Below are 123,525 nucleotides of genomic sequence, written 5' to 3'. Positions count from 1 at the left end.
TGAATATAATACAACATGGAAAACTGGTTGATAAGAATCAGTGGCACCTGCAGAAGTGTGCCTATACGCACTGTGCGTACCTTGAATGTTCCAATTGAATCCAAATAAATCTCCCAAGTTACGCCTGAAGAAGCGCAACAGTGATGTTCACCTGTTTACAAAGGGCAGGGCTTTAAAACTATTAAAACCTGTTCTTTCTGACACTGGATATACACTAGACATTCAGTCCCTCCCATCATCGCACAACATAGCGTCCCCGAAGGTTTATTAAAAGAGACGTGGACCTCCAAAGCCCCGTGTGTCAGGTGTAAATGTGCAGACTGAGAGCGGAGGAGAGACTGAGGGAGGGCAGGGAGGAAACAGGCACTGAGGAAGAGCAATGGAACAGACGGGCAAACAGAGAAAAGGTTCAAATTGGCCACTGTGAGCATTACACACATGTGTGATGGCTCGCATGCTTTGAGCTGCATGTGCTCACAGCTGCACGTGGAGGGTCTCTCGCCGACTTCACTGTGCGGACCATCTAAAAAGTCCTGCAGGTGCCCCTGTTAAGACTGTGATTTATTTTGAAGTAGCAGAATCCTGTGCAAAGGTGATGATGATATATACTGCAGCCATCTTTTAAACTAATTAAAATAATGAGGAGAAAATACAAGCATAGAGATACGGACGCTGATAGCAAATATTGGTGCCAAAACTGAAACATTAGCTGGCTCAGGTATTGGTTTCATGATAGTAGTTACCAGATGATTTTGTTCCAGAACGTCTCATAAAGTTTGAACTCGCATTCATATAAAGCTATGGTTATTTGAAGGAGTTGCACAACATGATTAGATCTCATGTGTAATAAGTTCACTGTGTTTTAAAGAAATAAGTGCCATTTTCTGTCCCACAGATAGTGGTTAATACCAGATACCGTATCTGAAATGAAAACGCCTAACAGCCATTTCTAAAAAACAATAGCCACAAGCACTGAGGCAGAACGCTACAAAAGGAAGGATTTAAAAGGATTTTAAAAACACGGAAGAGCACTTTGGCAAGTAATCTTATGTGCAGGATTACTCTAATAAGCATGAACAAAACAACTCTATGCTTGCATGTTTTTCAGTCAGCTAAATTATGAAAACTGGAAAAGTAGTTGAGCATATCGCAGTATATATGGCCCATTTAAGATAATGCTAATTGCTTATTTTCATTCAAGTTAAATGAAATATTGCATAACAGGACATAACAGGACTGTACATTACATAATTTCTACTTCTCCTTGAAAAGTCAGTTTTCACCCGACCATGCACGGGCTGGATGTAGACGTCATGTTCTATACTAGAATGTCGTTTCAGATGGAGAGAAGGGGCTTTAACTCTATGGGAGAGTCACGGTTTTTAAATCTCAAATCTTAGAGCCCACAAATTTCATCATTTGTTTGGGATTAAATATACAAACTTGTCATATGAAACCTGCTGCTCAAAGCCAAATCAACTGATAACAAACATGTCTTTGGGGTTTATTGTTCAAGTATCAAGAAGTGCGCAAACAGTTTAAAATTAAATTGTTCTGTTCTATTAAAGTAGTACAAATCAGGTACAGTTTAACTTTAATTTTGCGCCAGGTTATGTTTCATGAAAATAAACCCAATAATTACAGAAATATTAACCATAAACCAGGTCAACACATCTACAATCTGACAGTTTAATAGCAAATTCCACATTAAATTCTAACCTGTCCTGCATCTTAATTTTAAACTAGGGATTCAAGAATATTGTCATATACAAGTATTGAAAATCACAGACTAACCGATACTAAAACTAGTATTGAAACTAGATATTCATTGGAGCAGGTATTGATACTAAAAACACATTCACAGGATACACATTAACCTGAATCCTGATGACTGAGAGATTACACAGATATAAGACCACATGGCAATACAAAAGAAAGTACTATGATTTAACTATGATTTTTAAATATCATTGTGGTATTGGAGTCAGTATTGAGTGTAATTTTTAGTACTGAATATGAGTTTGAAATTATTTTTTTATTAAAACACTAGTCACATGCAGCTCTCACATGCCTATATTAAACACATGGGTAAAAAACATGACACTGAATGAATTACTGCCTCATGTACTAAGCCCAGCATGCAGTCATCAGACTTTAATGGCATGATGGGTGGGTGGAGCAGGGACTGTGAGAACACGGCTGTACCCAGGGCCTGACAGGGTCCACAGGGAGAGGCCAGAATTAGCCTGCTCAGGGCGGGTGCGGAGGTCGGGCAGTGGTGGGAATGGACATCCACATGACGCAATTGGATCATTTGGATTTGTTTACATAGGCCAGGCCACATTCAGGGCTAAGAATATACAGTGACATGACAATGCAAAATGTACTTAGCCTGTATAAGTGGTCTCTTGGAGTTATAATGTTTGTGTAGAGTTAGTCATATATTCTTGTTTCTGAATACCTTCTGTACAAAACTGTCAAGATTTTGTTGTTATGGTGACCTTAACTTGCATATGACCAAAAATTATAATTAATCCAATCCAAATGTGCTCTATGAGTGATTAGAAATTTAAAGGTCCTATATTATGAAAAACTGACTCATGAGCTTTTAGTCACGTTATAACAGTGTTACCTCCTAAAAAACAAACTGGAGTTATGTTTTGTTAAACAGGTGTGACTAAAACAAAACATAACTCCAGGTATGTTTGTGATGAGGAAACAAAATTAAAATCGTGTACATAGGCCCTTTAAAACATAATATCTCAGAACTAACCAGATCACAAATAGAATAATTGAAAGAAAACAAAATATCAAATGAATACGTGATATTTTCCACAAATATACTGTATATTTTTTCTGCGTGGGTGTCTCCAGGCATTCTCGATTTCTTCCATCAATCAAAAAGAAGCATTATAGCTAATCAAGCTAAGCTAATCATTGAGATAGGTCCTCCAAACCTGGCTCTAGATCTGGAGATGGGTCCCCAGGCTGCACTGCAGTCACCTACTTCTCCATAGGTTGTCCCAGAGGCACTGAATGATGGGTCAAATGCATAAAGTGTACCATTCGTTCAGTTAAAGGTGCACTATTTAACTTCTGATGGAAATAGTTTTTTCTTAATCGGTGATACATGCACAATTTGGCAGCGTTGCGTAGGCGTTTTTGGCACAAATGAAAAAACAATCAGCTGCTCGCTAGTGTGATCTGCAGCTATCCACAGACCAACAGCTGCATGGCACGTTGTTGTGGTGACGTTTACAACCCAGCACTGTAAAGGGACAAGCGGGAATCGTCTCCACATATTGCATTAGGCTCCGCAATTATCAAAACAATTTATAGAGGGACAGAGGAGCTCATTCTCCAACAGGCTCCTAAAGCTCCGCTCAGACAGTGAGAGATACAGCACTATATTCATACTATACTCACCCTTATTTAATAGAAAACTCTATGTCATGTCAATCACTACTTCATCTCTGCACTTTTTCTCCTTCCCTTTCTGATGTATAGCTGAGATATGTTTCTATTATTATTTCTATATTTTATTTGACTTGTACATATTGTTTAATAAAATGGTTGAATATTTGTTTGACTGCTGTCATGACTTTTATACGAGTTCAACAAGTGTGTATAATTAAAACCGTACAACCATGTTACAACAGAAAAAAAAACACACAAGTGGTTTTGCTGTACAGTCCAAATAGTGAAATCAATAATTCCAAAAACTTTTCTAAATATTAAAAATGTGTTGTAACATTGTTTTGTCTCAGTGGATACGGGCGGTTGCTGTTAAAACAAAGTTTACGCCATCAGAGTCAAGAAGTGTTTTTTGGTGTAAAAATCGTCCTGATTGGCTGAGGATGGAGCTAATGACACCTACAGATGAAGGCGGGTCTGGAGAGGAAAATTATTCAAATAAGTCAATTTAAAGGCAGTTATGCTAGGAGGCCATCAATATAAATGTGTATATTATGCCTTATTTGACACCAGTCTCTCGCTATTTTTACTACTTATGTTGAATTTATTAATCCCATTTATATTTTTGCCCTTTACTATTATAATATATTGTGATGGTGTGAGCTACTGCCCAAATAATTTCCCTTGTGGATCAATAAAGTCTAATCCAGAAGTCAGTGTGATTTAAAATGTCAGAAATACAATGTAATGATCCATGGGTGTCATAGATTATAACTATACAGCAGATAGAAACACAATAGCTCTTCTTTAACATGCTTTACCTCACTTCAATGCCAAAGACTCAACTGACACTTGTAATGTCTAACACCAGTTGAGCTTTCAGGAGTCATTTGTTTTAGAGGAGGCATGCACACACACACGCTGGGTATCCATGCTTTTTCAGGACATAACATTGGCTAAATCACACTGATGGTTCAAGAATAAAGGATTTACGTCATGGGCACCTGTCTTTTGAGATGGGGGCATGTGTGTAGATTTTAGTCCCCAAAGTGTGATAAATACCTGCCCGCCCACACACACATACACACACGCTCCTGGTATTTAAAGGGCCCCTCCTCCCAACAAAGGGCCTCTGTGCAGGCTTTGACAATGGAAGAGGGCGTAACACGACTCAGAGGAGCACAATACAGCCGAATGAAACAGGTTGTGCCGAAGTGAACACAGCCAGTCAACTCTGTACAGTCAGAATTAAAGAACATTTACCAGGAAAGAGTTTCAAATGGGTGACAACTTCTGTGAAAGAGTTATAGAGGTCAAAACCAAATTCAGTGTTTCTCAAATTGTGGTATGCAAGCTCCTTCAAGTGGCTTCCGGCAGTTTGAGAGTTTATTTGATCATTTTCTCTTTCTTCCTTTGGATCATTTCTTCTTCAAAAGTATCAGAAATCAGATAATAATGGGCATCAAAACTACATACTCATTTGAGCAGGTCTCAAAACTAACAAAGTCACATTCACAGCACAGAAATGGACCTTTCCTGAATAGGTTTAGAATGAGCTTAAGCTGTAACAGAACAAGTATAAGAGCACATACACTTGTAAACACCCTTGGACCACTGTGGAACCTACCTGGACGAGATTACACGAGGGACGAGAGAGGGATTACACAGGAGTAAGACTACAAAGAAAGTACTATCATTTAATATTGAAAATCATATTATACTGTTTAAAGGTTGTTTTTTATTATGATAGTGTTACTGGGGTTGGTATTAAGTATCGAGTCTATTCCTTAGCATCAAAACAGAGTTTAAAATGTTTGTATCGTAACAGCACTATTCAGGACCACAGTGGAAATGATGTAGTCGACTTTCAGACTTGGTTCAGATCTAGATTAGACTTGTTTAGATCTGGTGGCAATATTTTCTTTGGTAGGAGTTTGTGTGAAAAGTTTGGGAGCCTCTGGTATAATAAATAAATGAATATACAAATGCATCAGCAAAGCTATAAAAATTCAAATTCATACTAATATAAAACAAATTTTTGCCAAAATAATTTATTTGAAAAAATAAATAAATAATAATAATAAAAATAAAACATTACCATTATTATTATGATGATGATTATTGCTATTGTTGTTGTTATTATTATTATTTATTTATTTATTTTTGCTGAATAAAATAAAATAAAATAAAAAACAACTTGGTAGTATCCAGTCAATAGTGACTTGTATCTGATTACAATGCAGTTCTTCTGTCTGCCAGTCAACATAGTGATGTTTTTCTCAGGCCTGTGTGGTATGTTCTCCAAGCTCCTCTGTCATTTCATCTGCCCCAGGCCCTGCACTGCACTGGGGTCATCTGCTGTACCACTCCCCTGTCCAGCCTCTCCTAAGGTCATACAAAGGTGAATCTCCATATTTTATTTATTATACCAAATATGAATCAAGACTAGACCAAGAATAACCCAGTTACTTTAATAGACCTAAACCAGGATTAAGCCAGGTCTGAACAAGAACTAAATGTGTCCTGTAAGGGTCAAACTTCTCTACATGTATTTTGCAAAATGTGTCTTGTGCCTGTACAGATATAATTTATAAGCAGCACTTGAGGTCAAAATAAGTCAGCTGTGTGCTGTCTGATGTATTGTCTGAGAATCAGGAAGTGCGCGCTAGAAGGCTAGTAATTATTAGTTTTGCTATGACAGTAAGACTCTTGCATTGGCAAAGTTGTGAAAAGCGCAGTTAAACTCACCATGGTGCATTGCTCAATTGTTGCTAGTTGTGTTTTTCACGTTTTACCAGATTGTTTTGTTTACCAGATCCTAAAATAGATTAAACCAGGACTAAACCAAACGCAAGACCAAGAACAAATAAAGATGCTAGACTAGATTTGGACTAAACCAGTAATAGAATAGAAGGAGGCCAGGATTAAACACAAGATCGGAAGAGCTCAAATTAAGACGCGATTTAAGGCATTGTAAGGCCACAACAGAACTACTGTACATCAAGACTAAAAAGGACTAAACCAGATCCAAACCAGGTCTAAATCAGGTCTAACCCAGATCTAAACCAGGTCTAAACCAGGTCTGAACCACAACTTCAAGAGATATGAACAGGGCCATCATTATGAACCAAAGCAGCTCTTAACCAGGTGTAAACATCTCACCTGGACTAGCCTCTCATTACAGCCACAGACAGCTCAAATGACAGGGTGGCTGCAGTCAGAGGCTTGCTCAACAGGCTTGTTGGTGTGAGCATTTCAAGGGCTGCTCAGAGTGTGGGAAAATGGAGCACTGGAGGTGTGAATGCGTCATGTCACAGATCCCTGATAGACTGGCTCTGTGTTAACCGCTCATTTAGATTCACACAGTAGAGACAGTGCAGATATCCGGGGTTATAAGAGATGAGGAAACATGATGTATTTGATAATTATGTGAAATTAGGACTGTGCCAAAAATGGAAAGATTGATAGATTGTGATCTCTACTTTGGTCGATCTCGATGATGAGGCATGTGCATTTTATTTCACTGACAGGTCTACTGTCAATCGCGTGGCAGTAAGAGCGTGGTGTTGACAAGGATTTACGTTCTTGTTTAGGAAAAAGCCGCCTGAGCCACAGCGTGTCCCTTTGTCTCCTCAAGTGTTGACAAGTTTTGACTTAAATCTGCACAATTTGAATAAAAGTCCAGTGTGTCTCTCTCCCTCTGCCTCTGTGTGTGTGTGGAGCAATCTGCCACCTCTACCCCTCCTTCCATCTCTGCTCTAGCCGCAGCTCCTCACCTTTTCTCCTTTTTCTCTCCTCTGGTGCTTCTCATCTTTATAATCCAAATTATGGAAAGTAAATGACTATTTTCTCACTGTGTTAGAGTGAAACTTCAGACGTCATTTAATGCAAGGACATGACATGCGTTTCTGTTTATAGTCGTAGCATGCATGTGCACGTTTCTGCTGCTAACGGCAACGTGCACATCCATTAGGTTTAATATATTTTACAACCTCATGCCAACGATTAAATGTGAATTTCTCTGGAATTACTGGTCCTATGATGATCAATATGGATGGAAAATCATAACTTGTTTTCCCATATCACCCAGCCCTATCTGGAATATTAAAGATGTATTTTTCTATTCCAGTTGTATGTTACAGTTTGTCTAGATTGGTTGGTAATTATTTGTAATAAGACAAGATTTCGCGAGACAAGATTGCGACAAGATTGTACACACATGTTGAAAATGTTGAATCAAAAATGGCGAGCCTAAAACTGGGAACTGGATTACACGATATATTTATTATAAACAATGTCAAAGTCTCATCTTGTCTTGCTCTCTTAGATCTTGAATCTTGTGTCTCATCTTGTGGAAATTGTAACTCGTCCCGCCTGTAGTAAGTATGCAATAATTCACAATAGGAAAAAAAAGTGGAAAGCACCAGCGATCCCTTTTGTATACCTATTTTTAGCAACACAATCAATGCAAAAGTAATCATTCTTTTTGCACAGACCTCTGGGACCCATGTGAATAAATTTGCTAAGGGCACCATATTGGCAGGTGAGAATTAGAAGCAATAAATTGCAATGAGTCCACTTTCGGAGTTTGTAGACTAAACATTAGTGACCCAGTATTTTGATTTTAAAGGTCCTATATTACACAAAAATTACTCTTGTGAGCTTTTAGCCATGTTATAATGTTAACGCATCAAAAACATGCCCGGAGTTATGTTTTGTTCATTCACACATGTTTGAGTAACCTTGCATTATTAGTCTGGCTACATTTTGCTCAGTAGAGGTAGTAGTGAAGTTGTATAGGGTTTAAAAACATAGTGGATCACTCCCTGTATTACCACATGGCATTACAATGTGTTTTCAGTGTTTTCTGTTTGAGAGAACTCAGCCTAAATATGCAGGGTTTGTGTGTTCAACATGTGTGAATGAAACAATCCGCAACTTCAGATATATTTTTAATGAGGAAACATTATAACCAAAGTGGTGTTGACAATGGACAATGGCAATAACACTTATTCTGATTCTGAACAACTCTCTCTCTGTTTTATTTTTAACAAATTTTATCACCTCTTGACTAACTTTAGCAGTGACGAGGATTGGTGGCAAACAATTAAATAACGTAATCTTAAATCAAGTCTTCAGACATTCAACGTGGAGGCCTACAGAAACATTAGTGCAGTAGACAGAGCTGTTTGAGTCTGCTGAGTGCTCATGAATAAACCATAGCCCAGAGGAGAGAGAGAAGACTCATGGTACAGACAGACGCTTCATTCATGCAGCCAGGGCACATGACCGGTGGGCAGCGCAGGGATTAGAACCATCAGCATCTCAAGGAAACAATGTTCACTGCATGCTATGTACGCCTTATCAGACATGGTCTACACTGGACCTGTGTCAGACCTGTACCAGATGTGAAACGAGGTCAAAATATAAAAATCAGATACTAATAGACACTAAAACTAGTACTGAAATTAGATACACATTTGAGGAAGTACTAATACTATAAAAGTCATAGAAATGAACCTTTCCTGTATATCTTTAGAATGAGGTGTATCAGAACTAGTATTAGACCACACAGATTAGCATACCCCCATGCCCACTATGGAACCTATCTGTACAATTGAGGGATTACACAGATATAAGACCACATGGTATTATTTAATGTTGAAAATCACATTCTACTGTCTGGAGTGTTTTATTATCGGTATCAGAATTGGTGTTGAGTATCGAGTCTATTCCTTGGTACTGAAATCGAGTTTGCAATTTTAGTACAACATCGTCAACTGAACTGAACTAACTGAATCTGACTAATTTGCATCATGTGTCTCTCAAATGCAGAAGATATCTTTGCTCAAAAATCTCACATAAAATTGTTGTTGATTCTGCAGAAATCTGCTGTTTGTCAGTCATCTGTGTAATTTTTTCCTTTTTTTTACTCGTAAGCCGCCGTGGTCTGTTCATGTTTTCACATGAACAGATCATGTGTTTCTCTGATTGATTAATCCGCCTGGCTTAAATTTAACAAGATTTACCTCCGGAACCAGGTGTCCTTATTGTTCAAAACAATAAAAACATGCATTCTTACTGTCACTTCATTGATCTGACCAGACAAAGCCAATCCCATTTTCACAGAAACAAGTAGATGGCTGACACTCCCACAGAAATGTTACACAGTGCTCCTTTAATATCTGTTTTAAGTACTGCTTGTTGTACACCCTTGGAAACATGATCACATGCATGTGGAGTCTATAAATGAATGGATAAGCAGACATATCCACAACAGAAATATCACAATATAAAACCAGACTGTGTAAACAGACAGCACGTCCAATGGGCACAGCTTGGTAATGTTGTGAAGACGGAAAGATAAACATGCTGAGGAGGAGCACACGTCACGGGTCTGAAGAGCACATTCTGGTATGGCAGCTATGTGTACTGCATCCGCCCTCTACGGCTCCTCTGTACGGCTCATCTGTAATACTACTCTGTGTGGCTCCTGTACTCAAGCTGCATGCAGACTGTACTCTCAGACTTACTCTCAGACTTACTCTCAGACTGTATACACACTGTACTCTCAGACTGTATTCAGACTTTATTTTTGGACTGTACTCAGACTGTACTCAGACTGTACTCAGACTGTACTCAGACTGTACTCAGACTGTACTCAGACTGTACACAGTAGAAGTATCGAGTCAGCTACAAACGGCACCTGGCCTGATGAGCTAAGCACAAACACCTCACTGTGACCAAATGTGGCCTGGGGAAAAGACAAAGCAGTGCTGCTGTACAAAAGTACGCAAACCATAAAAGGACTTAACAGTTACTTACTTAAAACTGTAGTATTGTGACAAAACTATTATTATAAATTAAAGGCTAAAAAGCCATATTAACAAAGCTCTTTTTGAAAATGTCTATAACCAACATTGTGCAAAATCGCTTATTGTTCCTTGTTGATGACATCACACTTATTACTCTTACACCTGATTATGATTAAAGCCCATGTCTAAGCACAGTCTGTACTGGTGTAGTGTGCAGTGTCATACCTATATAGAGTGAGGAGTCCTTCTTGCGCACATGGTCGTCGATGTAGGACACGCCCAGCGGCTGCACGGGTGTGGCCCCAATGCCCAGCAGCACCTGTGCCCCAATCAGTAGCAGGTACATCATGTTTGTGTTGGCCTTGTTCTGACACACACTGTCTTCTGCCTCCTGGGCCTGTTTGCTGCTGCTGTTTGAACACACCTCCCTCCCAATGTCTGTCCTCCACATCTTTCCCATCTCGTACTGGCTGGTCAGAAACTCCGGAAGGGCCGAGAGCAGGGCCCCCAGCGCCATGACAATGCCCCCGCAGCCGATGAGCCGGGGCCGGTGTGCTCGGGCCCCGAAGTAACTCACAAACAGGATGAGGGCCAGGTTACCAATCTCAAAGCTGCTGGCGATCACTCCTACATCGGCACTCTGAAGGTTGAAGCGCCGCTCCAGAGTGGTTAGCACACTCACCTGAGGGAGAACACAACCACTGTTAGGGTATGTGGGCAGGGAAAGGTGTCCTGTCTTTATTCAATACTACATCAAGTACTACATTCAAGTACATAATACATTAGGTGTCACTCTTTGAGCATCCGTCTGGGTTTAACATCGTAACAGTATTTTAAAAATAATGTCCCAACTAAACACTAAACTGCTCGGAGGTACACTTAAGAAGTTTCAGATGTCTCATTTCCTTTTTATAACAATGCATTATTGTTATCAGTGTTCTATATTTACATTTCTTAACTAGAGTCTGATTCAGTCACATAACTTCTCAATAATAGTTTACTCGGAAGAGGATCAGACTACAGCAAACACATGCATACAGAGATCTCAGACTAAACTAAACAGAACTAAACTTGACTAAACTGAGGATTCACTCAAACTGTTTGAGCCCAGCAGCATTATCTGCACATATGTCCATGTGATTGTGTGATATTGTAGCTCAGTTTTGTGTCACGTTTAACCAGAGAGGCTTCTATTTTCAGATGTGCCCCAAACTGTCCTTGAAAGGACATAGTCATTTTCCATTTCCAGTGGGCTGAAAAAAAGAGTGCTAACATAAACATCCTTTCAGGCATTTCCCAAACAGGGACGATGACAGTGTACATACCGCCTCCATGGTGACGTCAGCCCTTCTCTAGTACTATTTATAAGAGCACATGTGGACTGCTTTACGTACATTTACATTTAATTGGACTGTAATTTACCCATACATTTTTATAGGCTGTTAAAGAGGAGATATTGCACTTCTGTGGGTATTAACTGCTAACAAATAACATTCAGAGCACCAAGTTACCTTTTTTGAAAGCCACCCCTTAGACCCTTCCATTGCACACTAAGTCACACCCCCTTCAGAGCGCCATAGGGTTTGTGAAGTTGTACTGTATTGTTTTGAATCATGCTTGTATATTTATGGAGAAAGTATAAGAGCATGGGGCTGTGCTTTCAATAGGATTGTTCTGCTAACCATAAAAAAACAGTTTGAATAAGGCCCAGGAAAGATCGCTAGATTACTCAAACATGCATAAATGATATAAAATCTTGATGATAGAAAGCTTGAAAAAGGCCATTTTGCATAATACCCCCTATTTAAAAATGGACAACCAGTAAAGATCATAAGATGTTGGGGGAAAAAAGTTTAACAAAAAAACAAAAACAAAACACAGTATCACAACATCACTATGTATGAAGGTTGATTATTAGTTTATATTTTAAGAGAGGAAAGAAATAAATGCACTGGGCTTTTTGACATGTCTGCAGTTTCCAGTGACGTTTGTACAGATGGAGGAGTTCATTTCAAGTCTGTCCCTAAACTTGTGGTTGGAACATTTGAGAATGACTCATGATCCTGGCCAGTGCTCTCCTCTTCTCTGAGCTCACTGGACAAAGTGACTGAGCTGAGGCAGGGGCAGGTAAGATGTAGATGACTGTATGTGTATATATATATATATATATATATATATATATATATATATATATATATATATATATATATATACATACATATATATATATATATATATATATATATATATATATATATGTATGTATATATATATACACACACATATACACATACATATACTCATTTCCTTACTTACTAAAATTATGCCTAGTTTTTCAGTTAAGTTTATAATGTTACTTCCTACATGGAGATAATACACAGCAGTAATTCCATAACTGTTACGTAGCAACCATAATGTAAAAGGCCAAAACAATAGTTTTGGATTATTATGTACAATAGTTATGATTATACTAATAAAAATAAATGACAAACATTTATTTTATTAAATTAAGGTTTAAACTGTCTGAAAATGCCTTCCCTGTGTGGAAATTGTCAACGCTTTGATGATATAGGTAGAGGTTTTCCGTTATAGAACACTTCCTGTATTTTTGTACTTCTCAACTTTTGACCCACAAACTGACACTTCACTGACGTAAAACTGTGACGAACATTTACTACAGGTACTATCCCACCAAGTCAAGTCAGAATTAGAAACATAATTAGAAAACATCAAAACCATATTCATATTCATATTCATCACTTTAATAAAAAAAAAAATAACACTGTAATATCACTAGTGTGCATTAATAAAAAAAAAAAAAAAAAAAAAACATTTTACCCACTCCACAAAACACCCAACGCAAATCTATTATTATGCCAGACTGTCAATGTGAATGTCTGTGTTGATAGAATAGTTTTAGAAGTAAAACCATCCTTGCATTTGAAGGATTTACGTCTGAGCAACAACAGCAAGTTGTACCTACTGATAGAAAGCTGAGAAAATAGTCCCTCAACATGTGATGATTCATGTGATGCAAGGTTAGTTTTATTTCAGACATTATTCTGTCAACACAGAAATTAACAACAACAGTCTGGCGTAATAACAGATTTGCGTTGGGTGTTTTGTGGAGTGGGTAAAACTATTTTTATTGGCAAGATAACTATGGCCATTAACATGCACTAGCCTAGCACCAGCAACCTCTGCAAATATAAGAACTGGATGGAATATTTTAAAAGTGTCTCCACGCATCTCCAACACTCTGGCTCACTAGGACATGAGGCCCTATGTCCAAAATTCCAAACTGTCCCTTTAATCCTGCATGGGTAGTTTATTTCATGTGCAGCAGTACTATTACCTGAGTAAAAGTTTTTGTTACTCTTGCCACAGTCCACAAGTGACAAAAATTTATATTGACAACATGAAATGATTTGAACATTTTCTGGTGGACAGTCCATCAAATACTTTTCTCCGTGGATATGTTATTGCTTTGTCTGTAATGTTTCACAGTATTGTATTAAACATTTCTATCTATATGGAGACCAAACCAGACTACCAGTCAGATCTGTGGAGAGGCAACCCCACTCACAGTCACAATTAATGTTTTTCTAGGTATTATTGAGCTGTAAAACCACCTGTAATTTAACAAATGTAAGATAGAGCTGTTTAATGTCATACTGTGGAACATTTCAGGCAGAGGAATGACATTTCCATAGAAACAAGCAAGCAAAGGACCAAAAATACACATAAAAAAAAAACACACTGAACAAGTCCCCATGTTTAAATTCTTTGGGCTATACATCGTGGAGTCACACCAGCACCTCTTCTTTTTGAGAATACTAAAGAAGAACAATCTGTCCTCTGTCGTCCTGGTATATTTCTATGTCTTCGCAATCAAAATGCAAACTGACAAATTACATTACAGTCTGGTATGGGAAATGGTCTGTGGCAGAGCGCAAATCACTCCAGCGGGTGGTGGAAAGTGCCCTGCTCATAACAATTGCACTATACTAGTAAAAATATTGCTAGCTACACATTCCTATCATATGTTAATTTCTTTCTCCTTACTTCTTTGCATTCCTGGTTAGACAGTGACGGCAATGTCAATAAAGATGAATCTAATCTTATTTCTTAGCCCACTACTTTGTACTTGTGCGATATTATTTTAATGCATTTTAATTAGCTACACTTCCCACCTCTGATAAGAATAAAAAATTAACTCAGACGAGTCTAAAACACAGCGAGTACCCGATATTGTTGACTGGTAAAAATGACCAGATTCAAAGTAATTTTACTGTGTCCAAGTTTGTATAGATTAGTCTTGTCCAGTAAGATACTAATTGATCAGAAGGACTTTCTGACAGTACGACTCCTCGATTATGAATATTGTAGAGACAATTTCAATTGTTTTTGTGGTCAAGACATTTTTAATTTGATGGAACTGGCTTGACTTGAAGCACTGGGCTTTATCCTAACCTGAGATTACAAAACTGAATATGGCTTTTGGATGGAGCTAAATTGTAACCTACTGCAGTAGCTCTAATTGTTCACAAACTCCACTGCTGACATTCAACACTGGACTAGGGCTGGGAATCGCAGGGTCCTTCACAATTCATAACAATACGCGGTGTGATATTAGCACAATATAGCAAGACATATAATCGATATATTGCACATGATACTCTGCAATATGTCCCTGTTTTTAAGAACCAAAAACATTTTAACAACAGTATTTATTTGTTACACCATTATCTGTTGTAACCATTAAAACAGTGGATATGTCAAGTGTACTGCATAAACAAGTTTCCTTTCTTTGAAACAAACATAAAAACTGCACACACAAAATTATTTGGTAAAATATATTTTAAAAAATTACTCTTGGTGATACATCAATACAACATCCCACAATAACAATACTGTATCACCATATTTTGTATGATATATCAGTATTTCGATATTTTAGCATACCTCTAGTAGTGACGTGACACAACATTCTCCTGTACATTCTGTCACTGTGAGCATGATGCAAATATTTAACTGGTATTTGGAAGACGCTGTGAGATGTTTCTCAGAGACAGGAGCAGCACCGTTGTTGAATCTGTCGCCTGGCAACCAAACAAACTCCTGTGTCATGTGACCCGTTTCCCACAGATGTGCGCTGACACAGACATGCCACCAGTGTTCAGAAGTGGAACTCCCTAAATATTCACCACTTGTCTGGGGCGGATCTCAGTGGTCCGTATCAGAGTGAAATAACTCTCTTGTGTGGTTTTATCTGTGGAGAATCAGTTGATTTCATATTTACCATGCACAATGTAGGGTAAGTTGTTGCCAGGTTCAGTTAAATGATCCCTTTCTGAGAGCCTTGTATGGGGGTTATAATAGACCTATAATAACTTATTTGTTTTATATAGCACATTTCTTAGCTGAAAGTACTTTACATGTAATGTTTCAGAATTTCCAACCAAAAGCACAGACTAATAAAGTGCAATACAGAACAATAGTAAGTGTGATTCTGTATGCAAGCCTTTCTAGATAAGTGCATTTTAATGTATACAGATTATTATATTTATTATTTTTATACAGATTCAGTAGTTACTGGGCAATTTAGACAAACTTTATAGATCCACAAGGGAAATTACTTGAGCACAGAAACTCAAACATCATGATATAATATAGCAACAAAGAGCAAAACTGTAAATTATTATAATAAATTTAAAAGAAGTAGTAAAATAGCAAGAGACAAATAAGGCATATATACATATACAACATTCAGCTATTTTAAAGTAATTAAACACAATATCTGGAGGTCCTGAACAGCAAGTGTAAGGAGACTTGACTACAGTTCCAAACAACTTGAGGACATTTCTGAGATTTCTTACTAATACCAGCATACAATTACAATAATCTAGCCTTTAAGAGGCTAGGGCGTGAACAATGTGTGTGTAGTGGGTGTAAGAAAACTTTTGATCCCACTGTAGGGACTCAAATCTGCACACACTCATACATAGTACCGGATGTCATTTTTGAAAACGCCACATCACCACATTCAAAAATACATTTCTTTTGAATGCGGTATAATAGTGAAGAATCAGTAGGAGTGTTGCTCATTAATCCAGAAGTGGTCAGTTTGATCCCTGCTCTGACAACAGGGTGCAAACACCATTGCGCTCTTGTGCAAAACATCGTGTGAACTGGTTTATGAAGATATGTTTATTTTTTATTTTTCAGACAAATAGAAAAAAGCTCACAGCTACATTCAGGTGTATACATCTAAGTTTCAGATTTTTCTGAAATAAATGGTAAATGGACACATTTTTAGATAATTCTTTTCCACCTTTAAAGCACTCACAGCACTTTATTCAAGGAACCACTCACCCTTTCACACACACATTCAGGGGAAGGGCAAGGTGGGTTAAGTGTCTTGCCCAAGGACACAACAATAGTAATCATATGTGGGAGTAGGAATCACACCACCATCACACTGCCACCTGTTAGTCAGTGGATGTGACGGCTCAAACAATGATGTTGATGTCAAGAGCAGGATTCGGTCCACCAACCTTCGGACCAGTGGACAAACGTTCTAGCAAATGAGCTACTGTCGCCCAGTCCAAGGTCAAATATAGGTCAAGGCTCGTGTTTCACATACCAGATGAACCAAAGAGCCACTGTAGTGATTATGATTACATCAAATCCAATCAGATCTGTTCTCATTTGCTCGCTAAATGAGGTATACAAAAATCATAAACATGACCTCTCTATGACTTCCTAGGAAATGTGTCAAAATACTGTATATTTCTCTGATATCACATGTAATGCTGATGTATTCACAACTACAAAAAAAAACAAAAAAACATTTAGACTAAATTGTTCCCACATCAATCACTGGTTTGCCAGATTGTGTGGATTAACCACTGTGTTTGTGTGCCCAAAATGGCAGTCGTCAGAGTTGTGATCTCTGCATTTTTAAACCAAAGCAATGCAAGTTAATAAAAGACCACCGCTTCAAAAACAGAGTTGGAGTTGTGTTTTGTTTCATTCACACATATTTGAGTAATCCTTTATTATTAGTATATATCTTCAAATGCTCTCTTCCACCTTGTGATGTCATGAAGCGGGAGTTTTCAAGTTAACAGCTCCTTTTACCCTTAGTTCAGTTGAGGCAGTTGTATGGAGTTTAAAAACACAATGGAGCACTTCCTATATTACCACATGACATCACAAAGCATTTTCAGTATGAGAGAAGAACTGAGCCAAAATTTGCAGGATTTGTGGGTTAAACATGTGAATGAAACCAAACACAACTGCGGAGATGTTTGTGATGAGAAAACATAGATCCAAATATAGTGTAATATGGGACCTTTAAAGAAAGTTATGTGAATGTACTTGTCCTTGGCATTTGGAGCATGAGGAAGCCTTCACAGATGCAGTTCAGAACAGTCAAATTCTCATTTGCATTAACCCACTGTGACGTCAGCTTTGAGAGGTAATGCAAAACACAAGGTAATTTTTAACCAAGCAGCCTCACACAGTCAGAACATATGCAAACATGAAATACAAGCCCTGCCAGCACCAGATGTCCGTGAAAGTATTAAACAAAGCGCAATCTGGTATTTTTGAATACAATAATGAATCATATGTGAAGTAGCTGTGCAAGAAACATAAATGTCCAAATCATTTAATATTATCAACATAAAGTTTTTATCACTTGTAGACTTAATCACATTATAACCAAAACTTTTACTCAATTAAGAGTACTGTTACTTCAATAAAAATATTACTTAAGTAGGAGTACTAAGTGTGGGGTGAAGGAAGTCTGGGAGTCCCTGCTGAGACTGCTGCCCCCACGACCCGGCCCCGGATAAGCGGAAGAAAATGGATGGATGGATGGAGGAGTACTAAGTGCGCTGCAAGAAAAGTACTCAGAAAAGTAAAATTTCTAGTTACTCTAGTAAATGTAATTGAGTACTACCTACCTTTGCTAGTAACACAGCATTTACTATAGGCCTGTCTCTTAGCTTAAAGGTGCATAGTGTAACTTCTTGGTTGGGGTACCGTCACCTGCTTGTTTCTATGGATATGTCATTGTTCTGCTTGGAATGTTCCACAGTATGACATTAAACACCTACCTTACATTTACTCAATCACAGGTGGTTTTATAGCTCAAGAATATTTAGAAAAACAGGCATTCTGACTTTGAACGGGGTTTCATCTGCACACATCTGACCTGTAATTTGGTCTGGTTTGGTCTCCATGAAGACAGAAAGGTCTAATAACATACTGTGAAACATTCTAAACAAAGCAATAACATTTCCATGGAGAAAAGCATTTGACAGACCCTCCACCAGAAACGTTACACAGTGCACTTTTAAATTCATTATTATGGTGCAGCATGAACCCTAGATTATATAAAAAAGTGGAGTAAGCGAGTGTGACGTCACCCACAGTGTTCAGCACCACTCAAATGAAGCTCGCAATGCTAACAATTACAGAGGCGAATTTGGAGCCAGGCTCTCCATATTATAGTTTTTGTTTTGTTTTGTTTTGCTTTGTTTTTATTAACAATAAAAAAACAAAAAAAAACAGGCAGGATCATGTAAGAGCCTGCATGCAAACTTCCTATTTGGAATGCGCCGGCTAGCACGTCAGCTATGTCCATTTATATATACACTCCATGGCATGAACTAAAAAAAACTGAGGGAACTATAGACCATGATCTCTGTTTGGGTTATGACCAAATCAAAGGCTTGTAAAGGTATTTTAAAAACAAAAAAGTTAAATATTGACAATATATTGCCATTTCAGTGCACACGGAGACTACAGACAATCGCTGGAGTGGTTAGTCTGACCTAAGCGGCTCAGAGTGGGCTGGACATGACCTTTGACCCTTATGCCAAAGACGTTAAGTGGCCTCATCCTCATGTGGGTCACTACCTCTTGTTCTGATTGTATGTTAGACTAGCCGAGCGCTGCAGACATGCTAAACCTGCACATGTTAAATTACAATATGGAGTATTAGGGATGGGCATGATTAATCGATTAATCGATAATTGATCACTAAGAATTTTGTCGATTACGTTAATTTTAATCGACAAACCGAATGTAGGTTGCTGTGTGTAGCGTGACCAAACAGGGGTCTGTACATGTGTCTCTGCACTCAGAAGGAGCGAGCAAACACAAACAGTCGGTCAGTCTGCAACGTACCGAAGCACAAATGTGTATTTAACGATGACTTCTACAAGAAAGTCCACGCTTTCCGTTGCGTTCGGGACAAGTGTGAGTCCATGTGCACAGTGTACAAAGCAGGAACATATGTTTCGGTGTCCAGTGGGAAAAAGCTTTACCAGGTGAGAGTCGCGCAATGTCGATGACGAGTCCCCACCTCCCACTCCCTGTACAGTGTCCTGGTTTTGACAAACGCAAATATGGTCACACTAACCTGTATTCCACTGAGTCATGTCTTTTAATCCAACAGAAATTGACCGCATCAGCTCACAAGAGCTGTAGTTTTATCTTCGCTGAGTTTATGCAAATTAGTGACGCGGTTTTAAGTTTCGTTTCTGTGAAAGTTGCGCAAAAATGAATTAAACACATTAATAATTAATAATGTCAAACGGATTGATGTGGCTCTAGAGTCGTTACGGTTTATATGTCGTAAAGTTGAATTTATTTATGCAGATTAGTAGTGCAGATAGTAATAATAATAATGATCATTTTAATATAAAAACGTTAATGATTAATCGATAATCGATCGTTAATTCTTCCGACGATCGATTAAGAAAATTTCATCGAATGCCCATCCCTAGTGGCAATAGACTAAATTTTGATGCAAAGGAATAGATTCAATACTGATTCCAATACCACATTTGTGTAATCCCTCAATCGTCCAGGTAGGTTTCATAATGGTGCATGGGCGTATACTAAATTAATATATTTTTCAGACTTTAAAGCACACCAGATTATAAAGGCAATATCAGTAATGTTGAATTCTCTTGTCTATTTTCATACAAAAGGCCCATCGAATTATAAGGCGCATTAAGTGAAACAAACGGACGACACTTGAGACTGATCCCTTAGCCCAGACATCCATGATCCATTGGCAGATCGTGGTGTAATTTGCCCGGCGTTGCCTCTGTATTATGAATGTGAATGTGGGTGGATTTTTTATTTTTTTTTCTACGAGAACAACTCAAATATACACTGGGTAATAATGTGTTTAATGCAGCTTTGTGCACATTTGTTTAGTTTTACAGAAACTAAACCTAAAACCACATGGCTAATTTGCATAAACTATAAGTGCTGAAAAAAACTGCTCACTCCTTATGCACTGACGTGGTCAGCTTCTGTCAGACTAAAGGACACGACTCAGTGGAATATGAGTATTCTTTCAGTGACAGAGGATATGCTGCTGCTGATGAGTCGTGTATATCGCATTTGAAATGGTTCATGTGAAATTTTTCAGAGATTATAAGTCTGCAGGCCATTCGCACAGACAGTATAGGGGAGTGGCTTTGTAGTTTACCAAAGTCATACTAAAACATTTTGACAGATTGTTGAGCACCGTGTACCACATAAAATTGGTTCGAGGTCAGTAAGCACAATCTGAATTAATATATAAGGAGCACCAGGTTATAAGGCGCTCTGGCGATTAGTTTTTAGTTTTGATTATCAAAACTAGATTCTCATTTGAACAAGAATCATTGCTGAAAAAAAGAAAGTACTTATTAGTACTTTCTTACTTTCTTATTAGTACAGTGTACTTACAAATATTTGGTTAAAATGTTTATTCTATTCTATTTATTCAAGCGTTTTTCTAATCATTGTAGTATTGAAATACAGTAGGCCTTGGGTTTCATATTTGTCTTAACCCTCACCCTGACATCATCAGATATCCTGCAAAACCTGAACTTCTATTTGAAATGAAAGAGCCCAGAGAAAGACATGTTTGCCTTTTGTCAGGTGCTCAGGTACAGCATGTGTCCACAACCACAGGCTCTCTCATGTGTACTCACACACTCTCGCTTTGAACAGCTGTCGAAAACAGAGCTTCAAATGTCAATAGTGACTAACAGTAAACAAAGAACTCAAATTTTAATAACTTTAATAAGTGAGGTTTTAATATGGTGACAACACTGCTGCCTGCATTCATCTTGCAGCAGGGTTGAAGCATTAGCCACAGAATATGCACAAAGTACAGTTTTTCCACTATTTAGTTTTTTTTGGAGTAATATAATTTTGAAGTAACAATAATCTTTGTACAATTTTTGGTTCGCCGAGATATAGCGCCCCAGCCACTGGAATGAAAGAAGCATGCAAGTGGATGTGTCCATTCTCCTAAAAGTTCAAAGTCCATTACAAGGGGTACTTTGCCATTAGGATTAGATATGTATACAAATGTAATTTAAGGCAGTTTAAAATGTCTTAAATAACAGCATATGGCACAGCCCATTTTATTAGACAAGACCAATCAGTCAGAGAGGCTGTATGATAGGGCTGCTTGATTATAAACAGAACTCAAATGGTGATAGTCTGATACAATGTCTCCTCTGCCGCTGTCATCTGAACACTGATGCTCTACAGACGCTTTCATGGGACTCTAGCAGGCCTAATATGGACAAGGCATTTTCTGATGCCGCTTACAGTAGGCGGCTCTGTGGGGCTGGTTGAATGTGGGGCTGGTTGACTGGGGCTGGTTGTCGTATGGGGCTGGTTGTCTGTGGAGCTGGTTGCCTGTGGGGCTGAGTGTCTGTGGGGCTGAGTGTCTGTGGGGCTGAGTGTCATGGAGGTGATTGTCATATGAGGCTAGTTGCCTGTGGGGCTGGTTGCCTGTTAGGTTGTTGCCGTGTATAGCTGGTTGTTTGTGGGTTTGGTTGTCGTGTAGGTCTGGCTGTCGAGGGACTGGCGGCTGTGGCTCTGAGCAGAGGAACAATGCAGACAGTGTAGTGGCACATGCTGACGACAGCTGGCCGGGCCTCCACTCCTCTGTGCTCCACATAAAGACTGTTTATGTGTGTGCATCAAGAGCTGCATCAGGAGCTAACCTGGCGCTGAATACAGTTCTACACATCCATCTGGGATGAATCACTTAAAATCATTGTGCAAATACTTCATGTTGATTGATCGAAGCATCAGCAGCTTCAGCAGAGAAATACGAGAGTTAAGTCAAGTTAAATCCAGTTCAAAGGGCAGACATCTTACCCTCACCAAATGCAAAGAGCTTTCCTCTACACAAAAATAGTCTGTATTTACTGTCTGTATGACTAAAACAGGCTTAAGTACGTCTTTCGGCATCGCCATGTTTGTTTTGATTCATTTGGCACTGGCTTCTCCCAAACCAGTCTCGTGCAGAACCTATCAAAAGCAAAAGCTTCATCTCGAACCGAACAAAACGCAGCACAGTCACAATGTCAGGAGCCCTGTGAGGAAACATGTTACGATGGACCAGATAGAAGACAGATTCCAGTTTAAAGTTACAATGATTGAGAAGAGACACTACAATTTTACTTTCTATGTCACAGTTTCATTGTATTTTGTACCATGACAGTAAATATCTGTACTGATTATTGACTACAGGCTTTTACGTAGATCACCGTTCTTTATCATGAGAACAGCTTTGTCAAACAAACTTTCTGAATGATCAAGTTACGTTAATGGACACCACTCAGAGATAGGTTTATTTTTTTGGAGTACAGACTCACTTGAAATCACTTATTATGCTTCTAAAATTCTCACTATCACAAATAAGCTTTTGACTCACCTGATATAGACTAAAATTACTATACCAATAGGTCTGGCTCCTTATTTTCAGGTATATTACACTGACTGGGACATTCTGCACACCTCCTCACATCCGTATTCCCCAGAAAATAATTTAGTGTCTTGCATCAACAGCATGTAGAATCTTAAAGAAGACCAATTGTGCTTGTGTTTGCTATACAATTATAATGTATGGCAACCATGGATCATTATGCCATAATTTGGACATTTTAAAATTACTTTGTAAAAGAAACAAGTAGGCTGACTTTCACATTAGAAAACTGGGGTGCCGATGGGAGCTGACATCACTGTAAACGTCAGCTGCTTGCTGTCGGCACCTCCTATGGATAGCTGCAGATCACACATGCACGGAGCTGACTTTTTTTTTTTTTCATTCATACCAAAATGACTACGACTGTACGCAGTGTGTACCTTGAATGTCCAAAGACGTTACACATGGAGGAGCATGAAGGTGATTATTGACCAAATTGTTCACTTTTTACTGTATGCATTTTTACTCTGGATCATAAGTTTTACTCTGAAAACTGTTTGTTGTTTTGTTTTTGACATTTTTATACAGGAAAAAAACAATGCTTATATTACTATAGGATATATTATTGTTTTTGTTTTTAGAATTCTTTTTTTTCTACAACTCATAACATATCAAATCAATATTGTGACCCATGTATCGAGATACATATTGAATCGTGAGAAAACTGTATCATTGCATTCCTAGTCAGTGGGAATAGTAATAACAGTATAACATTTATTTTGATCAGTACTTAGACCATATCTGGTTCTAGTATCTTAACAATTTCTCTTTCTACATCAAAGCTGCATCCATCATTACTAAGAATTATCATACACTTTAAGATGCACGATGTTGCTTGTCCACCAAGTCAAGTTACAGATCAGATCAGTGGAGAGGCAATCCAGCTCACAGTAATAATACATGTTTGGAAGGTAATAAAAACTGTAAGTGATAAAATGCATGGTAGACAGGTTTAAGGGCTCAAGGGCTTGAACGCACAAGAGGAATGACATACACAGTTTTAGAGCCACAAGTTACAAATTCTGAACAGTAAATTCCAGTTTGATTATAAATTTATCTGTAAACCAAATTATGAACCAAAACATATCTATTTCTATCAAAGACACTTAAGTAACTGAGCATTTTAACTGTCAACTACAGAGAGCAGAGTTCGTGGTTTATAGTTAAAAGTGTCGTATCTGAGTTTTACCGTCTTAAAAATGTGAAAAACAGAACTAGTTCATTTGAAACAGTTTGTAGTGGTCCAAATGTATACGTTTATAAGCACTTATGACAACTTTCAGAGGAAAGAGTGGAGTTTTCATCACGGAAATGCTAACAACAACTAGCATGCTAACACTAATTGTGCACTTCCTGATTCTCGACTAATATAACACTTTATAATTAGACGCAGACAGCATGCTGCAGACTTATTGTGACCTCAAGAGCTGTTTACAATATATCTGTACTGAGGCAAGACACATTTTGCTCAAATACATGGAAAAAATCAGGTACAGGCCCTTTAATGTCTCTTTATCCACATCCACAAAAAATTTATATGGTAAATTTGTGAATCCAATCCTCATTAATGGGCCCATATTACGCAATTTTTTAAATCGATGTTATAATGTTGTTTCCTCATCAAAAAATATAGCTGAAGTTGCGTTTTTTTTCTCCATTCACACTAGAGCCCGACCGATATGGATTTTGCTGTGGCCGATATGAAACCGATATAATGGGAGTTGGAGCCGCTGATAGCCGATATAATCACCGATATATTTAGTGATGTAAAAATTCAGTGTAAATGTTGAATTGTTTCAAAAACTTAGGTTTGGCTCTGGTGGATTTTAAATTGGGTTTATTTAGGCAACATTTATTGTTATTCTGCCTCTACATCATATTTACAGACAGTAGGTTGGCTTAATGGCATTTTTGCATCACATTCTAGACACTAGTGATGGGTATTCCAGTTCTTTTTAGAGAACCGGCTCTTTTGGCTCGGCTCACTAAAAGCTGCTGGTTCTTTTGGCTCCCAAGCGGCTCTTCAGATTGTTTTGTTGCAAGCAGGTCTAAAGCAGGACTGAAAAAGGACTAAACCAGGACTAAAACAGATCTAGACCACATGTAAAACAGGACTAAACCAAAACTAAACCAGGACTGAGTGTTGGGACTCGGTCTCTATCTCGTGCCCAAAATTAGTCCTGGTTTATTTATTTTATGCTAAACTACAGCCAAATATGTACACGCAAATTTCTCAAAGTTTCGTTTTCAGCCGCTGTCAAACTACCACGAGTCTGCACGCGGCGTGACGAGAAAAAAAAGTGAGAGAAAGAGAAAACACGACTCCCAGTAAGGATCAGTCTCCCGTCGTTCGCTTCAAAGAGCCGGATCTAAGAGTCATTTCGTTCGCGACGGACCCATAACTAGTAAAGAAACTAGCGCTATTAGCCTTTAGCCGTAAATACGTGCGCGCCGTGGTAATTAATTATATGCGCAAATGTCATAATTCACACGTCTATTCACAGCTCATTTACATCAATGCTGGTCCAGTAACAAATATACGGCCAATGTAGTCACTTTACAATAGACCAATAGAAAACAGCCTGTTTATGTGCGGGAGCTACAGCAGCTAACCCATAACAAATGACCAAAACTAGCTTCAAAGTCGACATATTTCCAACACTCACCGCTCACACAGGCTCCTCCTCACATCACAAGTCTGAACTAATAAATGTCCTTTTAATCCAGACTCAAACCGATTGTCCGTAAAAACAATATAATCTCAGTGTTTGGATCTGTGTGTGCAGGTGTAAACAAACGCACGTGAGTGACGCGACTCTGTGGTGTGTTCAGGGACAGTATGGATACAGACACAGACAAATGACTCCGCAGATAAATACTGATGTGGAGACACATATTAGGACATTTATCTGTCTGTAAATTGGATTAAATGAGCATAATTTAGAGAGTCTAAGATTTATAACAACGTATAACATGCCCACGTGAAATATCGGCCCCTATCAGCAAGCATATCGGCCTCCAGGTGCCCATATCGGCCGATAATATCGGCCAACCGATATATCGGTCGGGCTCTAATTCACACAAACACTGCATATGTAGTTAGGGTGAGTTCTTCTCTCAAACACAAAACATTCACTCTTTTGATGTCATGCGGTAATACACAAATTGCTCTACTGTTTTTTTAAACTCCATACACCTTCTTTAGAATCATTTGGATCATTTCAGTCCTGGAATTGCCAACCTCTACTGAACAAAGCATAAAAGGTATTTGTTAACTTGAAAATACTGCTTCATACCACCACAAGGTAGAACAGAGCATTTTAAGTTTTGGAAATGTAGACAGACTAATAATAAATGATTACTCAAACATGTGTGAATGAAACACAACACACCTCAAGCCAGGTATGTTTTTGATGAGGTAACAACATTATATCACAGCTTAAAGTTCTCAAAAGTCAGTTTTGTGTAACATAGGACTTTAAATATAGCAATGGATAGATAGAGACAGACAGATAGACAACAGTAACTCTGGCTCCTCTCCACAGCAGCTGGAGGCAGTGCTCGACCTTGAATCATTTGGTTAAATGAGTTAATTGCATCCTGCACTGTTCAGTCTGAATGGTGACATTATTCCAAACAAAGCCCCTGGGAGTCCGACCATCTTTGGCACATCGACTGGAGGAAGGACACCAGCTCTCACTAAGTATGGACTTAAAATAACTACAAAAACGACCCCATTCTTCACTGGCCCTGCTGCAAAGGAGCATGCCAATTCAATTACATAAACCAATTGATATTCTAGATTTAAGCAAACATATCAAGTAGTGTCTTTTTGAAAGGACTGCAGTAGTAGTAGTGAGGATCTGTACAAACATGTTCTAAAATTTAATTCTTGTATTAATTTGTCAGTTATTTTTATTTATTTATTTTTTGTTGTGAAATCTCCTAAACTTAGACTGAACTGAACTTCTTTTTGGAATTTACAATTGTGTCATTACTGCATTATACAATCTATAATACAAAGAAGGAATGTCAAGATAAGTAAATGAATCAATAATTGTAATTTAGGATCTAAAAAATAATAATTAACAGAAACAGAAGTAATAATAGATTATTCCAATTTAATACTCCCAAAATGACAACATTAACTAAAGTGCCTATATTCTGTTTGTTATTGTTACATTTCATTCAGAAAGCTGGTCACATACTAGAGAAATGATCATCATGGGACTAAATAATACATGTTAGGTCATGGTGTCAAATATTGGGAATATAACTGCATGCTTCTAGACTATTATTTTCAGTTTTTTTTTTTTTTTTAATACTAATAAAGAATTTGTTTAGTTTTTGCTAATTATTTATCACAATATCCAATAAAGCTGTTTTTCTTACACCAAGTCTACTGGTGCATTTCCTTCTCCTGCACAGTCTACTCTTAACAGCTGCAAGACCCTGCATGTAGTCTACTGTTGTAAAAGCACTAGGCTACAGCATGAAAACAAAAAGCCCACCTAACTCAAAACTTAGGCTATCTGTGAAATCATTTTTGGAGTTTGTTATTTGCAACAGGCTACAGTAGTCAAAGTTATTTTAATAGGCTTTAGGCCAGTATATTTTCCTATTTAACCCTAGTCTAAATTAAGAGTAAAGATGTGCTTTCCAACTGTAACATTAAGATAAGATAGATCGCGCAGTGTTGTGTTAGATTTAATTCTCTTATAGGCATAGTTATTTCTCTTGATATTTAGTGCATATTTCTACTCTCCTGCTGTTCTTGAACTTTGTATTGCAACATTGGAATTTCCCTTTTGTGGAACAAATAAAGGCTCTTCTCTTGTTGGAGACGAATAGTCAAGGCAAGTCATTTTCCTGGGTCATTATTCAATTAGACTAGAGCAGTTCAGTCCAGCACCTACCTTGCCTTTTTAGTCCTGGGTCAGGTTAAGTCCTGATTTGGTCCCGTTGTTTAAAAAAAAAAAAAAAAAGAAAGGATCGAAAGTCATGTGTACGTACCAGATATGCCCCCACGGTGCCCTGTGCCAGCATGAGCGCGCATTCTGAAATCAGGAAGATCTTGATATTAGAGAAACACGAGGAGTTTTTGCGCAGGCCGTCTCCTTCTAGAGTGTCCCCGGCGCTGTCAGGCTCTGAGTCCCGCTGCTGCTGCTGCTGCTTCACCTGCATCCTCCTCCCGACCTCTGGAGCTCCAGTACCACCGCTCCACACAGCACCGCACTACGTGCACTAGAGCCGAACACAGGAGACCGCAGCGCTCTCTCAGCCCGCTACACTGCGCTCTGCTTCAGCCCAACATTCGCCACGCTTCCCTCTGTGAACCTCGCCGGTTGTTTTGGCTTCGTTAGCTTGTCTCGCTGAGCTAACACATCCGAACTCCCGGCTTCAGCATTGCCTCCTCTTCTTCTCTGCGTGAACAACTCCCAGGAGGTGTCTCCAAATGCACCAGAGCGAAGCCTCGGCCGTACACTGCGCGCTCACATGTCATGTTTCCCGGGCTTCATTGGAGTTTGAGCGGCAGCGGCGGCGGTAGAGTCCCGGGGCTCGGTCCGTTTCGGAGTGCCATGCTGCTGGGTTGAGGCGCACACGTTGACTGACTGGCTGCTGCTGCCCCATGTGTCATTACTGTACACTCCGCCTCCTGCGCGCCCGGGAGGCGCTGTTGGACTTGTATCACAAAGCTTTGTCCCAAATAGACAAACATTTATAAATTAACAACTGAACTTTTCAAGTTGTTACTTAGCCTAAAGCTGCACCATGTAACATTTCTGGTGGTGGGCACGTCACCTGCGTGATACCATGGAGAATGATAGAAAAATAAAGCCAAGCGTTGGAACATTCTCTGTAGAGGAGGATATACTGGTTGGATAATGGAACTTTCCTTCCTGGCAAAGGACCAACATCTTCATGGAGACAAGCAGGTGTGCACCTTCATTTTAGTCTATTCTTTGGTGGCTGTAATTATCCAGTCATGCAGTATTGTCTTTAAAATATGGAACCCACCTAGGCGGAGGGCCAAAAGCACCGGCTTTCTTTCATGAAAACATGGGTTAGAATCTAGGCAGTTTTACTCACCAAGACCCACTTTGATTCTTGAACATTTTCACAAAATAAAATTTTCCCATAGACATTTCAAAAAATTCTAATGTTATGTTCAAAGACAAACTAATATCGACTTTAAAATGCAAGATTTGGTGAAATGTTTTAATAACTTTGAAATTTATAAAGTTTTAGAAACATATTTAAAACTAAATGGTAGGTCTTGTGGTCATTAGTTAATACGTACTTTTTTTTTTTTTTTTTTTTTTTGCTGTTGAGCTCCATTATAATGAAATGAAAATAAGTAAAGTTGCTGTGAAAGATGGGTACAGCATAGAGATTTTATAATAGATCCGTAGTAGAGGTGCAATATGAGCCTCAAAAAACTGTACGGATAAACTGAAGTCACCCCACTTATAAATACCAACTTTATACCGTGGCCCACGAAACATATCTCACTCATGGTTGGGAGCATGGCAAAGTTGAACAACAGGAGGGCGGGGTTTGAGTTGGCACGAGATTTTTATTTTTTTTTTGGGCACGAGAATGTTTCCAGATGTGCTATTGGCTGACAGCAGAGGAAATGTCACGCTTTGCAATGGCTGTCTGCTGTTTTTGCCTTGAAAAATGTCAGAGAAAAGTTGCAGTTAAAAACATGCACGAAATACAAGCGACAACAAATTTATTTAGAGTCCCTGATAAATGGATCATGTCAGCTAAACACAGAGTCCTTCCTCGGTGGAGATCTATCAGCTGCATCAAAAAGACTGTTGGCCCACCGCTGTGCAATAGTTAGATCCTACATGCTAGAACTAAATATGTAGGCTGTAGTACCTTACACTTTTATCATCATCAAACAGAAACAGGAAAAAATGTAGCCTATGCTTGGTTATTGTTGGAACAGGCTGCCTCATGGCACAACAATTGGCAAATGTCACCATCAGAATCAATATACTTATCCTGTTGTGAGTGTTTATAACTTAGTTAAAACTAGTCTTTTACTTTGATTAGCCTACACTTTTTCACTGTGCTTGCTACTTTCCCCAGAACAGAGCACCTGGTGAGCATGTCTCCACATGTTAATGGAATATGAAGAGCCGAGTCCAGTCTACTCTCAGTGTGTGCAGAGACAGTGTGGGCTCAGACTTAACCACACAGCTGTGGCCCGCTGCGGTGTGTGTATCACACTGCTCTAATGCTCAGACTCAGTGCTGTGTGCCTACTTTCAAAACTCCACGTGGAGCTATGTGTCACTTCATCCATGGATTTTCAGAGGAACAATGTTACGTGGAAGTTTCTTTTTTCCGAAAGCTTTCAGTCCTTACATCTTTTCAATCATCGCTTCCTTTGCTATATTTGTTTGCCGTTTTGCTTTGTTCCCTCTTAACACATGCACAAGTGTTAAGGCACAGATAGAAATTACACTGCTCACATCCTAATGTGCTGTTTACATGCCTTTTTGATAATCTAACAACTGTAGAAGTCAGATTCTCATCACTTTGTATGGTGTGCATGTAGACATGGTGAGAAATGATTGTGGTTATTTTTATGTGCACACCAAATATCTGATCATTGTTCTTACTGACAGCAGTGTGGCCTCTCCTTAGATCTGATATCTAACTCTGCCTAGTGCAGTGCTTCTCAATTATTTTCTGTCATGCCCCCCCTAGGACGAATAAAACATCTCGCGCCCCCGCGTGACTATAGATAGTATCATTTGTCTATAAAATTGTTATAAGTACACCTGTGCGTAACACTGCCACCTTATATGACGCCAACAACGCTCGCTGGTTTACTGAAGTAGCAGTCACAAAGCGGGATGATTGTCAATCCGTGTATCATTCGTTCAATTCGTTTTTCAATATAAAACCAAAAATAAGAAAACGAAAAAACAACAGTTTTCTTCGTTATTTGTCTCCAAAACCAAAATGAAAAAACGGATAACGATTCTTCATTTAAACACAAAATCGAAAACTGAAAAAACGAATCAATATCCGTTTTTTCATTTTGGTTTTGGAGACAAATAGCGAAGAAAACTGTTGTTTTTTCGTTTTCTTATTTTTGGTTTTATATTGAAAAACAAATGAACGAATGATACACGGATGATTGTCGGCAATATTCGGCACGTTTTCGCTGAAAAATCTCAAGCGGCTTATCAGAGTGATTGGGGTGTAATGTATTTAAGTGACGCCTTAATTTATTGGGCTTCATGCTGTCGGCTGCCAACATTTTTAGACACAGTAAGCACACCGGTCTTTCCTCGTCTCCCACCGTAGTCACAGTGAAGCCAAGCGCTACATACGCTTCGTCATATTTCCTCGTCTTAGCTTTCGGGAGATTTTCGTTTGTCTCTTTATCTCCGTGTCTCTCCGTCTGTCTTCTCATCCCTGTTAAATATGTTTTCATGGTGTCACTTGAGGGTCTGCTACACTTCGTGTCTACACTTCATACTCAAACTCTGTGCTGTGTGCAAAGCGCGCATGCTCAGTGCAAACAAAACTCCTACACCACCGAGGCGAATGCTCCTGCGCACACTCTGCCAATGAGAGCGCCACTGTCCCCTAATGTAGTGGAAGTGCAATTGCACTTTATTCTAAAGGCCCGTTCAGACAAAGCGTCAAAGCGTCCACTTTCTATGTAAAGTCTATGTGGACGCACGACTAGAGCGTCCTGCGTTTTTGCGGCGCGTTTTCGGCGTCAGCGCGGCGCGAATCTGGCGTCAGCGCAGCGCGTCTTCAGCGTTTTGGCGTCAGCGGCCAAGACGCACATCCAAGGCGTCAGCGTCAAGAAGTTGAAAATGCTGAACTTTTCGCGTCAGACGCGCCGCGTCAACCAATCAGGAACGAGTATCCAGAGATGCAGCGACGTTATTATCAGGAAGAAAAACCCGAGAACCAGAACGAGAAACACAAACATGAACGGAGAATAAATATATACACCACAATCACCGAGCCGATCGCCAGGACTAAACCAGGACCGGACCAGGACCAAACCAGGACTAGACCGAGACTAGACCGAGACTAGACCAGACTAGACCAAGACTAAACAAGGACTAGACCGGGACTAGACCGTGATTAGACCAGGACTAGACCGGGACTAGACCGGGACCAGACCGGGACTAGACCGTGATTAGACCAGGACTAGACCAGGACTAGACCGGGACTGATCCAGTGTCATTAGTGGAGTATAAATATAAACACGCCCCAGTCGTCGACCCGATCTCCTCCTTTGATGTTTTATGTCATAAAAACACTCTCTCAGTCTGGTCTGACATTGTTTCGGGAAAAGACCGGGACCGGGCTCTTGTTTCCAGGGCAACGGACGCGCGTCAAGTATTTTTGTCCCGTTCGTCCACGGCGTCAAAGATGCGCGTCGGGGCGACTAAACTCAAATGCAAAGGCTCCAAATAGAGACGTCAAGGCGTTTTTTGACGCTTTGGTGTGAACGCTCTTAAGACAGTAAAAAAAATCAAAAATAAAAAAATAAAAAGCATGCTCCCCGAGGTCAAACGCGCCCCCCTTGACGGAGCCTCGCGACCCCCCAGGGGGGCGCGCCCCACTATTTGAGAAGCACTGGCCTAGTGGCATCTCCTTCAATGCTGCAGTCTTCCCATCAAAGCAATAGCACTAGGAGAAGACTCTCCACCAGAAATGTGACACAGTGCACCTTTATATAAATAAATATGTAAACAGGCCATTGTGGTGTGAGCTCCCTCAGTGCTGCCTTCAGAATGTCAGTCTAATACTGTGTAATCTCATTAGAGGGATTGTCCGGGCTTTACATTAGACCAGATCAGACATTTGACATGTACATGTACTCAAACTGTTCTATTGGAAATGTGAAATACAAAGACAGAACAAGAGAATTCAAGTTTAAAACGCTGACCACACTAACCATGGCCATTCAAAAAGCCGCCCAGGCCTTTCTGTGCAGAGTTTGCATCTGTCAGGTTTCCTTCTTCAGCATACACACTGTGAAGCAGTACCCCACTGTTCCTGACAGGCTGTCCCAGTGGCACTGGCCAAATGCACAGAATGAATCCCCTCACAATATCACAATATCAGATCAATGAAGATCAAATACCTTAATCTTAATATTACCTCACACCAAAAACCATGGATACACTAATTGGCGCGCACACACAGCATGTGTGTTAGCGCCATTATTGAGTCTTTTCACATTGACAGCAGCAAGCCAGAGTTTCACACAGTTGTTTCAGTTAGTCACCTGTTTCAGTTTCAGACAACTGCCAAACTTCTGCTTTTCAACCGTCATTTACTGCAGCCTCCTGATCCAAAGTCCACCCTGTGTGTGAGGAGCACTCCCATATCATCCACATGTCTCCTGCCAGTACCACCGCAACCAAGTAAGGGTACAGCTGGAACTTACATTTAAGGAGTGTTAAGTAAAATGGACTTTTCTACCACCTTGTAACATTAATCTCTCACTAGAAACATGCCTGAAGTGGTTTTATATTTTATCCATGCATGTCATCCATGTATGTTTTCTCTCTATTTGAACCCTCCTTACGCTTAGTAGTACAAGCCTGTGCAAGGCTCAGCCCACAAGCCTCCATCAGCCTCCATCAAGCATCAAAAACAAAACTGAAGCATGTTAAAATGTTATTTTCAGTGAATTTGCAATACCCCCTCTTTAAAGGTAATGTGACCAACAAAATACTTTAAATTTCAATGTACTTTTCTTTTTATGGAGTTTTGGATTGCATTAAAATAACTTATTTTTGCTTCCTAAGTGGTCAACTATTTACGTTCTTATAATGTGGTGTGACTAGTTATGATTTAACCAAGCATTCAATAGCAACTTAAATTTCAGGTTGCAAGAATCCTGCATGTTGCAGTGACCAGTCATAACATAATAATGTCCTGATCTCCACACTCCCTCACACTGCACACTCACTTTCCTGACGTGTGCAGCTGTAATATGCAGGTTTTGCAAAAGGATTTGGTGAGTTAATCCTTCAATCTGGTTTATCTCATGTGTCAGTTTATGTTGTAATTCTAGTGTCTCGCCTCATGTAATTAAGTGTCTGGCTTTCACAGCACACTGGTGAACTTGGTGCTTAGGCTAGAAACCTTGGGAAGTAACACCATTTCTTGTGTGGGGACGTAGTAAATATTGTGTTACAGGCAATGCACAGGATTACTGAAACGCATGGAACTGGAACAGAACTATTTTTTTAAATTAGTGATACACATAGGATTCAGCAGTGTTGCATATTAATTTGATATAAATAAAAAATAACTGCTACTCGCTACTGTGATCTGCAGCTATCCATTGGAGGTGCCAACAGCTGCATGGCTTGTGATGACCTTTCTGGTTATATCAACTCTTATTTGTAACGCAGATATCAGCAGACTTGTTTCTTTTGTTGTTTAAGATGAATATTGCAATTTTTATAATGTCCAAATGATATCATAATGACCCATTGGTGTCAGATTATAACTATACAGCAGACACAAGCACAATAGGCCGGCTTTAAAGGAATACAGGGCCCTTTATTACCATTTTTATCTCACAAAGTTTAACAGTGCCTTTCAAGCTCCGGACAGAAGATGACCAACATGTTCAATTTATGAAACAAACTGTAATTCAGATATGTATTAGATGAGGAATCAATGTTGTAACAGGATTAAAGGTTTATCAATGTATCAATGAAGAGTTTGAATAACAGCGTGCTACTTAACGGTTTGTCTCATAACTAATTTCCTTAAAGTTGTATTTTAATTAGTTCATTCATGTTTGAGTAATCCTGTAGGCTGTTGTTCTGCATTTGAACATGTATTAGACCAACCACCTGCTGAATGTTTCCGTGGTTATCGTTGTCATGGTTGGTAGCTCTTCTATAGCAGACATGGTTGTGGTTGGCTGCACTTGTCGCTTATTAGCTGGCACGTTGAGCAGTTTTTAAACTTTTTTTTAAATTCATATCTTAAATTTGGAACTTAATATTTGAGGATTTTGACAAAGGAGTGCAGATGTGTAGTTCAAAGGACAGATGCTAAGGATTATTGGATTGTGTGATTATGTGATTTGAGCAGTTTGTTTTTCCTGCATATATGGTGGCCCTGCTTGGAGCTTTTTATGCAAAAGAGCTAGACTGGCTCTGATGATCCGACATGTTGAGCTGCACTGAGATTTTTCTTTGAGTTTTATATTATTGTTATTTACAGCTCAGTGTGTTTAAATTGCCCCTCAAGGACAATTAGAGTGATATTGATTGACCCGTCTCCACCCACATCATTGTAAATATGACGAATTAGTTATTATTCAAAAAGTCAGACTCATGCAAAAAAAAATTGTATTCTGGCCACATTTCAACAATTAAAATGTGTGGACACTGCTTGTTATGGTGAAATTAAATCTGTACACTTTTTTTTTTTTGTATTTGAGTAAAATGTGTCATTCCCCAGTACATATTGTTATATATTGTATAAGCAGAGGTCCAAATAAGGTGGTTTGCATGGTTATGCGCTCTCTGGACTGACCTCAATGCTCAGTAGATTTACTTGTGTTTCCTTCACTTTTGGGTTGGTCTTGTTCACACCACGCATCATCCACCTCAAACACGCACCATGAACCACGAGAGAGTCTACCAGCTGAAGTTAGCAAGACGCTTCCGGCGCTCCTACTGGCTCTGGCTCCAATTGACTTATATTGGAATATTCACTCTGTTCTGCTGCTGTGAGCCTCATCATTTTGATCTTAAAATGTTCTTATTAACCCGCTCTTCAAGGGATTTTTTTTTTTTTTTTTTATCATTGTGTCCATTCATAAATTCCTATTTCTAATGTGGAGTTTGGTTTCAAATACATCCCTGTGACTGCTAGCATCCTGAGTTTCATTTGACTGGATGGCTGACGTCACACTTCCTCAGTCCACTTCTTTATACAGTCTGTGGTAGGCGTTGGTGACAGCAGATAAAAAAGCTTTTGGCACATCACACAGACAGACCCAGGCTCACCAGTGCAGACACAGAGGCAGGAGGAGACGTGACTTGCTGAAGTTGATCCAAATTTCCTTATTAAACAAATGTGTCAAACAGCAACTCTGCAGCACCCATTCATCTAAATGTTCATGATCCGAGTGCTTTTTTACCCAATTTCAAGCTCTGTTACTGTCACCGTGGACTGTGTAGGTTGCAAGCCCCGGGGTTTCAAAATGGCCGTCCATTCAAGTCAATGGGCCAAGCTCAGTGGCGCATGACTCTAGATTAGCCTTTAGCCTGGCGAGGTACCTCCGGTGGCGGTGGGTCGGTTGGACATGTGCAGTTGTGCTCTTTTCTCCCGCGGGCACACACGAATGCACACGAGCACACACACGGAGCATGTTCTTGTGTATCACGTGATCACTTTGACCAATCAGAGCGAGAGGAGCTAGAGCAGAGCCAGAGCTGATGATTATAAAGCATTTTTGTTTTTTGATTTTTATACAACTGAAGGAGCAGATAAAAAGTTTATGATTTAAAAATAGGTAAAAATCGCCACAAAATCCAACATTTTTGACGAACATGAGCAGTTTGTGATTACATTGCGCTCTATGAGAAAAATCCTGTCTCAGCCCAGGGCATTTTTCCGCTGAAGTACCAGAGAGTGACACTACGTCCACTGGAAGCAGCTACAAGCAGCAATACCCTATCCAGTTATTTTAATAGATCCATGGTAGGTTGGCCTGAGGTCGGTAATGTGCGGTTAGCATAATAAATGTTGTTAGCATTACTGTGACTGCAAAACTTCTCTTTGACCTCTGAAAAGTGTGAGCAGTGTTTATAAACACATCTTGGTGAATAATTAGGATCCTCAGAATGCATAATGTACGTGAGGAATAACTTTGGACCAATGCAAACTGTTTAAATTGAGCTAGATCTGTTTTTCTTTTAGGCTCTTAGCTTGTGAATGGTTGAGTTAGTTGTCCTTAAAATAGCATTTTATGAGCTTCTAACCACCAGTTTTTAAAGTAAGATATTATCTCACTAAGAGTTTTCTGTAAGTGACTCATGCATGTTTGGGTTTTCCCGTATTGTACATTTGAGGTTAGAGTAGTGAGAAAATTCCTGTCTGCAACAACTACCCCACCCATGGCTTTGTATTAGTTGTAATAGTTGTATTAGATGTCTTAAACTTTTCTCACTTACCTTATGCATTTTGAGGATCCTAATTATTCAGTTTATAAGCACTTTTTTACAACTGTCAGAGATCACAGCAGGGTTTTATCGTCATGGAATAGCTAACAACAACCAGCATGTCCTGATTATTGAACAATAAAAAGTTTTCTAATTAGATGCAGATCGTACACAGCAGACTTATAAGACCTCAGGAGCTGCTTACACAATCTGTCTGTACTTGGCAAGACATATTTTGCTTAAATATATGGAAATAAATCAGCACAAGCCCTTTAAAACAACATGTCTAACCCAAACAGCGATCACAATACTACACCTGCACAGGAGTTCATGCAAAAACAACTTTTTATGCAGAAAAGGGATTGGGAAAGGATGTATTTATTTCAAGACTTATTTCACTTTATGAATGATCTTGTGTATTTAATCTACATTTTTATATCTGAATGCCAAATCTTCAGCTAACTCATTCAATCACTTCTCCTTCCTGCTGTTGTCCCATATAAATCTTTATAATCCAAATAAATTGATTATTCAAGTAATACAAATTTTGGTCAAAGAAACCATCTAATTGACTAAACAATTAAAAGCATAAAACCTAATTAATGCCATACTATGAAACATTCCAGGAGAGTAACATGTCTATTGTGACTAATAAGGGGGATCTTCATCAGGAAAGTACCTAAAAATATCATCTTTAATCTAATAGACTTTTCCATTCCACGTGTCACCTTAAACCTGAGTCCGGTTGTGTTGGCATAAGCAGGAGGCCCGGGGGCCGGGGGCCTGGGCATTAAACCTGGGGTGTGGTGCTCTCAGCGCAGGGCATTGTTCTGTTTGGAGCAGAGGAAAGGGAGTGTCCCCCACGAGCTCCACAGACGCTGGTCACCGGGAAGGCCAGCCAAAGCACACATCCACGAGCAGCCAAAGCACACACCCACGCGCACACACAGAGACATGCACACACACACATGCACACACACATGCACACACTCTAGGTTTCCTGTTTGGACTTCTGAGGAAAGCTTTCTCTGTGTGCACAATGCTCCTCCTGGGGTCTTCTATGAGCTTTGTGAGGCAGGGTCAGGGCTACGTGATGAGTAAAACATACACCTGGACACTAAACTTTTTTCACTATTGGTAGTGAAAGTGCATATGACAGGTTAGATTACTTAATTCACTAAAATGTAGTACACATGATTATAAGATTTTACCAAAAAATGTTTTAGAAAAGTATAATTTTACTTCCTGGACACGCCACCTGATATGACATACTTAGAACATAGAGGTAATTCCAGAAATAATAAGTTACTGAAGAACATAATGTTAACAGACCAAAACTTAATTGCATAATAGTTAATATAATTGTGTGTATTTTGGGTGGATTTTTTGGTCTGGATAACACAGGTGGAGGTATTCCATTTTTCTTCTTAACTTTTTCTCCCCAAAAAACACTTTTGAAAATATAACAAATATTTCCCAGAGGTACTATCTCCCTAAACCAAGGAATAATTACATCATTACTCCAGAGATCCATCAGTTTATTGTCATACAGTGGGATATGCAGGTCGTCAGTTCAAGATTTTATTGTCATAGAAACAAAACAAACAGAAAACACACACCAATATCATAGAAAAAAAGTAAATACATTTAGACTAGAGCATCAAACATTTTTTGGATGTAAAGTGCAATAAAACAGGTGCAAGACTCCATCTAATAACCCCATAAATAACCTCAGTACACAATATTGACATTCAGTGACACAGTAAAGGTCTTAGCAGCGGTTTAAGAACAACTTCACGAGACATACAGTCAGATCTGTGGAGTTTTAATGTCATATTTATTTATAACGATATTTTAGAGACACTGACAGGTTTGTACACAGACAGTAATCCATTTGGTGTAAAATAGGACCTTTAATAATACTACACTTGTAATACCCTTTGAACAGAATGATTCAGTGCAAAAGGACATAAATGCATTTAACATCTCTATTTTTTATCATTTCAAGACACATTTACTTCAGAAAAGTAGATTCAAGTTTTATGGAAACAGTTTTATGGAAAAAAATAAAACCTGAAATTGGTAACTTCCAATGACCTGACTCATGGTTTGATAACTCATAAAACTGTAGTACAGGTTAGTCCTGGTTTAGTCATTTAGTCCTGTTTAGTTTACTTTAGTCTTTCGGCCTGCTCTACACTGTTTGGAGTTCTCACATTATCTCATATCATTGGAGGAAAAACAATCACTAACTGGGATTACAGGTCTAGTCCAAATTATACCAAATCAAAATGCATATGAACCCAGGAACTACAATTGAGGTGGCGTGAATCATGAAATTTTCCTTCTGCATGCTATTTGTATGCTTTTTCTCTTGTTCTTTGCTGCTTGTACAGCACATTGTAAACCTTGTTTATAATAAAGATTTATTATTATTATTATTATTATTATTATTATTATTAATCAAATCCCAAATTACACATCTAGAGAAGTCTATATGTACTTGGATACTGCATGTAACAGTGCTGTCCATTTTACATTAGGCACATTCTCCGAGAAGCGTTCAACTACATGAGGTAAGAAACTGCTATATTAGATATTACATGTGTTTGGATGCTTACAACTTTGTTTTAAATCCGTAACAATGAAAACCATGCACCCCCCCATCACAGACTAGCTAGCACATACTGTTTTGTTTTGGTCCACTCTGTTAAAGGTGCATTGTGTAACTTTTCTGATGAACGACTGGAATGTTTGGAATGAGTATGGTATTAAACCTTTCTATCTTCATGGAAACCAATCTAGACCAAGTTACAGGTCAGAAAGCCTGTTGATTTTCTAAGTGTTTTTGAGCTATAAAACCATCTGTAATTGAGAAAACGAGAGGTAATCTGTTTAAGGTCTGATTGGAACATTCCAGGCAGAGCAATGACATATCCATAGAAACAAGCAGGTGACAGACGCCCAACCAAAAAGTTACACAGTGCACCTTTAAAGTGAAATTAAAAACTGCTGGAGCTCCCACGTGTTTACTTGTACTGAGGAGAGCAAATAACACAGATTCACTGTAAATGAGATGTCACTGTTCTCTTGCTCTCCTCCTCTTCTATTTTACATCTGCAGTGTTTCATTCAGTTTCCAAAAGAGCTCATTGCAGACTGAATATGTTTATGTGATCTTCTCATGTTGTTTAGGATTTCCCTCTTTGTGTACAGTAAATTAAAACATGTGATTACGCAGAGAGAGTTCATGTCCTGACAGTCCTGAACACATTAACTGATGAGTGACGGAGAGAGAGGAGAAGACGTAGACTGATTGTTGACTTGTTTTACATAGTAAACAGAACTTGTGTTTGGGTGGCACCGGGAGAAGAGGGTGCTCTGTATCACTGCACACACACATGTAAAACAAGCCAGTGGAGGGCAGGACAAAAGGAGACCCAGTGCTCGTCTAGGTCCAGTGTGTACCCAGTGTCAGAAAGAACAGGTTTTAATAGTTTTATAAAGTCCTACCCTCAGTAAACAGGGGAACAATGTGGTCAGTAATCACTGTCACACTCCGTATCTTGGGACATGCATATTACTTGAATTCAATGGGGACATTCAAGTTGCGCACACTGCATGCAGGCGCCACTGGTGTTTTTCAATGATAAAAATCACAAAGGGCTTTATAGAGAGCAGGTACACCATAAAACAACAATAAGTGAAATAAAGTGTCTTTAACTGTATTTTAAAAGAATCCACAGAGCTGGTCACATGGAGAGAAAGAGACTGTCTTAATAAAAAAAAAAAAACAGTTTAGAGTTTTGAGTTTATTTTTTGCTTTCATTAAGTCCAAATCTACAATGTAAAAAGTCAGTAAAAGAAGAAACATAAGAAATATAAAAGAAAAAGTGTGTTCAAACTCTTGACTTGTAATGTATGAGGTTTGCTTCTTTCTGATGATACTGAGTGAGAGCAAAATGGTTGGAATTGTTTTCTGATAAACGCGCAGGTTCAAACAGCACATTACAGAGTAGACTAGTGATTTCAATAAAAGCTATAGGTAGAAAATGTCCATAGTTTATTTTATGCTATAGTTTTGATGAAGTATATTATTTTGCTTTCTTATTGGACATGAGCAACAGATTTTTTATCATTTTATTTTGAATCTCTTACTGCTAAAAAAGTATTCCTTATGCATGCTTTTCACATAGCTGGCCATATTTATTTCTTTAATTTGGTCAATATGTAAACTTATATTTTGTCATTTGGTACTGGTTTAGTCATTATTTATTACATGTTTCAACCTTTTGTAGCGCTTCCCATTGTCATTTGCAATTTCTGTGTCCTTGAATTCCACAGAAAGCTGACTGTTGGATGCCTGTCAAATCCAGACTGATATCTCTCTGTATTTTATATACAGACTGATATCAGTCTGGTCCCCATGTCCTACACCTTGAGCTGGGTCAAATATGATTGTGTAATCAGTGCACATGAAACAAAATAAATAAATGTATCTCCCCTCAGATTAACATAGTTAAGGGTTTCGCTCATCGATTCTGCAGAAATCAACAATATTTTTCAGCCCCCTTAATCCACCTGTCAATGACGCCAGTCTGATGAGACTCACATTTTCATAAAGTATTGAAGAAGTCTGTATTGTGGATCCCAGGCAAAAGATTGTGGATCTAATTTCTCATAAGGTCAACAGTTCATGTCAAGGGGAAGTTCCCCAGATGAATTGAGCATCCTGTGAAACCACAAAGCCTCAGTCCAGTTCTGCTCTAACGGTTAAAGCTCTCTGTGATTCACTTGTGTCACATGGTCCCATAGCTCTGGTCAAACCCAAACTGGATATCACTGCATTAATTCAATTATAGATGTTCTTTCAAAATAAAATGAAAACCCATGAATAGCAGATCATTATGGTGAATGGGCTTGCCTCTCCACAGATGTGACTTTTACATAGGCCATCTACTGGTAAACAAAAATCAAATACACTTAAAAATTGTAGCTTTAATATATTCAGTAAAATATGTATAAATAAATGTGCCTAAATTTAGCAAGTAACAATAATATGATTCTAATTATAATTATGAAATCAAGTTCACCATTAAATTCCAGATATGAATGAGAAAGTCATTTGTTGAAGATGTTTTCACAGTGTGCAGGCTCCTCCTCTTCACTGCTCCTCCTTCTCACTGGGGATTGAAAAGTCACGAGAGCCTTTTGTCATCCTGTCCTGTCCAAATGTACCATGTGCCTGTCTAGTCTGTTTGAAAACTGCATTCTGCTCCGTACTGCTGGTATTTTTAGCCGGTTATCACTGGAGTGCTGCCTGAAATAGAGCACTGAGGGGCCTGTCTGCTGCGGGGGCTCAGGCCGGGACCAAACACATCACAGTGAACTGTGCAGCCCTCCTCACACTGTGGCTAACTGTCTTAAAAGGCTGCTATCATTGACTTTGATAAGATATAATATATCCTCATGAAAAACAAACCTGGAGTTGTGTTGGGCTTCCTCTAGCAGTAATCCTGCACATTCCCCTCCACCAATGGCTTGGAATGTTCCATACAGTACAGCATTAAACAAGCAGGTGCCACCACCAGGCACTTGTCTGTATGTTTTTTAAGCAATGAAAACATCTTATTAAATGCAAGATTCATCCCATAATGTGGGACATTCCAGGCTAACCAATAACATCTCCATGGAGATAAGCAGGCAGTGAACTGAAAAGTGTCACAATAAACCTTTGATAATGGCATATTTTGTCATTTTCACAAACTGTTTTCCAAGTCATACCTGTTTGTCCAAGACAAACCGGTTCTGACGTTTCACTTTCACTAGAAGATGTTGATTCTGTTTAAATGAAGTGAATGCTGTAAGACCAGTTCTGCAACACATGGTGTACCAGCTGATCACATGAAACAGGTACATGGATCTGGAGACTACCCAGGCAAGAGGGCACAAAGGGTGTGGCTCTAGAGTGTATCAAGACATGAGGGCACAAAGAGACGTGCTGGAGTGTAAAAACTGCATGTTTTTGACACATTTTTAGAATGCATTAAAAGTGAATGGAGAGGGCCACACTGCCACACACGAATGGAGCAGCATGTTCTGCACCCGTAGATTTTATAAAATAAAATCCAACCTACTTTTTTTAACATTTGATGCGAGCATAGGCGCATATCTCCATCAAAATACATAGAAAGCATGCAGTTGTTGTTGATTTTGTGCTATTGCCATTGCCATTGCTAATGTCGTTTGATGGACTCTTGGTTCAGAACTTAATTTGTGCTTTCAAATTGATTTTGTAAATCCTTGCTTTTGCCATGGTCAGTGTAAAGACGGTAAATACAAGTCTATTCACCTGGTTAGTTTTACTGTAGACCTGTGATAAGTGGCCTAACGCACCCAGTCAATTTAGATCTTCTTTCACATAGTGAAACACAGAGCCAGTGCTGCTCACATATGCCCTGCTGGGGCAGCTGGTGTGTCCGTCCTCACGTTGCGCGACTGTGGTTTCATGAGTTTACACATGTAAACACCGACACGTGTAGTGTGTTTAAGCCTAACACAATGTCTAAACCACAGAGAGACTCCCTGCAGAGGCTGGAGACAGAGATTGTACCAGACCTCTGATATCACACACTTTCTCACAGAGCTGGAACACAGAGTTTAGGTTCCACCCAAAGACGTGTTTACAAGTGAACAATGGGCCATTTACTGTACAGAGAATGGTCAATTCCAACCACAAAGACGCATGCATAAATAGAGAATTTTACTATTCTCCTGACCATGATTCTGGCTCATGATCTGGAGACAGGTCCCTAGACGTTGCAGTGATTGTAGTCACGTCCTGCTCCTGAGTGGTTGTCCTGGGAAACTGGTTGAAAGATGGTCAAATGCTGATGACCAATTTTCATACACCAACAATAAAGTCTACCTTAAAAATAATAATCTACCTGTGAGACCACAATCCTGATAAAAGTGAAACAGAGTGTTGTGTAAGTGCTCAGTGGGAGTGGGCCTACCACACCAATTCATCAAAAAGTGTAAATAAAATGTGAAGAAATACAATTCCAGGTATGTTTCTGCTGAGGGAACACTGCACGTGGGCCCATACCGTGTGGTGGAGAGATGTCCCAGTCATGTGGACGTTATAGGTGCGGAGTGCCACTGGTGCCTCATTTCATCAGTCCTACTCAAACTACATCTATAGGTCTGTAGTGTTGATTTCAGATGGAGGCAGGGTAAATGATTAATGTAAATCTGCAGCTGTTTGGATACAGTCAGTGAAATGTTAGACGTTGTTAGTACACGTGTTGTAACCTGATTCAAAATACGTTTTAAAATGTGGGTTTTAAAGGAACTGTATATAACCTGCGCTCTTAAATGTGCACTGTGTAACTGGAGGTGGAGGGTATTTTTAGCAGGTATTTTTGAGGCATTAAACACCTGTAATTGAACAAATGCAAGGGAGATATGTTTAATGCCCCACTGTGTAACATTCCAGGCAAAGAAACAACATCTCCATGAAGACAAGCAAAGAAGTTAGTGTACCTGTAAGGCTCATTTACACTGGTCCATTTTGGGGCGAATCAAGTACAGCCCTAAAGTGTCTCAGGCTCAGACAGGCGAAATAAATACAGAAAAAGCTGAGGATAAACCTGAAGTAGTTTTGTGTTTACCCTAGCTTTAACCACATTTCACACACACTTGGAAATGCTCTTTTTTTTTTTTTTTTTTTTTACATGGGCCATTATTAAGAGTATGATTCAGATCTGATTTACATTTTCTTTATTAAGAAAACAACATAATAAAAAGGGCTGTTTGGGTGACGTCAGTGTCTCATGGAGCTAAGCCCCTGGACCTTGGGGAGCATGGAAAGGCTTTACTATTTTAAAAAGGTATCACAACCACAACTGAACCTGAGTTGCCAATGTCTTAACCTGCAGATGGAAAACACATACAAGTTTTTGTCATTCTCAGTATATGGACAGGCCAGGCAGTGACAGATAGTGACCATTCAGATCAGAGCAATCAGAGAGGGTCCTTTTAGGTTTAAACCAACTGGATTCCACCATTGAGGCTACGTTTACACATAGCCAAGTATGTTGAGAAACAAATATTTCCCTCCCTCCGTTTTCCAAAATAGCATTGTGCACACAGCATTATTTTCAAAAAAATTTTTGTTTACATCAATCTGCATAAATACTCCATCGAGCACATCATAACTACACCAAGTCTATGGGCAGCACCTGGATTATATTCAAACCTGTAGCATTTATTTCATTACAGTTGTAAGTATTACTCACAAATACCTTGAAAAATGTGCATTATTGAGCGGGCTCGCTTCTCCACAGATCTGTTAAAGAAGTGGCAAAATTGCTGACCTCTGAGCTCATTTGTCTCTGGTCATGGATATGATCCATCAGCTGTGTGTGCAAATGCAAACACATGAAAAGTGTTTGCACCAAATGCGACTGCTGCTCTGAATGCTTCTGTGATCATCATCATAGTGAAAAGTAAACATTGGTCACACTTTCCGCGTGTCAGCTCCTAAAACTCTGTTTATCTCACTTTACATGCAAACGCAAAACTGTAGTTTTCCAGAATCTTCACTCAAGGACTTTTTAGAAAGTGAGTTTTCAGAGGCAAATTTGTCATTTGCATGTAAAAGATGGGTACAAATGAAGGGAAATGTCTCCATTTTTAAAAGTACATGTGTAGTTTGTTCTGTGAGTAGTGATTGGCCGACAGTAACCAATTCAGTTCAAGCCACACTTGTAAACTATTCGTCCATTCATTACCGGGAGATGCTACAATATCAAATTATAACATAAATAAACATACCAAAAATGGGCCACTACATCCAGTATTTTGTGTTACTGAGGACAAATCAGTATTACTCTTGTTTTAAAAGGCTATATTTGATTTGAATGTTTCCCTCATTTTATAAATCAACATTTATTTAAAGGTGCATTGTGTAACTTTTCTGGTGGAGGGTCCATCAAACACTTTTCTCTGTGGAGATATTATTACTTTGTCTTGAATGATTCATGATCTAACATCATGGAAAACAAACCAGACCAAGTTACAGGTCAGATCTGTGGAGAGGCAAATCCGCTCACAGTCAGAATGCCTGCTTTTCAAGATATTTTTGAGCAATAAAACCACTTTTAAGTGAATAAATCTCATACTATGGAACATTCCAGGCAGAGCAATGACATATCCATAGAAACAAGCAGGTGACAGACCTCCAGCCAAAAAGTTACAGAGTACACCTTTAAGACAATACTGAATATATCTACATTACACCATAATACAATTAAAGAGGATATGAAAACTTGCTGGCGCCACTGTGAATAATCAGAGTCACAAATGTTTCTTTGAATATGTTTTGCAATATTCCATAAATACTCTATTGTTCAAAACTTACTTTTTGCCGTTATAATGTGCCCTCCTTGTGAATTATGCATACTATAGGGGCTTTAATGTGCTCAAATGCTTAAACCAAAGTGAACTGTCCAAACTGCTTACTTTCTCATGATAAATTATGAATTCACCCGTTGGAGGTGGATTAAATGGATCAACTCTGAAGAATGTGAAATGCAAGAGTGCTGTGAAGCTAAGCCCCGCCGCCGTGGTAACCGTATGCAGGAGGCACATGCTCTCGATCGCCCCACATGTACATCAGAGAGAGAGAGCGCACTACAGTATTTGCCCAGCACAAACAGTGACAGATCTACCAGGCTCTCTCATGCTTTTATAATGCGGGTTTTAAAGTTATAGCATTCTAATTAGCATCAATGACATGTTATGGAGAACTATAAAATATGCAAAGTGAACAAAGACAGAAAGAGTCCTAAGAGCTGGGTTATAGAGATCAGTGATATGGGTTTTGAGCTGATAGTTTATGTAATCAGAATTAGAACTACTTTTATTCAGCAAGTAACTCCTCAAAACGTTCACTATGAGACAGTGTAATCCTTCATTCATCCAGGAATGCTTCAATGTTGAGGAGGCCAGAAGTTATTTTCAGCTGATGGAACTGGTGTGAAACACTGAGAATTTTTATTTTATTTTATCCGTAAGAGTGCAGAGTACATACAGTTCATTTAGATTTAATGACATTTCTCTGATTAACATTATAGGTGTTTTAAAGAGTGTTTTAATAGGTGTTTTAATGACTTTGATCTATGTTCTAAGGTTGTTTCTTCATCACAAATATACCTAAAGTTGTGTTTTGTTTCATTCACACATGTTTAACACACAAAACTAAGGCTAGGTTTTTCTCTGTTACACCTTGTGATGTCATGAGGTAATACAGCAAGTGCTCCAATGCTTTTTTAAACTCTATACACCTTCACTAGAATCATTTGTATGACTTCAGTCCTGGAATTGGCAAACTGTAGTGCATGAAAGGTTAAATGTAGCTTAGGTAACTCAAGGTAACTGGAAAACTACCCTTTCATGACATCACAAGGTAGAACTAAATATTTCGAGCTTCAGAGATGCAGACATTGTAATAAACCATGATCATTCAAGCATGTGGGAATGAAGCAAAACACAACTTCATGTATGTTTTTGAGGAGGTAAAAACATTCTAACACGGCTTAACGCTCACAAGAGTCAATTTTGTGTAATATAGGATCTTTAATATGACCAGTTCAGTTGATATATTTACATATTTGAATAACGAGGAAAGCTGCACATATCTATCAGGTATGTAAAGCAGATATGCAGACTCCAGAACCCACAACCTCCCAGCTGGAAGGTCTGTCAGACTCTAATAGTGGAGCATTTTCCTCCTCTCTCCTGCTTTAGTGGTTTTAATGTGTGCAGAGTCTTATTTGCCTTCAGTAAATGTATGCAAATCAAGAGCAGCTCACACAGGCCAGGTTCATGTTCTATTGCAATGAACTACGCTGTCATTTATTCTAAAGTGGGCGTTTTCTTTTTACCTAAAGGGCATTTTATGTTTTGTTCACTTTACAGCACAATAATAGTATGTTAACATGGAAATAACACGGTAGCTGCTGCTAAATATTCATTTAATTTGCTTTGTTTAAATAAGCAGTAAAAGTAAGTAATATGATCTGGTCGGATATACAAACAAAACCTATTGCTGTGCTCCAGGGCAGAGCACCAAAGAGCCTATATCAATCTATTTTCTGGCCTATGATATAGGAATGTAACAAAATCCAAATTTTCTCAGTATGATATTTTCACGATATACATCACACGGTATGATATTTATTGCGATATTTTGTGGAGGCTAATAAAACTTTAAATATGCTACTGTTTCCTCTTACAATGCCTTGACAAGACGGAGCAAAGGATCATGGTTTATGTAGTTCCCCTCATTTTTATAAGCTATTGCTGCACCATGACTCTTAATTTAAGCAATGAGACTTGTAATTCTATATATTTTGATGCTTTATGATACTATTGTGAGAACTTTGACGATACAGTATCACGATACTTCGGTTATTGTTACATCCCTACTATGTTATAATCTTATTTCCTCACCACAAACAGACCCAGAGATGTGTTTTGTCTTATTTACATATGTTTGACACACAAATCTTGCATATTTAAGCTGAGTTCTTTTCTCCAACTGTGCCACCTTGTGATTTCATGTGGTACAGGAAGTGCTCTAAATCACTCCATACTCCTTTGTTTGTAGTCATTCGGATCATTTCAGTCCAGGTATGAAAACTCATTTTGCTAAAACAAAGTTGAGGAAGTTATATTCAATAGTTATACATCACAATAGGTGATTCCATAAATGTTACCAAGCAACAATGGGCCAAAAGTCATGTTTATTTGACTATTATTTGTATTTTGTTGAATTAACGTTTTATAGTTTTGATTAAAAAAAAAAAAAAAAGTTCCTTGCGTGTAACCTGGGCAAACTACGATAAAATTCAGAGTCTCTGTAGTGCCATGTCCTCATTCTGTTTTTAGAACTCTGCTACTTCCTGTCAAACCCAAATAAACTAACATTAGTATTCACCAACATCCATCATTCATCACCTGCTGAAATGTTATGCAACTTCCACAAGGGCTAACTGCTGTCCAAGTTCAACTCCTGTATAAATAATGTGGCATTTTCACATTAAATATCTAAAACTAGAATCTCTATTTTATAATCATGAACCAATTTTATTTTCAAGGTCTGCTTACTCATTCAAATAAACCACAAGTTCTGTAGAATCACAATTAGAAAATGTCAAAATCATAAGCGTGTAGTGAGAAAAATTCTAAAATTCTACAGAACTTGCGGTTTATTTGAATGAGTAATCAGACAATGAAAATAAACTTGGTCTATGATTAAAAAAAGATATTTAGATATTTAATGTGAAAATGCCACATCATTTATACAGGAGTTGAACTTGGACAGCAGTTAGCCCTTGTGGAAGTTGCATAACATTTCAGCAGGTGATGAATGATGGATGCTGATGAATGTCCATGCCGTGAGGAAGAGGGAGCAGACTGGAGGATGGAGAGAGGGAGAAGGAGAAGAAGGGTGGAGGAGGAGAGAGGAGGCGGAGGAGGGAGCAGTATGGAGAAAGAGGAAGGAGAGAGCAGGAGGTGGAGGAGGGAGAGAGCAGGAGGAGAAGGGGGCAGTCTGCAGGAGGAGAAGGGAAGGTGGATGGAGGAGCAGCAGGAGGAGAAAGGAGCAGCCTGGAGGAGGAGGGAGTAGAAGGCGGTGGAGGGAGGAGTCTTGAAGAATAGGGAGCAGCCTGGATGGAGATGGATGAGGGAGCAGGATGAGAAGAGAACAGCCTGGAGGAACAGGGAGTAGACTGGTGAAGGAGGGAGAAGGAGGTTATGGGAGGAAGAGAGAGGAAGAGGAGGGAGCAGCCTGACTGGGGTTGTCTGCAGTTGTTTGGAGATGTTTCCAGCAAGTTTTGAGCAATTTCAAAATTTTGTCAAATTTGAGCCAAAACGACAGGGCCGGACTTGCTGGAAACATCATCAAACATCCTCAGACCATTTCTTTTTTGCCAGGTTTCGGCTCAAATTTGACCAAATTTTGAAATTGCTCAAAACTTGCTGGAGATGTCTCCAAACATCCTCAGACCACCCAAGATCTACATATTAGCACATCGTTTGTCATTTGAAGGCATTTTGGGCCAAAACCTGACTTGGTCAAAAAATAGATTTTTCGCTAGGTCCATCCCTGTCATTTCAGGTAAAATTTGAGAAAATTTTGAAATTGCTCAAAACTTCCTGGAAAATAGTCTGCAGCCTGGAAAAGGAGGGACGAGCAGGAGGCAGCGGAGGGAGAGAGCAGGAGGAGAAGAGAGGAGGAGAAGTGAGCAGCCGGAGGGAGTAGGAGGTGGAGGAGGGAGAGAGCAGGAGGAAAGAGAGGAGGAGGGGGGAGCAGCTTGGATGGAGATGGAGGAGGGAGCAGGAGGAGAAGGGAGCACACTGGAGGAGGAAGGAGCAGACTGAAGGGCCATTACAAACCACTTAACCCTGTTTACCACATGAAATATTCACACAGGACTTTTCCATTAACCTGCCTGGCCTGAACCAAAAGTGACGTCCATGTTGGTTTATCACAAGTGACATGGACGAAGCACACATGCTCAGCTCAAATGCACACAAGTTCAGCTCAAACGCAGACATTTGTATCATGTATTCAATTACAAAACAAAGGATTTTTTCATCATGTTTACATTATTATGTTATGATGTCTGATGTCTTGGTTTACTCTTTCTTTTTTAGTCTGTGAGAAAATATTGTTATATTTCCGATTACTCGCTTAAAAAAAAAAAAAAAAAAATAGAACCTTATCGCAAGCAAAAATACAGTTAACTCATATTGTGCTTTTTAAATTTTTTTTTTTTATCTCAGTTATAATGTTTCCTCATCACAAACTGGAGTTGTGGTTTGTTTCATTCATGACACCACAAGTGCTCCACTGTGTTTTAAACTCTATGCACCTTCACAAGAATCATTTGGATAACTTCAGCCATAGAATTTTCAATCTCTACTGAACTAAAGGAAAATAGCTGTTAACTTGAAAACCACCACTACTACCACTACATGACATCACAAGGTGGAACAGAGCATTTTTAGCTTTGCAGATGTAGATAGACTCATAATAAAAGATCACTTAAAAAACAACTCTGGTAATCAATATAAGAGTCTCCAATTAGATTTACCAAGTTTTCCTTCTTTGGCAGCCTGGGCTTAAGGAAAACATTTGTGAAAGTCTATCTCCCTCTGATGGACATTAGCTGTATTACACTTAAAAAAAAGGTAGGTGTTGAGTACAATTTCAGTCAGTCAGAGTTCATTATGATATACATTATGTACTTTGACGTAAAAAACAAACAAACAAAAAAAAAAAAAAAAAAAACAGGGTAAGTTTAAAACTGTTTCATTATTGTATGAAATGAAGTGACAATATTTTTACATATATAAAACTAATGCTTTGCCATATTGTGAATCCACATTATACCACAGTGTGCTTCCATCATGACAAATGTGAGCAGAATTATTTTGAAGTCAACTCCCAATATTTACAGTTTGTTTTTGCCACATAGTAGCAATGCACTAGCCAGGCTGGCGCCACCTAGTGCCTCTGCTCAAGTTCATTTCTCTCTAGGTCAGGAATACACTAGACAGTTCACAAAAAACCTGGAAATGCAAGTCAGCGAAGAGCCATACATTCTGTGTTGGCAACAATTCCCAAGATCTAGGATTTAAAGCCCAAACAAAGAGAATGTTTGGTGAATTTTATCAAGGGGAAAGACGTTATTGCCTTTCTTCCTATGGGAATTGGGAAAAGCTTAATATACAAGTTAGCCCTGCATTACATACATCACGACCAAATAGCAGCAATGGTTTAATTGGTTAAATGAAAAAAAGTACCCGCCTACCGTCAAATGAACGAATACTAATGCTGCAAGGTCAGACAGTTTCTATGAATTGAAACCGGCTGATGAATCAGTCTAGTAATGCACTGCAACTATAGATAATCATTACCTCAGTCATACCTCGATGCATTTTTTTCTCACAATATTACATTAACATGATATTTCCACAAATTTTTTTATAATAATAATAATAATAATTTAAATTGTGATTAAACACTTGAACTCCCCACAACCACATTCATAATGGAGATGCAAAAGAGCAGTACCAGGAGGACTAAATAAGAGAGTGAGGGTGAAAGAGGAGTGGGGTCTGTCTGCGTGATGGCACCTAGCACCTGAAATTGAGCATATATGGGAAAACAGATAGCTCATGTTTTTTGTTTTGTTTTATAAGCATTTGAATTCACAATTAGAACCTCACATACATTTCCTTTAAGATGCATCAAACCACAGATGGCCATAAATGAGCTTACTTTATAGATATTGTTTGAAATGAATGCTTTGGGACTCCATCTGTGTAGACAAGCTGATCATGCATTGCTCAGATGTGATTTTTGGGTCTATTCCACAGATCAGCGAGTCCTCGTATATACAGTGCATGTGCGTGTCCAGCAGGGGGAGCTCTGTGTCCGTTTTCACCCAGATGTCATGGCGTCCTTCCCGGATGAGGGCAAGGATCTGTATGTTTTACCCTTTATGGTATTTTCACTTTCAAGACACATTTAAAGGGAACACACATCGATGAAATGGGGCCTCACCTTTAAATATGTGAAATGCCACAAAAATGGTTTTATTAATAATAATTTACGTGCACTTGTCAATAAACGTGAGCAGTAAAAAGTCAGTAAAAGGTCTGATGGTGAGTCTGCCTTTCGAGATCCAAAGGAGACAAAGTTAAAGGGCCTGTACCTGATTTTTTGAGTGTGTATTATTATGCTGAATTCAGTTTTTGACATTCGACATTCTCTCATCAGAAACATGCCAGATGTTTTAGGTGTCATTCATGCATGTTTGAGTAATCTAGCGATCTCTCTCAGGCACAATTCAAACCTTCCTTCTAGGGCTGGGTCTCATTAAGAAGTTGCCGATAAGATACATGCCTCGATACATAGGTAATTCAATACGATGTATTTCAAATCGATTATAAGATTCAGTAAAAAATAAAGGCTGAATCATGGCTGTGATAAAAGTCTTTATTAAACCACTGCTTGTGCAAAGTTAATATGATCATCAAAAGTGAATATGTAAAATGTGTTGCATAAATGAGTTTCCTTCCTCTAAACCAGCAGAAAAACTGTAGCACTGTAACAAAATGATCTAGAAAAACATACACATTTTTTTTTTCTTGGCAATATATAGAGACAGCAGCCCACGTTATCGATACTGTATAATCACATTAGACGACATGATATATAGACATTTTTGTACAACTATACAACTCTGTCCAAAGCTCCATCGAAGAGCCTATGTCATTCAAGCTCCTGCTCCTTCATTTTCCATAAATGTACAAACCAATAGGGCTGCTCGATTATGGGGGGGAAAAATCATTATCACAATTATTTTGGTCAATACTGAAATCACGATTATTCAAATGATTATATTTTAGTTACACAATTTATTCAGCATTTATCTCTCTAAAAACAACAACTACAAAAACACTGTTATTGATAATTCATGCAAAAGTTTCAAACTGAAAATAAATATAGGCTACAAATATGTATCTGTATATGTATAAAACCTTAAATAAATAAAATATAACATGAAATAAAGCATAGAAAAACATAAATGTATGCAAAATAAGCTATATACCCAGCTGTTCTACAATCTCTATATTTAAAAATAAAATATACTTATTTATATAAAAAAATATCCCATCATAAACTTTGTTAAGCTTTAATCATTTCAATTCAATTATATGAGCTAGGAGATCATTTGACACAAAAATCAAAATCACAATTAAAATTCAATTAATTGCACAACCTTGCAAACTATGAAACACAAAATTGTACACTACAACTTCACAAACCTGATGTGATGTGCAGCAATTGAGGGCCTGTTTACATAATAACACTTGAGGGTAAAAATGACAAAATATTTTTACAGTGCCTTTCGTTTAGATGGTGATGGCATTTTTGGGACTTAAAAAAGCAAAAATCTGAAATCACCCTCCAGGGTGGAAAAGTTTAATAAACTCCGCCATAGCATTTACTTCCATCTACAGTCCAAGACACAAAACTCTGGTCAGATCTGCTCACGTTGTGTATGCGTTTACGTCACATACATACAGTACACAGAAACAAGCATGTCAGATGGCATGCATACCCAACCAAATTCCACACACTTTTGCGTTACCGTATTCACTCAGATTTCCTCCTGAAAACACTTCATGCACTTCATGATGCCACTTTTGCATCTTCTGTTCAGACCATCATCATATAAACGTAGCATTAAATACTGAGATGCACACTGATTGTTTTGTCATAGTACTCTGAAGGGGGAGTGACTTGGCAGAGAGCAAGGGAAGAGGAGAATCAGAATTAACTTAAAACATGTTAATATTCAGCTTTTTCTGTTATGTCATGCTCTTTATATAATGCACTGTATAGTGAATGCTGATAATTAAGAAGAAAATTATACTGTAAAATATAGTCCATCTATTTTATATAGCTCTAGTAATAACTAATACAAAAGCTGCTGGATTACCTTTTTTCTTCCAATCACACGCATTCTTCTTCTTCTTCTGTAGAATTACACAGCTGCTTACAAATCAGATACATTGTCACCAAGAATCATGTGAAACAGCTGCTTGACACTATCCCAGACACTTCATTCTCTGTCATGGTACACAAAAAAAAGCGTGACAAAAAAGCTAATAGTAGCAGAGATTGGAAAACTATAATGAAACAACTGCATGACGCCACCCAGGCTGTTGTTTCTGTGCCATGGTGTAATATCAACACACAGTCACTTCTACATTCTGTTTGAATCCAGAAGGAAGTCTAAGTAAGTCTTTATTTTATATAGCGCTTTTCACAGACATTTTTGTCACAAAAATGCTTTACAGAGCATTATTCATTCACTCTATACCTGGTGATGGTAAGCTACAATTGTAGCCACAGCTGCCCTGGGGCAGACTGACAGAAGCGTGGCTGCCATGCCAATGGGCGCCATCAGTCCCTCCAACCACCACCATCACTCAAGCACACACCACTTTCATACTAGGCAATGTGGGTGAAGTGTCTTGCCTAAGGACACAACAACAGTTGTTCCCACTGTCGCCCCACTGTGGCACCTGATTTTCCCAATAGTCTCCCATCCAAGTACTAATCAGGCCCAGCCTTGCTTAGCTTCTGAGATCTCACAGGATCAGCTTTTACAAGCTGGTATGGCCAGAAGGGTTTGGAATCGGACCACAGAGCACTAAAAACGTCTGTCCCACCACAGCAGCAAATTTTTATCATGTGTCTCTGAAATGCAACATGCCTGGGATCTAGAATACTCACTTCTTCAATACTTTACAAAGATGTGAGCCTGGTCACCGGTGAATATCCACATTTTCAAATAGGCGTGATTTATAAGTGGGCACATGCATAGTCCATCTGTATCAGAAAAAATAAAGGAAAAGAATATCACAAGGAATTGGAGAACATTGCATGTTCTGCTGAATCAATGAGTGAAGTACTAGATTTGGTTAATCTGATTTGAGATAATTAGATTTTATTTGAAATGATAGGTGACCAGTGAGCTTCTTCGTTTCACATGCATGACTAAAAATAAATTATGTCATTGCACGATCACGTTTTGGCTGAGACGAGAGTCTGGATTTGCCATGCAAGCGGCAGATATCTCCTCTAAAAAAATTTTTGTATAATTCAAAACAAAATATATAACTTCTTTAACCTGCAGATGTCTGTGCTGTGTCTCAACCCTCTGTGTTGTTGTTGTTGTTGTTTTTTTCACTCCTGAACAATCAACTTTGTTTTTGAACAACGTATAAAGTATTTCACACAGATTTTAAGCACTTTTGTGCTTAAAGTATAGATACCTAAACGTTTTATTTAAAGGGCCCATATGTCACTATTCTGATCAATGTTCTAATGTAGTTTCCTCAAGACAAACATACCTGGAGTTGTGTTTTGTTTCCTTCACATATGTTTAACACACAAACTCTGCATATTTAGGCTGAGTTCTTCTCTCAAACAGAAAACATTCTGCTCCACCTTGTGATGTCATGTGGTAAAACAGGAAGTGCTCCACTGTGTTTTTAAACTCCATACACCTGGAATCACTTGGATCATTTCAGTTCTGGAATTGCTCATCTCTACTGAACTAAAGGTAAAAGGAGCTCTTAACTTGGAAACTGCAACTACATGACATCACAAGGTGAAACAGAGCATTTTGAGCTTTGGAGATGTAGACAGACTCAAATCACTCAAATTTGTGTGGATGAAACAAAATGCAACTCCAGGTATGTTTTTGATGACTTAACAACATTATAACATGGCTAAGAGCTCACAAGAGTCAGTTTTGTGTAATATAGGCCCTTTAAGTATAGTACTTTACTACTGTTACTACTACTACTCTACTTTGTTACATTCCACCACTGCAACATGGCCACAAATAGCTCAAGGTGTTTTTCAGGTTATACACACAGTTTAGAGTGTGGGTTGATAGCTGAGGTCCTCACACTTTAAAAATCAATGTGGTTGAGTTATTGTGAAACCCCTTGACTTTGACCCTGGCTGCATTGACGAGAACACTGTTGAAGATTTTATGGCTTTTCTATACAAATCTAGAACAACAACAAAAATAGCACAGGTGGTTACAGTGTTGGACTGCTATTAGCTTCTGACTCATTTATCAAGTCAACCACACAAGGGGGAGGGCAGAAGGGCTTTGCCAAGGTAACTGCTGCCACTGCTACTGGAATATTCTAACTTTTTGGTTGGGGTCTGTCACCTGCTTGTTCCTGGATTGTTCACCAGTATGACATTAAACAGCTCTATTACATGTGTTTTTTTTTAGCTCAAAAATAGTTGGAAAAAACGGTATTCTGACTGCCTTTCCACAGATCTGACCTATAACTCCATGACAGAAGACAGAAAGGTCTTCACTCTTCACACAAAGCATCCCCGCAGCAAAAAACATTTAACGGACTCTCCACCAGAAAAATTATACAATGCACCTTTGTCCTGAACCAAACACAAGGTATAAAAATAAGTTTACATTTAATAAAGTAAAAAAAATATGTAATTTAACAAAGGCTCAAATTAGGTAAATCATTAACAACTAGAAAAGCACTCAGAGAGCGCAGACCTCCGCCAAGGACTACCCCCATTTTTTATATAAATTGTGATAAAATCAGTCTTCTGGATCAGAACCAGATCAGCCTTTGGAATATGAAAGAGGATCCCATTGTCCATCCCTGAGTCAAATTTCATGGGGTTTGGTCAATAATTAACCGAGATATTGAGAAACAAAATTTTTGGCCCCATTTACCACCATGTTCACTAAAATTTCAAAGTGATCCAGAATCCAGGATTTCTTCCGGATCACCCCCAAAATGAAATCAGTTCTTCCTTTTCACATTTCCAACAAATCCTGAAAATTTCATCAAAATCGGTCCATAACTTTTTGAGTTATGTTGCTAACAGACAAACAAACAAACAAACAAACACACAAACAAACAAACAGACAAACGCCGGCAAAAACATAACCTCCTTGGCGGAGGTAAAAAGCTGTACCCAACTGGGGTAACTTCAGTCAAATGGAACAGAACAGAACTAACCCAATCAGACAAAAGAACAGTGGTGTTTAAATACAAAACTGAACACAAGAGGGAGGAATTAGACAAAATAATTAACTTAAACTACTAACTTAATCAAAGCAACAAGAAGGCAAATAATTACAATACTGAGAATAATAAGTGATAATAAAGTGACCTTAAACAAACTAGACAACGAACTTAGTAAAACAAACTAAATAGTGCTCCCCCTTTGTTCGGCGTGGATGGTCTCTGCCAAGAGTCCTCTGTCCAGCCACTCAAACAAAACAATAAGAACAAGTGTAAGAAATCATGTCATATAAAACCAAAAATAAGAAAAAGAAAAAAACAACAATTTTCTTCATTATTTGTCTCCAAAATCAAAATGAAAAAACAGATAACGATTAGTTTTTTTTCAGCTTTCAATTATGTGTTTAAATGAATAATGGAAAATAAATGGAAATACGTGATTTAAACTCTGATGCCAGGCTTTTGCGCTGCATACAGACTGAACCAAGACTAAACCAGGTCTGGGACCAAACCGGAACCAGACCAGGACTGAGACCAGGACTTAGACTGGGACCAGACCAGAACTGAGTCTTTGACCAGAACCAGGACTGAGACCGGGAACAGGACCAGGAATGAGACTGGGACCAGACCGAGTTTGAGACCAGGACTGAGACCAGGACTTAAACTGGGACCAGACCATGACTAAAAATGATTCAGTCCTGGTTCAGTCCTGGTTCAGTCTTGGTTTGTCTGTATGCGCCGGAAAAGTCTGGCATTGCAGTTTAAGTCAAGGAAACTGAAAACGGCCATTATCCGTTTTTTCCTTTATTCATTTAAACACAAAATTGAAAACTGAAAAAATTTTATTTTTTTTTTTTTTTTCCCTTACTTTTGGTTTTATTTTGAAAAATGAATGAATGAATGGTACTCGAATTGTAATTAACAAATTCAGACTTATACTAAAATGCGTGTACCCTAGAGATGCGCGGATTGCGGTTACAACCGCGGTATCCGCGGTTAATCCGCGGGTCGGGCGGATGACGTGACGAAAAATTATATTTTAATTAAATTCGGGCGGGTGGCGGGTTAACTACTAAAAAAAAAAAAAAAAAAGTTATTGTTAGTATTGTTACCTACATCTGAAAAGACGAGTCTCGTTGTCTATGCTTGTAGTAATTAGCCCATTTGACCTCGTTTTTATGTTCTGAAGGTTAAGGTTGTGTCGGGTTATTGATGCCTAAGGTTTACGAGGCACATATTATATGCAGTTTATTTTATTATTTCTAATTTATTTCAGCTGTTTGCCAACACGTAAGTGGCTATAGGGCCATATTTATTTAGTTATGCTTTTTTTTTTTTGTTTCGATATCAGATATATTTTAAAACACGCAGACATTATAGCGTAGACTGCCACTCGGGGTATTTAAAACTTAAAGAAAGACCGATGGAGTGAGGCTATGACTTTGAAATAACATCGGGCAATGGCAGAATGTTCAGAATGTAACAACATCCAACACGAAGGCAAGAAGGTTCAAAAACAGCCTAGTCGGAAAACGTTGTCAGTTAATTAGCTGCGCAAGAAAACCAGGTAAGTTTGGGGTTGTTACGGACAATTAACTGTGTCGGCGGCAAGGTGGGGCATTTGAGGGTCGTGCCCCCCCCCTAGCGGCCACTGGTGCCCCACCCCCAACAGGCCGTTATTATTACCATTTTAAAATGATTTTGATTGGCGCATTTCACTTCGGGCCGAGGGCACAAACTTTACTGTGACATCAATGACGTCACAGTCTCTGTTTATTTAGTGTAGTGTGATTGGACAACTGTCCTGTCACTCACGTCACGTCACGTCAACCTGCTGCGTCAACTCGTAGCAGCTCCACGAATAACGGCAGCTGCTACTTTAGCCTAAAGCTCCACACAGGAAATGGCGAGAACAGAGTCAAAGACACACTGACAGACCCGCCGCAGGGACTCGGGACTGTCGATGCCCGGACTCGGGGCAGTCGCCACCGGGCCGGGGCTCTCGCTGCCGCCGCCGGTGTTCCGGATTGTCTGGCGATCAGTTTAACTGGTAAAGGCGGGGCCACATCTGAAAGCATGGGGGGCGTGTCCTCTCGCTTCCATTCACTCCCATAGAGACACAAAACTGCCAGAACTGTATTGTCGCGTTAAACCTTCTTTATCGTGGCGTATTATTTCCCCATTGAAAATAATCCAAATGTATCCCGCACATGTTCCCATCAAGACCTGGTTTGAAATAACAAACGTTGCTCTTTACTGCAGCGCATAAACGCGCTCAACGACTTGATCTGTTCGCTGCTCCAGACGCTCCTATAACAGGTGCCATATCACTATGTCGTGTAACAAATGAACATGGTCAAACACAAAATACTGTCCGTGTCTTCACTGTCATGAATGTAGTGTTTGTGTAGACATGTACAGGCTTATATAATGTGTATAATGATCTAGTTCACACAATTTGCTACCAAAATAGGGATTGACTCATTGGATCATTTTGACACAATCACCCAGAGTGAAATATTACACATCTCGCTGTGAACACAACAGGTAGACTACATCTCCTGCTTCCAGATCCAGACGTGTTGGGCGTGTCCACTCAGCTGCAGATGTGGTGGGCGTGCATCATGCTCCCAATCCTTTTAGTCAGGTACAAAAGAAATAACTATCATATAGGCCAAAAGTCGTTTACACGTTCAGTATTTGTCATCCCTAATGCACTGTGTAATTGGCTGGTCTAGAATAAAGAAAAAATGTGACTGCGTTTGCCTATTATATGCTTCGTGATACAGAATATACATTCACCTGACCAGAGACAGACAAGAATGTTTTAGCATCAAGATCACTGAAAAACACTACACAATGAACATATAAACTTCAGTGACTACAAAAAGCCTCCAGTCCAAAAGGCTTCTATGCAGCCGCAGCGCAGCAACAACCAGATCAAGTTGTTAAGGCACGCCCACCACATCTGCAGCCGAGTGGACACGCCCACCACATCTGGATCTGGATGCAAAAGATGTAGTCTACCTGTAGTCTACAGTCAGATGTTTTATATCTGGTTTGATCCTAGTTTAGACCTAGTTTAGACCCATATTAAGGCAGCAAATTGTGTGAAATGTCACATTGCATACATGTACATATAATATAGGCCTATCTCTACACACGCAGACCCCTGAGAGTAACAGGACTGGCAACAGTTTATCTTTGAGTATTTTTTATCGGCAGGTTTGCGACTTGAAAGACAGCACAAGAATCATAATATTAGTTGTTGACATGGAGCGTCTACAGCAGCAGCAGCGCAGCGACAACCAGATCAAGTGGTTAAGGTGCACGCCCACCGCATCTACAGCTGAGTGGACACGCCCAACACGTCTGGATCTGGAAGCAGGAGATGTAGTCTACCTGTTGTGTTCACAGCAAGATGTAGTGTAAGATTTCACTCTGGGTGATTGTGTCAAAATGATCCAATGAGTCAGTCCCTATTTTGGTAGCAAATTGTGTGAACTAGATCATTATACACATTATATAAGCCTGTACATGTCTACACAAACACTACATTCATGACAGTGAAGACACGGACAGTATTTTGTGTTTGACCATGTTCATTTGTTACACGACATAGTGATATGGCTCCTGTTATAGGAGCGTCTGGAGCAGCGAACAGATCAAGTGGTTGAGCGCGTTTATGCGCTGCAGTAAAGAGCAACGTTTGTTATTTCAAACCAGGTCTTGATGGGAACATGTGCTGGATACATTTGGATTATTTTTCAATGGGGAAATAATACGCCACGATAAAGAAGGTTTAACGCGACAATACAGTTCTGGCAGTTTTGTGTCTCTATGGGAGTGAATGGAAGCGAGAGGACACGCCCCCCATGCTTCCAGATGTGGCCCCGCCTTTACCAGTTAAACTGATCGCCAGACAATCCGGAACACCGGACCTCGTGTCACGGACCAGACTGGACCAGGATTTAGACCAGTTTCATCTCTTCATATTGGACAATAGACTTTTGGAAACAGTAACAGTGGGACAGTGGATAGAGGAAACACTGCTTCAGTCTCTGGAGAAGGTAAGAGGCTGGTTTTCATTATTTTGCGGCAAATCAGAACTTGGAGCCTCACAGGTAAATAGTGTTATAGTGTTAATAGTTAAATAGTGTTATAGTGTTAATAGTTAAATAGTGTTATAGTGTTAATAGTTAAATAGTGTTATAGTGTTAATAGTTAAATAGTGTTATAGTGTTAATAGTTAAATAGTGTTATAGTGTTAATAGTTAATAGTGTTATAGTGTTAATAGTTAAATAGTGTTATAGTGTTAGTTAAATAGTGTTATAGTGTTATAGTAAATAGTTATAGTTTATAGTTAATAGTGTTATAGTGTTAATAGTTAATAGTGTTATAGTGTTAATAGTTAAATAGTGTTATAGTGTTAATAGTTAAATAGTGTTATAGTGTTAATAGTTAAATAGTGTTATAGTGTTAATAGTTAAATAGTGTTATAGTTTTAATAGTTAAATAGTGTTATAGTGTTAATAGTTAAATAGTGTTATAGTGTTAATAGTTAAATAGTGTTATAGTGTTAATAGTTAAATAGTGTTATAGTTTTAATAGTTAAATAGTGTTATAGTGTTAATAGTTAAATAGTGTTATAGTGTTAATAGTTAAATAGTGTAGTAATAGTTAATAGTGTTATAGTTTTAATAGTTAAATAGTGTTATAGTGTTAATAGTTAAAGTTAATAGTGTAAATAGTGTTATAGTTTTAATAGTTAAATAGTGTTATAGTGTTAATAGTTAAATAGTTAATAGTGTAGTGTTAATAGTTAAATAGTGTTATAGTTAATAGTTAAAGTTGTATAGTTTAATAGTTAAAGTAGTGCGTAAGTGTTAATAGTTAATAGTGCGTAAATGAGCTGGTGGGTGCGATGGAGCTGCTCTGGTTGTTCTGTCGTGTGCTGTAGGAGCGGCATCTGTGTTCATGTCTCTTATTGTAGTTTTGTTGACGTTTTGTTGGTCTGGGTGTGAGCGGCGTGTTACGTTGTGTTGTTGCATAAAGTTTGCGCTTGGCTCTTCATTGTGCTCTGATCGATACTGTTCAGCCAATACTAACCAAAATGTCTGTTTCTGATATTTGTTATAATACTACAGCCTATATATATAATACATATATTATTCATAATATATATTTATAATTTTGCACTTGGTGCCCCTCCCAAAAATTATACCATCAGCCGCCACTGGTCCTGGTTTCGTCCTGGTTTCGTCCTGGTTTAGTCCTGGTTTAGTCCCGGTCCCTCAAGTCTCAGGTCTCCATAGGACAGGACTGGACGGCGACTCGCGTACCACGTTCACTACAGCCCTGGTGCTGTCCGATGCGTGGTTATTTCTAGTTCAGAGGTGTTTTTGACGAGAGGCTGTTGTTTAATGTTTACAACCAGTGGCAGGACTTATTGTTTTTTAATAAACCTCAACCTTTTATTATTGTCTTGTGTGCCTATCGTCTACCACACAGCCTCAACAACTATTGCAGCTAATAATAATAATAATCTTAATATAATAATGATTATAATAACAACACATAATTAGCCTAATACTGTTAAAGAAAAACGTGTTTGATAGCATGTCTGCTGTGTATGACTCCACCGCGTTAAAATATTTCTCAAATGGCAGTGCCCCCCCTGCTGGTGACCCACGCCCCTCCAGTAGATGTGCTCTGACGCCGACTCTGACAATTAAGAATGCGAACATACACGCTGAGCGAATTTTGGAATGAATGAGCTATAGTTGGCCCTCGCCCACTAACAACGTTAGGGGCGAGGGGTATTGTTTTCGCTCGGTTTCTTACGCTCTATTATTATTATTATTATTATTTTTCCTTGCAAACGATCGCGATTTTGAGGGCCTAAACGTCGACGAAAAGTCCCCAAACCGGGTATCAGATCGATCGGCCCGGTGAAAAATTTGATAAAATGGGCATCGCGACAACGCCCAAAGCCCCCCCACTCAACAGCATTTTTCATGGTTGGCCAGTAGGGGCGCAAAGACTCCCCAAAAAAATAATTAAAAAATGATTACAGACACAGACTTAGTCCGATTGTGCTGAAATTTGAATCACTAATGCATGATCCCAGCCTGAATATAATACACTATAAAACATATGAAAAGTGAACTCTGAACGGTTTACAAATCCCATACCTCGGTTACATTGAACTAGACATGCATGTTTTGGGGGTGTCTCTTCCTCGCCGGGGTGTGTTGATTGTGAAAGACCCTTGTGATAGTTACATGCGACAGAAAAAAACAGCTGTACCTGGGGTGCTTGGTATGAATGTGTTTAACCCTCTGTATTCTGAACTACTGAGGAAATATGGCCCTGATCTGTGGGAGGCATCAGTCATCCGGTCTGCACCACCTGGACTGAGGAGAGTCCTGAGGTATTGCCAGGTGATGGAGGCCATGGCCAGCTCCCCAGACCCTCATCCAGTTAGAGTGCAGGGTAAGAGGCCTTTACGTATTCCAGCTGGCAGTTTGAAGTATGTTCCTATTACTTGCCCACAGGTGCCCTTACATCAGTCCATAGAGCTCATGGTGGAACCTCTTGGGCCTGAGCACACTGGTCTGCCTGAAGGGTTATTGATATCACCCTCATTAGTCAAGGCAGAGCAGGGCCGGACCTTTGTGCCTGTCACTAATGTGGGTACGACAGATGTCTGGTTAACCCCACGTAGGGTGATTGCCACTGTTCAAAAGGCTGAAGTTATAATTGGGGAGCAGGCGCATATTCAGGTTTCTGTAGATTCACAAAGTGGTACAGCATTTATTGCTACTCAGGAGGTGACAGAGGCAAGTGAGATTAATTTACCCGAGTTTGAAAATCTAGTTTTGGGAGATAGACTAAAAGCTAAGGCTCTTTTGGCAAAGTATAGCAGAGTTTTTGCACGAAATGATCTAGATGTGGGATGCACAGATCTTATTAAACATGAAATACCCTTGCTAGATGAGACTCCGGTGCGTCAGCCATATAGGCGGATTCCCCCCTCACAATATGAATTGGCCCGTAATCACATCCAACAGTTGTTGCAAAGTCAAATAATTAGGGAGAGCAGCAGTCCGTATTCCTCCCCAATAGTTCTGGTGCTTAAAAAGGATGGTTCATTGCGCATGTGCGTGGACTACAGGCTGTTAAATGCGAAGACCAGAAAAGATGCATTTCCTCTTCCAAGAATAGAGGAGTCGCTGGATGCTTTGGCTGGAGCGCAATGGTTCTCCACATTAGATTTGGCTAGCGGCTACAGCCAAGTGGAGATGGCTGAAAGGGACAAGGCAAAGACGGCATTTTGTACCCCTTTTGGTCTGTTTGAATTTAATCGCATGCCGTTTGGTCTGTGCAATGCGCCAAGTACTTTTCAGCGGCTCATGGAGCGTATTTTTGGGGACTGTCGCCATCAGTCAGTACTTTTGTACTTAGATGATGTGATAGTTTTTTCCTCCACTGTACAGCAGCACCTTGAACGGTTAGAACAAGTCTTTTCCCGGTTAGACACGCAGGGGTTGAAGGTAAAGCTTTCTAAATGTAATTTTTATTTTATTTTTTTTATTTTTATTTTTTTTCACTCTTTTAAGTGACATTTTATTGAATAATAATGTATATGCAAACCAATGTATGCGTTATGAGCAAATGTGAGAGTGGATTTCCATTAGCTAGGCACCAATACTGAAAGTGGAAAATGGTTATCCACTTCTCAGTTTCTACGTCCACATGTGAGAGGGAAATCCTGAACCCAATGAACCCCAGGTGGCCATAAGAAAGGATATTAAAAATATCTACTGGCTTTAAAACAATATAAAAAGTAACAATGGATACCAGTTTTAGGAACGAATATTGCATTTACTTCTTTGGTAAGACCTAATAGTCAGAACAGTCAGAGCAGCAGTTTGGAGGCATGCCACATGTGCCAGTTTTAGACTTCATCTTGGTCCCCATTTGATGTTGGTTAAGCCTTGAATCTGTCTTTTGAGAGCCTGTCTATCCGACCAATCAGAGTCCAGGTAGCTGTCGTCATCAGCCTCCTCCAGTTTCTTGAGTTCCTCTTGTCTCCTGTGGTAATGCATCATCATCTGTTTGTGCTGTTCCTCAGTGATCAATGGCTCCCTCGCTGGTGCCCCCTGGCCTTTCTTCTGAATTTTTACAAAAATTTTTGTCTTCTCGTTCTTGCCTATGTAGTCCTGGAGCTTTTTCCCTCTCTGCATCTCTTTAGCAGCCCACCACAGCTGACAGTCCTCCTCAGGAACAACTTGAAGAGACGCCTGTGTTCCCGAAAGGTCTTCTCGGTCCTCCATCTCCATCCGGATGGGGTCATGTGGAGGCAGGCCCATGGGATAAACAATCATCACAGCTCCTCTCAGCTGGTCAAGAGCCTCTTTCACCATGTCCATAGTGACACACACATTAGCCTGGATTTGTTTCTTTGAAATTAGCGTTTTTGCTTCATCTACTGTTTTCATCAAAACCTCTTTCATTTTCTCATTTGGAGCTTGTCCATTCCTCTTTCCTATCTCATCCTGCCTCAGCACTGGACCGCCACTAGGAACACACTTCTCTTCCCATTCATCTATGAGTTTCAGCTCCACAATTTGATCCTCTGTTAGGCCCTGCATGTTTGGTGGTAAAGTGATGCCATGATCTGCCAGTTCTGTAATTTCTGCACATATTCTCTCCACCTTGAGCCTCCCATTGTAAATAGAAGTAACTTGGTGGATTACGGTCTCCAGAGGCGCGTCCACAGAAGTGTTGAACAAAAACTGGCTTTCGTCTCCTCTTTTCACATGCAACTGCACCATTTTGCCGTCTTCTGTTCCCCCTTCACCTCCTGGAAGCTGGAAAAATTTACAGGATCAAGAAGAACTCAAATTCAAATCACAATTGCGTGATCCAGGCCTGAATGTGATGAAATATGAAATTTAATAAAAATGAACTCTATAGCGCCCCCTAGCATAGACATGAAACGTCAACATTATCGGATTTGGACCAAAGTCGGGGATTAAATTCTATGCATGATTACAAGCAAAAAAGTTTATTACGGATATGATGCATTTTCCACCATTGGCCAGCAGGGGCGCAAAGACCCCCAAAAAATAGTTAAAAAATTATTACACCCACAGGCTTAGTCCGATCGTGCTGAAATTTGAATCACTAATGCCTGATCATGGCCTGAATATAATACACTATAAAACATATGAAAAATGAACTCTATAGCGCCCCCTAGCATAGACATGAAACGTCAACATTATCGGATTTGGACCAAATTCGGAAATTAAATTCTATGCATGATGACAAGCAAAAAAAAGTCTATTACGGACATGAGGCATTTTCCACCACTGGCCAGCAGGGGCGCAAAGACTCCCCCAAAAAATAGTTAAAAAATGATTCCACCCACAGGCTTAGTCCGATTGTGCTGAAATTTGAATCACTAATGCGTCATTGTCGACCTGGGCGAATGTCGGGAAGAGAGGGTGGCGTGCCGGGGCGGTTGCGAGTAGTTTAAGGTCATGGTTTAAGGTCAAGGGTATATTTCTTCTGTTATTTCTGGCCATTTTTGTTTTATAATTGAGTTGTTTTTGTAAGTGTTGCTGTACTTACTGTTACGCAGATAAAAAGTGCGACCTACTCTGTGAAATCTACTCTGTAAAGTCTCCTCTGTGAAGTCTACTGTTTGAAATCTTTGTACGATTTGCTCTGTGTCAAGCTCAGCTAAATGTGCCTTTTCCGTTAAGCGATTTGTGATTTTCGATTTGTGATTTGCGATTTGCCTACTCTTATAATCTCCCCGAGGCCAAACAAAGCTTTGAGTTAAAGCCCACAAAGCTTTGAAGTTTAGCTTTGAGTTCCGGAGTTGCCATGGTAACAAGGCTTTATGGAACTTTACATGTATGATGTCATCGGCGCCGTGAACCTGATGGAACTGGGAGGTTTTCAGGTTCTAGAATGTGATGATGTCATACTCCCAGACGGGGCAAGAGCCACGTTTCCCTGTTGACTGAGGCCGAGTGTTGTTAAGAAGTCACTGATATGAGACAAACCTCGATTACAGTGCGCTTTCGATTCGATACGGTTCAGTAAAAAAATAAAGGCTAAATCATGGAAAATCTTTGTTAAACCACTTCTTGTGCAAAGTCCATATGAAACACAAACATTTTAATCCTCAAAACAGCGAAAATGTCAAACGAGTTTCCTTCCATTAAAACAACGAAACTGTAGCTGTAACAAAATCATTTAGTAAAATAAACCAAAAATACTCTTGGTGATATATCGATAGAGCAGCCCACAATATCGATACTGTGTCATCACATTAAACGATACAATATATCGATATTTCAATATTTTTGCACACCCCTCTACTCTTTATCACACGAAGACCACAGTTCTTTAGTTTAAGGTCATGGTTTAAGGTCAAGGGTATATTTCCTCTATTTCTGGCCATTTTTGTTTTATAATTGAGTTGTTTTGTAAGTGTTGCTGTACTTACTGTTACGCAGATAAAAAGTGCGACCTACTCTGTGAAATCTACTCTGTAAAGTCTCCTCTGTGAAGTCTACTGTTTGAAATCTTTGTACGATTTGCTCTGTGTCAAGCTCAGCTAAATGTGCCTTTTCCGTTAAGCGATATGTGATTTTCGATTTGTGATTTGCGATTTGCGATTTGCCTCCTATTATAATCTCCCCGAGGCCAAACAAAGCTTTGAGTTAAAGCCCACAAAGCTTTGAAGTTTAGCTTTGAGTTCCGGAGTTGCCATGGTAACAAGGCTTTATGGAACTTTACATGTATGATGTCATCGGCGCCGTGAACCTGATGGAACTGGGAGGTTTTCAGGTTCTAGAATGTGATGATGTCATACTCCCAGACGGGGCAAGAGCCACGTTTCCCTGTTGACTGAGGCCGAGTGTTGTTAAGAAGTCACTGATATGAGACAAACCTCGATACAGTGCGCTTTCGATTCGATACGGTTCAGTAAAAAATAAAGGCTAAATCATGGAAAATCTTTGTTAAACCACTTCTTGTGCAAGTTCATATGAAACACAAACATTTTAATCCTCAAAACAGCGAAAATGTCAAACGAGTTTCCTTCCACTAAACAAACAACGAAACTGTAGCTGTAACAAAATCATTTAGTAAAATAAACCAAAAATACTCTTGGTGATATATCGATAGAGCAGCCCACAATATCGATACTGTGTCATCACATTAAACGATACGATATATCGAATATTCAATATTTTTGCACACCCCTCTACTCTTTATCACACTGTACTTTGCCACGAAATATCCAAAAGGTAAACGCACAAATGTTAAACCTGGTATTGAAATGATTAAAAAACTCACTGTTAGAACACAATGGCCACGTTCACATGATGTTTTTTAATTGTTCTGGATTAAATTGTTTGGACTTAAAATATTTTCCTTGGAGTTTACATGGAAATAATAATTCTGAATATCTGGGTTCACGTGACATTACAGGGGCGACGTTTGTCAGCACGCAAAATCAGATGGAGGGCAAGAAGTGAACCGACTGGAGGGAAATGCCGATGTGTTGTGCAGTTTACGGCTGTGCCAATTGTTCTAACCGAGAGAGAAGGAAAAGCGATTTTTTTAGAGTACCGAAGATAGTCGTCCACAAAGGTCAGAAATGGGAAAAGCTGACAGAACAACGCCATAAAAAAGTGGATTACAAACTAGAGCCCGACCGATATGGATTTTGCTGTGGCCGATATGAAACCGATATAATGGGAGTTGGCGCTGCCGATATAATCACCGATATATTTAGTGATGTAAAAATTCACTGTAAATGTTAAATTAAATTCTACGCATGATTACAAGCAAAAAAGTCAATCATTCTGCACCCCTATGACGAACAGGAAGTCGGCCATATTGGATCAAACATTCGCCGCCGTTTTGACTTGGGGGTCTACAAAAAGATTCAAGTCCCCGGGGTTTGGTCCAAATTAGCTCAAATTTGACATGTCACATCTACAGACATGAACTCACAGAAGTTGCCAAATTTTTTTGGGATACTCCTTACAGTTCGCCCGTAGCACGCCGGCGAATAACGCCTTCATTTCCTGCTTTTTCTGTGACCTGTCACGGCCACAGGCATTGTCCTAGAGAACTCAAATTCAAATCACAATTGCGTGATCCAGGCCTGAATGTGATGAAATATGAAATTTAATAAAAGTGAACTCTATAGCGCCCCCTAGCATAGACGTGAAACATCAACATTATCGGATTTGGACCAAATTCGAGAATTAAATTCTATGCATGTTTACAAGCAAAAAAGTCATTTTTTTACGGTTGGTCAGCAGGGGCGCAAAGACTACCCCCCAAAAAATAGTTAAAAAATAATTACACACACAGGCTTAGTCCGATCGTGCTGAAATTTGAATCACTCATGCCTGATTTCGACCTGATTATAATACACTATAAAACATATGAAATGTGAACACTATAGCGCCCCCTAGCATTGACATGAAACGTCAACATTGTCGGATTTGTACCAAAGTCGGGGATTAAATTCTATGCATGATTGTAAACAAAAACAGTATATTACGGATATTGGGCATTTTTCATGGTTGGCCAGTAGGGGCGCAATGACTCCTCTGAAACATTTAAAGGTGCATTATTTAATGTGTCTAATGGACGAGCTGTCGACCTGGGCGGATGTAGGGAAGAGAGGGTGGCGTGCCGGGGCGGTCGCGAGTCCCCGGAGGTCGCGTGGGGGGGGCGGTGCGCGCCCGGGGCGAGGGCCACCATCGCCGCGCGCGGCTTTAATTTGAATTTTTATCGAGGCTCCTTAGTTTGTTTGCTGTATGATTGTTCTAAAATCTAAAATCAATCGGCGGATGGCGGGCGGGTGCGGTTTTGAAAACCTTCGGTGCAAAATGGACAGCGGGCGGATGATGAGTTTTGTGTCGCGGTTGCGGATGAAAAAATAGCCCATCCGCGCATCTCTAGTGTACCCAAATTAGAATACAAGTCTAAATAAAGGAATTAAATGATTTGCTGTAATGTAATGTAAATGAAATGAAATAACACTAACGCTGTGGAGTGGTGGCAAAGGTATCCACCACAACCTTGACAATGTATATTTTGACAACATTCAATAAACAAAACCACCTTGTTACTATTGGACCCTTACTTAAGAACAGTCAGTCACTCCTTTCACTACATAGTTCTTTTTTTTTTTTTTTTTTTTTTTTTTTACATCACCAATGTGTTATAGGCAAAGAATGAGCCCACTAATGATGCTTTACCCTCTCAGACCCAAGCATTGAGCCTGAGTGTGGGCGTGGTACTACAAACACTGAAATGAGCAGAATGAGTGTGAAGGCGTATGGCATCTGAAGAGCACTTGACCAGTCTATCTAAAGACAGAGGAGAACAGTTTCTCTTCAGTGAACACAATCTCAGCATAAATTTGTATTCAAACCTGCCTGGGAAGATTTAATAGCACATAAACGAACCTAACAACAGCAGCTCAGTTGGTAGAGTGTTTGTCTGCTGATCTGAAGGTTGGTACTTCGAATCCCGCTCTGTCATGCTGTCATTGTGTCCTTGGGCAAGACACTTAGGCTACGTTTAGATAACGGTCTGAACAGAAGATGCAAATGTGACATTGCATCTTCACTTTTTATTCCGTGTTTAGACAAGCATTTTCAGGAGGAAATCTGCGTGCAATTGGTGACGCAAAAGCATGTGGATTTCGATTGGGTATGCATGCCAGGCGGCGAGGTTGTGCACTAGGTGGTGATGTATGTGACGTAAACGCGTACACGTCGTGAGCAGATCTGACCAGTGTAGATGGAAACGCTATGCCAGAGTGTATTCAGCTTTTCCAATCTGGAGGGTGGTTTCACATTTTTTCACCGTCTAAATGAAAGGCACTTCCAATTAAATATTTTGTAGTTTTTACTCACAAGCGTTCTCGTGTAAACAGGCACTTTACTCACCTCGCCCTCAGTGTCTGCGTACACTGGTGTATGAATGGATGAGTGCTGGTGGAAAAGCGCTATATAAAAATGTGACCATAGACCACCATTGGCCTTGAATGCAGGTCCATCACCTGCTTTTTTCTATGGATATGTCATTGCTCTGCTTATAATGTTCCACAGTATGACTTTAAACAGCTCTACATTGTAAAAACTAAAATCTAACCAAGTTCAGATGATTTCAATTAAGAAAGTTTCATCATGATTTGAGTCAGTTTCACTTGCCAAGTAAAATGATCTGAGCCTGATTCATCAGCCGGTTTCAGTTCGTGGAAACCGTCTGACCTTGCAGCATTAGGATTCGTTTGCTCATTGGTAGACAAGTACTTTTTTTATTTAACCAACTGCTGCTATTTGGTCATGCCATATGTAATGCGCCAAATACTGTAGGAAGAAGTGCAATAACATCTTTCTCCTTGATAAAATTCACCAAACACTCTCTTTGTTCCAGCTTTAAATTCTTGATCTTGGGAATTGTTGCTAACACAGAATGTATGTCTTCGTCTGCATCCATCTCGACCACTTTGTTTACTGTTGTGCTGTTCCACAAAAGGGATCCAGACAGATGCTTGAGTTTGATTCGCTGATTGGTTGGGGCACAGTCTACAACTTCCAGGGTTCTTGTAAACCATCTAGTGTATTCCATGTCCTGACCTAGTCGCTGGAGAGAAATGAAATTGAGCAGAGGCACTAGGTGGAGGCAGCCTGGCTAAAATATCTACCACTGGAACAAGATTTCTTGTAGTTAAAATATGAAAATACATCTTGCTACACTTAAGATAAGAAAAACAACAGCTCTTTGCAATTAAAATAAGAAACAAAATCTAATGTTGCTTGAATTAAGAAAAACACACTTATTCCACTGGTGGATAATTTCACTTGTCAAGTTGAATCTACTCAAATAAAGTAAAATGTTCTTAATTTAAGTCATTTAACTTTTTCAAGTGTACTTTACAATGATCAAATTTATAGATATATAGCTCAAAAATACTTAAAAAACAGGCATTCTGATAGTGAGCAGGGTTGCCTCTCCATAGATCTGACCTGTAACTTGGTTTGCTCTCCATGAAGATAGAAAAGTTTAGTACAGTACTGTGAAACATTCCAGACAAAGCAAAAAGACCCCACAGAGAAAAGCATTTGATGGACACTTCCACTGCACCTCTATAGAAAGGAAGGTTTTCAGATAAAAGAGCTGAATCACTGTTCATCTGTTCTCTTTCAAAATGGTGTAACCAGGGCGATGGGAACTCAACATATTATGGTTGAATTATCTATTTAAGCCTGTTTTCATCACACGGGTATTATAAGCTCTGATGACAGGTCTTATATAGTGATATCCACAAAGGACCGCAGACCGAACTGGGTGGCATTGGTACAGTTGAGCTAGTGATTGGCTGTACTTGAATACAGTGAATACGTGTCTTAAAAGATCTCTTTTTCAAGGCAGTCCTGTCTAAGGAGTATCAACAACACAACCCACAGACAATATTTTATATAAATCAGACAGTTATAAAACTAAAAAATATAAATAGTAGGTCAATGAGTACATTTCCAAGTCTTTCAGAAGGGTGTCAAAAGAGGTACAAGGATTTGAAGTTAAACTGTTTTCTTTAGGGAATTCCAGTCAGTGAGAATGCAAAGAGTGAGATCCATCAGGCCTGTGCTGAAGAGACTTAGGTATGGAAGTAGAAGAGCCACAAGCCCCTTATAAATAACCCAGAACAAAGGTTTAAGCCAATGAAATGCTAAAGTTTGTATGTATGGGTCCGTGCCATGCAGCCAGGGCAATAAAAACAGATGCAATAGAAATAGCTATATAAAATAAAATAAATGAAAATATCGCAACACAAAGTTCTCTATTTTACAGTTTATTTTTAAGTAAAATGGACACAAAGGCAGGCGTTATTCATGATTAGGTTCTAGGGATGTAACAGTAACCGAAATATCGTGATATCGTATCGTTAAAGTTCTCACAATAATATCGTGAACCATCACAATATATCGAGTTACAAGTCTCTTTGCTTAATTAAGAGTTATGATGCAACTAAGTCTTGTCAAGGCATTTTAAGAGGAAAAAGAAGCATATTAACAGTTTTAGCTGTTTAGCCTCCACAATATAGCACAATAAATATTGTACTGTGAGATGTATATTAGGAAAATGTCATATAGAGAGATTTGAATATTGTTACATTCCTAATCGTGAGCCTCTCCACCATATCGTGAGCTTTCCAATTGATATCGCAATAAATATCGTACCGTGAGGTTCCTACTGTAACCATTTTTTTATCATGAGACTTGGATATTGTTACACCTCTGATAGGTTCAACATTAGACTTGGGTTGTTTTTAGTTTTGTTAAGCTTAAATTTTGACGTAGTTTGACTAGTAAATGAAGGCATGTGCATTTTTTGTTTTATGTCTTTTTGTTTACTTAACGTCTCATGCCAAAAAGTTTGCCTGACCAGCCTATTACATACTCTTCGAATCCAAAAGGGACTGGAACTGGACCATACAGCCTGAAAAACCTCTGTCAAAACTTCAGATGATTCAACCACAGCTGCTAATTAGTATCATGTGTCTTCCAAATGTGGAAGATATCTCCTCTCCAAAATTCTCTTCACATTCAGAACAAAATTTATAACTTCTTTGACCTCAGTGCTTCGATTAAAGATTCTGCAAAAATCCATGCTTTTCCACTTTTTTATGTGTAAACCGCCATGTTTGTTTTTGACATGAACGAACCACGCATTGCTCTGATTGGTTAATTCACCCATCAGTCAAACAGGGAGACATGATACGGCTTCAGATCCCCTCGTCTTTGTAAAGTTACGTCAATGCATGTAGTTCTGGTTGGCCAAGTACCCCAAAAAATATGTAAAAATATTGCAATAATATATGTTTCTCACATGGTACAGTTGTGTTTTGAGTATATTTTGACTGTCCTTTCCAGTGCAGGTTGGAGCTGCGATGTGATGCCGTCCCTCATATGCAGCTTTTGGACCCACTCTCACTCCAAAAGTTTCCTCACACGTTCTTTATCTCATCAAAATTTGGGTGAATAAAAAGAGCATCATGCAGCGTTCAAAGTTCTTAGACTTCAAAGGGTTCCATATCTCTCTTGTGTCCAGTTCACCGGGGGGTCCTGCACTGAGCTCGCACAGGGAGGGGGCTCAGAGGGACGATCGGAACAATGAAGTATCAGTAGTTTAACACTGAGAAGAGAAAAATGACTCTTTTGATCGGTGCACCATGCAGCTTTGTGAGAGATCACCACCTGCTTGTCTCCATGAAAATGTTTTGCCCAGAATGTTTCACAATATGGAAAGTTTTCTATTTTACATTCAGTTACAAGTATTTTAAGCAAAGAACATAACTTATAAACAGTGTTGGGAAGGTTACTTTTAAAATGTTTTCCCTTACAGATTACAGATTACAGATTACAGACCCCAAAATGTAGTTTGTAACATAATCCATTAAATTACTTAAGGGGAGTAACATAATCTGAATACTTTGGATTACTTGATTTTGCTGTAGAGAAGCAAAGACGAGGAAATCTTCACATAAGATGTTTTATCTGCTAAAAGAACATAAAAAAGCCCAGTCTTTACTTAACTGTATTAAAAATATTATTCATAGAAGAAGAGGAGACATGGTCCACACAGCATGGTTTAGTCCTGTTAAATACCGTTTTAGACCTGGTTTAGACCTGGTTTTAGACCTGGTTTAGACCTGGTTTAGACCTGGTTTAGACCTGGTTTGGACCTGGTTTAGACCTGGTTTTAGTCCTGGTTTTAGTCCTGGTTTAGTCCTGGTTTAGACCTAGTTTAGACCTGGTTTAAGACCTGGTTTTGACCTGGGTTAGAACTGGTTTGGACCTGGGTTTAGACCTGGTTTAGACCTGGTTTAGACCAGGTTTAGACCTAGTTTAGTGTCTGGCAATGAGTGGAATTACCAAAAAAAGAAAAAAAAAGAAAAAGGGAATAGCCCAAAATGTGAAAACAGGAAAATACCACCATGTAATCCATTTATTTCAACCAAGTAACTGTAATCCAATTACCACTCATTGAAACAGTAACTGTAACTGAATACAGTTACTCATAATTTGTACTCTGATTACGTAACTCCAGTACATGTAATCTGTTACTCCCCTACACTGCTTATAAATCACATGTTCTCACTAATGTAATGATATTAAAAATTCACACTCAATTTCAATACTAAGGAGTAGACTCAATACCGATTCCGACACCACAATGATAATTAAAAAGATTCTTCAGACAATACAGTGTGATTTTCAGCATTAAATCTTAGTACTTTCTTTTATATTACCATGCAGTCTTATTTTTTTCTGTGTAATCCCTCCATCTTCTGGTCCGAATTGAGTTTACTAGTCTATGTAGTTCTGATACAGCTCAAGATCATTCCAAAGCCATTCAGCAAAGGTTAATTTCTGTCCTGTCAATGTGACTTTTTTAATATCAATACCTGCTCAAATGAGTATCTATGTACTTTCATTTTAGTTTTAGTATCTAGTTAAACAGGTAGGAGCTGCACTGCCTTTCCAGATGTCACTAATATCTAAAAAAGTGCATTGTATTGAATTGAAAGTGCTTTTCAAGTGTGCCGGACAAAGACAAAGTAATACATGTTGGCGATGAGTCTGGTCAGCTTATTCAAAATTTTAGATTTTTGCGCCGTTATCCTAATTGGAGCATGGAGCAGTAGCACAACATCGCCATCTGCTGTCTAAAAATTGTATACGAGGCATGAGAGAGCCAGTATGCCCCCTTTTCCAATTCACAGTCAGATGGGTACCTTTCTGGATCTTGTTGGTGCTTGTTGCTCTCTGTACCTGTGACCTTGACAATGTCCCATACCATGACTTTTCCTCTTGCAGCGATCTGATGTTGTGGACTTAAAGATGCATTGTGTAACTTTTCTGGTGGAGAGTCTGTCAAATGCTTTTCATGTTATTGCTTTGTCAGGAATGTTTCACGGTATTAAATCTTTCTGTCTTCATGGAGACCAAACCAGACCAAGTTACAGGTCAGATCTGTGCAAAGGCAAACCTCCTCACAGTCAGAATGCCACCTGTAATTGAATAAATAAGGTAAGGCAGAGCTGTTTAATGCCATACTGTGGAACATTCCAGGCAGAGCAATAACATAAGCAGATGGCAACAGAAAGGTTTCACAGCGTACCTCTGAGTGGTTCTTGGTTGACTTATCGTGTAGTAGCTCCTGTGCATATTTTATTTGTTTCTTTTTTCTTTTTCATATTAAGTTTTCCATGTATTGAAAGTTCTGCCTGTTTTCCTCACATTACATTTTGATCTTGGTCTGTTTTTGGCAGTACTGTGTGTGTGGCTTGACTTGAGCGCTGATGTTATGTTAATTCAAGTCTGTTTAAAATCTTCTCTTTGTAAAACTCTGTGATTTGGTTTCAAATATATAATGCAGCACAAAGAAAATAAAATAATTATTATGTTTAATTTTTTTAGCCTCACCCACCTATAATTTACACCTGGAGCTACAGCATTTTCCGATGGCGGTGTTTCCAAAGATACCTTTTTTGTCCGCAGATGGATACAGGAAGCTGCTTATTAAATAGCCAAATAAGAAAGCAACATTAAAAAGTATTGTATGTCCAGACTTTAAAAAAAAGAAGAAGGAAATGCAGGTGTATTATAGATTGCATTCCGGGACCAAGCAAACCTTTCTGCCCGAGCTCAGACGTGTTCAAATTATAAACACCACCACTCAGTGAAATATTTGGCAGGGATCTCTCTGACTAGAGCAATTTTTTCAAAATTTTGCCTCTAGGTTAGGGGGGCAAAGTGTCAAACTAACCATTACTAAACATTCTGGTTTTCTAGATCTGTGATGAAATATTAGCTGATTGAGTCTTTCTTATCAGAGATGAGCTTACAGTCTATGGTGCCACATTACTTTCCTCAATTTACACAAGCTTAAAAGTGACTGTCTGAAGGATGACTCTCACCAAATGTCCCGTGTGAGAATCCACATAGATTTATATGTCATGTAGTGGGGATGCACAGTTTCAGCTTTTTCAGTTCCAATACTGATTTCGATATTGTAGCTTTAACTACCTGCCAGTGCAGAAACTGAAAACGGCATTTATTTCCTGCTAAGTCTTATTACGTCAATTTATCTCCAACCAGGATCCAGCAATTTTTTAAGTATCAGCAGCAATATCCATTACAATTATCAGATTAGTGCATCCCTGATTAGAAGAACTTTCAAATTTTACAAACTCAGATCAGATTGTCGCTGTATGTGGTGCTCTTACAAATATCAAGTGCTGTTCCACCAAAAATGAGCTGCTCACACTGGTAAAGCAAAAGAACATTAACATTTCATAATATAATTTAGCCTGAAAAGCCGGATTGTTACAGTCATTAAAAGAATTGGTTCATTAATTTAGAAATACGCACTGGCACAATTCATTATATCTGAATACAAAATAGACATCATTAAACTATTGAGCTTCTAACATTAACAAAAACAACATTAACAAAACTAACAAGTACAACAGTGAGCCTGGCAGTCTGCACAAGGCCGTCTTACTGTCTTTCTTCTGATGTTTGTTCATTTGTAATGAAAGACTTGGGCACATTGAGAAGAGGCTAACATTAAGCCTCATCAAGAAGTCTAAAAGAAATGATCTGCTATCATATTTACACTAGCAGTCAAAAGTTTGGACACACTTTTTCTTTTATGGTTCTTCTATACTGTATAGTTCTATATTTGAGATAGTTAAATATAGCCTTCACACTTTGTTTTGATCACTGCTTTGCACTCTTGGCATTTCTTGACCCTGACAAGGCGCAGCTGTGAGGTAAAATCCATTTCATGTGAATTCATCATGAAGTTCTTTGGGTAAAGGCCAAGGGTTTGCAGTGTTGTAAACAAAGCGAAGGATGGATACTATTTTTCTTAGCTACATAATTCCATATATCTTGCTTCTTATGTTTGACGGCTTCAGTGTGCATATCAAATGTACAAAGTGCAGGTTTAAATAAAGATGTAAATGGCTCAGAGAAGTCTCTCTTCATCAACATTCTAAAAGAGCAAACTTTTTCACAAATGTCACATCACTAGTAAATTGTGCATATTAGTTTGATATCACAGCTAACAGCAAACACAGCAGCTTAAGTGCACTTGTTTTTGAGAGGCGTGTTGTGCTTCATAAATGGCAATGGCATACTGCACAACAAACTCACACATGGTTGTGCGTCTTCCCTCTGGTCCATTCGTCGTTGTGGATGTTTGGAGTTTGGAGTTAATGTGGCTTTAGAAAGAGTAGTAGAGCTCCATGAACTCCATAAGTGAGAAAAAATGAGTAGGTAAGTTTTATCTCATCTGCAGAGCTAGATGAAGCACGGCTGCTCATGATGTGGATATTGCAGAAATGAATGAATCTGTAACACCTACAAATGTATTTAAAATGGAGTGATTTATTTCTACATATCAGTACAGGGTGATGACTTTAATGGGTAAGCACGCAGACTTGGGGTAGACATCAATATTTAGTCAATAACAATTTAATAATGCGCCTTCTTACATAAACTACATTAACATATTAAATGCATGAATACTAAGGCATTTTAAAGTCAAATTAGAGAGACCTAGACCTACAGAGTTTATTAATATTTGTATATTGGACTGTATTTGACATGCTGTCTGTACAAACAGGACTAGTCAATGAGCAATTTGTTTCTTCACACATTTATCCTCATCCTACACCTTATTAATGTAGCTGTGCCTTCAGTGCTATTGTTATTCTATGTAATTATTATTATGCATCTAGAAACCACATGAGTGACATATGACAGCTCAACAGCGGAGTAATGCACTCACTACACAAAATGTATATTATTCAAGAGATACTAACAAGGATAGTATCCTGGTCAGACAGGTTCAATTATAATACAGCCTCATGTGTCACAAATGCAGTCCTATGTTAGAACAGCACACTCATACTCACCTCTCACAGATGCAAATCAAAACCACATCTGTCCTGAAGATATGTCCTGCAACAATTAAACTAACCCCTCCACAGCAGAGTACAACAGAGACTGCTCAGTGACCAGTAGGGTGTACCAAAGGACACCGTGACTACAATCATGCTTCAGACATCAGAAGCAAAGGCAAAACAGGATTATTTGGATATAATTCGTAACTGTTTAATTATACATTTGACTCTTGATGATTTTAGATTTTATGGACATGCACTGCTTGCCTTGATTGCCATGACTGCACGCCATGTTGAGAAAAGCCTTGATAAATTGTTTTTATTTAGGATACAAAACACCCACCAGTTGTTGGTACATTGTTTGTTCCATTTTAGACTGAAGAAAAGGATCTCTCTGCACAGGCTAATGAAATTTCAGCTGCACCATTACAAGGGCCATTAAACCACAGAATAAAGCACTCATAATACGGTAAGATCTAATCATTTCAAGAATGTATCTAACCCCATGAGACTTTTTGTAATATTGTTTTAATAAATATAATTCTAAAATAGAAAATATAAACAAAACAGTTATGCATCACAAAATAAAATATCAGTTCCACTGTAAAAACATTACACAGAGGGATTTAAAATATGCCTTTTTCATGATTTTCTGTCGATTTTGAAACCCCCTGAGTAGAAATATGAACAAGAAAACCATTCAAAAGAACTTCAAAGTGGCTAGTCTGATGAACTGGCTTCTTGACCTTTAATCAATAATATCCGGTTCAGGGTCAAAAAAATACATTTTTAAATAGCATCATCTTCACATCTATGTATCCGCTTTCTTGGTTACTGAGGCTAAATGTAGACTTACATCCTTATAGAACTCTTACTGAACATTTTACAGACCATGTTGGACCAAACCAAAAAAGATCCGGTTCATGATCATGTTTGAAAAGCTAAAATCCAAATAAATTCAAGTTCTTAATTCCAAGTACCCCTTGGTAAGTGCTCGCAGACACTGTACCCCTGATTGGGAAACACTGCTCTAGATAACACTACCTTCCCACTCACTCTTGCTAAATTAACAACTTATTTGTCTTTCGGGCTAAATGGTGCCACCAGGTAAATGACCTGAGTTTTTCTTATGCCATGTCACATGTACAGTATTGACAGACAGTGGTATAAGTTTGGGTGTGTGACTCTGTCTCTTTCAGGTAGATGAACCATGACCTGACCTACAGTGGATCTGATTGGTCCTTTGAAGGAAACAGCCCAGTGGCTCAGTCACATACTCACAATGACACATCGGTTCAGTGTGTAGTCACTGTGCCCCAGTGCTCAAAAAACACAGCAAAGGTTTCTGCAGCAATTACAGAAAAAGCTTCACACTTGTAAAAATAATTATGGACCAGGGAAAAGAATTTGTCAGTGAGGTGGCATGTCCTTCTTGCCTAATTTATCATTTTAGGAAATGTGTTTTTAAAATGTTTTTATTTATTCCCCTACAGATGAATAGAAATCTCTTCCGATTATGAAACACTTTGTCTCTAGTGCCACCGTCAGACAAACAGGGTTGATTTCTAAGGACTCAGCTGCCTTAGTTAGCAGAAAAACTAACTTTTCTTCTTTCTTTTCTGCACTCAGGGACCTTGAGAAAATATGTAAATGATGAGCACAATGGTTGGAACCCTTCCCTCTGCCATTGTGTCTGGAATCAAAAGAGCAAAGTAGGTAAACTGCTCGTTAGGATAGTTGTGTATTGATTTCAGAACTCTTTGATACAGCCGGCCACTGTACAGTGTCTCTGTCTGGTGTTGTGTCACTATTTTGTACTATATATGGCCCTATGTGTATAGTTGTGTTTGAAGTTTTTTGTACTCCATAAATATCAAATAATGCATGCATGCAAAGGTGTACTATGTGACTGTTCCTTGCTTTCCTGACTGAAGTTTTCACAATATGACAGTAAACTTATCACACCTCTCCGCAGATCAATCAGTTTTTGAACGTTTTTGAAATAGTAATAAAATGTCGATCTCCACTAGCAGGGAAGTCATTCCACATCATACATAAGATAAGATATGTTAAACATATTTCAAAGATAGCACGCAGATGTTACTATTTTTATAATTCTTTGCTAGAAGCTCACATAGAAACCATTCCAAACACAACAGTTTTTTTCATGCCTTAAGGCGAGACAGTGAGTTGAATAGGAAAAAAGAGACAATTTGAAACATCTTCTGTAGTTTACTTGCATAGGCTAAATGTAAGAAAAAATATGTATTATACGTGTTTCATCAGTCTACAGCTTGTTAAATACCAGTCTGGTGTGTGCAGGTACTAGTTTAAGGGGTGATCTGTGTGTTTGATGGGAGAAAAATGCATTTTGATTAGTCAGTGTTGTTGTTTCCAAGTGAAGGCTTGTATGTTAAGAGAACAAACTGATCAGCTGAAAAATTTGTGTAATCTTTCCCCTTAAATATTTTCTTGAGCCTTCCAAAACATGTTTTATGTATGTTCTTTCTCAGGTTTTTATCCCTCCGCACAGTCGGAACCTAGTCTTTGGTCTGAGCAGTGTGCATCTCGTTTAGATAATTTGAGAGAACAGAATTTAATTAAACCTTCAAAACCTTGTATGAAATGATTTGCAAGGCACCATAAAAACTCATTACACTGTTGCTTATTGTTGCTGACAGTATATTCACAACACAGACCGCAACTGGGGATCTGTCAGGGCCAGTTGTGTTAATTGCTTTTGCTGTTTGAGAAAGGTTTTAGTGGAGGTGGTGTCCTGTTGAAACGACTTACCCATTGATTTGAGCTACCTAACACTACTGTGCATGTGCATGACCCCCAAGCAGTCTTACAGTTTAAATGACCATCAATTTGAGCTACCCGAGGCAGAAGTGGAGTTGGGTTCAACACTGACGATGCCAGTAAGTAACATTTTAAAAGTGTATTGTTTTATTGTATGTTTTGACCAATTAAATATATAAGCAACAACATGTTTGCAGTTTTCAGAACAGTTTCTGAAGAATGGAGACATCAAGACACACGCTGAAGAGGTGTTAAAGGCTCGACTGGAGGCCGCATGTGCTCTCCTACGGGCATCACAGATGGGATAAGTTTCCCTCCCCTGTCCTCATCCATCATGACTAGGAGACAAGTCCATTGTTATAGGCTCTACATAAATAAAATTGAATTGCATGGAGTTGAAATTTTACATAACTAAGGTATGTAGACTTATGTCTGATCACCGTGTGCAAACATCATAAAAACTGCTGTCTCTAATCCAAAAAAATATGTTGTAAAAGTGGGGAGGTTAGCTTTATTGGATCTACACAACTAGAAATGGAAAATGTAAGGTAGCTTATTACAACTGGGAAGAGTGAATCGATAGACTGTTGGTTTAGGCTGCTGGTGGCTCATTTCGATGGGGCAGCCCATTTCGACAGAACAGCGGCGCTAGAATTAGGCAAGTAGTTATTTCAGCAAAGATATTCAAAATGAGCTCATCTCTCTTGCTGCAAGGTGTACAAACTAAACAAACTAAACACTCAACTTTTTTCCCTACTAATTTACATGTACATTGTGTTTTAATAGTACTGTTTACTGATCCTTGTTTCTCTTTGGCAACTTTAATGCAAAGTAGGTCCAGTTGCAGACAGTGAGAGAAATGGCAAACTCTCATGGTTATCTCCAAATGCCTTCTCAAAGGCTTCATTTAGCTTGGGAGGGAAGTGAAGACATTTCATTAAAATCTTCATGGATTAATCTTCCTACAGTGTGAGACCCAGTGAAGCAGTCACACGTTAATAAAAAATAAAAAAAAAGAATTGTGCATTGTGTTTCCATTTCGTCAACTCAAAACTCCTGGCATGCTCCATCCAGTCCAGTGTCTTTTGTCACATTGACATTGCTGGTTTATTGAAGCTTTTCTTTTACAGTGGAGTCTCTTTCTGTTCATTCAAGCACCTTCGACATTGTTTCTCATCACATCAATCTTTCACTACTGCCACAAACTTAGTAAAATATGAGTTCTGTAAAAGGTAAGGATTACAGGTAATGATGAGTTCCAAAATAATGACCTGTGTAATGGCTTTCTGCCTGGGATGACCTGGCTGTAGATCTGAACTCCTCTTCTGGAAAAGGGTTCAGTCTGTCCCTGTTCAATCTGTCCCCTTCACTATAAATGTTAGACTAGCCCTGGTCGCTCATTTAAAAGCTTTCTTATTGTCACTGTGGCAGCACTATGAAAACACCATTTTGACAAAAAATATATTTTAAAAAACTGTTGGCAGAAACTGAACTAACTCCACTACTAACTAACTCCATATTTTTTTCACATGTCTGGGAAAGTTATTGTCACTTTGACGTCACAGATTTGAATCCCACATGCTTTTAGAATTCTCTTGACGTTCTGTATAAACTCTTTGAAAGCAAAGTAATCATACACAGTCATGCAAGCAGATCCTGTACAAGGCGCCATGTTTGTTTGGGAACAACTGTCACATCTACATCATTAACATTAAAGGCACGCACAGCACTGTTCCTAAGGCTCATATGAGAAAGTGAGAGATGATGGAGAACAAGTCATGCAAGAAAGCGCATTATGGGCTTTGTTGCCCCCAATTAATGAGGGGGCGTGACCAGGTCGGGCTGTACTTCACTGCTGGAGGCTGGAGTGGGACGGTATTAGTACATATATGGTGATGGCATCTGAACCAATCTGTGACCACTGTGGGATTTAAAAGCACCACCCGTGTGGGTAATGTCTGCAATCTTTGCCTCATTACAGGCAGCAAAGTGGGGTGTGGGGAATAATTATACATGAGTACAATAAAACAGCTCCGGAGCACCACGATGCAAGTACACACCAGCGGGGGCACCAGGAATATAACATTTTGGATAGGCTGTAACAGAACTGACTGGGTTTGCATCCCGAACACTCTCTCTTGCACACATGCACCTCTGTAAGCCCGTGCACACACACACATCAGCCTTTTTAGTTTTTCCTGCACTCCTCCATTCGTTTGCCTCCCATTACACAGCAGACCAGTGTTTAGCTCATGCTCTCTCCCCACAGAAGTTCTGCCTACTGCTGTTCTCCGCCTGGTTGCACTCGCTCCCACCTGTCCCGCAGTCTGTTTCTGCATCTCTCAGCTGAGGTATGAGTTTCCATTGCTGGTACTGTTGACTGCTCACATTCTTGTCTTATAGGTGTCCGCTGCATTTGGCCCCACACAGCTCGATGTCTTGCAGATTATGGAATATGTTTATTGCCATATAAATGTTTCTGATTTTACTGCTTTGCACACAGACATGGACTAAACCATTAACACACAGGGAGGGTGACTGTATGACCTGCATTTGCCCTGCAAGTGACTGATTTGTGGCATGAGCGCACAGAGCAGGACACACAGGTGTCTGTACAATGCAGTGCTCATGTGCACTATATGTTTCTTGAGTAGCTGTACATGACAGCAGCTCATATGAGATGTGTGTCTGCTCCTCTGTCACAGCCCCAAGCTGTCAATGAATGTGTACACTGATCTTTGTCAGAGTCTGGCCACTCCATGGCTCCATGCACAGTTTTCTTTATAAACTAACCAAAGTGGCACAATGGGAATAGCTTTGGTCATGAAATTAAAATGGAGCTGATGACACAAAGGGTATGAGGAAGTGAGGAAATTTGACATCGCAGCATTAGGGCCGCAGACAGGGTACAAAACTCACTCACTAAACGGCCACATGTGAATGAGTAGCTTTTGTACAGATCCAGACCAAACCAAACTATAGAATAGAGCTGAGCCGATGCAAGGAGCAGGCGAGGGGCTGTGCACTGCTACGGGATGGCACATGAACATGTTATGAATGTATTTCCAAATAAAAGAAGCCTTGTGCATCTAAGGCATTGTTTTTCAGTTAACTAGTTTGATATAAATTTTTACAATTCTGGCAATTCACTGAATTGTGGAGATCATCTGGAGACGGCAGATTCTGTATGGCACATCACAAACACACATGCTCCCAGTGTGCAGTTTGTCCACAACAGCATGTGCCCTCATATACCAGCATGTATCACAGGGCAGGTTTAACTTCTGAAAATATCCTAACTCTACGTCTCTCTCTCCTCCCCACATATAGCGCACACTGGCTCGGTCCCTAATTTGCACTAATTGCTGTTACTAATTACTAATTACTAATCACTACTAATCACTACTAATCACTAATTACTGTTAAAGAAGAGGTTCTCAAACTGTGGGTGAGGGTCCAAAAAAGGGGCTCAAGTGTTTCAATTCAGTACAGTTTGCTTGGCTTATTTTAGGCCTAAATTAACATTAATCAAATAAAATGGAGATAGATTTATAAAAACATTGATATATATGTCCCAAAATAAAATGTAAAATACAAATAAATGCAGAAAATTACAAAGGTGGTCTCGATGGTCATGGCCTCAGTCTTGTCTCTTTGACCCTTAGAGGTCTTGGTCTTGTCTTGGTCGGTGGTCTCAGCCAGGTCTTAGTCTCAGTACGATCTTGGCCTTGGTCTTATTAACCCGTTTTCATGCCTGCACGCCCCACACTTGCATTAGCGCTAAGACTGGGGGTAAGATAGGGCCCTATATGTAACTCTTAATGGTAACGGGTCCTACCTTAAGAGAGTCAAGTCAGAGGCAAGTCTTAAGTCTTTGGGGTACGAGTTTGAGTCGAGTCGCACATCTCGAAGAACAGGAACAAACTGGAATGCCTGATAGGTTTGAGAGCTGCTTATACAGAGAATCATCCATCTGACTTGGTGTTAAAGGTGCAGAGATGAGAGAGCAGAGGGAGCGAGAGGCAGGAGGGAAAAGAGAAACAAAGCTGGGAGGAAGACGGCAGAGCGGAAAAAGGAAGAGAGGAGAGACGTGAGAGAGAGGAAGCAAGCGGTGAAAGGAGGGAGAGGAGAAAGAGAGGGGAGAGAGATTATTGAAGGCATGAGGGAGATGAGGGATGGAGAGGAGAAAGAAAGAGGGGAGGGGGTGTGAGTAGAAAAATAGGAGCGTGATAGGTGAAAACAGAGAAAAAAAGAAAAAGAGGCCAATTAAATAGAAAAAGGGCGTGAGAAAAAGAAGAGGTGTGGATGATAGAAGCTAACCACTCCAGCTCCATGTGCAGTAGTGATGAGCATGTGAAGACCTGAGCTGACTGGACACGTGTGGTGAGTAATGACACATGATGATGGAGCGTGTCCATTAGGTGGTTCTCCTGAGCAGAGCTGATGTTCCTCTGGCTCTCACGCTCCTCGTAGCTCTGCACATGCCCTGCTCTATTAACAGCACCACATGCGCGTGGAACATATAGAGCAGTTAACAGACGTAGTTTTGCTCCTATACGTCACCCTATCTGACTTAAAGGTCCTATCTTTATCAGCAAGGGACGAAGATGTCTGTTGTTCCATGCCCCACGGTCTTAAGGGCCTAGAATTCGCCTAGAATTTCTATTCATTTATATTTGAGCGACTTATGTGAAGCTTCTTGACCCAGCACTCCAAATTCCTGGTTGGTGGCTTGAATCCTGCTCTTTACATAAAACATCATTGGTTGAGAGGTCCAGATCCACTGACCCACAAGTTGCCAGTGCGATTCCAGCTCTCACAGATGAATGCTGTTGTTGGTGTGTCCTTGGGCAAGACACTTAACCCATGCTGCTTTCTGTGTACACCGGTGTATGAATGTGTAAGTGTTTTTTTGATGTAAAACACTTTGAGTGCCTTGAAGTTGGAAAAGTGCTATATAAAAATTTGACCATACACAAAACTGACTCTTGTGAGCTTTAAGCTGTGTAATAATGCCGTTATCTCCTCAAAAACATACCTGAAATTGTAGCAAAATAAAAACTAACGCTCATCTCAGAGGAGAAGGATTAGTTGGAGGAGAAATACAAGACTATGTTCATCTTATAAAACATGTTAATACATTATTTTCTGCAAATACAGCACTTTCAGAACAATGAAAGGTAACATGATGATCTAAATATGTTATGTGTTAGCAGTCCTATACTGTAGCTTTAAACCATGTCATATTGTTACCTCCTCAAAAACATACCTGGAGTTGTGTTTTGTTTCATTCACACATTTGAGTAATCCTTTATTATTAGTCTGTCTTCTCCAAAGCTTAAAATGCTCTCTTCTTCTGATGATGAAGTGGTAGTTTTCATGTTAACCTTTACTTGGCGATTTTAGGGCTGAAGTCATCCAAAGTATTTTAAAGGTGTATAGCGTTTAAACACAATGGAACACTTCCTGTATTATCACAGAACAAAACAAAACTGCAAAAAGGAGAAACTGTAGGATTTATCAAAACTAATGTGAGAGCAAGGTCTGTGTGCAAAATGTACAGGGAAACAACTTGTGCATTAGAGCAGGATCAGCGCTCTGCGCACAGGTTGATAAATGTCACGTACTCTCTGCTGTATGCAAAAATATACACACAAATATACATCCTGTCACCACGATGTTAGTAAATGAGGGCCAATGTTTTCAGTTTGAGAGAAAAACACAGCCTAAATATGCAGGATTTGTATGTAAACGTGTGTGCGCGTGTGAGTGTGCATGTGTGCGTGTGTGTGCATAATAACACAATTCCAGGTATGTTTTTGACTGAGAAAAAAAAAGTATGGACCCTTTACTATCCCACAGAAGTAAAATACGCCCTCTTTAAAGAACAACACTAAAGACTTAAAACTAAAACTAAAAAAAACTAAAACCAAACTAAAAAAGATATCAGTTGTTTCTTTGACTCTGCTGCACACATGGGGGGGTATGTCATAACGCATTCTGAAAAACACTGATACTTGTTTCAGAGCTGCTTTAGGAAACGTAAAAAAGAATGTTCATACACCCACCACCAGAGGGCATGTTTCTCAAAATCGCACCAGCACACCCTAATCCCTCACTTGTCCCTTTCTTTTGGAGCTGTAATCTCTCCAGTGCACGCATGTGGGCTGCTCTTTTCAGGCTTTCTAACAGGATTACGTACGTTCAGAAATACTGGCCTCACTGTTTGAACCCCTTTCCCCAAAGAGCTGAGTGTTCTAACCCCAAGGGCCCATATGCCACATCTGTTCTACACCCTTCACTATGAAAGCCCATCTGTATGCAGCACCGGTCGCAACAAATGATTCTCTGATTAATAAACAGTTGCATGTGCAAGATGAGACAAAAGAGTGGTGAGCTGACCAAATTGGAAAAAGGAAATGAATGCTAAATGTGTGAGCTAAATATTTAGTGCATCAGAAAACACCCAGACAAACTAATCACTGTTTGCTTATGTGTCTCTGCATCTAGCGTCAGTCATGAATACTAAAATTATTGTATTATTTTATGAACTTATCCGAACTTAAAGGACCCATATTAAACTATGTTCAGTGTTATAATGTTGTTTCCATGAAAAACAGACCTGGAGTTGTGTTTTGTTTCATTCACACCTGTAACACACAAACCCTGCATATTATTGGTTTGAGTTCTTTTCTCAAATGGAAAAAAAATACTGTTCCATCTTATGATGTCATGGGGTAATAGAGGAAGTACAGAACTTTGTTTTTAAACTCCATATATCTTCACTAGAATTCTTTTGATCATTTCAGCTTTGGAATTACCCATCTCTATTGAACAAAAGGTAAACGTTAGCTGTTAACTTGAACTACAGCTTCATGACATCACAAGGTGGAACAGAGCGTTTTCGGCTTTGAAGATGTAGACAGACTAAAAATAAAGGATTACTCAACCATGTGTGAATGAAACAAAACACAACTCCAGGTTTGTTTTGGAGGAGATAACAATATTATAACATAGTTTAAAGCTCAGCAGAGTCAGTTCTGTGTATTATAGCACAAAGAACTCAAAGGAAAGGTTCATGGATCTATAATAAAAACCTGGATAGGACACCCCCTCTGTCCCTGTGAGAATTCTGTTAGTGACTGCTCCACAAGTACTGCAGTTCCCAGGAGCTGTGGCCCAGAAAGAATTCTCCCATACAGCACAATGCATTGTGTGAAATCAAACCGACAGGGACCTACAGCTGTCACAAAGGTTGGATTTTGTAGGGATTGTTTCCCATTATCACAACATGAACTTTTTATTAAATCTTCAAACTGGGTTCAGGATTTGAACGTTGTGTAACCGAGTGGGCCATGGTGGGCAGAGGAATGTAAGTTATGTCTCTAACATCCCCACAGTAAAACAGAATGGAATTGGCATCAACAATATGACACCAGTAGTGAGCTGGAGAATAATAAGAATAATCAAGAATAATTTAAATCTGCACCGAAATTGAAGGGACAGTAGATGTAATTTAAATAATGTATAGTTCTTTATTTAGCTGAGTTCTGTATTAAGTTAGGTTGGTTGTTTCCATTTCATCTCACAATACATATTTCACCTGAGGAGCAGTTCTTTCAATAATCCATAATCCAACCGGGACACCCCACTAGTGTTCTGAAGCACTGTGCACATTTCCACATGCAGTCATAATCCCAAGAGCCTGTGTCATGCAGTCCAGTGCACATGCTCAGTGACACAGTCGTGGGTTCATTTGCACCTGGAGGAGCGGACCACAGGTCCATCCCACAGGAAAGAGTCCAGAGCAACATAGCCACCAGCAAAAGGCCACATAGAAGGAGGCTCATAGCCCACAGGAGCCTAACAGTTAGTTACATTTTAAACTTTAAAATAAGCCCAATTTACAACATAAAAACATACATAGGAAAAGGGGAAAAACATACCGAGGAGCACAGTTTTGTGGCATAACATCTTCAGTGCCAAACATGTCAAACGCACTGGAGGAAGCTCACTCCATCCACAAACAGCAGGTCTCACAAACATGAATGCCGGGAGCTAAAAACCATAGCCTGTGTTTGGCTTTACGTGTGAGTCTAACGAATCAAAGACAGGCACCTCTGTGACTCACTGATTCATGAACGAGTTGAATACTGCAGTCAATGTGCTTTAATGCTCCAACTTGAGGGAGCTTTATATAGACAACGAGGTGCACGAAAACCTCGTCCCACTACATTTTCTTCTCCCACAGTAATTTTGGCTGATGTGACTGCTCCTCAGCTAAAGCCACAGACTCAACTGTTCTGCTCAGAACTACTGGGAGGAAGGTGAGGGTCTAACATCGTGGTTGAAGACATTTGAATAATTATATGTTAAAACAGGCTGTTCAAATCTGAGCTAAAGCACAAACGGAACACCTGACATGTGACTTCCATACCAATACTTCATTTCCCACTAGGAGATGAGTGTGCTAAAGCCTTCATTGTTTCATGACATTATTAGTGAGGTATGTTATTTGAATAAACACTGCATTAAACAGCTGCTTTGGTAAAAGATGTGTTGTTACTTTCTGAAAGGCAGAAGGTGTCTGCACTGAATGCATTGAGAGTCTTAAATGTGATTCATAACCTACACAAACAAGGAAAGAAAACACAAGAGTGCCATCTAATGTTATGCTGACAGCACTTGATAAAGTGTTTTTCTTCATTCTGTTTAAATTCAATCTTAAAGAGATAGAAATATAGAATTTTGGGTGATTATTTTGCATTTGCATTAGATCTCATAGGACCTATTGCCGTGACATTGTTTTGTCTTATCAAACTTCACTTTTTCAAGCCTGGTGGTGTATATAGTGTATCATGAGCACTTTATGGAACAAAGAAAGAAAAAAAGATCCAGGTCAATGAAAGTGTTAAAACTCACTAAATGCTGAAATCAGTGGAAACACACAGACAGCTCAATGAATGTGTCCTTCCACCAACAGGCCACACAGCACAGCGGGCAGATACCTGTGTATTACTGTAATGTCAATAGAAAAATCTTTACTCTAATGACAAATACTGACAGTGTGAACTCACAGTGCACATTTATGGACATGGAAAGGAGCCTGTGACGCAACGGAACAAAACTATTACTGCTACAGTTATTGTATGGAAGCCTTAAAGGGACAAATAGTAAACAAACAGCAATCTACAAAAGGCCAGTCTCTGCTCTACCAAAAGACTGTGCTAAAGACTCCATGAGAATTGGACAAACTGAACATCGGCACTTCTTTCTACCCAAATTCAATATATGTATACAACATGGTGCAATTAAAGAAAACTTTCCATCTCAAGGAGTATAATACCTCAGCCACTGTTGTGGAGGTTATTGCTTGATAAGATGGAGAATTTCTGTCCACACTAAAGCCTAAAATACCTTCTCATGTGACGCTAGAATATAATTTCCTCCAAATGTTGATTCAACTAAGAGTCTTAAAAAATTTAAGTAAACTAGTGCAATATAACTTTTCATAAAATTGTGTGAGGGCTGAGATAACGGTTGAAGAGCAGGGTTGAAGATTGCAATGGGATTGTGAAATTTTAAACTATGTAGGGTTGTATCATTTTTATCACACTAACCCAAATGATTTCAACTGCACTGACTTTTTGATGGGAAACAGTCATATAGAAATTCTGACCATATGCGTGCTCCAGTCTGAGTTGAATTTGAGAGAGTAGAGTGAGGTCTGGCTCAGACTGGGCTCTGTAGATTGTCATTCTGCTGGACTTTGGTCAGGGAAGAGGTGGAGGACCTGAGCAGTGCAGAGTATCCACGCCTTCTTGTATTGTGTTTTCATAAAATTACAGACCACGTTCACAAAATGTTTAGCAATTATTGAAAATATCTAATACTCCTACTATAACTTCTAGCTTTCAGTATGCCAAGGCACTGCTAGTAATAACACTTCCCATGGCTTTTACACATTAAAAGCTTCTTCATATTCCCACTTTAGCAAGAGTGAGTCAGACAGCCAGAACATTACTCCAGGCTCAGACTACACACAAGGTGACTGCAAATGTTATAATAATCCCACTGCACACCATAAACTCTCAGTATAAATTGATATAGCTAGTCCACTCGCCACTGTGTTCCAGTTAGTAAGTAAACATGGGTGCGTTTCTGGCTCCTTCAACTCTGACTCCAATTGACTTTCTACTGATAAACCATCTCCCCTCTCTCTGTAACCTGCTGTCAGGCTCGTCATTTTGGTCTTAAAATGTTTGCAAATCAAGATATGAACATTACATATGAACAGACAATGAGCTGTCCAATCAAGCTATTCAAATGTAAAGATTATATATTCTGAATGGGGGAAGGAATTGTTTGTCTGAAACCCATGAATAACTGCTAGCATTAATGAGCTTCATTTGGCTGGAGCTGAACCTTATGTGTGATGTCACACTCTCTTAGTCCACTTCTTTAAACTATTGATGGGACTTTGGGTTCCATTCATTTCAAAGAGCTGTTCAAAAGATTGGCTCTTTTACTATTTATTTATAATGACAGAAGTCACTGTGAGAACTCATTTATCTACAAAATAATCCCAGAGAGAAATGGCCAAGGCTCAGATTAGTTTAAAGTAGTTCAAACTGCATACTCTGCTTCTTGTATTGGTTCAGTTTTAGTCATCATAAAAAGGCAAATTACAAAGAAAAAGACAATGGTTTATGAGTGTAATTGAAAATACAGTAACATTTTTGCTTGATTTCAATGAAAACACAAGTTGAGTTGCTGTTCATGGACATATGCATCACATGAACATGAACAAGTTATTTTCTAATTATGTAGGACCTTCAAAACAAACAAACAAACAAAAACAAGAGTGCTGTTGTACATCACACCAGTATCTTTGAACATGGCTGTATAGAGAGAGCAAAATGTGCAGTCTGTCGCCTCTTCCACCAGATTTGACTTTCTAATTAATTGTGGAGCCTCAGACACTGTTTTGTTTTAAGATTGGAAATGGATCTATCTGCATGTTTGAGCAATCTTTAATTGTTGTTTTCACTGCCATCAGTACACACCCATTGCTCTGTACTTAAATTGTTCTCCAGTTTTATTTTCTGTGATATGTGTAGGGTTCGTCAGTGTCCTGTAGTCATTTTAGTACAAATGAAAGTAATGCGCTACTCTCCAGAGTGATGGACACCACATTTTTCTAATGAAGAAGTCAAGTCCAAACACAATAGCACGAGGGACTTCCACTCCTGTCCAGTCTCATGGAGATGCATTCCAGCCTGTGCAGAAATGAATTGACGTCCGCTACGTTCAGACCTCTCCGGCAGCTGTTGCACAGATCCAGTTCTTCGCCGTATGAGTAGGCAGGCTCTGTGCTTGCCAGCTGTTCTTGCAGTAGCTTATAGGTTATAGCCGATCATTGATGATATTCATTTTTTATACTGTGTTACATTTAAAAAAATTTCTCAATATTGGCAATTTTACTGGCAATATTTTTTAAAAAGCCTAACAATATTTTATTCAAAGATTAAATGTTTTCTGTGACAAAACGTTGTTGGGCGATTTTTTTTTTTTTTAATGAAGAGGGTGAGTTTTCGAACATGACTGGGCAGAAATCACTAAACTCCACCTGGCAACACTGGTCAGCGGCCTTGTTTCTTTTAAAAAAAAAAGTAAATTTAGATGAATATTACAATTTAAAAGGTTCCAAATATAACATAATGAACCAAGGGTGTCATAAATTATAGATATGTTGCAGACACAAACACAACAGGTCTTCTTCAACTGAGCCTAAACAATTGCAAGGTTGTTGGCATGATGGTGTCTTGTCCACTGGAACCAAAATCTAAACAAGTCATAAGAAAATACTTGTTTAGCCTGTATGCCACCACAACATACATTAAGACTCTGTTGTGAGTGTCAGGTTTAAGCCCACCTAAACATTGTAAAAACAAGAAGAAAGACAAGAGATTAATGAGGATTTACTCACGAGGAGGACGGACAGAGAGTGCGATCAGTTACAGCAGTCTCCACCCGCCCCCGATGCACTCAGAGCCGCCTCCTCTTTTTATTTCCTTAGGGTGGTCCCTAGTTACAATGGGTGTTTCTCTAAAAGGGAGGGGTTGAAAACAACAAAAAACAGTAGAAACACCAGACATGATTCATCGTGCAAATATGTATATCAACAGCAGGTGGCCGATAAGGTGTAGCATCTTCAGGAACAGTGCCTCCCCTGCTTCCTCTTCCAACCTTGAGAGCTGTCCTCTTTCCCAGCAAAGAGCTGAATAAGTCATTGTTTTCGCAGTGTGCAGAGTGGGTGAAAGGTCACTGCATAGTTATTAAGCACAAAACATTATTCACACAAAAACAATACATAGAAAAATATGGGATAGCATATACAATTATTCTAACAGTGAGTTATGTGAGCCTGGTGTATGGAACTAAAATTACAACAAAACAGGTCAGATTCAGCCAATTTTTAATATGTTACTTTGCTTATGTCTTCAATAATTTGGCATAGTCTAGGAGAAAAACAAAAAATTAGTAATACATATCACTTTTGTTATTCTACAGACTGAAAGAGTTTATGAGACAACACTCTGTATCACTCAGTGATACAAAAGAATGGGCTTTTGATGAGTGTAAAGAAATTTAAAAGAGCACACAAGACTATACTGTGACCTGTGGAGAGACAAACGTTGAATGCATAATTGTATTAGTGCTGAGAGCAGTTCTGAGGAGGGAGCACTAGTACTGTAACTCTGCTCCTCTCAACTCTCCTTTAATCAAATCAGGGTTACTAGATTTTCAGAAAGAGACAGGCCTTTGAAAAAGTCTTAAGAAATAAGCCCAATAAAGAAGCCACCTGTAGAATGCTGAGTCTCACATCTGAAGTGCCAATGTGGATTTTCCCTTAATCCCATATTTAACATCTTTAAAGTGTTTCACCCTGTATGTGATTCCTGGATCTATTAAAGCAAAACAAGACTATCAAAAACCTACAAATCAATGCAATTTTGATTTTCTCAAAGTCCTCCAAAAAACACAAGCAAACTCTCAGTCCAACAGACCCTCAAGCAGACTTGGTAACCTTGCTCTTCATCTCTCTCCTCCTCTTCTCCATCAGATGAGTGCAGCCTGGAGGAGAGGGGCACAGCTGGAGGGTTTGGAGCACCTCTGAGAAAATGCACTAGAGCAGCAGGAGTGGAGCTGTGGATTTAAGGAAAGGAAATGAGATGGCGAAAGAGAATGTCGAAAGTCAGGGGGTATTACAGCAGGAGGACGAGAGCTACAAACATGCACACACTGCATTTTGAAGGAGAGTGGTGCTGAGGAAACATGTTAGGCAGATGTACGAGTATGTATCACTTTTGCTGAATAACTTACCCCTCTGTGCCTGAGCCATACGCACTTGTTACTCTTTCTGCTGATAGAGACGAGAGAGTACTCAGTTATGAGAGCTTGAACCTGAGCAAATAAATAAATAAACAAAAGCAATTAACTGTGGAATTGCAACAGTGGACCTGCTAGCATTCTCACCTCACAAAAAAGGTTAGCTAAGGTAGTCCTGACCTCACCTGGTATATGGGTAGCTCAGGAAAATCAATCAGTATGGCTCCTGTTTAAATCCTTTGGGTAACGCAAACAGCTCTATGTTCTCTGTTTTATTTGTTATATATTCCAAAAGATACATAAAAACAACAATATAACAAATAAAGTTTGCTACTAATACTACTAATAAGAATATGTTTTCTTTTTCAGATGTCTGGATGCTCAACTAAATGTTGCCTACATCTGAGGAGGTGAGGATGGACTCTAGCCTTGTTTCCATAGGATCAGTACGGAATGGCACAGACCGTGAGACTCTGTGTAAAGCTATTTGTGCTGCCCCCTTTGAGGGATCCATAGTGGACTGCTGGAGGTCCCAGGTGAGGAAGGTGTACTACCTTCCAAAACCGTCAGGAATAGTTGGGACCTGGGACCATCTCGCAGGGGTGTTGTTAGTCCTGCTCCTGTGCAATCATTGGATGACCAGCAGTTTGACAGTAGCAACGTACGGGAGGATCAGCTGCGTGCTCTACTTCATGTGCATCTGCATTTATTTTGAGTTCTATTTTAACATGGATCAGTGTTGGTGCTCCTTTACTTCAGCACTGGTCTTTTGACAGCTGTCCAGCGGCTTGTAGCACAGACAGGTGTGTCTTGCTAGACTTGTGCTACACTTTCATTCCCTAGGTGTGGGTGGCCCCCTCCTAACTATTCCACGCCAAGGCGGCCCCAGGAGAACCTTTCCAGTGGAAACGAGGGTAATGGAGGCTGTGTAGAACTACACTAACATCTGAGCTGGAGCGTGGCTTTCCTCAGTTGCTCTTTGTAGGAAGTATGTCCTCTGCTGGGTATTCTGGATGACAGAGCGAATGGTGGGCTCCATTTGAGGTCCAGGGTGATGGTGGGACCGTTGAAGCTGGAGTCTACCACACAGTAACAGTGTATATGATAGTGTATATTTCAAACTATGTCAAAATGCATTCAGGCTAAAAGCTTAGCATCAAGTTAGCATCATGAGATATCTGTGCCTTACATTACTCACAGTAACACTCAATATTGTCATAATGCACAAAATATAACATATATAATGTAAGAGCTGTGCAACATGACATGACGTCTGTGCAATAAAAAACAAAAACAAAAAACAAACAAAAAAACTATTACAGATGAGTGGCATGGATGAGAGATAACATTACCATTGGGCTACTTACAGTTCCAGGCTCATCTGAGCTATTTACTCTAGAAATATACTGCAGAATCAGTATCCCAATAAAAAAATAAATCTAATCTAAATACTTTTACGTTCTGGAGGCAGTTTTAGGAACATGTTCTCAAATAAATACATTATAAATCTGTTCTCAAAAAAATAAACTTTCAAATGTTTACAGGCCTGGATATTTTCTAATACTGCACACCAAGATTACAACTTAGCAGCATTCTCTCCATGTTCAAAACCTGGCACAGCACCACATTCTACCTCAGAATCTCATGTGACTGTCAGCATCTGGGGGGAGAAGACCAAGCAACATTTTAAGTTCCCTAAGATGATTGATGGTTTGTCAGGAGTTCTCACACTATTGGTTTGACTGCTTGAAGCTTGGAGGGTTTGACTCTGCAGTGGTAGCTTTTACTGCAAGTATCTGACACATGAAATATAAGGAAGAGGGGGGTATCTACAAGTTAAGTACAGCTACAGGTATGAGTTTTATAAATATGGATAAGTTTAATTAGAGCTTGCTCAACTAATTTGAAACACCACAATACATTCTTTAAGGATAGACAGGACTCCCATGTAAACACTAAGAGATACAGCTGAATAATAGCTAATAGCTGAAAAAAACAAAACAAAAACATGCTGGTAAATACTTATATTATTCAGAAAGATTGAGCAGTTCCAGCAAAAAGGAGAAAACTGAAGATACCCGTTCTCTTGAGGTCCTCATGAAAGGCCTTTATCTCCTTTTGAGCTCTTTATCTTTGTATTTGACAAAGAGCTGCTGGAGAGTATCCTCGTATGGCCTTGTCTTCTCAACCCATCAGGCCAAGACAAAGCACCTTGTATTCTCGAAGTAATTGCTGGGTGCTGATTTCAACATATACAGACAGGCAGTAATGCTGCACAAACCTTTTAAGAGCAGTATGAATACACAGGTCAAACTATCTTTTGTGTGTGTAAATGGTTAGAATTCTAGGTAATCGCTGTCATATATCAATACCCGAAATATTTATAGTGTTATTAGTGGCATTTAATGATCGTTAGCTACTCATAAATATGTAGTGAGGTGCTGGAGTTTAAAGTGTTGGCCAGAGCATGAACCTGGCCTTGATTTTTCTGTGGTGTTGTCGAGAGGGACAGAATGCAGGGGCCAGAGTCCAGGGGCCAGAGTCCAGGGGCCAGAGTCCAGGAGGCAGAGTCCAAGGGGAAGAGTCCAGATTGTAGGTCTGGTCGGGCTCAGACATGCAGGGAATGATTCAGATCTGGATAGTGTTTGGATCAGTAGGTGCGTGAGTTCATACCAGATCAGAATGGACTTTTGGGCCCAATTACAACTATTAGGTGCACTTCTGTATATATTTGGTAATTGGTTGTTTCATCAAATGTTTGAAGCTAGCCTTGAGCAGTTGCATAGACTAATAAACACAAACTAAAGTCTTTGAGGATTTCTGCCTATCTCTGATTCTGAAGCATGCAGATGCTCTCCCCATCTCAAGGTCATACATGGCTCCAAGTCTTCTGTTTGTACCTGCTTCATTCACTGTGGAAAGCTCATTGAGCCCATTCACTAGTAAACATGTCATGTGCTAAATAATATCCACAACGATATATTCTATGTGTACCTCACCAAGAAACAAATATGCTTCCCTCTCACAGTCAGACACACAGTCCACGGCCTGTGCTGCTCCATCCCGGCAGTAACCTGTCTGATCATGTGATCACAGCACCACAGCTGTCTGCTCTCTGCCCTCCATCCCCGCTTCAGAGCCAACATGTCCAATGTGTCTATCATGCTTGCAGACCCTGAAATCCTGCACTTCAAATATATTCCAATATGAATTTTTTCCTCATCTGGTTCAAAATTGAGTATTGCAAACCAGATTTCATCCACAGGTTTTTCTAAGAATTCTCACATTACAAACAACATAAGAACTTTTATTCATCTTAAATAAATTGAATCAACATTTTAGTTAATAATTTTATTTATTTTGTAAAATTCATATATATTTAAGTAAATTTATCAAGTGGTGCCTCATGATCAATGTCACTGAGAAGTCGCACCCTCATGTTTAGGTTCACAGGACAGGTTTTCTCCTGGTTGATGGAACAAAAGCGCTCACTGTGATAGAAATGTAAGCCATCATGGCAGAATTGATGCACAGGGTTACCAGGGCTTAAGCCCCTGGACCCAATGTAAAGGGTCCATGTGCAAAGGAGAAAAACAAAAACATAAAATAGAGACATAAAAAGCGACTGTAGGAGGGGCCCACAAACAGATGAAACACCCCCCATTCTTAGACCAGTGCCAGTGCTACTATAGTATCATATATCATATATGAAATTGAGTTATCAGTTTTTAAAACGCAGAAGAATTCATGGACTTCTGAATAAAACATTCAGAATAAAATATATAACTTCTCTTACCTGATGGAGAAGCTAGGAAGAGCTTTTCTCTGTGGTCTGTGTTGTTTCTGTAGAGTGTTCAAGGACCAAGCTCCATGCTGCAAGACCCTGATCTGAACTTATTCATAGTATTATTCCCCAAGACAATTTACTGCCAGTGTAGCTAATGAATTTGACAAGTTTGAAACCACATTGAAGAAGATGAATGTGTCACAAACATGGATGCTGATTTTTGGATTTACTTAACTTTACCTGTAACTAACTGTTTCTGAGAGTTTCAAAACTTTTACTGCTGACAAATAAGATGTGTTCTATTCAAACTGCAGTTGACCAAGTAAATTCACAAGAATCACAAAATGTGGTAAAATGAATTAAAAAAAATATATATAAACTTCACAGACCTTATTTACAGACCTGCATAGACAAACAGATAACAGGTAAAAGTGACAGAGTTTTTCATTCACCTCAGGTTTCAAGCCCCAACCACTGTATAATTCAGACTTAAAGCAACTGTTATGTCACACCGGCTCCAGTAGTGAAGGAGCACACGGTCATGGCAGTTTTGAGGACACAGTTTGTTTTAAAGGGATTCTGGTCATGAAGTTTCTGCAAAGTATGTCTTAGCATAAGCCACTGGTATCTGGTACTGGAGTGAGTGAGAAGCATGAAATTGTAATCTTTCATGCTCAAATTCCCACACAACCCCTAAATGTTTCAAGGTGCATATTCAAACACTATTATTTTTACATGACTTTACTGATATATTTTGACAAATTACTAAAACTGTACACCTTCAAAAGTAAATTCTTCACAGTCTCAGAACAATGGCAGAATAGGTGAGTTGGCCATTGGGTGGAGCTCAAAGGGGCAAGGCAATGGGAAGGATCAAAGAGAAAGAAGGGAAAAGGGTGATTTCTACAGCTAGCTAAACAAATGGCAACAGTAATAAAATGTAAATGCTTTAATAAAACAATAAATTGCAGCACAGGGGGTCAGATCCAGTGCCAACTCCCCTCATCCTGTCCTTTGATACCTTGATTTGTGATTTGTATTGAGTAAAAACATGTATTTGAAGGCTGTAATAGACTTTTGTCTATTATGTATTCTCTGAACAAGGAAATAACATTTTAATTATAGGTAACAAAAGCTCAGTTTAGTACACTCTCCCCTTCCATCATGAGTCCCACTCTCTCCCATACGAATCTTCTTACTACAAGACAGTAAAAAAGACAGATGGATGGTTAAAGATGACCCATCCTGTATGTAATCAGTCAATTGTACTATATTTTTACTGAGAAAAAATGATAGACTCTGCTTATAGTGCCTTCTTTGGAGGAACTATTTCTCTTGAGGCACAAACCAAAACAAACAACAAAGACTAATATATTAATTTATTCAGCTGATCCAGTTTTTTGTAATTTACTGTATTGTTTAGTATCTTTGAAAAGTAGGTATCCCCCACACACATCAATAAAGTGTCGCAATTGTTATTCACCTATTATTTTGACCTTTTTTGTTGGAGATTCTTCACTCACAACTCAAATAAATACGTCAGATGCCAGGGGTGACGTTTTTCTGGTGGAAGATCCGTCACCTGCTGGTTTCTATGGAGATGTTTGCTTTGCCTGTAATGTTCACTGGTACAACATTAAACATAGCTCTCCGCAGAGGCAAGTCAATAACGCCAGCAGGCCAAGTTACATGTCAGATCATTAAAGAAGCAAGCCCACTCACAAGGTATTTTCAAGGTATGTTGAAATAAATTGCAACCTCTTCAAGGGCTTGCATGACCATGATGTTGCCTCTGTCCCTACAGCTTACCAATAAAAATAACAACTATTGTATAATTGGACCTATTTTCAAATTATGTATTTTATGTTCTAATACTTCTAAACATTGAAAGGCTGAGATTTGTCTAAATTACAAATAGTGCGCTATGCTTAATTACAGTAACGTGCAGTGGCTTTTATGGGTAGGCAAGCAGACTTGGGGTGGACATTAATATTTAGCTGATAACAATTTAATAACACCACTTTTTAGTATTTATTTTACTGACATATTAAACACATATATACTGAGCCAGTAAACGGTATACAGAGTCAAATTAGACCTAGACCTACAGTACAGACTTTACTAATATTTGGATATTGGTCTGTATTTGACACCCTCTTTGTACAAACAGGGTTATTTGTGGACTATTTGTTTCTTTACAGATTTGTCCTATTCCTACACCTTATTTATCCATATTTATCCATTATTGCCTATATAATAATTATTATTATTATTATCTAGAATACATATGAATGACATATGACAGCTCTACACATGTGTAATGCTGGTCAAAGTCTGATCCCGTCAGATGTCAAAAGCTAAGCAGGGCTAGGCCTGGTTAGTACTTGGATGGGAGACCACTGGGAAAATCAGGTGCCACAAATCAGGACCTTCACATGTCATGTTTGTGTGGCAGACTTAGACACCCTTTTTCAGAGGGGACTTGATGGTCTGAGTTCTAAAGTCTTGGAGTCAGGGTTTTTGTGCTCTACCTGTTCACAGGCTGGGGATGTTGAATCTGTCATCGCAGTGATAAGCATGGCTCTTGCCCATTTAAAACTACACCACAGGCTTAGGCAGCTCCCTCTAGCACCTTCTTTCATCTTCTGCTTCTCTCTTTGTAGGTTCCTCCTTCTGAGGAGTATGTACAGGAACGACATGCCTTTTGGACAGCTACCAAGATGTGTTCAAAGCCTACTTCAGATTATTGGGCATTGGCTGCAATGCAGAATCCACACAAGTTTGGTCTGGGACACATTCCTGTTGTGGAGCCATTACTAGTTCCTCCTGAAGAGACGCTGTGGGCTAATGTCCATGGCCAGAATGCTGCATTATGGATGACCTGACTTACTGCCAGCAGACGATGTTGTCCATTGGGGCAGTTTGCAGCCGAGTGTGAAGCAGCTGGGAGGGAACGGAACTAGCTGGAAAGTGCCCCTGGCTGGAAGGTGCCCAAGCTGGAAAGTCCCCCTGAATTGTATCCTTTATGAAACTTAGTTAATCTATACAGTGGTCCCTCATTTTTCGTTTTTCATTTGGTTACGTTCTAAAAATAACCCGCAATATGTTAAATCCGTGAAGTAGTCAGCTTTATGTTTTACAATTATATCTGTTTTAAGGCTGTAAAACCCCTCACCAGACACTTTATACACTGAAACAGGACAGTTACAACCCTTTTTGGTTGGTTTTCAAACTTAGTGCTGCTGTCATCCTTTAGTTATTTTCCTCCTTCTTTATGTTGCAAACCAAAGATTAATTTATTCCATAATGGAGCCCAACCGCGCAGAGTCCTGTACGGGTACATTTTTGTAGAATCACACCCAGCACAGTACAGCACCACGTGATTTACCCCGTGATTATATCAAAATTAAACTCGCACCTGCCCGGACCCATTAACATTCCACCTGTTACCCGCCCATGCTCATAATAAATCACACATTACACACGCATTCTAACTGAAGCATCCATCAGAATTCAAACTGAAACAGTTACGCTTTCTTCAGTACGAATACGAATTCACAGACCTGACTGTCATCACAGGCATTATTTACTGAGCAGAAGAAACACTGATCAAGATGCTGGATTTTTGCGCCGCACACGCCACGGACTAACCCAGGACTAACCCAGGAGTGAACCAGGACTCACTGTCGGGACGGGCCAGGAGGTGCGCCCATGTAGACTGTAGGGTGACAGAAGGCGAAAGGACCATTGCAGAGCTCCATGCCCCACGGGGGTAAGCGAAGCGTTCACCCAGTCGCGCTTTGTGGACACCCTGCTTCACGGGCTCGGGGTTCTCTCTCTCTTAAGTCCAAGATTAGTCCTGATTTAGACCTGGTTTAGACCTGTTTTAGTTCTGGTGTAGTAATGGGTGTAACCCGCGGGTACCTGACCCAGTGTAGGACTCTGCTACAGCGTGTAACTTCTACCTTCCTTCAGCAAGTCCAGAAGTAGAACTTTTTGTACGATGGTTTGCCTCTGTTTTTTGTGTGTGACTGCAGGAGCCTTTGTTGGTGCAGAACGTGTCGTCGACATTGTGGATTTTGTTGGGGAGAAAACTGTAGAGGAGACGTGGCACAGAGGAGATTGATTGACAGTGGTCTACAGTTTCTTAGCCAATCAAGACGCAGGGGAAGGAACACAATGTGTGTTCATACACTCTTAAAAAAACATGCAAAATTGCAAAAAAAATTCAGCGAAACAGCGAGACTGTGAAAGGTGAGATGTTGTGGAGTTCAAATATCTTGGGGTCTTGTTCATGAGTGAAGGGAGCGTGAGATTGACAGTTGGATCGGTGCAGCGCTGTTTGACACTTCGCCCATAAAGAGACAGAACCATAAGGATGACTTGGCAAGACAACAACATGAAATTACTTGAAATCACCACTCCTTGGACTCCTGAGAGCCATCTTCTTATTTTGTTGTCATATTGTCACTAAATTGTTTTATATTTAGATTAATGTTACTATGAGGGGGGAAATTAAGAGCAATTTTTGTAAACATCCATGAAGCAAAAGGGGGTGTTATAGCAAGCTCTTTAACAAACTGAACAATTAATCACAACCAGTTGTATCTTACAGTCAATAAAGAGACGACACCAACGTGCTTGCACAAGAAAGACAATTGAACAGGCTTGACATGGGCCTCAAACTTCACTCACATGTAATATGTTTCAAACATTCAAACACATATGGGTGTTGAATTGAAAGTGTTCCTATAAACCTATTCTGGATGAGTCTAGTCAAGTAGCCTATGTAAGAGTTTACACAGACAGCTTGCAAGTTGGATGATTGCTGAGGAAATTGTTTGTCCCTCATCTGTCCTGGCTTGATGAAATGTGAATGGGAAATGTCTCTCAAAAGCCATTTTCACACACACAAGTACAAGAAAAGTGGCGCTCAAGTAGTCTGCCTATAACTACGGGATGATTTGTATGTGTGGTGTGCATGTCTGTGTGTTTTTGTCTCTTGCAGAGTTATGAACGTGCTGACTGCTGGGGAAAAAAACTAACTATATTGGCAGAAACTGTTGTGATTTCATTCACATTGTCTAGTATGAATGTGGTGTGTGTGAGTGTTGGTGGAGGGGTCGATGGCACAGCCTGGCAGCCTTACTTCTGTCAGTCTGCTCTAGGGCAGCTGTGGCTACAATAGTAGCTTACTATCACCATGTGGAGTAAATGAATAATGCACTGTAAAGCGCTTTGGATATATTGAAAGATGCTAAATCCAACGGTTAATTAATAAATTAGAGTGAACTACTGGCCAACTACTCAACTTTGTTTAAAAGCTGCACAGACACAAAGATATTTGCTAAATGGGCACATTATCTGGAATTAATCAATACCAAAAGTATACTTTGTGAAAGCAGTGTTAAAAATGATTTACCATACTGAAGTGCCTTGGGAGGCAAGTATGTGTGGGCTCTTTAGCAGAGCAGTGGATTTTAGTGGAAGATGAACCCTATGTAGGCTTGAACAAGAAACCAGGCCTAAAAGCAGCTAAGACAGTGGCCCTTACATGTGAACATCCTGTGCCATGGAAGCCTTGGGACATTGCTAGCAAAGACCCAGCTTTTATGATGGCCAACGCTAGCAGCACCACGGTGAAGCTTACTGGCATGTTTCATTTCACGTGCTTTGCCCATATGCTCAGTTTGGCATGGCAGCATGCTTTGAAACTACCTGTAGTCTGGTGTCAGGTGCATTTTAAACTTGGTCAGGTGCATCACAACACCCAGCCACGTACTCCACCAGAAGCAAAAGCTGGATGTTCTGAGCGTCCATCGAGCTAAACGCCGGCTCCACCATTATGTGGGTGGACCCAAAGGTGCACCCACATAAGTATGAGGGCAAAAAGCCAGTTGAGGATGATGTGGGTTAGTGTTAAAGCCTATGGTGATGTCCATATAACAATAAATCAATATACTGTTACACCCCAATACAGAAAGCTACATATTCATGGATAATATTCATAGTCTAATCATGTATGAATGTACTTGAGATAGATGGAAAATCATGGTCTGAATGTTTATTTATAACCAGCTAAATCCAAATACTTCATACTGCTTAGGAAGGGTCCTAAATCCTCCATGTGATGTGGACATGCATCATGGTTTTGACGATAAGGGTTAGTAGGGAAAGTGATAAGAAGCTTACCTACCTCTTTTCCTTTAGGGACAGCACACTCACACATCCGAGGTACTTTAGTAACGTTATGGACTTTTTTTTTACTTTTGGGAAAAAATGTAAATGTTGTCCACAAGGGTTTATCCCTTCTGTACATAGCCCAGTCATAAAAACACATAATTTACTTAACCATAATCTCATGACAAAACCTAAGTTGGGCCAGTACATCAATTAGCTAAGTGTTGAGAAGGAGAATGACCTTAGTTATCAGTCCATGTGTTAAACTGTGAGTCTAAGCTGAAAACACCTTAATATGCAATTTGTGGGGGCATTACATGTGATTTACCACTGGATAGTGTGTGTATTATTTCTGCTGCAAACTGGTATGTAAATGACCGGTCAGGAAATTCAACATTCAGAGAATTCCACTCCTTCCTGACTTTAAAACTTTGGCTGAAGTGTCATCCCCATTTTCTGTGACGCAGCCGAAAGTCTGATGATTAAATCCCAATGGTATTTCCACCATTTGCTGTTTATGTTATGCCAAAATGTGCTTTTCTATTGTTCAATATTTATGTTCCATGTGATAAAAATCACAAATGAAATATTTACAGTTACAGTACATTGCAAAGAATAGGAAAAGAACAAAACATGTAATAAAGCATCTCTGTTAACCTTTGTGTGTTTCATAACCTCTCTGCAATAAATATAAATTAGATTATTCTTTTTATGACCTAATTAAATACGTGGATTATAATTACGTCCGGTGAAACCTCTGGATTGCTCAGCTTTAAAAGAAGTCTGTGGCAGAGCCAATGCACAGCGCTGCAGTCATGTACAGGTATACATCCAGAACAAATGTTGGAACATAGAGCCACAGGAACAGCACTGTGGGGAAATTAAAAAGAGCCTATGTGTGTTGGGAGCAGAGGAAGAAGAGCTGCTTTTTTAGTAGTGTGGGCAATGTGACATTTTCTTTCTCATGTATTGATTGACAATTTTATTCAATTCTGTTTTGTCTTACTAAAACAAATAAAAATGACATTAACAATACAGAAATATAATCTATTTAACACAGAAAATGGCCAACTGTTCCTCCAAAGTCTTCCTTCTGCTCCAAACCTCATGTTTTCACTGAGCAGTGTCTGTAGACCTCTTCAGTAAAGGACCCATATTACATTTTTCTGATCTATGTTATAATGTTGTTTATTCATCACAAACATACTTGGAATTGTATTTTGTTTCATTCACATATGTTTAACACACAGACCCTGCACATTTAGTTCTTTTAAACATGTAGTAATACAGAAAGTGCTCCACGGTGTTTTTAAAATCCATATACATTCACTAAAATCACCTGGATAATTTAAGACAATTTGCCAATCTCTGCTGAAAAAGGGTAAATTGTAGCTGTTAAGGTGGAATAGAACATTATGAGCTTTGGAGACATAAACAGACTAATAATAAAGGATTACTCAAACATGTGTGAATGAAACAGAACACAACTCCAACTCCAGGTTTTTGATCAACTAACAACATTCTAACATGGCTTTAAAAATTACCCAAGCTGATCACTGACAATTCGAAATTTATCCAATGAGGTTCATTTGGTCTTCCAATAATTTATGTTATTAGATTATTTTTTTAGACCAAGAGTTTGTTTTCATACCTGACAGTTTCGACTGCTCACTGGTGTTCTTCCTTAGAGAGGTCACGTGTTGTTGCTGTGACGTGTCCAATCAGCTGATTTATACAGGCCAAAGATGTTAATTTTGTGTTTTTATATACTTTAACTTCTTGGGTTCTTTTTAAAGACAATACAGTAAAGTGTATTTACCTTGTTGACATGTTTCAGCTGCTGCTGCGAGCCATCTTCAGAACTGTCACCGGTGTTGGTGGTGTCGTGTCGTATATCAGTTGTTGTTACTTCCTGTAGGCGTGGTCAGCCTGATGGACCTGGCAGGTCGCTCAGACTGACCACTCCTCCTGTCAGCCGGTGTTCTCTGGAGGACAGTGTCCCAGGTGTGTGAAAGGAGGAACGCCCCGTCACCACGGTTAAAGCTGTCCGTGCCTCATTTCCTGAGGGGGGCCATTTGAAATCAGGTAATCACAATGTACAAGGTAATCACACTTTATTGTATTGTCTTTAAAAAGAACCCAAGAAGTTGATTTATACAGGTTTTGCTGCTGTTTTCCTACTAGAGGAGGCAGGGTGACAGTGCCATATGCAGTTCGACTTCCTTAGGACAGTATCCCATCCATTTCACACATGAAGAAGAAGCAAATAATACAATACATTTTCTGGACATGAGCATCATGCACAGGGAAGATGGCAGCATCAAAATAAAAAATACATAGAAAACCTATTATTTGACAGAACCAACATTATAACAGATGAACAAGACAAATAGGAAGAGGACAGACACATCCATAATGCTCTGAAGCAATGCCAACACCCAAAATGGGCAATAAACAAAGGAAAACAACAGGTCAGAGTGAAAGAAGAACAAAAATAAAACGGATAAAAAGAGCGGAGGCATGGTAGTACATAAGGGGCATAACAGAAAAAGTGCAGAGGGCAACAAGAAAACACAATATCAACACAACAGTAAAACCATACAGAAAACTCAGGCAATTACTTGTCCACCCAAAAGGTAAAATAGAACCGAAGCATAACTGTAATGTTATAAACGAAATACTCTGCTGGTCCTGCAATAAAACATACATCTGGGAAACAGGCAATACACAACAAAAGAAACGCAGGATAGAATGCGAGAAGGAAACAGCGAACGTGTGCACATGAGCAACAAAACACAAAGCAGAACAGGAACAGCTCAAATCAGCCATTTCTGACCACTGTAAAAAGAAAGAAAAAAACAGGAGAGCAAACATCATCGCTAGATTAAAGAGGCAATCGAAACAGGCAACAGAAACATGCCCACAGAACTATAAACCGGGACGAGGGGGCTTTTTTACTCTCACGCCTGGGAAACTGTCCTGAGGAAGTCAGATTGCAGATGGCACTGTCATCCTGCCTCCACCTGTTGGAAGACAGCACCAAAACCTGTATAAATTAGCTGACTAGAGATGTCACAGCAACATCACATGACCACTCTGAGGAAGACCGCTAGTGAGCAGTCAAAACTGTTGGTCTGAAAAAAGAACCTAATAACAGAGTAGAAGTTTGACTGATAGCTCAGCCCCTATGTTTTATCCATCATCATTTAAATCAATTTTCATAACAGTACAAGCTAAGGGTGAGTGCTTAGGAAATGAGCTTCTCTACCACTTCATCCACCTCAACCTAAAGGCAACCGGCCCATATACAAGCATATGCTATCGATTAACTGCCATTCTCTTGGAAAAAGTCAATAAGCTATTTACTGTTTGTCTACACACCAATCATAACAAATAGACCTTTGGAGTGACCATTTGAAACCCCAGTACTGCAGCACTGAGACATGCTGTCTGCTAAGCTGATGATCAAGTTAACTACCTTCCTTTGCTGTACGCTGGGGAGTGGTGGAAGGAGTGCTTGATTTGTTACATAAGTAAAAATACAGCTACCAGAACAACAGCGAGAGATACAGGACTACATTTATACCATACCCCTTACAACTGTACAACAACTCACCCTTATGTAACAGATAAAAACAACAATTGTACAATAATATTCCTTTATGTAATGGATAACCCTATGTCCTGTCAATCATCATATCATTGTTGCACTATCTTTCTATGATCTCCTGTATAAAGCTGCAAGTTTATTTATTTTATTACTTATCTTTATTTTTTATTTTGGTTTATTATTTTTATTTTGTTCATTTACATTTATTTAATTATGACCTATTTTTGACACCTGTCTCTTGCTCTTTTTTGCTACTTCTTTATTATTTATTATTACCATTTATATTTTATTTATTATTTTATATTGTGATTTGTGAGCTACTATGTCCAAATAATTTCCCTTGTGGATCAATAACATTTGTCTAAGTCTAATTCTAAAAAAGATATTCAAGTAAAATTATCACATTAAAAAATCTACTCTAGTAAAGGTACTTATTCAAAAATGTACTTAAAGGTGCAATGTGCAATGTTTTTGGTGGAGGAGCCTTCACCTGATTGTCTCCATGGAGATACTATTGCTTTGCCTGGTATGTTCCATGATGTCATATTAAACACGTCACATGTATTCATTATGGGTGTTTCTGTTGCTCAAAAACACAATAATTTTCTCAGTGAATAGTGTTGTCGTTCCACAGATCTAACCTGTTATGTAGCCTATAGTTGTCTACTGTGAGATAGACATTTTAGATAAAGCAATAACATTTCCATGAAGACAAGCAGGTGGCTGACAATCCACTCGAAAAGGTATGCAGTGCATCTTTAAAGCGTAAAAAGTAAAAGCATTTCACAGATTTGTTTGCTCAAACTACGAACATGTTTAAAATTCACCCCTCAGACTTTTCAGCAGGTTTCAAAAAACCTCAACAGTTCAGATCTGTGGAGAGTCGCCCCTGTTCACAGAAGGAATTATCATATTTTTGAACAATAAAAACACCTGTAATGAATAAATGCTAGATGGAAATTTTTAAAGTCGTACGATGGAACATTCCAGGCAAAGCAATGCAGTGGACCTTTAAGTACAGTACTTTTTTACTCCGTTATATTACACCACTGACGCTGGGTCCACATTAATTGGCTTCCAACCGCCCACTCCATCTTCAGAAAAAGTCACAGGAGGGAGAAAAACATTTGACGTCAGTGATTTTCCATTAGAACACAAGTGAGAAGCAGCACAGTCTCCTGCAGCATATGGGCTGTAAACAGGTGAGGCTCCAGTCATCTTCTTACATGGACGGTCCTGCTATGTTTACACTGCTCCTTTTTATAGACAAACACAATGATGATGTCAAGGATGCCAGAAGAAAGATTTTTACTCTGCAGGCGTGACAGGAAGAGATAACAGTGTTCAGAGAAGGACAGTAATGGCCAGTTAGCAAGCATAGTAAAAAGATGTGGTTTTGATTGTTAAGCAGTTGTGTTTTTGTGCGTGCTATGTGAGGGTGGGCTTCTTTCATTTTTTAAATCAGCTCTCAAACCTCACCTGTTCTTTTTAGCGTTTCATTGTGGTTAAAGGTTCTATATCAGGGGTCTCAGACTCGCGGCCCGGGGGCCAACTGCGGCCCGCGGAAGGATTTTTTGCGGCCCTCCACTTGATTCCAAAGAATAATGTCAGTGCGGCCCGCGGTAGATGTACACACAATCCCACCCCCCTACCGCGGGCCGCACTGACAGATGAAGCTGCAATCGGTGCCCATGCAGATTCACAACAGATTATTAACGCAGTTTACATCCCAAAACTCAATTTACAGCAGTTGTGAAGCAACGAGTCTAAGTGGATCTGTTAATACAAGTACACGTGTACATACGGCGTCACCGAAGAACCAAAACAAACCACACATGGTGGTACACGTGTGCGCACTTCACTTTACGCTCCCACAACCACAGCATCAGAGCGCAGAGGAGGCGCTGACACAATTCCCCTGTTCATAAGTATGGAACCTTTATTGGAGGGGCTAATAAGAACTAAAAAGACACTGACAGTCTGTTTACCTGTTCAACACTCGGTGCGTAACTTGCTGGCAACCCGATGACCAAGCTCCACCTGTGCGTCGCCGAAATCCACGCGCACTCAGCGGCAAACACAGCTGTCCCATCAATATGCAAGCACCACAAAACTGCAGTGATCTATTCCAGAGGCTTGGCGACATGTTAGCAAAAAAGTACGAGGCAAAAACAAGCGTCTTCCATCCATGTTTGACATACGAGAAGCAGATACACTCCAGTGTGGTCCGCTTTCACACCGGCAAACGAACCAAAACTGGTCCGATTAACGAGCCTCTGTATCCCGGTAGAACAGTGATACCTCCAGTAACCAATACTGATGTTCCCTGTTAATACCGCGGGCCGTCCTCATCTTATCACCATGAACTCATAAAACAGCAACGTAGAACTTTCTACAAACTCACCGCATCAGTTCTGAGTTCGGGTACCAGCAGCAGCCAACAGCGTTCACAGTAGCGCGCAGCTCCTCAGGACGGGGCAGGGGTCTGGTCCTTGGTCTTCTGTCGTCCTACAAGCGCGTTGGTCAGATGGTCCGGAGGCTCTATCCTCCATGTGCTGGTTCCAGACGGTGGCGAGCAAGACCAGTGCGCAATGACTGGGTCTGAGCGGGAACGTTCCGCCGTCTGCGCGCTGGTTCCGTGTTCCGTGCGGGGAAAGTGAGAATGTTCTGTTGACTACAGGTCTGTGCTGCTCCTGTCCTCCGCGCTCAAGAACCGCGGCTGGTTCCGAGGTGGTGCAAAGCATCCGGACAGAACGTGAATCCAGTTTAGTTGGTGTCCGCATTTGGTTCTTCCCGGGAAAAGCGCTTTTCACTCCCCGCTCCACGTCATCTGAGCCCGGACAGAACCGGAGCTGCTCCTGCTGGTTCGGGACTTCGGTTTGGATCTAGTCCGACTGTATTTCTCACACTAGGCTAAAAGTAGGACATTTTTTAAAGGTGAATCAATTGAATGGGCGATTGCCTATTGCCATAAATTATTTGGTTAATTAAAGCCTAAAATAACAAATGCTGGTTCCTACATGATCACGGGGAACACCGGGACCTCTGTGCAGGTCCTGAACAGAAGTACACACCACCATTTTTGACTCACTCTGGAGCCACATGTTCACACGTTCTTGCTCTGATCTTCGTGTGTTACATTCCCTGTATTGGCCATTGTTGGTAAAATATTTCGAAAATGAATCGCGACTGCGTCTGGACAACAATCTGTTACTGCGCTGGAGTCGTACAGCGCATCATTACAGGCAAAGGAGACGCGTTTCTCCCATGATGCATCTAGAATAGTTCGTTTGGACCTGCTGTCTGTGGTTTGGACCCGGGTTCGCGTTCACACCAGAAGAACCGCACCAAAGTTGGTCATTTGGTGCAGATTCAAGCGAACCGAGACCACCTCTTTTTTGAGGTCTCGGTCCACTTGAGTTGGTCCGGGTCAGAGTCCGATTGACGCTTTCACACCAACGCAAACGAACCGAGCTAACCACTTTTGGTTCGAATGGACCGTTTGGTGCGCACCAAATACTGTCGTGTGAAAGCACCTAATACAGGTCAAGGCTCACTGATGAGCATCTTCAATCTATCCTGAGGATCTGCTTCCTCCTGCAAGCCAAATATCTCTCAGCTGTACAAGATGAATCGTAGCCAGGTTTCAACCAGCAAGGAGTAGGCAAAAGAAGAAGAGTAGACGTATTAGTTTAAACTTACGTTCTGAATACATTTTCATGTTCTGAACTGTTATTAAAGATTAAGAAAGTGTGTTGCGTGTTGTTCTTTCTCTCTCCTTTTTTCCCGTGCAACCGCTATTTATCGAATACACAATGCGGCCCAGCCTTACTCAGACTTTATCTAATGTGGCCCCCAGGTAATTTGAGTTTGAGACCCCTGTTCTATATTAAGCTAAAGTGACTCTTGTGAGCTTTAAGCCATGTTCTAATGCTGTTACCTTCTCAAAAACAGACCTGGAGTTGTGTTTTTGTTTCATTCAGACATGTTTGAGTAATCCTTTATTATTAGTCTGTCTACAGCTCTAAAGCTCAAAATACTCTGTCTGAATATTATAGATCAGAAAACAATATGTGTTTAAGGTCACATTGTCTGACGCAGTACAGTATCAACAACAAGCTCATTTCTAATTCACACTTAATATTTCATCATGTGAGTGTGGTTGTCACACATTTTACACTGGTGCAAATTACTCATCCTCAAACATCTCACTTTAATCATGCATACAGTCTATGAAACTTTAAAGGACACATATCATGACAAAATTGACTTATAATTTTCTCTTATCAAAAACTGAATTTTGTTTTGCATTTTAGGTCCATGAACCTTGACTAAACTCGCTTTGAGCAAATCTACTGTCAAACTGGTTTCACTACAACTGTATGGGTATGTCACTTTCATAAAGAGGTTGTAAGACAGCCCCAGCACTGGTTAGATTTCATTAGAAATCCCAAATAAACCCCGCTCTGCACACACAGCTTGCACATCACTATTAGTGTCACAGTATGCATCTCCTGCACTCCTGCTCCTTATCCTCCACTCAAGTTGTGTTCTGTAGAGATTGGCAATTACAGGACTGAAATCATCCAAAGATTCTAGTGAAAGTGTATGGAGTTGAAAAACAAGCGGGAAAAGAGTGTTTTCTATTTGAGAGAAGAACTCAACTTAAATATGCAGGATTTGTGTGTTAAAAGTCTCTGGGAAAAATAATGGATTTTTTACTTATGAAACCATAGCAGTGGGCAGGAGCTCCATTGGCTGCTGTTACAAAGGGAATATGTTTATATTTATTTACATATGCTGGCCTGGCCCCTGGTGACTTAAATCAAGAATAAAAATAGCCTATGCATACAGAAATACTCTGACACATTGCTGTAGGGCTTTTCGCATTGCTTATGAGGCAAAAAATAAAGTCACGGCCTTGAAGCAGGTAAAAGTTTTTTTTCAACCCTTAATTGAAGATCATTGACTTGTTTCCATGGTAATTCAGTGCTCCACAATCATAGGTACCCCTCTGCAATCTGACCGGCTATTTGCATCAGGTGGTCTCTGCTTATCATTTGATACTAGTATATAAATGTCCTAGTCTATTATTTTTTTAGGCCACAAGAGTCACAAGGCTGCAAGGTTGCAAAAGAACCTCTTTCTTTGTGGACAACGCACATATGTTCTGATTACAGACTGTATAGAAGTGGACTGAGTGAGTGTGTGTACCAAGGGCTAAGTGTTTTGTCAGCTCTGTTGTTATTAATTATTTTCTCTGCTACAAACCCTTTTTACAAACACAGGGGCTCACCGTTTTAAAGGAGAACAGTGTTGAACATGCAATAAACTGCAATAAATAACAATAAAACACTAGAACTGACTGGTACATGGCTCACGGCACAGACAGACCAGACAGATTATGCTATCTGATGGTCGGAGCTGGGCAGGATAAAGTTAAACGATGCCAAGCTGGGCACCAGAATCCACCATTGCACTATGTTTCCATCCACTTCCTTCAAATTTGGAGGGTTTACAAGTGGCCACTGGGGTGGAATCGGGACGTAGACTTTTCCTCTTTGCCACAATTGTAATTCTCCAAGTGCATAAAGACAGGGCTGGACTGGGAGAAGAAGTCGATCCTGAACATCTTGATCTGTATTAGTTTAACTCTGAGTTGATCTTTATGTCTTTCAGAGGACATGTTTGGATTATTATATAAAAGAATATGAACAAAAGTAGTATGCCTAATTGGATCATTTATTTAAATTGATAACTGACTCTCAAATTGGTATAATTAGTTGATGGAAAAGCTTCACTAGTTTTAATCCCATGTTGCATTTTTATCTGAAAATGTCTAAACTAATTCTGTAAACAAATATTAGTTTGCACTCATATCCCAAATCAGCCTTGCATGAAGTTTTACAAAATATCTTCATAACATAGGCTCCAACACATTAGATACCCTACGTATTTCAATGTATGCATTCATGTTATTCAATGTATTTCATACATTGAATAACATGAATGCATGCATGAATGCATTAGACTGGATACATTCACTTACTATTCATATTCTCTTTTCAGTCATCATCATTGTCTTTTTTTTAACCTATTTCAGGTTCATCCACAGTGGTAGGGAAAAAGGGAGGGTGAGAGGTCGGGGCAGGGGGCGGGGATGTGTGAGCTGTGGTACAGGAGGAAGCTGACAGACTCCATTGGCTCATTACAGAATGCTTCAGGATCCAGAGAAGGAGCGATGATGTGTAGGAGAAAAGCATTTGACAGAATCTCCATCTGAAAAATCACACAATGAACCTTTCAGTACTAGATTTGTATCTATAATGAGTCCTAGAAGTTCATAGTTCAAACCTCTACAGCTTAAATGTAATTTTGGTACAGAAATAATTGTTCCATCTGTCATGACAGGCCTGCGTGAGCCTCAACTGACGTCACCCAAACATTACTCACACTTCTTAATAAGAATCTAAATTGTACCTGAATTATACTTTTTCATATTTTCACAAAAAGTCACCTAGTAATTCTGAAGTAATTTAGTCATTCCTGGGGCTGTGAGATGTGGCTAAAGCCAGCTTTTTCTTCAGCTTTTTCTGCATTTATTTTTCTTCTCTCTGCCTTCTACGTCATAGATGTGGAGACAATTTCATACTATACCATTCTGCTCCATTGGGCTATACTGTGGAGAATTCCTGGACAAGCAGCACAATATCTCTATAGAGACAACCAGAAAAAATACACATTTGATTTTGCTTCAGTTCTACTTTTTTGGTTTTGTTTTTATGGTTATTAGTGCTGTCATGCGATTAAAAAAAATGAGAGATTAATTAATTATGATCTGTAATTAATTAATCTAATTAATCTCATTTTAATCTCACCTAAAAATTGCTGAGAAAAGCTTCAATTTGAGGTATTTTCATTTAAATTCATTATTACATTATTGTGGCAGATCAAAAGACTGATATAGAACAAAAAAAAGTGACTTTATAAAGTCATTTATTGTTTAACAAATCTCTCCAAATTGGTTGTTGAGCCCAAGTCTCCATGAATAAGAAACTGTTTGCTGTAAAGTAGCAAAGACGAGGAAATCTGAACATAATAACTTTTGTCTACTTAAAGACAATAAAAAGTCCAGTCTTTCCTTAACCATATTAAAAATATAGAAATGCTTTAGATATGAGATCACTGGTTTTAGTCCTTGTTTTAGTCCTGGTTTTAGTCCTGGTTTAGACCTGCTTTAGTCCTACTTTAGTCCTAGTTTAGTCCTGGATTGGATTAATCCTGATTTTAGTCCTAGTGTTATTTCTGGTTTAGTGCTGGTTTAGTCCTGGTTTAGTCCTGATTTAGACCTGGTTTAGACCTGGTTTTAGTTCTGGTTTTAGTTCTGGTTTAGTCCTGGTTTAGTCCTGGACTGGATTAGTCCTGGTTTTAGTCTTGGTGTTAGTTCTGGTTTAGAGGCGCACAGGAGGAAGCGCGGTTTACGCCGCGTACGCGAGAAAACACTATCCACACGCGGCTCACGGGAGCACGTCGGTGTCCGCGCAGTAACTACGGAAGGAAACGTGGTCCGCGCATTCTCAGGTTAATGGCGATGATGAAGGTGTGTGTTTGTTTGTGTGTGTGTTTGTGTGTGTTTGTGTGTGTTTGTGTGCGTGTCCCCTCATGTGGCAGGTCACTATAGGACAGTAGTGCAGACATGAGCCTATGCAGGTTGTTTTCACCAGTGACATTTAAGTTGTAGGCGATATTATATTAGTTATTTTCTTTTATATTTCACGTCGGGAGAATAATTTCCAAGACACGAATGTGTTTTTACCTGTGCACTGCTGACTCTGTTCTACTGGCTCTTCGACCTCGTCCACTGTGCGACTGACGCCGCCAACGTTAACATGACGTTTACATCGCTCTTACTGTGGGCGTTTTGTGTGGGTTTCCGGCAATGAGTGGAATTACCGAAATAAAAAAATTTATAAATGTGTTTTTTTTGTGTGTGTTTGTGTGTTGATGTTGTCCCAACAACACATAAAAACAGGTTTTATAATAAAGCAACTCGCATACAGAAACACTAAAGTTAGAGATTAAAAATGAGATTAACGCGATTAAAAAACATAACGCGCTAAATATGACTGTAATGAATTAATCGCAATTAACGCGATAATTTGACACCCCTAATGGTTATATTGTAACCTGAATAATATAACATGAACACATTTAATCTATTTTTATTTTATTTACTGTTTTACTGTTCTTTGTTATGTCTCTTTGTAACTGTTTTGTATTTTGTGTTGTTTTCTGTGTCACCTGCCAAGGGAAACTCAAATTAGTTGGCATATTTCCACTGTATTTACAGATGTTCATTAAAGGTGCATTGTGTAACTTTTCCGGTGGAGGATCCGTCAAATGCTTTTCTCCACGGAGAAATGGAATGGAATGTTTCACAGTATGGTATTAAACCTTTCTCTCTTCATGAAGACCAAACCAGACCAAGTTACTGGTCAGATCTGTGAAGAGGCAACCCCACTCACAGTCAGAATTCTTGTTTTTCTAGGTATTTTTGAGCAGAAAAATCACCCGCAGTTGAATAAATGTAAGGTAGAGCTGTTTAATGTCACACTGTGGAACAGTCCAGGCAGAGCAATGACATATCCACAGAAACAAGCAGGTGACGGACCCCCAATCAAAACATTCCACAGTGCACCTTTAATATGCACTGTCCCTATCAAATAAGTAAATAAAGAAATAAATACATAATAGCACCATCTGGTTATCTTTAATTATTACATGTTTTTGTGTTGGTCAAATAAAAATGTGAAGTTTGTTCAATGAGTAATGATGCAGTTCCAAGCAGTGCTCATGTCCTGCAGCTATCAGTGCAAATGATTTGGACCTCCTCCCAGTGTCTGCTTCAGCTGCTGGTCCCCTCGGTGATCTGGCTCCTGCAGGGCCCTGTCTGAGCCTTATGCTGGTTTTGTTTTGCCGTATGATCTTTGACAGATTGAGATCACTGTTAGAGTGAAAAAAACAACAGTTCATTTCTGCTCAAAGACGCTCTAAAACCACACAATTATGACTGCTGACAGCTCAGAGAGGAATAATGGTGACACTGGCTCTGGTATGAGCCCAATTTGCACTGATTTGATCTGTTACTGTCCTAATTAGCAATGCCAAGATTTTTCTTAATTGAAAGTGAAGTTAGGCTTTCCAGGCTAGCTCCAGTTGTGTGGGCGAGAGGAGCTCAGTTAGTGTGTTCATCCACCGACCCACAGGCTGGAGGTCCGATTCCAGCTGTTGTTGTGTCCTTGTCCTCCACTGTCTGTAGGGGTGAGTTATCTTTGATGTAAAGTACTTTGAGTGCCTAGAAAGTAGAAAAACACTAGAAATGTTTAATAGTCACAATCATTTCTTGTACTTAATAGCTTTGCGTTTCATTTTGCTCCTACTTAATTTAGTATCTTAATTGTACTATTTTTATTGAGAGTATATTTATTTTTCATACTTTTAGTACTTTTATTGCACTGATGTTCTTGCACTCAAGAAGCAAAACTTAGCAAACATAGCAAAACTCTTCTCTTTATCTTTCCAACATTTGCTTTTTTGTTTGGACATTCAGATTCAAAATGTGTATTCTATTGTAATATGCGAGACAGAGACATTTTATATCTTTGAGGCTGGACCAGTGTGGGCCCTGTTCACATATGACTCAGAATATCTCTCTCTCTCCATGTTTAACTTCTCTGTGTGCTCACTCGATGGACTGTGGGAGATGTTTGCTTTTGCGTTACATGGAGGACATGAAGACCCTGTGCTTAAGGAGAGAGGGCTGTACCCAAAGAATATCAATGTAGTAGAATGTTGACCAAACTGAACGGGTTTATTAGAACCAGAATTATTTCCAGGTAAAAGGATTCGCGAATATGAGATGGGCTTTGGTAGATTAGTTCCAGCATAAAGCATAGAGGAGTATAAAGGAAAACCTAAGAGGAGACCTGCATCATAAATCAACTGTGCACTTAATTATATAGGACAGACATGGGCATTGTCCAGCTCCAAGGCCACATACAGCCCTTTGTTTGGCTCTGACTGGCCCGTTTACGCTCATTTGGAAACACGCCATAAATATATTTTATAATTTTACCTCATACATGAGCTCAAACTGTATTGCTTTTATTTTAGAGGTGTTTTTTAAATGGCATTTTTTTAAGGTAAATTTTTCATTGCTTAGTCATAACATAAACTCTTACCAGTCTTACCAGCTTTTCAAAACAATGCTATTTACTGCTTTTTATAAAGAAATAATCAATATTATGCAGAACTGAGTTAAGCATTTTGGCCCGGCCCTCCACATTATTTTCTGTTTTTCATGTGGTCCCATGGAAAAAAATAATTGCCCACCCCTGATATAGCAGCTTATAATAAAATACTGTTTCATTTTCAACAAAACGGTGAGTAACTGAAAAAACTGTTGACCAATGCGAGCTTGTGACTTTAAAGGAGGGGTATCGCGCAAAATCTTTTTTTTTTTTTTTAGCTTTCTACCATGTTATTGTTCCCTCATCAAAAAGTGTCTGAAGAGGTTTAAGGTTTTCACTCTGTCACTAGCTGCTGACCTACACAGTCCACGGTGACATTAACAGAGCTTGGAATTGGACAAAAATTGCTCGAATTATATATTTATAATAATGGGGAAATTTGACACATTCGTCTGTCAAATCATCTTCAGTGGGATGTGACTCCTCCTGCCTCTGTCTGCGGAAGTGAGCCTGAGTCTGTCAGTGTGTAGTGCAAAAAGCTTTTTCTGTCAGCACCTCGTATTGCTTTCACTGTGTATTTAGCCTCAGGTGAAAGAAAATAACTTAAATATAGCATCAGGAAAGTGAATGCGTGAATACTCATGGGTGTGTTCAGAGATCAGCTGACAGACTCTCACGTTGCTCTTGGAGCGTGTTTGAGGTGAATGATGAGTGGTGTATCTGAAGGTCAAACCAAAAGTGAAGGAAACAGAAGTAAATCTAGAGCACACTGGGGTCGATCCAGAGACCACACTAACATAAGTGAAAATTACTTTAGACGTCATCCATGCATGTTTGAGTTATTAGATGATCTCTCTCGGGCCATCCTCGAACCTGCTTAGGGTTAGCTCTAAGGTTCTGTGTAATGCTCGAACCCCAAGCCTACGTCACCCATGCTCCCACACTACAGTTCTCCCTAAATATACAAAAGCATGATACATAACAATACACAACAACTTACTGTGATGTGCAGTAGTTTCATTAGCAGGATGCATGCTGATTGTGATGTGATAGTGCTCTGAAGGGGGAGGGACTTAGTGTGGTGAGCATAAGTAATATTTTAAAACATTATAAAGTAACATGGTGATGTAAATATATAATATCCCATAGAGGTAAAATACTTCTATTTCTGTGGGACTTTGACAGCACAAATCAGCTGACTTGTTGAAGTTCCAGCTGAGAGCATGTTCACACTTATACAGTGTGTATTTAATTTAGTCCTCATCAGAGCAGAAACAAACCACCTAGTGCAATGCAATTGGAAATGAGTACGGTACAGATGGAGTTCACAACTGACCTTCTAGAGGCTGCTGCCAAATGAAACTCCATGTAAAAGATATCATCATGCCAATCAGTAATGACTTATACTCTGCAACGCTCCAAAGAGACACATTTAAATGCAGCAATTGTGTTACTTTTGTTGTGGCATTTCCAAAATCCTTACACAAAATTGACTCTTATGAGCTTTAAGTCATGTTAGAATGTTGTTACCTCATCCAAAACATACTTGGAGTTGTGTTTTGTTTCATTCACACATGTATGAGTAATCCTTTATTATTAGTCTGTCTACATCTGTTAAACTAAAATAAACTTTATTCCACCTTGTGATGTAATGAAGCTACCTTTTACCTTGTGTTCAGTAGAGATCGACAATTCCAGGGCTGAAATCATTCAAATTATTTTAGTGAAGGTGAATGGAGTTTAAAACACAGTGAAGAACTCATCCTAAATATGGAAGATTTGTGTGGTATGTGGTACTCCAGGTATGTTTTTGAGGTGAAATCATTATAACAGATCAGAAAATAACATATTATGGGCCCTTTAAGAAAAAAAAAGAACATTTACTGAGGTTGTGAGACCTCTGGGCAGAAAAGACATTGGTGTCTTATGTTTCTTTTTCAGTGTAAAAATGAGAAAAATGCCTGACCATGAAGAAGAAGGCTGCTGCATCTGTTGTACCAAGCATAATATCTGCGCAAAGCAATTTGACTTATAACCTACTTGGAAAGAAGTTATGGGTAAAAAAAAATGAAATATGACATGTTTCAAGTTTTGTGTATGAATATGGACAAATATCTATCAAATCTGCCAATTGCACCCAAGGTAACTCCAGAATTTTGTATTTGTATTTATTTATTTAAGGGACAATGCAAAAAAAAATGTTACTATGCAGGATACTCTGGAACAAGGCCAGTCACACAACTCACACAACTGATAAAACATGACAAGAAGATACAAAAGATTACTGCCACAAACAGCTCTCACGTGTATACTTGAACACACGGATTAACATTAAATGTGCAGGTCAGATACATACTTACTGCATATACAGATCAGATACATACTTACTCACTGCATACACACACAGCACAAACAATTTTTTTACAGGTCTAAATACTGATATGACTGCAGTGCCCTGTTCAACCTGTGTTCACCTGTGCAACTTTCTGCCGCCTTCATTCACTCAACAAGATCCAAGTAATTATACGGCCATTCAAAAAGGTATACAAAGTCTTTGTTGTCCTCTTCTTTTAGATCGGCAAATAGAGAGAAAAGAGTTGCAATTTGCCTTTGGGAGCTTTGATTCATTCAAATGGTTCAAGGTTTCAGGGATAAATGGGGCTTTCCACAAGTGGTTGGAGTTTTAGATGGAACAGACATTCTTATTATGGCCACATCACAGCTCCCTGCACATTACTATAATAGATAAGGAAGGAAGAAATTCTGAAGCTGTTGTTTTCCACAAAATGAGATTTGGGGATGTGAACACTGGTTGGCCTGGCAGGGTTCATGGTGCCAGAGTGTTTGTGAATTCATCTCTTTACAGAAAGGACAGGCAGGATTTCACAGCAAATACAGAATGTATTCAGGGTGTTGAAGTGCCACTAGTGATTTTAGCTGCGTATCATCCCTGGCCCAAGCTTATGATATTTATGAATCCATATGATGATAATATGCAGACAGCTTGCAAACAGTGGAGACAGCTTTTGGGCACTTAAAAATGAGATGGAGATGCCTGTTGAAAAGACTGGATGTTAATATTAACCATGTGATGTATACAGTATGTATATATACATATATACATGTATACATCTGTTATGTCAGCATGCTGCAGCTTGCACTTCTTTGAAGTACATAAAGATACAGCAGGATGGTAATATAAGCAATGCATTGTTATGCAAAACATAATAAGGTGACAAAGAATACTGTTTATTGTAACCCAAGTTTATTTAAATAAATGTTAATCAGGTTGGAAAAGATGAGAGCAAATAATAATGTTTTTGTATAAACTGAAGTCATTGTAAAAAAGAATTTGACTTATTTTTTAAGAAACACTAAAAGCCCTCCCTATGTTTGCACACACACACACACACAAAAAAATACATCTTGTCATTTCTTCTTTGTTCTACTATTGTCCATGGTTTGACATGCCTGGAGAAGGTCCAGGAGAGGACCTCTGCCTGTCTGGGAGCACCTGGGGTTACTCCTGGATGAGCAGAGGAAATGTTATTGAGCAAATGAGGG

The 123,525-nt window shown here is 39.3% G+C and overlaps 2 protein-coding genes and 1 pseudogene across 3 annotated transcripts; all 3 read right to left on the bottom strand.

Annotated features, from left to right (window-relative positions):
* Window positions 1-10,401: 10,401 nt before the first annotated feature.
* On the bottom strand, window positions 10,402-28,655 carry slco3a1a (solute carrier organic anion transporter family member 3A1a). The gene is made up of 2 exons (XM_055155418.1): window positions 28,048-28,655; window positions 10,402-10,911 (listed from the first exon to the last, which is right to left on the bottom strand). Exons 1-2 carry the CDS (start codon window positions 28,216-28,218, stop codon window positions 10,402-10,404), a joined length of 681 nt encoding a protein of 226 aa, XP_055011393.1. The 5' UTR covers window positions 28,219-28,655.
* A 26,734-nt stretch (window positions 28,656-55,389) lies between these two features.
* On the bottom strand, window positions 55,390-55,506 carry LOC129409593 (5S ribosomal RNA; annotated as a pseudogene).
* A 10,365-nt stretch (window positions 55,507-65,871) lies between these two features.
* Window positions 65,872-67,965, bottom strand: LOC129409450 (cilia- and flagella-associated protein 298-like). 2 transcript variants are annotated; one of them, XM_055155565.1, is made up of 2 exons: window positions 67,544-67,965; window positions 65,872-66,780 (listed from the first exon to the last, which is right to left on the bottom strand). In XM_055155565.1, the coding sequence occupies exon 2, from the start codon at window positions 66,742-66,744 to the stop codon at window positions 65,872-65,874; it is 873 nt and encodes a 290-aa protein (XP_055011540.1). In that variant the 5' UTR covers window positions 66,745-66,780; window positions 67,544-67,965. The 2 variants fall into 2 exon arrangements, with proteins under 2 accessions (XP_055011540.1, XP_055011541.1); XM_055155566.1 differs by having other exon boundaries at window positions 67,572-67,965.
* Between the last annotated feature and the right edge of the window lie 55,560 nt (window positions 67,966-123,525).

Source organism: Boleophthalmus pectinirostris, unplaced genomic scaffold, assembly GCF_026225935.1.
Source record: "Boleophthalmus pectinirostris isolate CB_2022bp ecotype Guang Dong unplaced genomic scaffold, ASM2622593v1 HiC_scaffold_2, whole genome shotgun sequence".
Taxonomy (NCBI): domain Eukaryota; kingdom Metazoa; phylum Chordata; class Actinopteri; order Gobiiformes; family Gobiidae; genus Boleophthalmus; species Boleophthalmus pectinirostris.
Note: the sequence above shows the minus strand (reverse complement) of the source record. Positions and strands in the feature narration are given on the sequence as shown.

What these genes read in the sequence shown, in the direction of transcription:
- slco3a1a (XM_055155418.1), bottom strand. Translation starts at nt 28,218, where the DNA reads ATGCAGGTGAAGCAGCAGCAGCAGCAGCGGGACTCAGAGCCTGACAGC. An exon ending in GCACCGTGGGGGCATATCTG is followed by an intron (nt 10,912 to 28,047) that starts GTACGTACACAT and finishes GTTCTCCCTCAG; the next exon opens with GTGAGTGTGCTAACCACTCT.
- LOC129409450 (XM_055155565.1), bottom strand. Translation starts at nt 66,744, where the DNA reads ATGGTGCAGTTGCATGTGAAAAGAGGAGACGAAAGCCAGTTTTTGTTC.